The sequence below is a fragment of the Chenopodium quinoa genome, unplaced genomic scaffold (assembly GCF_001683475.1).
Source record: "Chenopodium quinoa cultivar QQ74 unplaced genomic scaffold, ASM168347v1, whole genome shotgun sequence".
NCBI lineage: Eukaryota > Viridiplantae > Streptophyta > Magnoliopsida > Caryophyllales > Amaranthaceae > Chenopodium > Chenopodium quinoa.
In genome coordinates, this window is record NW_018743977.1 from 2987989 (window position 1) to 3132167 (window position 144179).

The window sequence follows — 144179 nt, forward strand, 5'->3', positions numbered from 1 at the left end:
ACGTTATAGAAAGGGATGAGATCCATCATCGTTCGAGTCATTTCCAAATGGCATCGAGGTCTCCGTGAAGACATACTATATTCTTTGTGGAGATGGTTATGAAATTTCAATCTCATAATCTTGAGATGATCACTCTTGGCTCAAGCAAACATCGCTCAATCTAATCTAAGCGTTTTGATATCTTGCCAAGTCGATTCTACACTTCACTGAACTTATTAGCTACTTAAGATCCAGTTTGTTTCAGATTTAATGAATATAGATATATTCATTCAAATTCCTATGAAAACATTGAAGTAATGGAATCCTCTTTAACTTTTGGAATAAATTGTCTATACCAAGTACAGTAGTTCCTTTCTTTGTCGCTTTCAACAAGTAAGACTTTCTTGTCTTAGAACGATTCGGAATCGATCAGCTTTCAAGAGTCTATTTAATAGAACCTTGAGTATGTTCTTATTGATGTGACACTGCTAAAGATAGTCGGAACACAAATCATGTCCATGATTTGAATCTCGTGAGTTTATGTTAGGGAAATGTTTGTTTATAATCAAGCATTCTTGACTCATGGCTTGATCAACCATGCCATTCAAATAAAACCAACAACTATTGTTCTTTTACTTTGAATGTGAGTCTTTCCATGTGAAAACAAAACGATTGCTGATTATTGAACACAATGACCATTTATTTGTTCCAGCCTTAGCTTTAAAAGGTCTTTAAACAAAGCAGATGACCTTACAGCTCATGTAGCACCACTTGCTTCATTTCAAGCTCGTAAGTCAATAACTTGTCTTAACTTCAATGATTTTGAGGTTACTTCCAAAGTGGAACACTCAAGCAGTATATAATACTTGTGAAGATGATTTACTAAGTTAACTACGATAACATGAACTCTTAGGTAGAATTGGAATCTTGAATTCCTTTTCTTTAAATTTGTTCCTTTTTTCCTATATTTTTTTGATCATACATCATCTCATAACTTAAGAACTTCTTCTTTAAGTGTTTTGACTTTTATACTTTGTTAGGCATAATTAAGCATCTAATGCGCCATAAAACGAAGTTCCATCTTTTCCTTTAATTTGTACTTGAATAACTTCATCAATAAGTCCCACTCAATAGTGTATTAAGCGAAAAGATATGTTGGTTATCAACTATTGACAGGTTGAATTTCAACTCAATACTTCATGTTTATCAAAACTACATAGTATTTTGAATACATGATGTCCTACCGTCCTTTCGAACTTAGCCATAAAAATCATTTATGAGAAGTTGTATCTTAGAAAGGCCTTTATTTCTTTGAGAACCAACCGAAAAGGTAGAGTTGGAAGCTAAGGAGAAATGAAAGGAGCCTATGACCAATTCTGGACCATCTAGGAACCAGAATAACTTTAAGAAGCAGAAGTTTAGCAACCACCAAGGCTAATAAGTTTGAGTTAACTAACCAAAGTGGTTAGATCGATGTTTCTTGGTTTAATCTCTGATGAGTTCTTGATCTCATCAAAGGATTGATAGACATATAAGTATGAAGATTGTTTGGGCTTAAAGTTGAGACTTTTACTTTATGGCGCCATTCTGTATGGTTTGTTGGGAATTATGAAGTATATTACCTGTAGAGGTGAGTGAGTTGAAAGGACAGTTACAAGATTTGATGGAGAAGGGGTACGTAAGACCAATGCATCACCATGGGGAGCTCATGTACTGTTTGTGAAGAAGAAGGATGGTAGCATGAGGCTATGCATCGATTATAAAGAGTTAAACAAGGTAACCATAAAGACAAATACCGTTTGCCTAAGATAGATGACTTTTTTGACCATTTGAAAGGTGCAACAGTATTTTCTAAGATTGATTTGAGGTCTAGATATCATTAACTACGAATTGCGGAAGAGGACATTTCGAAAATGACATTTAGGACCAGGTATGGGCACTATGAGTTTACAGTAATGCCTTTTGGGTTAACAAATACACTTGCAATCTTTATGGACTTGATAAATAGAGTGTTTTAACCTTTACTAGACCAATTCATTGTAGTGTTTATTGATGAAATTTTGGTTTATTCTAAGAATAAAGAGGACCATGCAGAGCATTTGAGATCAGTGTTAGCTACTTTAATTTAAGGATTAACCAGTTGTATGCCAAATTCTCGAAGTGTGAGTTTTGGTTGGAGAAGGTAGCATTTTTGGGACATTTTATATCTAAGGAAGGAGTGAAAGTAGACCCTGCAAAGATTGAAGCTGTGAAGGGGTGTCCTACACCCAAGAATGTGTTGGATATTCGAAGTTTTCTAGGCGTAGCTGGATATTATAGGTTATTTGTGAAGGACTTTTTAAAGATAGCTAGACCTATGACTTTGTTGATGAAGAAGGAATCTAAGTTCATATGGAGTGATAAGTGTGAGGAAGCGTTTCAAACCTTGAAAAAGAGCTTAACAACAACACCAATGTTAACCTTGCCTGATGGGAGTGGTTCTTATGATGTGTATAGTGATGCACCTAAGAATGGAATTGGATGTGTTTTGATGCAACATGGGAAGGTGATTGCTTATGCATCGAGACAATTGAAGAAACATGAAGTTAACTACTCTACTCATGATCTAGAACTTGCAGCGATATTGTTTGCGTTGAAAATATGGAGGCATTATTTGTATGGAGTGAAATGTAGGATACTCACAGACCATAAGAGTTTGAAGTATCTTTTCAAGCAATCAACTTTGAACATGAGACAACGTAGGTGGTTAGAATTTTTCAATGACTATGACTTGGATATCCAATACCATGAGGGTAAAGTATACGTAGTCGCAGATGCTTTGAGTCGTAAAGCAACTCATGGAGTAAACGCTTTGGTAGTGTCAGATAAGCTTTGTATAGAAATGAGTAAGTTAAACCTCGAGGTAGTACCACATGGAGCGAGCCTTGGAAGGAATGTTGAATAATTTGAGTATCCAACCAATGATATTTGATGATGAGATTAAGGATAACCAAGTAGGGGATGTGAAATTGGATCGCATAAAGGAGAAGATCAAACAAGGGAAGGCGACTAATTTCAAAATCCATGATGATGGTAGTATACTATTTAAGGGGAGGTGATGTGTACCACAAAAGTGTGAGGAATTGAAGAAGAAATTGATGGAAGAAGGACAAAATACACCCTATTCAATACATCCAGGAGAAGATAAGATTTATAAGGATTTGAAAAAGGTGTATTGGTGGCCTAGGATGAAGTTAGAAGTGGCAGAGTTTGTAGCCAAATGCCTAACCTGTCAGAAAGTTAAGGTAGAGCATAAGAGACCACAGGGAACAGTACAACCACTCGAGATCCCAGCATGGAAGTGGGATTGCATCTCGATGGATTTTGTCACTAGTTTACCTAAGTCGAAGAATGGAAATGATACCATCTAGGTTATGGTGGATAGACTTACCAAATCGGCAGTGTTTATACCAATGAAGGAGACTTGAAAATGGAACAACTTGCAAAGGCCTACATCAAAAATGTTATGAGACTAGATGGAGTTCCTAAGGATATCGTTTCAGATAGGGATTCTAGGTTTCTTTTGAAATTCTGGAAAAATGTTCAGGAAAACTTTGGTACGACATTGAAGATGAGTACAACATTCCACCCTGCAACGAATGGACAATATGAGAGAAATATCCAAACCTTGGAAGATATGTTAAGGTCATTTGTTTATATTACCAAGGAGTATGAGAAGATAGCTTAGACTTGGTAGAATTCTATTACAACAATAGTTACCATTCAAGTATTGGCATGGCACCATTTAAGGCCTTGTATGGAAGGAAGTGTAGAAGTCCACTATGTTGGAGTGACATAAGTGATACAATAATTCTAGGTCCTCAATTGATAGAAGAAACCACGAAGAAAGTGAGAGAAATCCAAGCTAAGATTCAAGCTGCTCAAGACAGGAAAAAGAGTTACACATATTTGAAGCGTAGGGAAGAGGAATTTGAAGTTGGTGACAAGGTATTACTTAAGGTATCACCAATGCAAGGAGTCATGAGATTTTGAAAGATGGGGAAATTGAGTCCAAAGTACATTAGACCATATGAGATTTTGCAAAGGATAGGTAAAGTTGCTTATAGATTGGCATTGCCTATGGACATTAGTAAGGTACATGATGTGTTTCATGTTTCTCAGTTGAGAATGTACATCCCAAACAAGTCGCATGTTTTACAACCGAAAACCATAGAGCTAGACCATAGCCTAACCAAAGAGGAAAGACCTGTAAAGATTCTTGATAGTAAAGTACGTAGTACACGCAAAAAGGATGTAAAGATAGTGAAGGTTTTGTGGTCTAATCAAGAAAATGCGGAAGCGACATAGGAAGTTGAGGATGAAATGAGAAAGAAGTACCTAGAGTTGTTTGAGGTTAGTTGAGTTACGGGGTCATAACTCGTTTTCTTTAAGGGGGGTAGAATGCGGTAGAATTTCGCGCTTTTTACCTTCATTTCAAGCATTTTTGTGCATTTTTAGTATATTTTGCACAATTATATACAAAGTTTAGAAAGAAAGAGAACAAGAAAGGTTACAAAAAGTACAACAACTATAAGTATCAAGGAAAATTTTTACTAAGTAGGTGAAAAAGTGCAATTTTAAGCAAGTTTTGAACAAAGTTTTATTATTTTCGTGCTCAAATTTCGAGGAAGAAACTTTTTTAAGGGGGTAGACAGTAATACTCAATATTTTTATAATATTATGTATGTATATGTGTATATATATATATATATATATATATATATATATATATATATATATATATATATATATATTACACACACACACACACACATATATATATATACATACAAACACACACACACACATATATATATATATAATTATTTATTTTATTTATAAACTAAAATGATTTATTTCATTTTAAGAGAAGTAATTATTTAAATATAAAATAAGTGTGTATAAAATAATATGAGTTATTAATTGGGGCGATAAAATATTTTAAATTGGGTCAACATCAATTAAATTGTTGGATCAACTTGTTGGGAATCAAAGAGTTCTTCAGAGCCCAACAAGTTGGCCTCAAAGGAGAATTCAGGAGGAGTAGGATTAGTAATGACATTTTTGTATATAAGTGTTTTTGTTCTTAAAAAGGGGATATAAATACCCCAAAACCCAAAAAAATTTCACATTCAAGAATCAAATTGTCAGATTTTACAAAATCCCAAAAGTTTCCTCTTATTTTCTCTCTCCTTTTTCCTCCCTTTTTCTCATCTCTTTCCCACGCATGTCTCTCTTCTCTTTCCCTCACAATCGGCGACCATTGGCGCCACCACCACCACCGATGAGAAACCAGCGACCACCGGCGGCCAGCAGCAGCACCGGCGCACCACCGGCAGCCGGATGTCCCTTCTCTTCTCTCTCCTCTTTTCGGTTTTGGTATTAAAGAAGAAAAAAAAAAACACTTTTCTCCTAATTTAATTTCTAAGTTGGTGTAATTAATTCAAAGCATGATTTTGATTATATTTTGATGTTGATTTTGGGTAGTTGATGTTGTTAATTTATTCCTATAATTTTCAGATTTTAATTTAATCAAAAATCCCTAATTTACAAATCCTAGAATTTGGAAATTTAATGTTTATGATTAGGGTTTGATCTTAGGTTGTTGTGGTTGTTAAATTAATGATTAGAACATATTTTTAATGAGTTTTAAGCCCTCAATTAGGCCGGAATTTAAGTATACACACTACTTTTTAACTATTATGTTAGGGTTTGATTACCCATAAAAGGAAAAAGGTTCTTGATGATTTAAATATGATTTCCTAGTCTATTAGTGATGTTTTATGTTAAATAAGTATGTTGGAATTTTATTTAAGTCATGAAAACTAAGTCTTTTCGAAAGGATTTAAAGTACCCACTTAAAGAAAAGATTTTAAGGCTTTTAAACCATTAAATTAGGTTGATTAGTGAGGTTTAAGGTATATTATAGTTGCTGGAAATTTGTGCGAATAGTGGATTAATTATAGTTATGTATTTTTATTTATAGGAAGCTTTGAGCTAAGTGATTTCTAGCGAGTGTAGCCGAGTTTAGGCACTATTAAAGGTACGTATGCGCATAAAATCGAATATTTGTGTATGCGTAGTATCATGCTAGGATTGTAAAGTATGTTTTAAGTAATGAATTAGTAGCATGTTTGATTGATTATATGCTTGGATTTGATGTTGGTTGATCATGAATTATTATGCAAGCATGTGAACATGTTATTTGAAGCATGATACAAGTTGAATATGTATGAATTATGGAAGTATGTTTTATTTTCAAGTGTCAAGAAAGCATGAATTTAATAAGCAAGATTTATGTATGTTTAAAAGAGCTAAAGTTACAATTATTGAGCATAATTCATGATTTTATTCCTCACCCATTTATTATTGAAGTTGATTCAAGATGTTAGTTTATTTATTTACTCACTCATATAAGTTGAGATTGAGTCAAGGAAGTTTATTAGTGCATCTTATGCACCAAGGTAGTAATAATGCAATTTTGTGCACAAAACTAGGCAAGAAACCTTAATTAAAATAAATAGTATGTGCTCACTAACTAATTCAAGAATGAAATGGAAGTATGTGTTGATTGTTATTATGTTTGTTCTTGATTGATTGGTTGGAGTCAGCACAAGTTAAATTGATAAATCACGTAAAGTATAAGAGGATACGCACCAAAACTCTTGAAACGTATACAACTTGAGTTTGAACATATGGGGGGAGTTATTTGACTTTATATTTGATCATAGCTTCTACAGGGGTACAGGACGCTGTACTTTCTTTTATTATTAATGCGCTAGAATTCCGTCACAATCAAGGTGACATAGTAGGTGCCAATTGGGGTACCTCCCTAATTGGAGCCTCAATTTTTAAATGGGCTATTTTTAAGGAATGAAACACGTTCGATGCGTAATCCAAAACTATTATTTAATAATTAATATTGTTAGTTATGAGTCAAAGGTAAGTTGACTTGTGAATTGTATAGCAAGCATGTTTTATTTATTGATGCTAGGATATTCATGTTAGTGTGGTGCATATGTACTCAACTTTTTCCGATTCATACTTTTGTGTTTGTGGTTGGCTTTCCTTTGGATTGGCCCCACTGTGACCCATTTATATGGTTAGTAGAGGGGTTGAAATAAAGAGAATGTGACATGTACTTGAAGCATGAAGGGAATGAGTGCAGAGAGTTATTTTTTTTTTATGATTTCTTAGTTTTATATTTTGAATTATTGATTTATTATTCATGGACTAACATTGTTATGCTTTATTTTAAGTTGATTTTTAAAGGGTCATGTTTATATTGGTTCCAACTTGTGAACGTTTTATTTTACCTATGTTTTTGAGGTTGTGAACTCAACTTTTATTTTGAAAAGTTGGTTTTTAGTTTTAAACTTCCGTTGTGTAACTTTGAAAATAGCCTTAGTCGTTATCACGGTGGTGGTAATTTTTGGTTATTTCCTAAAATGAGTTTTATTTAGAGTAAAGAAAAAGTATTTCGAAAGGAGGAAATTTTCAGGGTATTACAATGCTAAGCCTATGCGAGGGCTTGGGCTGCGGTTTGGCCTTGCCCTTAAATACTAGTGTGGTGCGGCAAGGCCTCGTGTTAGGCTAGCGAGTCTAGCACGTTGTGTTGTTTGATTATTTTCCCATCTCGTCGATTCCTAGAATCGTGTCAACGTTGACATTCTAAGCTTGGAATCTGACGTCGGAGTACATATCCTCTTGTTTGACGTATTAAGGCCTTCGACTTAATTCGTCGCCTTATTTCAGTTGCACGCTTGGGTGTGACCCGTTGGCTTAAGTCAAAGGAAAGCTGTGAGATTAATACAATTAATCTCACTGATCGGAGATGGCCTCTAGCACGACTTTTCGATCACTTGACTTTAATGAATAATTAACTCCGTAATTAGTTTTGAATCCTGTATTGGAATAATACACTTGTTCGAAGGATACCATTCCTTTCACTAAATTAGCAAAAACAAACTACTAATATTGCCTCGATTTGTGTGCAAGAAAATGACTCTGTTTGCGTGCATTAGTTTTCAAGCCACAAAAGTTGTTCAGATAAGTTTTAAGTAAAGATGGCTTTTGGCTGGGCTAGGCTGGGTTGGGTCAGGCTAGTGGGCTTTCTGCATGCATTGGCCTGACCCACGGCCTATCCCATCACCATTATTGAGATGGTCTCAAGTATAAAAAAGCAAGGCCCAAGCACGGCCCAAGCCCATAGGCCTTGTGGCCTATCTGGGCTAGTCCAAGGGTCAATCCAAGGGTTGCCTCGCGTGCTTATTTTTAAAAAAAGGGAAATGCATTACTAACTTCGTCTTACCTACTATACTAATTTATCATAAAAAAAACGTTCATATTACTTGTCACTAATAATAATTTTACAAGTACAAAATAGAATACAAATAAAAATAAAAAATGACATAGAATAAAAACATAAAAAATGATCAGTGAAAAAAAATTTGGGCGAATATGGTGATGAGTGTCATTTATGGCATTCATAGGGTAGTGTTTTAGGTTGTTTTTCCCTTCTTTTTAGAGCTTTCTTTATTTGCTTAGTTTTTTTCATTTGTTTCTTCATTTTTGCTTATTTTATGATTTCTTGCGTTTTAAGTATATTTTCGTCTTTCCTACTCTACTCGCTTTGTTTTCCTTTATTGTAGGTCTTGTTCGGGGCTCGGGATTTATTTTAGAAGATTCTTCAAGTCTTTGGATGCTTGGGACGAGATCTCATACCATTCGAATGCCTAAGGATCAAGTTGTGAAGCTACTCCTACTCAAGGCCTTGTGCTCTCGTTCACGCTCTCATCGCATGTATTGGTAATGAACTCGCAAAAATGAAGATTTAAAGGCTACCCCCCTTGTGAGCATCATGTGAGAGCGTCGGTGGGGAGCATGCATGTGCGCGCAAGAACCTAAGCAATGGCCGAGGAAAGGGTGTGCTGCTGCAGCTGATGCGGGGAGTGCTTCTGGTACGCGCAAGGATCAAAGGTGTGCTAAAGGGAGCTTCTATGTTGCTAGGTATCCGCCGCGCCACGACAGGAGCGCTATGCCACGGCAAGAAGCGCCGTGCCACGGCAGTCTTATTTTGTGCTCATTGTTCGTACTGCGCGTGCCTTTGAGGAGGACGTACCCTGTGGTGCGCGCGCGCATACCCCCTTATGCGTGTGCACCATAGGCCAAGACTCGGGTTTCTTCTTCTCTTCTATAAATAACCTTGACTTAAAAACTTTAGAATAGCTTAGAATTTCTCTCTCATATTTTAGCTTAGGTTGAGAGCTTCTCTCTCTAGATTAGGCTAGCTTAGGAGTAGTTTTAGAGAGAGAAAGTGAGAGATTTCAATGGTGATTTGAGAGATTAAAATTCAAGAGTGACAATTGTATTGAAGATCTTCTCAATTATCAATGAGCATTTCTTACTCTCTCTCCTCTTTATTGCTTTCTTTAATTTCATGTTTGTTTGATTTGGTTTTGATGATTGATTCTTGATTAGTGTAGTTGTTCTTCAATTTTTGTTGATTCTTGATTTCATTTACTTGCTTCTTTGATTTGATGATGGATTGTAGTAAGTAGTTGCTTGCTACGGTTTGGGAAAAACTTGTATGATTGATTCATTGTGATTAATTTGGAAATTATGTTGATTGATTGTTGAGATTAAAGTGATTAATGTAAGTTTGCATGTGCTTAGTTTGATTAGGCCTTGAGAACTATGCTAGATTGCAGTGTAGATCCTAATGACATGACCACTTAATTTAGGATTTGCAATTGTTGATTAGTTTGGATTGTGATTCTCTTAGTTTATCATTCATAGAGGAAACCTAGCTTGATGATTAGGTAATAGCTCTTTGATTCCAATTGATAGCTCTTATAATTAGTCTTCACAACCATTGATTGACTTGACCTTCCCAAGTTGTTGCAATTGTCATGATTACTTGTTGATCCCCATTCCCAATTAGTATTTCATTTGTCTGATTCTTTGTATTGGTAGTTGAATAATATTACCTCTTCACCCTTGGATTTCGACCTAGCTTAGGCGTTAATTGAAAGCACTTGATCATAACTGTTCCTAGTGGTTCGACCCTTGACTTACCTTTATACTTGTATTTAGGTTGTTTAAGTGATTATAAATTTGTTTGACCTTAGGGAGGATTAGTCAACGACCTAGTTTTTCCTACGTCATATGGGTACACTAGTGACCAATAGGAATGGCAATGATCGGACTCAGGTTGGACTACGTAGGATCCGACTCTGACCCGCCACTTAATTGGACCTAAAAGCCGACTCTAACTCTGCATTCGACTCCGAGTAGCTGAGCTTCGACTCCGAATCCGATAACTTCCGCCAACTCCGGCTCCGACCCGAATCCAAACAGTTTATTAACAAGTCTTTCACCTTCTTTTAATATAAGACAGCTTGTCTAATATCATTCCTCTATTTGTTGAAAATCTCACCATCAACTATAACCCCAAAAGAACTAAGTTCTATAAACAACATAGAGGAAGAATGAAGGGAATATCTTGTCGGGGGAATCGTATTTGTTTCGGAAGATATGCTCTTTAGGCACTTGAACCCGCTTGGATCACGTCTAGACAAATAGAAGCAGGGCGACGAGCAATGACACAAAATGCACGTCGCGGTGGAAAAATATGGGTACGTATATTTCCCGACAAACCTGTTACAGTAAGACCTGCGGAAACCCAAATGGGTTCCGGTAAAGGATCGCCCGATATTGGGTAGCTGTTGTCAAACCAGGTCGAATACTTTATGAAATAAGTGGAGTAGCTGAAAATATAGCCCGCCGGGCTATCGCAATAGTGGCATCGAAAATGCCTATACGAACTCAATTCATTATTTCAGGATAAGAATGTGGAACTAAAGGAAATGGATCTTTTGGATAAAAATAAATAGAATTTTTTTTTTGACAAACAATATTTATTTTTCTTTTATTTTTACATTGAAAGAACAAATAAAAAACAAAAAATGATTCAACCTCAGGCCCATTTGAATGTAGTAGACAACAGCGGGGCTCGAGAATTGATGTGTATTCGAATCATAGGAGCTAACAACCGCCGATATGCTCGTATTGGTGACATTATTGTTGCTGCGAATAAAGAAGCAATACCCAACACACCCTTAGAAAGATCAGAAGTGATCAGAGCTGTAATTGTACGTACCTATAAAGAACTTAAACGCGCCAACGGTATGATAATACGATATGATGACAATGCCGCGGTTATCATTGATTAAGAAGGAAATCCAAAAGGAACTAGAGTTTTTGGTGCAATTGCTAGGGAATTGAGATAAAACTTTACTAAAATAGTTTCATTAGCTCCTGAGGTATTCTAAGATGAGAAGTAGGGTATTTGACTGGAAAAAAAAAATAGGAGATTGTGTATCATGTATATATCTTTCATTTTGAAATTTTTTATAATTAAAAATTTAATACTAAACTAAAAAAAGGCATGTTGATTATATCAAATTTTTGAGGAACCACTTATTTTAGTTCATCATTAGTAGGGACACTAATACTGATATAATAACCTCTATACGAAATGCAGACATGAATAGAAAAGGAACGGTTCGAATAGTATCTATTGGAATCACCGAAAACATTGTTAAAATACTTTTACGAGAAGACTTTATCGAAAATGCGAGAAAACATCAAGAAAGAAACAACTACTTTTTGGTTTTAACTCTGCGACATAGACGAAATAAGAAAACGCCTTATAAAAATACTTTTCCATTTAAAGAGGATCAGTCGACCTGGTCTACGAATCTATTCAAACTATCAACAAATTCCTAGAATTTTAGGTGGAATGGGGATTGCAATTCTTTCTACCTCTAGAGGTATAATGACGGATTGAGAGGCTCGACTAGAACAAATTGGCGGAGAAATTTTATGTTATATATGGTAATCCCTATACTATCAGAATTAGATCCAAAATTTTCGATTTGTGAACAAATAAAGAGAAAAGACAGCTTGTCGAATATCATTCCTCTATTAGTTTATACTTTAAGGAATGATATATATATATATATATATATATATGTATATATATATGTATATATATATATGTATATACATATACATATATATATATACATATACATATATATATACATATACATATATATATATATACATATATATATATACATATATATATATATATATATACATATATATATATATATATATACATATATATATATATATATATATATATACATATATATATATATATATATATATATATATATATATACATATATATATATATATAGGGTCGGGATCCGGTGAGAACCACCCTTTATGTGAGAACACTCCTAATATATGAGAACAAATCTAAGCCGTAGGATTAGATTAAAGTAGACGGTTAAGATCAACGGAGAACAAGTAATGGCATTAGTGTAAATAATGAAGCTTCCCAACTTCATATTTTACCCAAAATATTTGATTCTCTCTCATCAAACACGTTTCACACTTTCCTTCATCTTCTCTCTTAAAATCACCAAATTTTCTCTAAAATCCATTGTAACTGCTCCAAATCAAAGCAAATCACATCGATTCCTTTTGATTTTTGCTCAAATTCAACGAATTTTATACATAAACTTATATAAAATAAGTTGAATTGGGCAATTTAATTACAATTTTTGCAAATACGAACCCTAATTTGGCGGAAGAGAAAAATTGAAGAAAATTTTGAATGGAGGTTGGTGAAGAACTATTAATTCGTGAAAAAATTTCATCTGAAATGCAACGGTAACTTATACTCCAATATTTTCAAAGATTTTGATGATTTTTTGGAGATTTTCGACTAATATTTTGTATACTAGTCTCGTTGTGTTGTATCTATTCGAATTAATATTTGTTGTTTGCTTGACATGCTTTGAATTAATATTTATGCTTATGTTCTAAATTTATATGTATTGTTGTATGATATGTTGGTTCGTGTGAGATGGAGGTGGCTGATTCAGGTTGTTTGAAGGGTTGAATTGAGGAAACTGGGCTCAGTTTGTGTGGAATAGATTATCAGTGCCTAAGCACAGATTATGTTTTTGGTTAGCAATGTGTATGAGACTCAAGAGTCGGGTCAGATTGTAGAAATTGGTTATGTGTGATGATGATAGGTGTGTTTTTCGTTAGCAATGCCTTTTTTGAAGCAGATTTATAATTGGCTTAATAACTCTGCTCTTATTGGGAGGTATTGTAGCATTCTGAGATATATTCAAAGAACCCAGAATTTGACTAAAGTTTAGAAACAGTCTTTGCGGCTTTAGTTGTCTAGCTGAAGCCCAATATTGCATTTGTCGTTTGAGGAATGATATCACATGGAATTAAATAATGAACTATTAATGCTGATCAAATGATTACTCGGCTTAAGGAGAATGTAGTTGGTAGAATTAGATGTTTGCCATGTAAAATGAGTGCTAAAAACAGAAGTTGGTTTGATAATATGTGATGTATAAGTTTCTTTCGCTGCTTGTTTTGATAATATGTGATGAGCAACTATTCTTTGCTCATGTATCAAATGAGCAACAATTCTTTGCTTATTTATCAAATGAGCAAACAATTTCTTACTCTTTTATCGAATGAGCAAACAGTTCTTTGATAATATGTGACTAGATTTCCCTCTTTTTCTTTTTCCTGCTCTTCTATTATCTATATGAACTAGCTATATAATAGCAACTGTTGAGACGTTTAGAATGAAAGTAAATATAAAAGGCTAGGAGCTCTCTTGAAGTGCTTAAGTGTTGTCTTGATTTAGGAAAGAGTGTATGCTTCTTTTTGTTCAACGGGACTGTTATCTAAGGTAAATTGGTTTACGAACAGTGCCCTTTCCGTGCCTGCAGGTGTATCTCGGGAAAAGGTCAGGATCTATTTCTGCATGCATTCTAGGAAAGCTTGCAGATTATTAAAGAAAAGAAGTTGCAGGTGCCTCCTGTTCACGCAGTAGTAGTAGGAAGTAATATAAGTGCACAAACTAAATTTGAAACAGAGCTCCGCAGCTTTGTTACAGAGAAAAAGATTCAGAATCGTGTTCACTTCATTAATAAGACCCTGACTGTAGCTCCGTATCTTGCTGTAATTGATGTTCTTGTCCAAAACTCACAGGTACTTCCAGCTGGCATATCTATCTTGTATTGGAGGAGGCTTTTGCTTAATTTTGTTCTGAAATCAATGTGAAAGTTTTTCTTTGATAATATGTTCTTGTCCAAAACTCACAGGTACTTCACTGCTTGTTTTGATAATATGTGATGAGCAACGATTCTTTGTTCATGTATCAAATGAGCAACAATTTTTTGCTCATTTATCAAATGAGCAAACAATTTCTTGCTCTTTTATCAAATGAGCAACAATTCTTTGCTCATTTATCAAATGAGCAACAACTCTTTGCTCATTTGATAAATGAGCAACAATTCTTTGCTCATTTTTCAAATGAGCAAACAATTCTTTGCTCATTTATCAAATGAGCAAACAATTCTTTGCTCATTTATCAAATGAGCAACACCTTGAGACCACCTGTTCCTGTAAATTGTGACCCGGAGTGGAGATCACTGATGGAGTGATGCTGGGCTATAGACCTACTACAGAGGCCGAACTTCACAGAAATCGCCAACGAGTTGCGCTTTATGGCTGCCAAAATTCCAGCTAATGGGCAAACACCAGTTACAACTACAAGAACAAACACCTAGTTGGTTTTAATTTTCCTAGCTCTCATTCAGTTAATGTCTAGTTGGAGTATGTATATGGCCTATGCTAATTTGGCATCATAGTCTTATGGATATCATATGGATAGTTGCACATTTGTCAAATGAGAAAATAATTCTTTGTTCATTTTATCAAATGAGCAAACAATTCTATGTTGATTTATCAAATGAGCTGATTAAAAATTTATAACATAAAAAATGATTTAAAACATATGATAAACCTATTAGCTGAAATGGTAGAGCAGTATGCAAATTCATAGAGGATGTAGGTTCAATTCCTACATAGGTTTTCTCTATAAACAAAATTAATTAAAAAAAAATCAAATTCATACTAAATTATATGAGAAAAAATATGGTTTGAAATGATTTATAACTATATAAACTTTGTTACAATTATACTCTCATACAAACTTGTGTCTCCACATTATATAAATGAACCTACGTGGGATTCGAACCCACATCTTTTGTGCATTTGCACAATGCTCTACCCTTGAGCTAGTAGGCTCACGTATTTAAAACATTCAAACACACTCACAAATGAGCATTAATTTGACAAAATGAGCAAGAATCATTTGCTCATTTGACAAATGAGTATTAAATAGTTTGCTCATTTGACAAAGGAGCATTGATTTTTTTGCTCATTTGTCAAATGAGCAATTAATTTGCTCATTTTTTGCTCATTTGACAAATGAGCAAAAAGTGATTGCTCGTTTGACAAATGAGCAAAGAATTGTTTTGCAAATCTATAACCTGTAAATTTTTGTAAAATGAGCAACCATTAGTTTGCTCATTCGTCAAATAATCATATAATTAGTTACTCATTTGTAAAATAAGCAAACATTTTTTTGATCATTTAATTCGGGAAATGAGCAATCAATTTTTTGCTCATTTAGCAAATGAGCAAATAGTTAGTTGCTCATTTGTCATATGAGCAAATACTTAGTTGCTAATTTAACAAATGAGCAAAAACTTAGTTGCTCATTTGTCAAATAAGGAAACATTTCTTTAATCAACAAGCATTTCTTTGCTCATTTGTGAAATGAGCAACCATTAGTTTGCTCATTTGTCAAATAATCAAATAACTGAAATTGATTATGATAATGTCCAAAAACTAGATACAGTACAACAGAATTTGTTACATCAAAATTTAAGATATCACAAATAGCACTCTGCACTCATAAAAGTCATAATAATGCAAAATTGAAAGCCATATACAAACATAGAGAAGACTTCATAAGAAAATTTAGACGAGGATTGAAAAGGATACTAATATAAGGCCGGTTTGGTGTTTGAAAACCTGAAATTGAAAACTCCATGGTGCATGATATATGCCTACTTCAGGGACAGGACTACTTGAGATCAATATCATCCTCCCTATACTCCTAATTACTTTAAAGAAAACCCTGTACCATTCCGTCCATGTCTTCTTTTCTATTTTCTTATATTCATCTTTTATTCAAGCATTAACATTAGTGAAAAGACATATCTACAAGATAATACACATACATAGGAATAAAAGGTGGTAAAAGGGGTTGTGGGGTAAGTGGATGTGCGTGTGTGGGGGGGGGGGGAGAGGAGAGAACCTCTAATTCCTAGAATATAGAAATTACAAAAGATACAGGATAGAAGACGTTTTTTTTAGAGGCTTGTCTCTACCAAAATGTAAAGAAAAATTAATAAAACCACTACATATAGTCTCTATAAATTTTCTCCCACTGATCTTCTCTCAATGTATAAAAGGTCTAACTATGGTAAAATTACAACCATTATAATCTGTAATGTGTTTAGTGCCTTAGCACCTCAAGCATGCCTCTTTGTACACTGGCAGTGAGACAAGTTTTTATTATTAAGTATGATCCTCCACATTAGAAAGAAAGGGAATGTCATCTGCCCTCATTAAGCATATGTTGTCTAGCCCCAATTTGTAGGAGCAGTATTAATGGAAATCATGTGCCAAAGGCCCAAGGTGGTGCCAAACAAGAGTATGCAAGCCCACAAATTGTTGCTGGCATGAGGATACTTCATAGAATATTAACAGTCTCATCCTCTGAATGTCGAAATAATTTTTATTCTTATTATTATTATTATGCCTATTAACAGTCTCATCCTCTGAATATCGAAATCAACTTCACCTTCTTTCCTATTCACTATTAACCATTTCAGCAACTCTACTTTTACAATTGTTGTTGCTCCTTAGAAGCTACATCAGCAGCAGCAGCATTACCATCAGTAACTTCATTAAACAATACTACTAGTTTTATCTCTCACTTATATTCAGTGCTTCAGTTAGAGGCTTATTATGTACAACGAACTTGCGCCCACACTAAATTGTGAAGACCTAAAGCTATATATACCCTCAAGCTAAATTGTACAAGTAAAGGTTATTAATACTCAAGCTAAAGCCAATTATTATGGTATGGTTTAATTTAACTATCAAACCCTTGCAAGTCTAAAATTTTACAAGTATGAAAGATACTTAAGAGTCTGATTGATTTACTTTTATCATATTTTTATCTACTTTCATATGATTAAAATTATGGTTAAAAGATGATAAAAACAATATGAAAGACTTCAATTCACACAAATTACCTTTATGACTACATTATTAAGTACATGATTCATTATAATTCTACTGATCTTCGCTAAATAAGAAGATCATCAATTAAATATGTACTACATTTGAAATTGATAAAATAATAGGATTCATTGAAGAATATTGTCAAACAGTTAGTGTGCATCAAAATTTAAGCACAAATTAGTGAAATGCAAGTACCAAAATTGACAAAATCAATCTCTATAACCATTCATAACCTCATAAATTATAGATAAAAATTAGAATTACACTATAAAGAACCCTAAATTAACAAAAGCATTTAACGATAAACTAGTGAAATTGAAATTCGTGATTTAAAAAAAAAAAGAGGAAAAAGCAATTCAAGAAAAAAATCATTTGAAATAAAACAAAATCACAAACAATAATTAATGAAACCATAATTGATCAAAAAAACAAAAAGCGAACTACAAATCGCAGATTGTAAGTCTTCCAAAAACAAAGAAAAAACCCTAATTACAACAAAATAAAAAAAACAATAATTAAAGAAAGAAAACTCAAATACCTTAATTGTCCAGAATCAAGTGTATGAAGAGCGAAGAAGCAAGATCGATGTAGTACCAAAAATGAATTCGCAGGAAGAGAAAGAATATGAACGAGGAGAGAGAAAATGTAATGAAGAGAGAGAAAGTGAAAATGAAAATTTGAGAAGATTGGGGGTAGTCATTCAAGCTGTGAAATTACACATTTACCCTTAATGAGGCGGATTGAATAAGAGCCGTCAGATGACCTTAATTCAAAGGTCTAGATTTGTTCTCACATAAGTTGGGGTTCTCACATAAGGGATGTGTTCTCACATGATCCCATTTCTACATATATATATATATATATATATATATATATATATATATATATATATATATATATATATATATATATATATATATATATATATATATATATATATACACACACACATATATATATATATATACATACATATATATATATATACATATATATATCAAGCTAAATATTTAGTTAGGCCACGAGACAACGACACTTGATGTTTTAACTTTTCCTCAAGTGTCGCGCCACATAGACGACGGAATTTGTTAAACATCGCCCACAAATCTCTACATAAAGCCCACAATTATTTTTACTTTAACGCTTTTTCCCTTTTTCTAATTTTTACCCAAAACGTAATTCTCTCTCACAAAAAATGTGGAGCAGGACTGGATCGCCGAGGGATACCGGAAAGCCTTCATCGTTGCCGGAAAGCGAGGTACTTTGCAGTAAAAAATTACGAAATGTTGACCGGCGTATGGCCTGACCGCTGCCACCGTGGTGGTGGCGTCTGGCGCAAGCGCTACAGCCACGGTGGCGGCATCCCGGCCAGGCGCCACAACCACGGTGGCGGTGTCCCGGTCAAACGCCACCGCCACGGTTCGTAATTATTATTTTTTAATTTTATTTAAAGTTTTTGTTTTTTTCGGTTTTTTAACTTTGATACTAATTTGAAATTAAATATGTGTTAATAATTCCTAAAAAAACAAATAATTATGATTTAATTTTGTATGAATACTTTTATACATAATTATGTGTTAATTATGTGTAAATTTAGAAATTAAATGTATTATGCTATAAATATAGAAATTAAATTTACAAATAAAAAATTTAGAAATTACTTATGTGTTAATTTTGTGTTAAATGTATTAATTTAATCTTTATATAATTATATGTATTTAAAAATAATATGTCATTGTTGCAGGATTATGGTGGACACGAAAATGATTATAGTGGGATTTATGTACATGATGGTCCCTTCGAAGATGCTCAACAAGCGATTGATTGGGGAAAACAGGTTGCAATTAGATCTGGCTTTTGTTTAGTAGTAGCAACTCATAAATCTCAACAGGATGGTAGAATGGATCGCATTTTGAGATGCGACCGTTATTGCAAAAGGGAGGAACGAGATTTTAGTACATCGATTCGTTTTGATACAAAGCGGAAAGGTTGTGGATGTGAGTTCAGAGTAAAGGTTCGACAACACCAAAGTCGTGACGGTTGGGAAGTGAAGGGTTACTCTAAATGGGGGTATCACAACCATGAGATGATAGTATATCAACTGGGTCATCGATAGTTAAGCAGCCTAAGTCCTGCTACAAAACTAGTTGTCAAAGAAATAAGTGATGCTCAAGTGAAGCCTACTAAAATATTAGCTTCTGTGTTAGAGAAATTTCCTGAAGACCAGCCAAACCGAAGACACATCTACAACGTTGGACAGAAACTGAGGTTTGAATTGTCAGAGGGAAGGAACCATATACAACAGCTTTTACACTAGGCACAAGCACGTGGTTACCTGTTCTGGTTTAATTCTGATGAAGAGACATTCGAGGTGACTCATTTATTCCTTATGCATCCTGATTGTGCTGATATGATCAAGTCTTGGCCATCTGTGATTTTGATTGATTCAACATACAAGACAAACAAGTACAAGTTCCCACTGGTTGAGATGATTGGGATGGCTCCAACAAACCAAAACTTTCTGATTGGTTATGCAGTCATCAAGGATGAGACGGCTGCGAGTTATTATTGGGTGTTAGAGAAGTTGAGAAACTACATCGGCCCTAATGTTCAGCCATCAGCAGTGATTGTGAGGGAGGTCACTTTGCCCCTATAGCGGAGCTGTTTCTAGAATCGAAGCATTTACTGTGCACATGGCACATCAAAAACTGTGTGAAAGTCAAAGCCTACCTCATTATCAACAAGAATTTAGATTCAATAGAGAGATTGCTACATGGTAAGTGGCGGAAGATCCTGCAAGCTACCACAGAGGAAGAGTACGATCGAGCCTTAGATAACTTCAAGGATGCGTACCAATAGTGTCCGACAGTGGTAAACTATGTGATGCAGCAGTGGATACCTCACAGGAAAGGTTTGTCAAATACTGGACAAACCAAGTTCTTCATTTTGGAAACACTACAACATGTAGAGTTGAGAGCGCTCATAAAGCTTTGAAGGACAGGACTGATTCTTCCACCTCTACTCTGGATACACTGTTCGAGAGAATAAATAAGGCTATTGATACTCAGAAGAACAGCATCAAGAACTCTCTCAAGGACTCTAGACGGCGACATGGTATGATGTTTTTTCCCAGGTTTGGCATTTCAAAATGTCCGTATCCAAAGCCCTCTCCTAGTCCTCCCAGATACGGGTAGCTATGTGTCCTAGAAAGCTATGAATCACACTCCCGTCTACAGGTCAGCCACCTCACCCTCACCACCCAAGAATCATTAACGGCCCTCGATCGTTTTCTGCTTACCGCAGACACAGTGGACATAGATGATGTGCCAGATCTACTAACAAATCTACCATCTTTACCCTATGCGTCTCATATATATCATCAAGCCTCTGACTGAATAGAAATCATCATATGGTCCACTCTGATCGTCCATCCCAAGCACCACATCCTCATCTGCGTCCTCCTCCTCATCACCATCATCATCTTCATCCTCCTCAGGATAATGAACCCGTTCTCTACGAGCCGAGGTCGAAATACCACGGGATTTAACGTGTCTGGGCCCCAAGCTCTCCATTGAGTAGTTTCTACTTCTAATAACGTCCATACTCTTTCCCGCACTAGGTCGAAAATGCGATACCTAACTCCATTTAAATAACGAAAAATAATAACAATTGTTATTATTATTATTTATATTAATAATCTATTTTTTAAGTACAAACAACAAAAATTAGAAATAACTAACCAAAAAAATATCAAATAAACAAAAAAAATATTAACAAATTGACATAAAAAAAATTACAAAACACTGGAAAAAAAACATAAACAAAAAAAAATACATACAAATGGAAAAAAAATACCAAAAAATAAAAAAAAATATAAACATAAAAAAAAATAAAAAATAAAATAAAATACAAAAGAATTGAAAAAAATATATATAAATAAACAAAAAAATATACAAATAATTGAAAAAAAATATTAACATAAAAAAAATATAACAAATTTGAAAACAAATATATGAAAATAAACAAAAAAAATATATGAAAAATTAAAAAAAAAATATATAAACATAAACAAAAAAAAATAACAAAAACTTAACAAAAAATATAAATATAAACAAAAAAAAAAAAAAGTACTCGGCGTCCCAGCCAGACGCCAGCCCCACGGCAGCGGCGGCTGGGCAAGACGCCAAAGCCACGGCTGCGGCGCCCACGCAAGACGCCACCACCGTGGCCCTGGCGTCTCGATCAGCCGTCCCTGCCATAAGGCTGAAGTCTGCTGGGAAGCCAAATCCACGGTGGTGGCACCCTACTTGGGCGTCGCTGCCGTGGGCCTGGCGTCCCAGCTAGATGCTCCGCCTCTTCCAGGTTTTTTTAAAATTTTTTTTGTATTTTTTTAAAAAATACCTTGCCACCGTGTGGCCGCCTTTCCTCCACCTCTGCTGCCGCCAATTCCTTGCCTTGCCGCCTCAACATTATAGTTTGAAACTGTTTTTTTTTTTTTTAGAGAGAGGTGATGAGAGTAGAGAGAAGATGAGAGTGTGTGAGAGTTTTTTTTTTTTAAAAAACCATGTAAAGGCAAAAGTGTCAATTCACCTACAATTTGTGGGCTTTATATAGAGATTTGCGGGCGATGTTTAGCAATCCACTAGACGACATATAATAATAATAATTATTTTGACATGTAGGATTTAATTATTTGAATATATTTTTTTAATAAAATAGTTGGATAGATTTAGATAGATGTTGTAGCTTAACAAAGTTAGTTTAGATTTTTATTTTCAATAAATTTTGGATAGAATTTTAGGATAAAATTATTGGTTTAGAGTTTCATTTTCGATAAAATACCAATATTTCATAGGTACAGATTAAATTATAATTTTATTCAAAATACATTATAACTCTCAATAATTATCTTATAAATTTATTTTTTTATATATCAAAACTATTTGTGTTAAAGAGTACTTCACAGATATGACATCCAACTTTTCGTAAGTAACTATTATATTGACACGTATGATTTATTTAGATAGATAAAAAGTTTATATTAATGATATGTTTTAAAATTTAGCATATAGATAAAAAAATTTATTTTAAAATTTAATAAACAACTCGGGCATTGCACAGGCACAAAACTAGTGTATATGTATATATCCAAATCATTAAAGACTCCACATTCATGTATAATTGCAAATAAACTTTCAATAGAATTATAAATATATGAATTGAATTGGTATTTTATATTAAAAAGTGCTAACATTACAACTCTCTCTCTCTCTCTAGAAGTGTAGCCATCGGAGACTAACCCCTTCACTCTGGTGAACGGGGCTCCGGGAGCTCCCTCCTTGTACAGAGCGAGAGGCTTTCCAACTCAGGTCTTCTCCTATGGTGGTGTTTGTCTTCTATTTAGCAATAATAAGCCTAACTTTTACAAAGTGGAATACAATGATTCCATCTCCTGGAGTGGAGTTGGATACAATAGTTAATTCGGTTACAATGCTAGATCAACAACAGAGTGGGGAATGCACTAATCATTCGAAGCATGGTCAAGATGATAGCAATGGGAAGTTTGCAATGGAAGTGGATTCCATGCAATATAAGGGAAGCAGAATAGGAAGTTAGAAATACTGGTATTATATCCAGCCAACCAGCTCACACCACAAGATCTTTTAGAGAAGCGGTAGTTAAATCCTTGCAGTGGTTCACAGAAGCTAGGAAGATAGCTATCAATTCGCATGAGTGGGAAGATGAAGAGGATGATGTATCTGGTTATGAGCATGCAGTAAGCTTTCCCAAAGAAAAAATAAGAGAGCTGCGTAGACCTTGGGAGCTCACTCTTATAGGAAAATGCTTGGGGATAACGATTAAAGCTGAATTCATGTCTCAAAGAGTCAATAGGATGTGGAATCCTAAAAGGAGTCTTGAAACAATTGAAATGGAGAAAGGAGTTTATCTTTTCAGATTTAGTTTGCAAGATGATATGGAGAAAGCTCTATTTGGAGGTCCCTGGTTCATCTTAGATCATTATCTAATGATTTCCAAATGGCGTCCAAATTTTAGACCTTCAACGGAGATGTTCCAGAATATCTCGGTATGGATTTGATTTCCAGAGCTCCTGGTTGAATACTATGAGAAAGAAGCTCTATGCTAAATAGAAGAGGTAGTCGGAAAGCCAATTAGAGTCGATTATTCAACGAATAAAATCAAAAAATGCCGTTACACTAGGGTTTGTGTTGAAATCGAGCTCAATGAGCCATTGATCACCAAGGTATGGGTAGGGAAAGCTTGGCAAAGAGTTGAATATGAGAAAATTCATTCACTTTGCTTCGAATGTGAGAGAATAGGTCATTCTAGGGAGCTTTTTAAGGAGAGGACATACCTAGGCATGCATCCCACTAATCCAACAAAAATTGCAGGATTAGCCACGCCTAGTTTTAATCCTAAGGATGTAGCCATAGCCCTTGAAAATCCAGCCATGCAAAGGTCCAACAGTAATAACGGAAAGAACATAAGGGGGCCAGCCCAACAATAGCAACAAGTCAAAACAAAGTATGGGCCATGGATCTTGGCGGCATCTAGAAGGAAATATAGCAGGAATGATGAGAAAAGCAAATTTGAAAGAGGAGAAGGAAGTCAAAAGAATAAAATAGAAAATAAAGGCAAGAAGCATGGGAATATGTGAGCCGCCAACAATTGCCTAAAAAAACACAATGGAGTGTTTTACATATAGAAGGAAATGAGGGAGAGAAAACAGAGCAAAGTGATACTCTTGGGAATAATAAAAACAGACAATATATCAGAAGAATTTAAATAGCACAAAGAAAACATCTCTATTAGAAATCAACAACAATGAAATCAGTGACCACACTCTATCTCTCATTGCCATCCTACCCAACCAACCCTCACCAATTCTCACCGTTCCCCCTTCCAACCTCGATAATTACTCCAACCATCCATCCACCTTCTCCTCCACCCTCGCAGACCAAAATCTTACCGCTTTCATCACTATGTCGGGTCTCACCGCCATCTCAAACTCATCACCTATTCCCGACATATCCAACTCCAACCCTATGGCCAGTTCAATTCTTTCAACTCGGCCCCTTCAAACCGAAAAACTAGTCTCATGAAAGAGGGCTTGGACATAATGATGTCTCACCACATCCATTAATCTCCATTAGAGTATGGAACAACTTTTCTCCCACTAGAACCATCACCAGAAAACCCCCTGACTTACCACTTGCAGTTCGTAAACATAAACTTAAACCTAATGGACCCAACAAATCTACTAGGCGTTTTGATTCCTCAAACGGAATTAGTAGGGTTTGCTCTAGATTTCATCTATGTTCCAACGGGGAATTTAGTCCCAGAAATTCGGGCGATGGCATCTCCATTGTCAATGGAGGACATATGGGCCTTAGAGAAACTGCACTTATGGAAGGATTGGGTAAATCTGCTCCCTCAGATGATACACCATGGGTGATAGGTGGTGGTCGGGGATATGAATGAGGTCATTCATCAATCGGAGAAGATGGGAGGCAGACCCTTTGCCAATAATCTGGTGCAAATTTCTCAAAGTGGACCGATGCAGCGAGGTTAATCGATCTTAATTTCAAGGGTCATTTATTCCCCTGGAATAATGGACGTGATGGGCTTTATATGATCAAGGAAAGGCTCGATAAAGCATTGGCTAATGCTACTTGGTTTCAAAATCATCCAAATACTCAGGTATTAAATCTACCAAGAACCTACTCGGATCATTGTCCTATTTTGGTTGATTCTTATCCATTAAAAAGTAGTGGGAATTTCCCATTTAAATGTAAAGAAGCATGGATTTAAAATGCTAATTTTTGTGATTTCTTTACTCATGCTTGGGGGTTGGGAAACAATGATTTCATTAGGGCAAAAACTCATTTTATTAAGGAAGTTAAACAGTGGAATACTTATGTTTTTAATGAATCGCTTAATCACAAAAACCGTATCATTGCTCGCATTGAAGGTATTCAAAAATCCCTTTGTTTAAACTATTCGAGATTTCTCATTAATATAGAAAAAGACCTCCTTAATCAGCTTAATGAAATTATAAAAATTGTGAGCAAATGGGCTCAAAAAGCGGGGGTTGATTGGCATAAATATCGGGATAGGAACACTAAATATTTTCATATTCTTTCTAAGGATAGCAACATTCGAGGAATAATTCTTTGCCTAAAAAATGAGAATGGTGCATGGATTTATGATCAGAATTTCCTAAAAAATATGTGTGTTTCTTACTTTAAAAAAATCTTCTCTTCTAATCAGCTTTTTCAGCCGAGATGTGTGGGTTTTATCCTAAATTCAATAATTAATAATACTAATTTTAAATTCCTGCGTAGCAAGGTAGATCTGCTGGAAGGTAAGAGTGCTCTTCTAGCCATGGCTCCAATGAAAAGCCCAGGTCCAGATGGGATTCAACCCATTTTTTTCAAAAAAATTTTGGAACACTGTCGAGGGCTCTATTTTTGGTTTAATTTATGCCTGCTTTTCTTCTGGCAGTATCCCTCCTGAAATTAATGAGTCTTACACCTCCCTAATCCTAAAAATTCCCCAACCATCTTCTATGAATGCTTTTAGGCCTATTGGGCTTTTAACTCCATTTACAAGCTCATTACTAAAATTATTTCAAATCTCATCAAGCCGGATCTTAGTGATCTCATCAATCCAGTTCAATCCAACTTTGTGAAGGAAGAACTATTGATGAAAATATTCTTGTCATTAAAGAGATAGCCCATTTGTTCAAAAAAAAGCTAGTAAGAAACATCTTATGGCCTTCAAAATTGATATTTCCAAAGCTTACGATTGTCTTGAATAGGGTTTTATTAGGGAAACTCTTTTGGGTATGAATTTTCCGGACATCCATGTTAATCTTATTCTTAGTTGTATCACTACTCTGTCTATCTCTTTGTGGAATGGGGAAATAACGGAAAGTTTTACTCCTTCCCGAGGAATTCGCCAAGGTGATCCCCTTTCCTCTTATATTTTTGTTTTATGTCTTGAGTGTCTTTCTCTCATGATAGAACAAAAGGTAGGGCAAGGGCTTTGGAGACCAATTAAAACTGATGAGGAGATAAGCATCTCCCATTTATTTTATGCGGATGATGTTTTTCTCTTTGGAAAAGCTTCGGTTGAGAATGTTGAAGTCACTAAAGATACTCTTTGGGAGTTTGGGACAAATTTGGGCCTTTTCATAAGTCCTACCAAGTCAAGAGTCATTTTCCCTCCAAAAATGTCCATCACGCTCAAACTAGCCATTCTTAGTGCTTCTAATATTAAGGGCTCTCTTTCCTTTGGTAAGTACTTAGGAATCAATATTAGCCCAAATAGATTGAGGAAAGCCCATTATGTTGATCTCCTTACTAAAACTAAAGATCGAATCAAAGGGTGGCAAGCAAAGCTTCTCAATATGACCGGAAGAAATACTTTAATTAAATCTGTGCTTAACTCTTACCCCCTTTATGCTATGCAAATTAAACGCCCCTTATTCCTTGTGGCTATTCTTGATGATCTTGAGAGGTTGTAGACGTTTCCTTTGGAACAAAGTTGATCGTTCTCACTATCTTGCAAGAACTAGTTGGGATAAAATTTGCTTGCCTATGGGATTGGGGGGCCTTGGGATTAGGAAGTTGAGGAATTGGAATCGTGCGTTTATGGCTAAGTTGGGTTGGAGAATCATTAATGACCTACTGTACTTTGGGTGAGAATTCTTAGATCTAGATATTTTAAAAATTCTTCCTTTCTTAATTGACATACCAATCATAGGGATTCTCCTCTTTAGAAGGACATTCTCAAGGGGAAAGACCTTCTCCTTCAAGGGATTCCTATAGGGTGGGCAACGGGAAGGATATTTGTCTTTGGTATCATCATTGGGTTGGGGATAAACCCATATATCTCATGATAGATGTTCCCATTCCGGATTATATTGCACATTGGAGGGTTAGTGACATCATTAGGGGTGGAGTGTGGATTCTTGATAGAATTAAGCATATTATCCCTGATGACCTTTGTGAGCTTATTGAATTCATTCCTCTTTCACAAGTTTCTACTGCTCAAGATTCAATTTGTTGGGGAAAGGAAACTAATGGTCAATTCTCTATTAAAAGTGCTCACTACTAGAAATAGGCTGATTTTCGACGGACACGTATTTCCGTCGGAAAAATTAGAAATTCCGACGGAATTTTTTCCGTCGGAAATTTCCGACGAATTTTCGACGGATTGTTAAAATTCGTCGGAAATTTCCGACGGAATAAAAATCCGTCAGAATATATGGGATTTCCGATGAAATATTCCGTCGGAAGTTAATTATATTTGGACGGAGTATTCCGTCGGAAATCCCATATATTCAGACGGAATTAAAATCCTTCGAAAACCAAACCCCCCCTTCATTTGTTCTCTGATCTTTTCTCTCTCTCCTCTCCACATACGGTTCCTCTTCGCTTCCCCCTTCTCTCTCCTCCGCCCTCTCTTTCTCTCTCTTCTCCTTCTCCTTCCTCCATTTCTCTTCTCCTTCCTCCATTTCTCTTCTCCTTCTCAGTTCTCCTCTCTCCTCCGCCCTCTCTTTCTCTCTCTTCTCCTTCTCCTTCCTTCATTTCTCTTCTCCTTCTTAGTTCTCCTCTCAGTTCTCCTCTCTTCTCCTTGCGCAACCAACACCACCACCGCTGCTGCGTAACCAACACCACCGCCACCACGGAGTTTGTTTTGATTATTTTCAAGGTCTTTTAGGCCAAATTCGACCATTAAAAGCCTAGATCTAGACTTTTTATGGCCGAATTTGGCCTAAAAAAACTGTTTTCGTGGTGAAATTCGAGCCCAGTTCAATTTAAGGTATGTTTTATGTTTTAATTTTTTGATTTTCTGATTTTTTTTTTCTTTGCTTTTTTTAAAATTTTTGGGTTTTAAGTTGTTGTGTGTGCGTGTGTGATGTGTGGGCTGGTGGTGGGTGGCGATTTATGAAGGTGGTGGGTGGTTTCGTGGGGTTAGAGTTGGTCACTGTTTGGGTGGTTTCTGGGCTTGGTGGCGTGGGTTTGGGTGGTGGTTGTGGGTGGACGTTTGTTCTAGATATGGGTGGTTTCGGGTTTTTTTGGGTAGTTTCGGGTATTTTTGGGTGGTTTTAGGTTTGGGTGGTGGTTGTGGATGGCTGTTACTTAGGGTTTTGTTGGTTTCGTGGGTTTTGTGGCGTGGGTTTGGTGGTGTGGGCTGGTGCTTGTGGTGTGGGCTGGTGGTACGGGTTAGGGGGGACTAGTGGGTTAAGGTGGGTGGTGTGGGCTGGTGGTCCGGTTTAGGGGCGCTAGTGGTGTGGGTGGGTAAGGGGGCAGTCATGGGTTATTATGGGGGCAGGGTGGTATGGGTGGGTAGGGGGGCAGGGGGTGGGCTGGTGGTGGGGGTGGTGGGTGGGGCTGTTTTTTTTTTTTGTTTTTTTTATTAACTTTTCAGACGAAAATTTCCGTCGGAAAGAAGTAGATCCTAACGGAAAATTCGAAAATTCCGTCGGAAAATTGCGACGGACTCTCGATTAAAGTCAAAAACAGCGCCGACAGAAATAAATCCGACGGAAATTCCGTCGGAAAAGGTCGAATTTCCTACAAAGGGTTTTATGACAGATTGATTCCGACGGAATTCCGTTGGAAGACCATTTTCCGACGTAATTTCCGATGATTCTGACGGATTTTTTCCATCGGAATCAAGCTGTTTTCTTGTAGTGGCTTATCGACTAGCCTCAAACTTTACTCCTCATCCTTCTTTTCCCACTGTTAATTGGAAAAAGCTTTGGCATATTCAAGCCCCCCATTAATATAAAATGTTACTTTAGAATGCCTCTCATCAAATTCTTCCTTCTGCCACCACCCTTAAAGCTACTATTCCCATTTTTGATCCCATATGTACTCAATGTAATCTTCCACCTGAGAGTCACCATCACATTTTTCGTGATTGTATTATTAAGTCGAAAGTCCTATGGTCTAGAATTTTAGCTGGAAACAAACTTGATAAATCTTTTAATTTTCATGTCTTTAATAATTCGGAGTGGGAAGAGTGGGTCAATTTTAACTTGGATTAAGTGATAATTGGAAAATAATTATCACAGTGGCTGTTTGGCACATTTAGAGAGTTAGAAATCAGGTGGTTTTAAAACTTGCAATGGTCCATCCCATTACTTTGTTTAACAAGTACATGGTGGATTTGGTGGCTACCTTTGATGTTTTCAGGGGAAAGGTAAAGCACCTACTGAGCACACAGAGGATATGAAGTGGAAGAGACCAGCCAGAGGTTCGGTTAAGCTCAATGTTGATGGAGCTTGGACGAATGCAGGTACGGGAGGCATAGGAGGAGTCATCAAAACTAGCGACGGGGCTTGGTTTGAAGGATGGTCATGGAAAATAAAAGCAAGAAACCAACCAGAAGCTAAACTTTTAGCAATCAGAGATGGAATGCTGATGGCGATTGATGCGAAGGCCAAGAAAGTCAGTATGGAGACAGCACAGCTTGCAAATTCGAGTTTAGCTATGTGCCAAGGGAAGCAAATGAGGTGGCACACTACTTGGCCAAGATGGCAGTGGACATGGATGGAGCGATCAAAAAATACAACAAGGTCCCCTACTGTGCAAGGAACGCGTATGAAAATGATATTATTGATAGCAGGGAATGGTCGGGAGAAGGAAACAGTTGCTTGGTTTATCTTTTATTGTAGCAGGAATTTATTTTTCCATGCTTAGACTTTTTTCAGTTTTATGCATTGTAATGGTTTGTTATGTTGGAGTTGTTAGCCGAACTCTTGGTGAACTGTTGAAGGCTGATGGTTGATTAATTAATATATTTCCCTTTTCATTAAAAAAAAAAAAAAAAAAGAACTGATATTTTATAAATTTACAATTATAAAAATTACAAACTCAGATGTAGAAATATATACTAACACTATTAATTCGGATTTGAACTTGGGTTGAGTCCATCGGACCTCAAGCAAGATCCGAGAGTGATCCGACTCCATTCGGATTTGAACTTTTTTAATCGGACTTGGATTCGGAATTTTCTATTTCGATTTGGATCGGACTTTTTTCTTCGGATCAGATCGGACTTGGATCGAATTAGGATTGAATTGCCATCCCTAGTGACCAAAGAAAAAAATTTGTAATTAAAAATAGTAGAATGTTTACGAAAAGGGAAAATATAAGCACAAAAGGCAAGGATACAACCGTGCTGTATAGGGCTTTGGACCCATGGGTCGTACTTCATGTGCTAACCTACAGGCCTAACATGGACTCAAGTGGGCCTAAAGTGGGTGGAGGGTTGGGCAAGGCCCAAATCAGAAAAAGGCCAAGCTCTACCCGTGGCCTAACCCTAATAGTTAAGGGTCGAGCTAAGTTTACTAAGGGCCTGGGTTGGGCTGGATCAGGTGATGGTAGGCCCAACCCAAAGCCTTTTTTAGCTTTAGAGGTTACTTCAACCCTTCATGGTCAAATAATTTAGGGTCAAAATTGGTAAAAATCAACTAGAGATTCCTCATTTTGCTTGCAAGGAAAGACTTAGTTTACATGCTTTATATTTTTCGAGCTGTGAAATTTGCTTAGTTATGGTTTTATGGGTTAAATTTAAGGTTGAAATTGGCAAAGAAAATGCCCAAAAATGCCTCGAGTTAAGTTTTGAGAAAATTAGTCGGTAAAGGTTTTATGGTTCTTTGCACACAAAACGAATCAGTTCTGGTCATTGTTTATCATTTGACCTTAAATTTGTCTCTTAAGAACCAAAATGACCTCTAAAACTTTTAACTTAACCATTTTCGCCGCTCGGAAAATAAAGCATGTAACACCTTTCCTTATTGCATGCAAAACAAGGCATTTTCGTTCGAATTTTGCCAACTTCAACCTTAAATTTGATTCATGAGGACCAAATAGTACTTAAAACCTTAACCAAGCAATTTACACAACTTGAAAGAAAATGAAAACTAAAGCACGCAAATTGAGATATTTCCTCGCCCGCAAACCGAGGCATTTTTAGCCCTTTTTTTTTTTGCTAATTTCAACTTCATTTTGGCCCTTATATGCCAAAATAAACCTAAAACCTTAATTGAGCAATATTTGCAGTTCAAAAATTACATGCTAACTGACACACTTCTCAGTATTCAATTACGAGTTAATGGGTTAGTTAAGGGTTAATGACTAACGGAGTTAAGACTATTAGTCATTAAAAGCATTTGGTAAATTTTTAAAAACTCAGGGATATTTGTTGAATTTTTTAAAAAAAGTGGGTATTTGGTAATTTGTTAAAAATTCATGGGTATCTATTTGGTGAAAAAACCGCTTATCTAATGTTATCCAAAAATTTGATAATATATAGTTGCGATTCGGCATATTTACCTATCAAAGAGCCAATTTCATAGTTATCTACGTAATCTAACAATATTAGACAAAATTCATCAGGATTAGCTAGAATTAGTCTCACTATAAGGAAATTCAATACACTCAAACAATGTAAGTTTATTAAATTACTAGTGCAAACATAGATAAATTTAAGAGAAAGGTCCAAAATAGACTATTGAAGATAATAAAGGTTAAACTAGTATATCAGGATGCGTGATATTCCATATATTTCCATTAATACAACTGGAAGAAGTATGTTATTACAACTTTGAAATTCTCTTACCATTTATGTGTTGAACATGTAATAGACATTAAATCACAATTAAGAATATAATATTCAAGGTAGGATTATATTATAAAGAAGATTAAAAAGCATATTTAATTTGTTGATAATTGTTGACAATTGTTGGCTCAAATGTTAATAATGGCTGCATTTCCATAAATAAATCATAATAAAGTATAATAGTACGCGAGGACAATAAAATAATGAAGAATTAAAGAAGAAAATAAGATTAAAAAGCATAATTGTTGTAATGTAAATAAAGTATGAGAATATATTTTATTAATTCATTACAAATTAGTTTATTAAGTTTCCCTAATGTAACCCGCTAGTTTCCAACGCAAATACTTCCAAAAAGTTTCTTATGAAAGAATACCACAACTTAATCCATCATGTTTACCCCCAAAATTTACTTTAGCATTTAAACAATTGACCAAGAAGTTGAGCCCTTTTTCAGGTAAGGTTTTGTCAACAAGGTTGAGGTTAGCATTATGTTTTACATCCAAGCTTAGATCAATATCAACCACATTAATGCCTTCACAAGGATTTATTGCGCAACATGAGAAAGATAGTGCATTCTTGGTAGTTGTAGTTCCTCGAATGTTCTTGAAGAAAACACCTTCTATCTTCGCTTGAATTAACTGTGTTGCAAGCAAAAAAAAAAAAAAAAAAAGTTCTTGTAATTTAATTTGAGAATTTGCATAAATATATTTTTCCGAATTCAAGGACATATTTTGTAGATTAGCTTGTTAGGTTTGACATAAGAAACACATTTACCTTGTTTAGTATGGGGATACTTTGTATTTGGTCAATGACAATAGGGTTTTGCACTCTTTCCATTATCAAATCTTCAACTTTAATGTTAGAAATAAGACTTGCTTTGAACTCTAGGCGAGGAATGATCCTTACACCAAATGCGCTTCCCTTGAATGAGCAACCCTTACCTAGCACACCATTCACATCAAGTGAAGTTGTATATGGTCGTGATCCGATACTGAATTTAAAAATGAGTTAGGTTACTCCAACGAGTAGTTAAGAAAGAATAGGCAAATATATGATATTATTTGCGCTCTCTCTCTCTCTCTCTCTCTCTCTGTCTATATATATATATATATATATATAGAGAGAGAGAGAGATTGGATCATGTGAAAACAAACCTAAAGCTGAAAACTGAAAACAGATGATCTAGACCATTGAATTTTCATCTGACGGATTAGATTACATTCGCGTTATTTGTAATCTTGTCCATCCATTCTCTCTGCTCTATTTTTATCTTTCTTCAATCTCACGATCTCACTGTTTCTCTCTCCTTCTCCCAAAAAATCATCAAATTTCAGAGGAATTTGCTTAAATCTTCATCAATAATTTGCTTCAATCTTCATCAATTTCGTCTTTAGCTTCAAAGTTAAACCTGAAAAGTGAGTTTTACGTTTCAACAATCAATTATGCGAGTTAATCATTTTCGTCACTGAATATTCATCCCATTGAAGCAAATTTTAAGCTTTCTCCTCCATTGAAGCGAGTTTGAGCTTTCTCGATCCTCCATTGAAGCGATTTCTTCCACCTCTTTCGTTATTTTTGTTTTCCGATTGTCTAGGTTAAATTGCTTGTTTATTTGATTTTATTACAGTAGTTGTTAATCGATTTGCTAATTATCGCTAATCGATTCGTTGATTATTGCTACTCAATTTTTTTAGTTGCTTATTTATTTGATTTTTTTTTGTGGGTGTCGGTGGTTGTGGTGGTCTGGGTTTGGGGATTTTGGTGGTGTCGGTGGCGGTGGTGGTCTGGGTTTGGGGTTTCGGTGGTGTCGGTGGTCTGGGTTTGGGGGTTTCTAGAAACCCGGCAGAGGCTGAGCTCTTGTAAGATATTGGGAAGCAGGGGACACACGAGCTTGCTGCTATCTTAGGGGACATTGGAGAATTGCTCAAAGGTTCCTGCAAATTCGAGTTCAGCTATGTTCACAGAGAAGCCAACGAAGTGGCTCATTAACTTGCGCAAATGGCAATTGAAATGGAGGGAGATATAGTCAAGCACAACAACATTCCGACTTGCGCTAAGAATGCTTATGAAAATGATATGGTGGAAAGCTGCATCTAAGCTGACATTGGGTTTTGTTGGATTGAAGTAGAACAAGTTTCTTATTTGCACTCGTATGGTTTTTTTTATTTTGGAGCTGCTATAATTGCTCCCTTGAACTCTTTGTGGTTGATTGATTAAGCAATATGATTTTCCTTATTTAATCTTTACGTAAATGTTGTCAAAATTGACGTAGTTACCTTATTTTTATATATAGCGACCTTTATTTTTGTATATAATGACCTTTATGTAAATGGTGTCAAAAACTTAGTCGATATAGTTACCTTATTCTTGTATACAGTGACTTTAATGTAAATGTTGTAAAAATTGATATAGTTACCCTATTTTTGTATATAGTGACAAATGTTGTAAAAATTGATATAGTTACCCTATTTTTGTATACAGTTACGTTATTTTTATATATAGTGACTCTACGTTATTTTATTTTTTTAAAACCGTTAGATCTTGTTAGTAACAATGGATGGTTGAGATTTTCTGTTTTTAGTTTTCACCATAAGCCCTGTTTTCAGCGGAACCTCCCCGTATATATATATATATATATATATATATATATATATATATATATATATATATATATATTCTTCAAATTTCTTTCAAAGAAAATTTTCTTCCTTCAATGATATATAGCCCACCGCCCCCCCCCCAAAAAAAAAAAAACATATTTTCTTAAAAAGTTAAATTCATTTTCTCTTTTTGTCACATTAATAAATTTTTTTTTTTTATGAAACAGAGAGATTAAGTAATTTCATTATAGAAAATCAGTGAATTTAGAATATCATAGGTGTTCAACCTGAACTTGAACCTGAACCTCACTAATCTAGCTATATATTTAGCACTCCATATATATTTATGCTAACTAGCATAGGGTGACAAAAAGTAATCCTCTCTACCTCGATTTGCCTCTAAAAGTTTTTCATATATTAAATGATAATGATTCTCTCACAAAAACCGTTAAGATAAGAACTTTTTAAAAACCGAGGGACTTTTTCCATGAAGAGATATTACCTAATGCCTTGGCCTGCTACACAAGTGATTCCCGTGATAAAAATATCAGTAGATCCGGGAGCAACAGTGACACAATCATCACTAGTTTTGATGTAGCTGTTAGACACATTAACTTGACTAGATGCACTTATGTAAATACCATTTGAGTTGGTGTTAGATTCCACTGATTTTGCTTCAAATTTCACATTTTGAATGGTTATGCATTGACTCTCCACAACCAACACATGGTATGCAGCAGGGTTAACTGATCTAATTCCTTCAACCGCGATGTTTTTCGCCTTGTAAAACTTGATTGACTGTTCAGGAAAATATGTAAGATTTGCATTAATTGCATCTTGTTATATACTATTATTCTTAGGTTACAAATTTTATGGATGACTAAGGCCCTATTTATTTCACCTTAAGAAAATAATATTCAGTAAAAATAATTTATATTCAATAAAAATAATTTCAGTTTAGCATAAATAATTTCAATTTAGTAAAAATAATTTCAGTTCAGCAAAAATAAGGTGAAGTGAAAAGAGCCTAAACATGGTACAAAGAATAGCGATGATATAACAAACCCATGGTTACTAAAGGCAGCACATGCCTAATTTGTGTCCAAACTTAGATTACTCGAATTTTACTAAAAGTGTACATAACTAACACGATTAATAAAGTAAACTGTTTAATTAGAAATAGCTCTTTGTTGCTAAAATATAAATGTAAGGTAATACTTACAGGCATGATACTAGAGAAATCGACATCCTTATAATTTGAATTGAGAACTTCTTTGCTTGGCTACTAAGATCAATGGTTCCCTGTCCAGTGAAAGTGACGCGATCCACATCTTGGAAAACGATAAATTCTTTGTTTGGAAATTGGCTAATATCAGGTCAGCTATTACATTTCCTTGAAGCTCAATAGTCACATGATTTTTACATGGTCCGGCGAATATAACCTCTGCTACTGCAAATGTTCCAGGAGGTATCACAACCTTTGATGGTCCATTACTGCAATGACATGCCTTTTGCCATGCTTTCATCACCGCCTAAACATGCATACAAATTAAAGAAGTTCGTCAATACATTTGGTCGTACTATGTCTATTTTTCATGAGCATATATGTGTGTATTCACATTTATTACAATTACGTAAACAAATAATGGTTAAACCTATAGATTGTCTTGGTAATGCATCATGAATAAAATTGCAAAATACTCGGTATTTGAAGATGGATATGCATATTATCTTTACTTGCAATAGACTATTTCTTAATTTTCAAAAGTTAATTATGTGTTCAAAAACTTAAACACGTGTTCAAAGGGACCTATGTGGTATAATACATATTCATGTGAAATTAAAATATGTGATTTTTGGTAATATATAATAATAATTCATATTTGGATATATAAAGTAAAAATATTAATAAATTTTTAGTAACATGAGAGCGAACTGAATCACTTGAAGACCAAAACATAACAAATTGAAGTTTTGATTGAAAATATTATTAGTTGTATGTAGGTCATTCCTGCTAATAGGCATTGTATTAGAACATTTGAAGTATATATGCTTTGTAATACAACAAAACAACATTCATATTATAGATAACAAACCATCTAGTGGAAATTCTAGATTAGGGAAAATCGAGAATAGTTTGGGGTGTATACGGTTCATTAAGAGAATATGCAAAAGAATTAAGTAGCGATAATAAAAAGAGGGTGATTAATGAATAAACTCACTATTCCGTCATAGATTCCCCCTTGGCATAGATAGGTTTCCTATCTCCCTTTGCACCAAAGTTGGTGATTTCAAAAATTTCATTCTCGGTACTAGCGGGAGTTGCAAGGCCACGATGACATTCAACCACAATGAAGAAATAAGAAATGGCTAAAATGAGGATAATTGTGAAATTGTATCCATTAGCATTAGCCATTTATTAGTGTGACCTTGCAACTTAAAAGGAAATTGGAAACTTAAGAGATTTGAGGGTAAATGTTGCTTATATATAAGAATAAGAATAATAACAAATTGGATGGATACAACAATTTATCAAAGTATAGTTCATTAATTGTCTAAGAATAGGAATGTATTCTATATTTTAGCATAGTTATTCAAATTTTAAAAACATATATTTAGAGATTTTCTCTTGACCATTAGTAATGAGACTTTCAAGGGTCTTTATTGATTCCAGTATTATTATTAACGTAAATTAGACACAAATTCATTGTCCATGCATGACCTAACAAGAAGTGAAGTTAACAACAATATAATACCCATTCACTGTTTTCTCTTTTTAGCTTACACCAAACTAATTAGTATTCTATCTTTAAAAAAAATAATAATAAAATATATTAAATATTCATAAATTCTTATGTATGGTTGGCCACATCGTGTGGCCAGTTATCATGGGTGTTACCTTGTTATCATAAAAGGAATAATAAAGCAAAAGAGGGAAAGCGTGTCCTTATATTGCTTTCACAAATTCTTCAAAAAGGCGGGTGTATGTTAATGTATTGTAAAACGGGTTAAAGTTATTATAAAAGCATTTAAAGTTACTCTTTATACAACAAAAGTTATTATTTTTCTAATAATAAATTTTATCTTATAAAAAACTTATAATGTATTAGATTAATCATATTAGCCTTTATAGTATGTAATCATGAATCTATAAGAAATTACACATTACAATAAAAATTCAAACTAACGACAAATTAAAAGTTACCCTTTGAGTGGTTAAAGTTAGTATAGAAATAGTTAAAGTTACCTTCATACTGATCGTTTTACAATAAAATTAATGTAGACCCGTCTTACACAAGACTTATTGTATTACTTTTTAGGCCTTGGGGTGGGTAAGAAGTAATAAAAGTGAAAAAAAAAAATTACCATAAAAGGAATAAAGCAAAATAGGGAAGTTAAAAATAAAATAAAATAAAATAAAATAAAACCAAATCAAAACGCATTGTGAGAAAATAAAAAAAGAACGAAGGGAGTCAGTATGATTTTCCATTAATCAAACATTTATCTTTATAATATAGGTGAAAAGGGAGGGGGAGTAAAATATTGGTACCCAAATTATGGACTATCCAATATACCCCTTCACTTTATGTATTTATTATTTTATCTAAAACAATTTAGGCAATTAAAAAAAATCTTTGATTGGGACAAAATCGGAAAGAATTAACGATTGAGATATAATTGATTGGTTATCAAATCTTGAAAATTAGGAAATATTAAAGGTTTAATAATATATTCCTTACTCATTTCATATTTCTATCAAGTTTCCCCATTGTTTATATCAAGTTCAATTATTAATCAAAATAATATAAATTATATAATACATAGTACTCTCTCCATCCCTTATCTACATGTCTATTTCTCTTCATTATGTGAGTAATAAATATTAGAAATAGGCATGTAGATAAGGGACGGAGGGAGTAAAAGATTTTAAGACCATATGTCTTTAATTTATACTTTATATGATTCTAGTTGTTTATTATATAAAATGTTATGCACACGTCGCGTGTGCAAACGCTGTCAATTATTTAGGTCAACTCATGAGTAGTATAATGTTTGATGTATGAATGAAAAATTCATTTTAATAATCCCAACTTTGTCCAATTTACTTTAAATATTCTCAACTTTCGTTTATTCTGCAATAATCCCAACTTTCACCTGCATTTTCTTTTTTCAAACCCGATTACATGTAACCGAAAAAAAGGGTTAAATTTTTTAAATATATTATTTGTCATGTGTTGTGTAATTAGTTAAATAAATAAATTAATTAAAAAAATTAAAAAAAATTAAAAAAAATTAAAAAAAAAAGAAAAGAAAAAAAAAACCACCAGCCACTAAACGCTTGTGGCCACCCCCTTTCCCCAACCGGCCAGCCCCACCCCCGAACCACCCTCTCCGATCCCCAACCCACCATTTCCAACCTCCCTTCTTCCCCCAACACTGGAAACCTTCCCCTCACCCCGTGCACATGGAGGAGAGAGAAAAATGAGGGCGTTGATTGGGTTTTGGGTGGTTTTGGGGGCGGGGGAGGTGATTTCGGGGGGTTGGGGTTACTGTTACAGGTGGTTTCGGGGGTAAGGGGGAAGGGGAAGGGTTCGGGGTCGGGGTCGGGGATATTGGTTATGGGTGGTGGTTTAATTTCGGGGCAGGGGTTTTGGTTATGGGTGGGGAGAGGGAAGGGGGCCGGTTTTGGAGGGTGGGGCTGGGGGTAGGAGGAGGGTGGCCATCACTGGTGGTTGTGGGCAGGTGGCTTGGTTTTGTTTTTTTTTTTCCTATTGATTTTTTTTTACAAATCACGACTTGACACGTGTCAGGTTACCTAAAATATTAGGTCGTTGACTTTTATTGACCGGTTTGAGATTGTTAGAAGAAAACGCACGTGAAAGTTGAAATTGTTATAGTATAAACGAAATTTGGGGTTATCACTTAAAGTAAATTGGGCAAAGTTGGGATTATTAAAATGAACTTTTCCTTCTTTTAAATCTCATTCTTAATTTTTTATTCGTAAAGAATTATATTTCTAAAATATGTAAGTAATGATTGATCTTTAAAAATAGGAAACATTAATTAAAAAAAAAAAAGTGATTAACCATCAAAAAACTACTTAAGTTGTGCTTTAATTTTAATTGATTACTTTTTTTTGTTTATTATAGTGAATTTTACCCTAATGGATTTTTTTTTTTTTTAATTTGAAAATAATTATTATAGTTAAACCCTTTTTTTTTATCAAGTCTTTTTTATTCCATTGGAAAAATTACATTACAAAATATCGCATGCATAGCGTACGTGCACACAAATCTGGTATAATTATAACAAAGTGGGGGTTAATGAGAGGAAAGAACCCCAATTGGTTTTCTTTTGTTGTGTCACATCAATAGCCACATCAAGTTAAAAAAATTTAATACACTTTTGGTAACATTAATCAAGCAAGAAAAAAAAAAACAATATAATGGATTTCATTTGGTAAGTTTATTACATAAATTTTAATGTAAAATATAATTTAATGAATTGAATTCAATTTTAATGACAACCAAGTTTATTATACTTTTAGTGACATACCAATCAAGCAAGAAAAAAAGGGGAAATTATTTTCATTCAATACCAATTGAGCAACAATTTATTTTCAGAAGATTTTAACAGAGCTAGAAGGAAACTTTAATATTATTTTCCTTTTCCTTTGCCAATTGACACATCTCGTTCATTAGACAGGTGTATATTATTTATGGTTTAAAATCTATTTATCTATAACTATGTATATATTAATATTAAATATATATTAAAGGCGAACCAGGAATGACATTATTGACACGTGTCATCTTTTGATCTAAAATTTTCCTGCCTTTTTCTCCTTTCTTAAAAAAAAAAAAAACCATTTTTCTTTCCATTTCAATGATCATATTTAATCCACGTACAACCAACTAGGATATATTTAAATATCTTTTATGTACTATATTAAGTAAAATTTTAAAAAAAAAAAATACTAATAGATATCATTATCTAAGAAGACTGCTAAAATATAAGTATAATATTATTATCCATACAAAAAAATTATAATATTATTATTATTATTTTAAACTTTATTATTTGGACAATAAGGTTAATTTCAATTAAAGAAAATAATTTTAGTAACATTTTTTTTTTTGAAAAGACTTTTGTAACATATACTTGTATATACTTTATTTTTCTTTAATTAAAAGTCATACTAAATATATTGTGTGTCAAAATTTTGTGCAAAAATTTCCCACCAATTTTGTTTTCAACTAAAAATAATAATACAATACTTATCCTTACTAATCAGTAAAAATATATATTTTGCTCGGAATACAATTTTTATCTAAAATAACACTCTTCTACTCAATTCTAAAAAATAAAAAAAAATAAAAAAAAAATCAAGTAAATTTGCGTTAAATGTTGTGCGAGTCAAATTATATTGAAAACTAGAGACAAAGGGTATATAAATGGTACAAAAACTAATCTAAAATTTTTATTTTATTCATATAAAACCTCATTTTGCCTATATTTCTTTAATTTTTCTATGAAGTCTGTTGTATTAATAACCTTAATGTCTTTGGTATGAGTATTGATTAAAATTTTAGTTATTTATTTTAATTAAATAAATTATTTTTGATAAGTTATTATTGAATTAACATTATAATCTGTTATAAAATTCTTTTAAAAAAAATAAAAATATATGTTATAAAATCTTGTAAAAATCGTTCATGGCATAGACTTAATTAAGCTAGTAAAATTACAATAGAATAATACAACCATGTTGCAATTTATAGTAAAAGGACGATCTAAAGGTTTCCATTTGTATTACTAATGATAAATGATAAAAAAAAATTAAAAAAAAAATTTAAAAAAAAAAAAGAAAAAGAAAATTGAAGAAAAGGTAAGCCATCTAATGATCAATAGAGAAGTTGTCCAAAAAATCCACAAAAGTAAAATAGACAAGGAGTGCAAAAAATACACATGCGTTACATATTATGTGCAACTTTTGAATTTGTTATATCTTATATAAATAATACCCTAAAATTGCATATAATATATAAAGGAGGTAGTACAAAATTTTAAAAAGAAAGTAATCGAGATTAAAGTATGAGCTTAAAATGTATGTAAAAAAAAGTGTGAATTGAGACTAGCTCGTACACCAATAATAAAATTTAAGGTTACTAAAATCAAATTCATTAGCTTGTAGCCTTGCATACTAGACAAGAATTTTTCTAATGGAAGGCCGGAAATGAGCGTATCTACAAGCAAAATGTGTGCTAATTTACATTAAATTATCCTACAAGAAAACCTTCTCATAAGTATACAATAACAGCAACAACAGTATCAGAGCCTTATTCCCAATAGAATAGGATACGTCGGCTGCATGAACCAAAGATTTATAATAACAAACGTAAAAGTAGGCCACTCTCATCAATAAAAAAAATGAAATCATTCTCTTTTATATTCTCTCATTCTCTCACTATCTATCACTTTGTATTGGCCTTTAAAATTAAAAAGAAGTACAAGATAAAATTAGCCTCAAACTCATCTTCAAATTCATTATGAGAATGAAATAATGAATTACTTGCAACCAATACCCCCATTCTTACCATTGAAGATAACTTTGGCATTTATACAAGTAGTTGCCAAATTACCAATTGCCCCAAGTGGCTTTTTAAGCTTATGTAACACATCTTTCCCTTCAAAAGAGAGGTTAACATCGGCAACCTCAATACCTTCACAAGGTAATGCTGGACTACATGCAAAAGTCACCAACTCTGTTGTGGCTGAGGTTCCTCTTATGTTCTTGAAGTGCACATCACTAATTTTCACATGAGATGCCTAAAATATATACAAATCATAGATTAATTATGAAGTCTCCAACTTTTAAAAATAAAGTCAACAAATATGTGCTTGTGCTTGTATAGAAAATTAGTGAGCAATTTATAAGAGAGGTTCAGTTCAACTTATTAAGTTGATATCAACTTATTTCATAAATAATCAGATCATATTTTATCGTTTTATTTGTGTTTATTTATCGTTAAATATCTTTAATTTCGTAATCGTAAAAATTAAGAAATTTTCATACTTGAAAAAGATGAAATTTTATCTTACGTGTTATTGTACAAATTAGGTCAAATCTAGAAGTCATATCAGATCAGAAAAATTTAGATCATCATGTGAACTGAACATAGCCTTAATGTATACTATATACCCGTTTGTTATCATTTTTTTGTTTAAAATTTTTTGTTTCTTTGAAACCTTAAAGTAAAAATGTTAAAACCACAAAAAGAAATTTCCAGCCTTTTGTTATCAGATCCGATTTCAAAATTAACATGATTATTATAGGTTTATTTGGTTCATGAGTCTATATAAATTAAATCTTATGACGGGCCAAATCATAAAACCAAAAGCTAAGAACTAACAATGATATTGAATGAGCAGTGTAGTTGTGAGAATTTTCTAAATAAAAGAAAAAACAAAGTATTGGGTGAGTTTGTTTCACCGTAATTCTACCCACCCTAAAGGTTTAAGTACAATATTTTATATGAAATTTTCAAAAACTTATGTGAAATGTCCAAAATCTTTAATTATATCTAAATTTCAAAAATTGAGGTGTTTAAAAACTTATATGAAATGTCTAATAAGTAATAGCTTATATCTGTCATATCGTGAGTTCAGACACACAATACCTTATCAGAAGAAAAAAAATCATGTGTAAATAAAAGCTTCCTTTACCTCAGAGTTTTTCTTGCCATATTGTTGGTCAATGATAATTGGATTCTTTACATGATCCATAATTAAATCTTCATATGTGATTGCAGAAGCTTTATTTGCCTTATTTCCTGGCCAAGTCTTGATTCTTGCACCATTCGTTGTTCCACTTAGAGTGCAATTTTTAACTAGCACCCCTACTACTTCTAACTCGTCATTATACTTTCCAAGGCTTCCCACACTATTATAAATCAAACATGCATTTATATATAAGAATTTAATTAAACATCAATATTTAATTAGCTTTTTATGAAAATTGTTACCCCGTATTATAATTTATAATGTTTTTATACTTAAAATGTACTAATTAAATAATCTTTGATACTATTTTCAACCTCAATGAATCTAATTTTCTCACATAACCAACATTCACCTATAAAATACATAATTAACTTTGAATTTCCAATGTGTCAAATTTAAAGAAATTAAAGGTGGCAAGATGATACAGAAGATTAAACGCTTTTTATAAATTCACATACAAATTTATTTTCATTATTATCACCATAAAACCACTTACCAAAAGGACCGTAGGCCGTAGGGGTATATTGAAGCAGGGCGTTATCAAGATATTTCTTTAATTAATCAATCAACTTAAATAACGTGTAAAGCGCCATCACACAATCATAGACGGACTATTATTAGGTGTATTTGGGAGCTTATTTTCAAAGATGATCTACCTAAATGTCTAGGAGGAAGAAGAAAATCATGGTCTAGGCTAAAATCACAATAACTATTTCAATTTCGAAGTTTTAAATGATTTGTCATATTTTCTAAAATGGTAACAGTCCAGCTTTACTAAAAAAATGTATCAATTCCAAGGATAATGTAGCAGTTAATTGTAACAGGGATTTTTAAGTTTCAAATATTCAATTCAAACACGGCGGAGCTAATATTCTCATAAAAGAAATTCTGTAATTTACCTGATACCATGTCCGGGACCACATGTGACACCCGTGACCGTGATTTGTCTAGATCCATGGCCGATAGAGACACAATCGTCACCGGTGCCAATTAGGCTATCGGCGATAGTAACAAGATCTGAGCTCCCAATATGAATTCCATCAGTGTTAGGGCTATTAAACGGAGCTGCTATTTTCACATTACGAATTGTCACATTGTGGCAGTTGCTAACAAACATATGGAAAAACATGGGATTTACAGATTGAACCCCTTCAATCACACTGTTGTTCACCCTATGGAATTTGATGGACTGCAAAACCCAAATGAATTTTCATCATGTTATGTTACCAAAAATGAGAAAATATGTGTTTATTGGGATCTTTCTATTTAACATAATTGTGGTAAAGTAAATGTATTGAAATATGTAGAAAAGAAAAATAGAGGGAAAATTTTTTTTTTTTTTTTTAAAAAAAAAGGAAAAATTGTCAAGAATAAAACGATCTTTCACCGGTGTTCTTAAAAGTAAAATGACCTTTTGATTATTCCGAAATATAACGACCTTTGACATACATCTTTTTTAAATAAAATAAATAGCCAGTAACCTGGGTTAAACCGGACACGTGTCACATTTTGATTGTTTAGGATTTTTTAATTTAGTTTTTCAATTTTCTTTTGAATTAAAAAAATAAAATAAAATAAACTTAATTTGGGGCTGTTTTTTTTTTAATAATATTACTTTTTTTAAAAAAAATTGTAAAAAAAATAAAATAAATAATAACCAATTACGTAACAACACATGTCACAATTAATAAGCAGGTTATCAACCGGTAACATTCTATTTTGAACAGATGCATATCAAAGGTCGTTTTATTCTTGAATAATCAAAAGGTCGCTTTATTTTTTGAAGACCAGTGCAAGGTGGTTTTATTCTTGACAATTTTTCAAAAAAAAAAAATAAATAAAATAAAAATAAAAAAGTGAAAAACTATTAAAGGTTTTTTATTTGAATGGTATTAAAAAAATTCAGCATAAAATTAAAGCATAACCAACAAAAAAAAAAAAAAAAATAGTAAAGGATTAAATGTTGTAGTTAACCAAACTAGGCTTTAATATTGTACGTGTTATTTCCATATGTCCATAGTAATTGAAACCCATTTCAAACATATGTTTTTCTACGTGAATTTCCATTTCACTCAATACTACTATTAAAGTGATAATAAATGGTAATGAAATTTTAATAAAGACTACATATATATGAAAATGTGCAAGCATTACCATAAACATTTGATGTGAAATTTTCTTTTGAAAAACTTGATCAAAATTCATGATCATTTCCATGATTTACCAAAACCTATCAAACGGATGGTTACCATTAACTTACAGTAGGCAGCGCGGCACAATTGGAGTTCTTAGAGCAATCGTTGCTCTGCCAGTGTTTAGCACCTTGGCCGTCAACGACACCGGTACCGGTTAAGGTCACACCTTCGACATTCTCAAACATGATGACATGAGGCTCAGAGTAGAGACTAATATCAGTGTTAGCCAACACATTACCTTGAATCTCTACTGTAACTTTTGCTTTGCATGGTCCAGCAAATATAACTGGACCTGTCACAAAAATTCCTTTCGGAATTAGTACTCTTGTTGCCCCTGTGCCACCACATGCTGCCTTCCATGCCTGGATAAATGCCTGCATTAACAAGGGTTTAGCTAATTTTACTATTCGAAATAATGATAGTTTCTGAATGTCGGCTTTTTATAATTTATAGTTATTATCATTAAAGATATCGTTGACATTTGACAAGTGTTCATATCAAACAAGCGTTGTAAAAAGAAAAAAAATGAAAATGAAAAAAAAAAAAAAAAAACAGAGAAAGTATGGGTTTAGCTTTTATTGTAACTCCATGTTTAGTTAATTTTTTTCACTGAAATATCTTAATGATATATAGGATTTTTTTTATTTTGATTGCCATTAATGGAATGATTAAGAGTTTTCATGTGGAATAGACATGATATGGGATCAGTGGAACTCAGTAGAGTTGTCAATTCAGGTATTCAAGTTGTAGTTAGGGTTTGAGTCGGGTCAAATCAGGTCTCGAGACAAATCGGGTTCAGGTTATGTCGGGTTAATCTAGTCTCTAGATTAGGTTTAGGTTTGGGTCAGATCAGTTTCGGTTCAAATTATTTCGGGTCGTTCACCCTTTCGGGTGTAGGTCATCGGGTTCGATTTGAGTCAAATTCAGGTCGGCTTCAATTTTATTTTAGGGTTGTGTCGAGTTGGGTTTGGGCAGGTTAATAGCTGGTAAATTTAGGTGGGTTCAGGTTAGGGTTGGGTCAAATAATTATCAGGTCAAATAATCTTATAGTTGGATCATTCTTGGGTTTGGTTCAAGTTCAATTCGAATAAATTTTGGTGTGGTCAAGTTGAACCTATATAATTACGCCTTCCATAATTTGATCAAGCATTATCAAGATTTTATTAATTCTATATGCGGAGTAATAGAGAACAAAGGTAATATAAGCTGAACAAATTGTACCAATATGTTGTTAAGCAAACATATTGGTATATGATCTGAACAAACTGTACAATTCTACAGTTTTATCATTGTAATTTGTAAACAAATTAAACTGAAGATTTATTTTGGCTAAACTTGTTTTGGGTTATTAGGTAATAGTAGGTCGTGTTGATATCTAATTTCATGTTAGTTTTAGGCCCGGTCAATGGTAGTTGGGTTAACAATAATGAGTCAAATAAAGTCTGGTTACGGGTCACCATGGCTCGTGTCAATAACAGGTTGTGTCATGTCGGGTTATAATCATTTTCAAGTTCTAATTGGGTCGGGTACTAGTTCGGGTTTGGATTGTTGTCGGGTCATATTAAATCGGTTGACGATTACTATCAGGTCGGGTACAGGCTCGGGTTCAGGTCATAAAGTATTGGATCAAATCGATTGTCGGTTAACATCAGGTCAAGTTGTACAGGTCACTAGTTTCACCCCATTGTTCGGTTACAACCAGGTTCAGATCATTGCCAACTCAGGTCGGGTTCTCGAGTCGGGTCAGATTTTGACATATCTAAGTGGAAGTAATACATCCTCCGTCTAACTGTAACAGTTTGACTTTAATTTAGCGCTATTCACATATCTTTATTTGACCATTTTTTTTACTAATATATGAAAATAAAAATTGTTTGTATGTACAAAATAATTAAAATTTTATCAGGTTTATCTTAATGTGGGTTTTCTAAATTTATATATTTTATATTGCATTAATAGATAATAATCTATCTATTATATAATACTAAAACATACACTAGGAATGACATGTGTCACTTTCTAGTGCTGTCATTTCCCTCCAAAAAATTATTTTCAATAATAAAATAAAATAAAAATATTCCTACTTCATTTTCTTTCTGTATATATTCTTTTTCATTGACAATATATTATAGACAATAAATGTACTTATAATATCATGTATAAATTTTTAGTATTAATATAAATATTATTTGCTAAAAATGTTATTATAATAATATATTTCAATCAAACGTTTTCATTCAATTTATAGTAGAAATTTCTTAACTTAATTTTCTTACAAAATAACATTAGACATACTAAATACGCAAAAGCTAACGAGCGCCCCCGGATTGTTAGATTAGAGAACCAAATGTGGAAATATTAAAGTAAAATTAACATTAATTACCCCGATCGACGCGTGATTTTGTCATGCATTCCGAACTTAATACTATTTTAACTAATATATTAAATAGTTATCTAACGCCTAGGGGCGCTTGTTAGCAAGATCCAAATAAATATTAATGAATTGAATTTACTATAAAAAGAATAAACTAAAATAAAATTGGGTAATGCTATATGCAGCCCATAAGCATTTAATATACTTCTTTTTACTATTAAATTGGGAATTTATCGACAATTCACGAGTAAATCGATGTAACAAATGTTTATTTACTAGCATAGTGCCCGTGCAATGCACGGTTAATAAATCAAACTATTCATTCCATATGAGGAAAAAAAAAAGATACTCCAATTAGTAATAAGTTGTGGAAAAAGATATACTTGTACAAATATTTTTGAAATTAAATAAACAATAATAACACATTCATAAATATATAAATTATGAAAAATATTTATCATTTTGGAAATATAATCAATTATCCGGAATCAATCAAAGTAAACAAAATACATTTTAAAATCAATGTAATTTATATGATATATTGATTACACATGGAATAATATAGATATAAATAACAATTTATACAATAAAAGATATGGAAAATGTGTGAATTACAAATAAATATTTTTTTAGGAAAGTGAATCACAAGTATATGATTTGATGAATATATATAAAGAATAATTTAAAATAAATAGTTAAAATAAAAAAGAAAAAAAAACGATTTTGGAGGGAAAAAACAGCACCCGAAACCTGATGTCTATTTTAGTATTATGTTATTGATGATTGCCTATTCTTTTCACTTTTAGCTTCTTATATACAACCCTTTGCATAATTAACAAAATGGAGAAGTATTAATAATATTGATAGGTATCTTCCAAAAAAATTTATATTGTTAAGTTAATAGTAAATTGAGTTTTTAGTTTAGACTAGTTAAAGATAATAATAGTCATAATTATGTATTGGGAAACGTGCATTCAGTCAAAGTATGATAAGTAATTTGACATGTAGAGAATATATTAGAAGAACAATTTCGTTTTGATGTTTGGATCCAATTCTATTTAGGGTAGCTTGATTTTTTATTTTATTTTTCAAATCAGAAGAGAGATAGATGATTAGTCATTTATGATTAGTTTATGATAGACATCATATAGTATTAAAAAAAAAAACTTGTAATAATATCATGAGATATGCATCATTCATTATATGTGGCTATTGGTCAACAATTATACCCTAAATTCCATATAAAATTAGCATCCAATAAAATAAAAAAACATATACGACCATTTTGGGTAGTCTTAAGAGGTAGTAATTTTTTGCATTTTTTTAAAGAAATTTTGACAATAATGAAAATGAATTTATGTGCAAATGCTATCCTATGACAATGCTCATTAAAATTTAAGAAGAAAATCAAATGTTTGGAATGAGTTGCATCATCATGAATATTAGCATGATTAAGGTTCGTTGAAAAATTACTATAAATTCATCTTTAATATTGTCATTTATTATCACCCGCCAAACGGACTAGTAGGACTATTGTTCCTAACGGTTCCACGTAAAATACAATACCAAAAGCGATGAAAACTTTACCAAAGAATTGGCAGATTCTCCTTCATCGTCGGTATCATCAGCAGCACCAACTGTAGCACCATGTTTGGTGATATCAAAAACTACTCCAGACAGTGTAGTTGGAGGACCAATTCCAAGGCCACCCTTTAATTTAGGTTTGCCTTCAACGTTGTATATCGACGAAGTTAGGCATAATAGAAGAAATAATATCGTCATGGGTGACCTTGCAACAATTATTCCGAGGGTTTAAAACACTAATAAAAGACCAAAATATTGAAAAACGAAACAATATAGTTTAGAGAATATAGGAGGTTGCTAGATTTTGTTATAATGATCATATTTTCCACTAAAATTAGCACAAATATCGTAATCTATAATTAGTGTTATCTATTCCTGCATTTAATTGTAACCATCATTAATTTAGCATTTTTGTATTGATTTTTCTCTTGGAGAAGGAAAGGAGCTAATCATGTTGTGGTCTATGTGCATTTTTGTGAGGGAACCCATATGTTAAGATATTTTTAAACATTATGACATGCAAATTAAGTTATTTTTTTGTTTGGTATAATAATCAATGGAATCATATTATTTTCCTTCTTTCTATTATTAATATCGATTTAAAGTTTTTGGTGTTGTGTTGCGACCAATTACTAATTTCAATAGATATAGAAATTAAATTAGAATAAAATCTATTGTGTAGAATCTTGTATGTATTTATTTATTTATTTTTTCTGAGAAAGAACTTGTATGTATTCTTGTAAACAAATTATAAGGTGAAGTTTTGGCAAACAATTACAAATTCACTTTTAATGAAAGCCAATACTATATTATTGTTGAAAAAAAAAATTCACTTCTTCATAAAAAAGGTCAATATGAACCATAAATTTATCCAAATCATATCATATCACTAATAAATAAAGCCGTTCTAATAAATAAAGTTGGTCTCGCAGCCAGGCCCCGAGATAGCGACACTTGGCATTCCAGTTTTTTGCCAAGTGTCGCGCCACGTAGGAGATAATATAGGTACTATTGTGACACATATGATGCTAAGTAAGCGCTTTTTGGATAGATATTTTAAAATAAAATTGTTGCATAGAGTTTTATTATCGATAAAATTCTAATATTTCATATATACAAAATTAATTATAACTTATAATAAATATTATAACTCAATTCTATTTCCATCATAAAATTCGTTTTAAAAAGTTCTTTAAAATAAGATCCATTTATAATATATTTAATCACAAACTTTTATACATAGTTGGCCAAACCGTGTCACCAACTATTACAAGATCAGAGTTACTTCGTTAGTGCTATAGGGGTTACTTGGTCAGTGTTATAGTGGTTACTCAATCAATGTTATACATAGGGGTTACTTAATCAGTGTTAGAGGTTACCAAATAGTATTACAAGGGTTACTCGATCAGTTTTATAGGGGTTACTTTGTCCGGCCAGATGGTGTGGTTAGCCGCATACAAAATACATTGTTATTTAATTTATTTTAAAAAAATATTAGAGAATCAGTAAAATAAGTTTTAATCAGTAAAAATAATTTTAGTTTGGTAAAAATACTTTCACTTCAGTGAAAATAATTGAAGTTCAATAAAAATAATTTCAAGTCAATAATAACATAGATATCTATTTACAAACAAAACTATACAAAATACACTCCATATGATATCGTATGTCCAAATATTCTACATTACCATAATGAATTATTTGACCGAATTTAACATTTAAGTAAAAATGTTATCTTAAAATTTTATCAACCATCTAGACATCGTCCGGACACAAAACTAGTTGAATAATAAAGAGGTGGAGGGAAAGTACGTTGGATTGGATGTTATAGTTTTGTGTTTTAATGAAATTTGATCTATACATGAAAGTAATAAAAACAAACCATGCATCAATAGCCATGTATGATATGATTTCTATCTCTTTTATTTATATCTTATTACCTTCTTCCATTGATTAAGGGAAACTTAGGCAACATTTATTAATGGCTTTAAAATCGTTCATCTTTCAACGTCTCACATTAAATTTTAGTGAATTTTAAACATTTTTTTTGAAACAATTAAACATTACTTCATATAATAAGTTAATAACTAGTTTTGTGCCCGGTCAATGCTCGAATTGTTGATAAAATTTTAGGAGAAACTTTTTGTCTTGAATATTTATTAATACGGTCATGTAATCTCTTTTAATAATGCAGGATATTTAGACATAAGATATCCTATCGCTTATTTATAGAATAGTGTACTTTTCGTAACTTTGTTTGTAAATATATATCTATGTTATTATTGACTTGAAATTATTGTTATTGAACTTAAATTATTTTTACTGAACTAAAAGTATTTTTACCAAACCAAAATTTTTTTTACTGGTTAAAACTTATTTTTGTTGATTCTCTATTTTTTTTTTACTAAATTAAATATATTATAAATGGACCTTATTTTAAAGAACTTTTTGAAACGAATTTTATGATGGAAATAAATCGAGTTATATGATATTTATTAAAAGTTATGATTAATTTTGTATATATGAAATATTAGAAGTATAGTGATAATAAAACTCTATACAACATTTTTATCTTAAAAAATCTATCCAAAAATCGCTTACTTAGCATCATATGTGTCACAATAATACCTATTGTCGCCTACGTGGCGCGACACTTGGCGAAAAATTGGAATGCCAAGTGTCGCTGTCTCATGGCCTGGCTGCAAGACGGGCTTTATTTATTAGTGATATGATATTATATTAGTTTTAGTGTTATTGTTGAAATTTAAACCAAGCTAGGTTAATTATTAGTTTTATAATTCTAATTCGAATCTAATTATTTCCTGCTTATTTTTAGGAAGTGAAACCATAGATAGGCTGGCATTTTATTAGTCTTTTGAGTTTTTTTCACCCTCGACACTACTAAAAATCGGTTAAAACGGTCGCAAAATATGAAATATGTGACTGTCTTGAAGGCAATCGCAAAATTGCGACCGTTTTTTAAAGCAGTCGCAGATTTGCGACCGTTTTTTCCCTTTTAAACCGTCACAAGGTTATTTGAACAATTTTAAAATAATTCTAAATTAAAAAAAAAACTTTTGCGACCGCCAAAAACGGTCGTAAATTGCGACCGTTTAAGAAACGGTCGCAATTTGCAACCGTTGAGCCTTTTTTTTAAAAAAAAAACAAATCGGGTATAAAAGGGTCCCCAATTCATCCTAACCCTAATTTTCTCTTAAACCTCACGCCGCTCTCTCCTCTTTCTCATGGCCTCTCTCTCTTCTCTTTCCTCGCTTCTCTTTCTTCTCTTTCCTCTACCTCTACCTCCTCTCTTCTCTTTCTTCTCTCTCCTCTTCCACTATACCGACGTTCGCAACTCTTTCCTCCGCCACCATCTTCACGGCCTCTCCTCCTCCTCCCTCTGTTCTCTTTTTCTTCTTCATTCTTTCTTTTTTCTTGTTCGGATTATGGTTTTTATGGTCAAATTCGACCATAAAAATTCTAGACCTGGAGTTTTCATAGTCGAATTTGACCATATAAACCCAAAGAGGAAGAAATATTGGGAAAGGTATTTTGATTTTTGATTTGTGGGTTTAATTCGTTTTTTGTTCAATTTTTTGGTCGAATTTATGCGGGTTTAGTTTTTTTTCGATTTTATTTATGTGGGTTTTATTTCGTTCGATTTTATTTATATGGGTTTAAATTTTCGTTCGAATTCATATATGTGGGTATAATTTTTGTTCGATTTTATTTATGTGGGTTTAATTTTTTGTTTGTTGTTGTTCTTTTTTCAATTTACATGGGGTTTTTTTTCTTTTTTTGTTCGATTTTTTGGTCGAATTTTGTGGGTTGAATTTTTATCGATTTATTTGTTCGAATTTTTTTTTCATTTTGGGTTTTGTGCTATTTCATTAATTATCAGTTTGATTTTTGTAAATTTTAGATTTGATTTTCATTTTGAATTTGGGTTTGATTTTTGGTAATTTTTTAATTTCGTTTGTTTGATTTTGTGGTTTGTTTTTGCTTTGTAATTTTAGTTTAATTTCTGCTAGGTTTTGATGTTGGTTGTTTTTGGGTTGATTGGATTTGTAGTTTGATTTAGGGTTTTTTTTTTTCTTTTTTTTTTTTTTTTTTTTTGGTTTGATTTGATTTCTGGATTTTGGTTGATATTTGGTTTCGCTTGTTTCCGTCATTTTTTTTTAAAGATTTTTTTTTATTTTTTAAAAACTTTTAGCGACTGTCTTTAGCCGTCGCAAATGAACAAAATTTGCGACCGCTAGTATACCGGTCGCAATTAATAAAATTTGTAATCGTTTTAGTAACGGTCATTGAAAATTAAGAAAACGGACGCAAATTTATTGCGACTGATATGAATTTTTGCGACCAAGTGAATAACGATTAGCATGTTACGACCATTGACGGTCGCAATTATTTTTAGCGACTGTTTTTGCTATTTTCAACGACCGTTTGTGACGGTCACAAAACCTTAATTTTTAGTTGTGTTAAGCAATCAACAACGTATGTTCACAGCTAGCTAGAATTGTTTTCTAGGTCGACTCGAGTCATATCATTACTGTATTTATTATGTGAATTGATTTGTAATTAAACTTGTGATTTATGGTGTAGAGCACAATATGACTCATGAGAAGTCAAGATTTATTATTTATATATGCAAAACTTGATAATTTTTGTGTTATGTTGCTCATTGAGTATATGCAAGTGATCTGATTAAGTCAATTTGTACCTTTAATCAACATGTTTGACCAATCTAAGTTTATGGCGTTCATTATGATTCCCAAATGTTGGTTACATAAAATGTTATTTCCTTTATCTCCATCTCTACTCTCTCAAGGTGATAATTCGATAGGGCCATATTCTCCTTATTTAAAATAAAAAAATAAAAAAAAGAATCTGAATGGCTCTTATGACTTACATGTACGACATAAAAGAGCATTTTTTTTTTTAAATCAAATTATTACGAAGAATATAATGCTACTATGAAGAATAATGTTACTAGCATTGACTGAAGCTTTGAATGATTGTAATTGAGTAATGAAACTGATTGGGCATTGGAATGAGTTTGGAAATGTTTATGAAGAGATTGATTTGAAGGCTTTAGGTTTGAAGGTTGTCAAACCATGTAAAATGATTGGCGAAGGACCCATATTTACAAGATTGAATTGAAATAAATTATTCATATAAAATAAAAATAATTAATAGTGAAAATCTACTCATCAATCAAACCATTTAGAAATTATCTAGAGTAATAATCATTTCACCCATCACCATCACTTTAAAATGAAATTAGAAACAACTTATCTTTTTCATTATTCACAATACCACATGGTGGACATAGTTTGAGAAATACTTGTATACTTCGTTTTTTTTTTTAATTATTAAAATAACCCCCTTCCCCTTCATGTGACTATTCATCTTAGAAAAAAGTAACATAGAATTAATGGTTTGATCGAAGATGTTTTAGTGCTCAGAATTGATCATTTCATCAAAGTTGTGACTTTAAATAGGAATAAAATGAAAAGAGTTAAACTAGTGGTTTTGAGATCCTGCATAGTCTACTGGAGCTTAGTTAGATTTGATGTTTTGAAACTTTGGTTTGATGATAAATGTGGATGTCAATTTATTGTTTAATCTAAAGAAAAGAAATTATCTCAAATTTGGAAAAATCACAATCACAAAGAATAATATAGTGGTCTCGTGAAGGGAAATAGAGTTAACTTAAAAATAAAAAAAAATATAGAAATTGGAATTTGGTAGAATCTCCGGCAACAGAAAATATTCATGTCATTTACAGCATCCAACCCCTAAAATTCATGATGTTCATTGCTCCATTTAAAATTTGTGCGATTAAGTGCACCCAAGCAATGGTTTATGTTATTATAGAAAATAAATGTGTCTCTTCATCTTAAAATAATAACATTCAATAAAAATAATTTTGGGTCAGTAAAAATAATTTTAGTTTAGTAAAAATAATTTCATCAGTTCAGTAAAAATAAGTTTAATTCAGTAAAAATCAGTAACAGTAAAGAAGAACTACAATAGAGATCCACTAAAGATAATTTCAGTTCAGTTAAATAATTTTAGTTCAATAAAATTAACTTAGTTTAGTAAAAATAATTTAAGTTCATCAAAAATAATTTCAATTAATCAACAAAAATAAGGTGAAGTAAAATACGATGAAGTGAACAGGACCTTGTTTACCATTGGTAAAATAGTTGTTGTTTCATTAGAGAAATTACCATTAGATGAGTATATAATTTCATCTATTTTATCTTAATCTGCTACTCATGATTTAATGATAACTTAATAACTCATAATATTTGTAAAATATTAAAATTTCATCATCGTTCCCGAAAATCGTTAGTAGTTTGGGATACTCCAAAATACTATATACATTAAACTAATAGTAACTAGATTAGTGTCCGTGCCATGCACGGTAGTAATAATCTTTTTTCCATAATTAATTGTGATATAATATAAAAATGAGGCAAATAATGTGGAATAAACAAATGCAATGCATATAGAAAAATAAAATAATAAAGCAAAAATTATAAAAACTACAATTGAGAAAAAAATATATTTTTTTGATTAGTTGTGTTGAAAATATTTTAAAGTAGTATACATTATATTACATTAATGATGAATATTATTCCCAATAAAGCTATACATTATAGTGACTATATGACTAAAAACTTATTTATAAAATGTCTTTTAATAAACATGAAAATATTAATCAAACAATGGAAATATTTTAGGTAAATGTGTATGAAAGACTATAATTAAGAACACGAAATAAAAAGAAATACATTTAATGTAAAGATAATATATAAGATTTGGAATAATATTATTATAGTTGTATTATACAAATATTTCAAAAATAAAAGATTATTTGCTAAAGGAGAGGAGAGTTTTGAAGGGAAAAAACAGCACCAGGAAATGACACGTGCCATTCCTGGTATCTATTTTAGTATTATGTTAATGAATGTTAAAAAAAAAAATGAGAGCATTCCCTCCAACTGGTTTTGATGTTCATAATTTAATCGTGCATGTATCAGTGAACATTGTTAAAATCTCTAATTGCACATAACCAAAAACTACAAAAATAGTAATTATTCTTAAAAACCCTCCATTTAATCATTAACAAGTATATCGATGAAATGATTTTGGGTAAATTCAAGTTTCTCTCTGAAATAAATCTATGAATATATCTCTTCTCAAACCTAATTATTTTCTTTTATTTTTAAAATGATAAAAATAAAAAAATAAAGTGGTACAGAAATCAATACATAAAATTATAAGAGGAGATAAATTGGAATTGTTAATCTCATTAACTTAGGCTCCCTCAAACAATTATAAGCATTCTAAAATTACTCTTATTGTTCCAACAACATAAGTCTGTAACCAACTAAATTAATTGTCATCCGAATTGATCCACAATTAGCCAGTCATAATCGCACCCGGAAATTTAAACACGCAGACGACAGTTAGCAAGTAAAGAGCTGATGGTATTTTCCCAAAGTTATCCTTTATTGTACCACTTGTTCCTCTCTTATTCCGCCATCTTTTACTTTCTTTATTTTCTCTCTCCTCCTTATTCTCCCCTTTATTTATCCTCTCTAATTCGGATCATTATTACCATTACAATAATATTTTTCATCTCTTTCAAAAACAGTTTTTTCCAGATTCTGCTAAATTCAGTCAGATCAAATTCAAATGGCGCCTAAGCTAACCAAAATTCCTAGCATGCGTGAGAGAGTTCAAGATACTCTCTCTGTTCATCGTAACGAACTTGTTTCTCTTCTCTCAAGGTTCGATTTTTTTTAAACGGTTTTGATATATGCACCTTTTATTCAATCTATAAGCATTTAATATACCCGTGTTTTTAAAAATGGTACATATTTGTAAAAGAACGGGTGACAAAATCACGTCTCAGTCGATATTATTATACTTTGTATGTTTAGTTGATCGTACTAATAATGATTGATGTATTAAATTTTAGATTCTTATGGAATATATTTGTACTAAGTATATATATTGATTTATTTAATTTTTTTTCGTTGCTATTGATTTTGGGTGGTGAATGATTGAATAATATAGGTATGTGGCACAAGGAAAATGTTTGTTACAACCCCATCATTTGATTGATGCAATGGAACAAATAATTGGTGAAGATAAAGGAAAGCAAATTCTTAGAGATGGTCCTTTTAGCGAAGTTCTTAGGTCTGCCCAGGTGATTTTTCTTCATTTGTTTGAATCTTTTTCGATTCGATTTTGATTGTACTCTGTTTTCGTTTTGGTATAAATATGTTCTGTAATCACCCATTTGGTCGTTCTTGTATACTCCCTCCGTCCCAAATTAATCGACATGTCAGTATGTCCACTTGTCACCCACTCGTCCTACCTCATTATAAGGAATTCACAATGTTTGTAGTGATTCGTAATTTTGTATGATAGTTTTACACGGATCCTATCCATTTTAGTGGCGGTGTATTTGGAAATTTAACCATAATTTTTTGTTCTTGAATGTTCGAGTGAATGTGACAATTTTGTCAGGACATCCTGAGTATGACGATTATTTGTGGACGGTAGGAGTACTTAACTACGTATATCGCTTATTGAAAATAGTTGTGGCAAATGATGATTCTGGATCCTTAGTACTTGAAGTAAGACATTTAATAAGAGACAAACTTGGGTTTTGTATGATAGTGTGTCACCACCGCTTTAAGATGAACTTTTTTTACAGTAATAATTGAAGGGACCGATAGAATGTCCTCAAATTATTTACGTGTCTTTGGGCGCATGATTAGGGATTTTGTCGATATTGTTACGGAATAACGGAGAACATTATGCAAAATCAGTAGTCAAAAGCCCAAAGCTGCCTGATATGGTACGATCTAGCCCTTGTTGTCACACTTATCCTATTAAAAAGGTGGGGGACATCAAACTTATGTGTTGAATGAGACGACGTAAGTACCTTTATCGGTTTATCTCTTGGAATGTTTTGGTTCTACTTGCCAAGGGGTCCAAATTGATGTGGATATTGTTGCTTGTTTTAACAAAATACGGAGTAGTTGAAACTCAATAGTCATTGGCAAATTTGAGTAATGTTTGCTTGTAATCGATCATAGTGATGCAAATCTTTCTATTTGGGGTATTTGGAATTTCTAACCTTTTGTTTGACTTGAGCACTTTACAGTTTTTGGGAATGAACTTTGGCCACTGATTTTTCTGGTTATGTGGTAGTAGTGGCACAGACTTTATCAAAGAGGCAAAGATACTTTGACAAACTGCTTTTAAGATCATGTGTAACAATTGTATCACTAATTTGTAATTGCAGTAATTTTTAACAAATTATCGGTAAAATTTATTAAAAGATGACCATGAAAGTCAAACAAGAAGTTTATTTTGTGACAGATGAAGTATTAACTAGACCTCCAAAATGGCAAATTGATTTGTACAATGCGCTTATTCAGTCTATTTAACTATTCTATTTGTTATATTTATCCAAAACACTACTTTCCAAACAGATGTTAACAACTGCATAGATTATAAACAAGGAAATGTCCTCTTTAATACTTTAGCTATTTGCTTATGGCTGTGTGATGTTTGGTTTTTAGGATGCTTTTGTTGTATTTTGGATTTATTGTTTTCTCAAACTATGGATGTTAATGATTGGAGGTGGTGATTTGGAGGTTGAAGAGACGTTAATTGAATACTCCAATATATATTTATGTGAAGCCTATAACAATTGTTATATTTAACCGCGAACAAGGGAAGGTTTCTTTTTGATCCACAATTAGTGTAATGATGACTCGTGGAACTTTTGACAGTGATCTCTGATTATTTAGCCTATTATATTTGGTCAATCTTTAATGTGTTTGACTTTGTTTTATGGTAGGAAGCAATAGTTGTTCCTCCCTTTGTTGCTATAGCACTCCGTCCAAGACCTGGAGTTTGGGAATATGTTCGTGTTAATGTCTATGAACTTAACGTGGAGCAGTTAACTGTATCTGAGTATCTCCATTTCAAGGAAGAACTTGAGGATAGAAAGTGAGTATAAGATCTTAAAATTTGATGAATCTGATAGCAAAATTCATGTCCTGATATTCATATACGTTTAATGTGTGATAGGGCTGATGACCACTATACGCTTGAGCTTGATTTTGAGCCTTTCAATGAGTCGGTTCCACGTCCAACACGTTCTTCATCAATTGGTAATGGTGTTCAGTTCCTCAACAGACACCTATCATCCATTATGTTTCGCAATAAAGACTGCTTGGAGCCGTTACTTAATTTCCTTCGAGTTCACAAACACAAAGGAGTTGTAAGTTACACTGTTACTGTCCACTACTTTGAGAATGTTAATGTTTACAACATGAATATTACTCCCTCTATCCGGAAATACTAGTCAGAATATATATATCTGGAAAATTAAACAGATATTCTTAAATAATAATGGTTTGTGGATGATTTTTCCGAAATACTTTACTGATTAAGTAGCGGGGATGTGCCAATAATCCTACTATTAAGAAATAATTCATCTAGTATAATTATGTCATACCCCTAATTATGAAGGGTCAGAGTAAAGTGACCATTAGTTCCGGATGAAGGGAATAATAATACCAGCCGCTGCTTGTATGATTGGCTTGGTCTTGGGATGCTGTAGGTAACTTGCAAGTGATTGTGCAGGTCATGATGTTAAATGATCGGATACAAACTATTTCTCGTCTTCAGTCTGCATTGTCTAAAGCTGAGGATCATCTAACCAAGCTTCCACCAGATACACCTTACTCTGAGTTTGAATTTGAGTATGAAATATTTTGTTGCATGCAGAGGCCTTCTAATTAGCATGTCTTCTTTTATACTTTTGTCTTTAACTGAGTTCAACTCTTCCCACAAATAAAGAGTTGGTTGCTTGATTTGAGATTTGAGTTTATAATTCCACTGTTACCATGTGCATGCAGACTCCAAGGTATGGGATTTGAGAGAGGTTGGGGAGACACTGCAGAAAGAGTTTTAGAGATGATGCATTTACTACTAGACATCCTTCAGGCTCCTGATCCCTCCACATTAGAGACATTTCTTGGAAGAGTTCCCATGGTGTTCAATGTGGTTATTCTGTCTGTACATGGATACTTTGGCCAGGCACATGTACTGGGCTTGCCTGACACTGGTGGGCAGGTATGAGGCTAATTTTCTTGCTTTATGATGGGAGATTTATATTTTATGCACATTCGTTTCCTGGTCCAAGGTTTGCCCTTAAAGTTTGAACTGATAGGTATTGTTCAGAGGTTGGGAGTTTCAGAACACTATGTCCTCTTGATTAGATAGACTCTGTAAGAATGTATATGAACTACAAAGGCTCAGAGGTGCACTGACTCACTGAGGTGTTACCGTGATAGAGATCCTTGCGCGGCTCGTAGCGCTTCGGTGCACCTCATGAAGTGAGTCACACTTTATGGGTGAAAAAAAAACTGGCTAGGTGTTCCTTGGCTGCACCTTTTTTAATTCAACTCGCCTAGGCAAATGCGTTTGACCTCTATCGCCTTGCACCTCAGCAAGTCGCGCCTTTTTTAATTTTTGATACACTGCTTTGTAATATGTGCAAATGTGCTAACCTGTCTGTTATTTTCCTCGAGTTATAGATTGTTTATATTCTTGATCAAGTGCGAGCATTGGAACATGAAATGCTCCAACGAATAAAGAAGCAAGGACTGGATGTGACTCCAAGAATTCTTATTGTAAGACTAGTTCTCTAATCCTAGAGCTTGGGCTTATACTTTATGTGTGTGTGTGGGAGGGGGGGGGGGTCAACAAAGTGGTGGCTGTAGTTAATAAAATTGATGTTCATCTATTTCTAGGTGACTCGGTTGATTCCTGATGCTAAAGGGACCACATGCAACCAGCGTTTGGAAAAAGTCAGTGGAACGGAGTACGCCAGTATCTTGAGGGTTCCTTTCAGATCAGATAAAGGAATCCTTCATAAATGGATATCTAGATTTGATGTCTGGCCTTATCTAGAAAATTTTACTGAGGTAAATCCTTACTGTCAGTAAAATGACTTATAAATCTGCATATGATGTCTCATTCATGTTTGGGAGATCTGCCTGCTGCGTAAAAGTTTAAATCAGGTGTATGTGTGCTACATTCCATGTTAATGTTTAAATTTCTTATTTTTGATCTAAACCTAGTGAAGAATAATAATTTTGCCCCCCTCCTGTTGTGTCTATCTATGTTGGATGGCCTCTACTTCTCACAAGACTGGCTTCTCTTAACTTGCCTGCATTACGTAGAGAATATAAAGGAATTGATGGTTGGGGTTGTATAATCCTGTCTGTGTTAGATATGATATAATGGCATCCTATTGATTATTGAAATTAAACGTAGATGAACAAATAAGATATGCAATATGTGGTTACTGTTTCACGAATATCATTGCAATGAATTAGATTGGGATACATCATTGTGGCAGAATGACATGCTCACTTACCTAACTTTTTGCCTCCTGGCTACTTAATGTGTAAATATTTTTCTTGCCAAGTCTTCAATGGGTTGGATGTGGTGGGGGTTGGAGTTTGGAAGATGGTATATGTGCTCCATCAGAAAACTTAGGTTTGTAAGGTGTTTCCTTTGCTAGAATTTAGGTTGCATGAAATATGTGTGCAAATTTATTATACCTTTAAAATAAGGAAATCTCTCAACATTATAGGAAATGAAGCTTTAATTTTTGTTTGAACAATTGATTTTGCCTCTCCAAACCTTTGCAAATGTCTAGTTTTACTTTGTTAGAATGATAGTGCAGTTCTGATTCCTGACATTCCACAAAGTACTGATTTAGTGAATGCATGGTTTTGATTCATTGTCAATGTTAAATGCACTTAGGTGCAGCTATATTTGTTTAACTTTGTGTGTTGCTGCCTTGTTGTGTATCCGTAGTCTTTTTTGTTTAAAGTACTCACTGATTATGTGTGTCGATTTAAGTGACTAGTCAAACTGTCAAATGCCAAAGTTATTACAGTTGAACTTAATTTTTAATGTCGTGTTGGAGTTGCAGTAATGTTGGGACATACATTATTCTGCCAATTACTATGCTATTCATTTTTTGCACCATATGCCAGTAGACACTTTTGAATGGCATAAGCCCATCAAAATATGACTTAATAGTTTCAGACTGTGGTAGTCTCTCAGATGATCCCCAGCATGTCTTGATGCTAACCTCATATATTTCCGTTAATGAACCTTTGGAAATTGTAAATAATATCCACACTCTATACAGCTCTGAGGAAGTCCCTTGTGATACATTATATAAACCAATTCTGGGCTTCAACTATCAGCTTAAGCTTTTGGTTGAGATGATCCTCTAACACCTTTGACTCCCTTCACCATACCAGATGTAACTTATGCTAGCCTTCCACTGGTTCATTTGTCCATTTATAACATATCTATTTAGTGATTCAAATTTCTCCATGAAATTCTATATGCTAGCCTTCCATTGGTCCGTTGATATGTGGTTCTACACTTCTACATGATGAATCCTTGATCTCCATTGTGGTGTGATGAGATGTAGTTTAAGGTTTTCAAAATTCCCATAGCTCTGTCCAGTCTATAGCTGTAATGTTTGAAAGGAACCAAAGAATTTTCATTAATGGAATTATCCAACTTAAATATTATAGACAAGAATATGAACATGGCCCATTTCTTTTGTCAGGGTATACCTGCCAAATTAGAGTATTTTGTGTGTGTGTGTGTGTGTGTGTGTGTGTGCGCGCGCGCGCACATGCTTATTGCTGTTGAGTTCATATGCTATTCACAAACATATATAAGCTATGAGTTATGTGTTTTCAGGATGCAGCTGGAGAAATTATTGGCGAGTTACAGGGTCGTCCAGATTTGATAATTGGAAACTACAGTGATGGGAATATTGTTGCTTCTTTATTGTCCTACAAGATGGGTGTCACCCAGGTCTAGCCTTATATTTTAGTTTTTGCTTTATTTTTTAGGAATTTTTTTTTTCTTCATTTCCTCTTCATATTCATCTCTCTATTTTATGTATTTTCAGTGTAATATAGCCCATGCATTGGAGAAGACCAAATATCCAGATTCTGATATTTATTGGAAAAATTTTGAAGAGAAATACCATTTCTCTTGCCAGTTCACAGCTGACTTAATGGCAATGAATCATGCTGATTTTATCATTACAAGCACGTACCAAGAGATAGCTGGAACGTAAGTACAAAACTGTCACTTTTTAACAGTCCCATGCAATAACATCAGATCATTGACTTGTTTGATTACTGTGAAATATAAATCAAAAACATTCATAACTTGTACCCGATCATGTGGTCATTTGTATTTGAGTGTAGTAAATGCATCTTATGTGTGGTTTAGTGGAAAAATGTTCGAACTTTACATCAAGCCTGATCAACTATTGTCTGTTGATTAAACTGAATTCAAGAGGCTAGTCTTACCTTGTGGCAACTTTCTTGCACTACTGTGTTCTGACATCTATTATAAGTATTATATGTTAATAAGGCTGTAGTGTGGTGAAATCTTATAAGCTGTTTGTTGTCTCAGAGAGAGTTTTGAGTAAATTCTTCTCTCTAAAATTTGATATATCAACCTCTGAGTGACTCTGAATTCTTAAATAAATGAATCACATTCTTATTTTAGGATGCACCAGAGAAATCTTTAGATTATTATTTCCTGTCATTCAGCTAGTCACCCTACCATAAAGGAGTTTTTGTTGCAGTTATGCCGACTTGCTGAGATCTTAGGTACATTAGGTTGCAAATTCTAATGCCCTTTTGTCCTCTATTAAAATAAATTTATTGATCAAGTTTTTCCGGTAAAAAAAGACTTGAGATGTTTTTTTAACTTGTTGATATTACTGTTTTGTATGTTTATTTCTATTTAAGAGTTGAAGAATGAAGATTACTAGTACAGATCTATTTATAGACTAAATCCTGTTGCAGGTTCTAAATGTGCTTCCAACTTTTACCTGTACTCTTAAGTTTACTTAATGAATAATTACCTAAATAACAACTTTTTTTTTGCAGGAAAAATACTGTCGGCCAATATGAGAGCCACAAGGCCTTCACTTTGCCTGGGTTGTATCGGGTGGTTCATGGGATTGATGTCTTTGACCCCAAGTTTAATATTGTCTCACCAGGGGCCGACATGACTATCTATTTCCCATTCTCAGAGAAGGAGAACCGGCTAACTGCACTTCATAGCTTCATAGAGGATCTCTTATTTAATCCTGAACAGAACGATGAACATATGTAAGCTCCTGCTCTTTTTTATTTACATCGATCACATGAAACCCATATCATGCAACTAGCATTTGAAATGTTTATGGACGTTGTTCATCTCTTGGCAAATAAGGGACAGATTTTTTTTCTTTTTCTTTTTTTTTCTCTTGTTATAGTACTGCAATACGACAATTTAACATTTGCTATGTCTAGTTTGTTGAACTGAATTTGTTGCCTCAGAGAGAAATGTATTTGGACCTGTGGTTATAGTAAAAGTAAACCATAAGGAAAATCTAAAATTATAATAATAGACTTAATGGCAGCTTTATGTCTTTCAGCTTGACATGCAAATTGTGTGTATTGCTTATCTACCATTTTTCATCATTGCAGTGGTATTCTTGATGATACCTCAAAGCCTATGATATTTTCCATGGCGAGGCTAGACCGTGTGAAGAACATAACAGGACTGGTAGAGTGCTACGCAAAGAATGCTAAACTCAGGGAACTTGCAAACTTGGTTGTGGTTGCTGGCTACAATGATGTAAAAAAGTCGAATGACAGGGAAGAGATTGCTGAAATTGAAAAAATGCACAATCTTATCAAGGAGTACAAATTGAATGGCCAGTTCCGTTGGATAGCTTCTCAAACTAATAGAGTAAGAAATGGTGAACTTTATCGCTACATCTGTGACAAAGGAGGTATTTTTGTGCAGGTATGCTCTACATTTTATCTGTGTTGCTTTTTTTTTTTTCCTATATTCTGTCAAATAAAGTAAAGCATGTGTTCATATGACACGCCGATATAATCTATATGTTGGTTATATAGGCAAGATGAAGTACTAGATTACAAAAATTGGAACTCCCATTAAAATTACTTTGACAAACTTCACCAATCAAAGTCATAACATAAATTCTTGTCACCAAAACTCATAGAATGCTTTATTTATGACTTGCAGCCTGCATTTTATGAAGCATTTGGGCTTACAGTTGTTGAAGCAATGACTTGTGGTCTACCAACATTTGCTACATGCCATGGTGGTCCTTCTGAGATTATAGAAGATGGTGTATCAGGGTTTCATATTGATCCATATCATCCTGATCTGGCCGCGCAGAAGATGGCTGAATTTTTTGTAAAATGCAGTGAGGATCCTAGCTACTGGAATAAAATATCTGATGCTGGGTTGCAAAGGATCAAAGAAAGGTTAGCATCAAGCCGTCAATAATATTTAAAAGCACGCGTAGAGGCAGGTTGCTAACTTGGTTTGTGTTTTAAATTGCAGGTATACCTGGCAAAAGTATTCTGAAAGGTTAATGACCCTAGCAGGGGTATATGGATTTTGGAAATATGTCTCCAAACTGGAGAGAAGAGAGACTCGACGTTATCTTGAGATGTTCTACATTTTGAAGTTCCGTGATCTGGTCAGTTCATTCTTCTCTGTCCACTTCTTTGTAGCTTCTGTCCCATTTTTATCTCCTTCAGGTTTGTACTGTATGTGCCTTTCGAACTTATAATGAGAGGAATTTTTTACCTTCAATATTTCTTGAAAAGCAAGTTAAATAATCACTCACCAGAGAGTAGTAAATGTGATAATTCAGGATGTAGGCTATATTTCAGCATGTTTCAACTCACACCGCGCACGTGGAACTATTGAACCGAGTGTAGCATTCTTTTGAAATACTTGTATTATATATTAGGAGAGAACTATTATAAACTGGTGTATCATGCATACCCTATGAAAATAATTAGTGTAGTAGTTAAATTTTGACTGTAACTGAACATATGCTTGTTATTCCAGGCTAAGTCTGTTCCCCTGGCAGTAGATGACGAGCCTTCTTCCACAGAAGCAGTTGCAACATTTCGTGGACCTTGAAAGCTGTTGCTTACTCTGATGTATAATTATGTTTACATCCTCAGGGAACGAATAAGTGTTGCCTATACTAGGTTTCACCTGTAAGTAACGTATGTTTTTTTATGCAAATAAAGAGTTCATCAACAATGTAATTTTGTTGTTGATTTGTGTTCTCGTGGAAATCAGGATCACTTTATTCATTTTTAGCCTGCATGACGCAGAATGTATCATTATGATAACATGTTTAAGTGTTTGAAGTATCAGTGTATTGTAAATAAACGAATTTGAATGTGAGTATCCAGCGCTCATTAAAGAGTGGGATACGAAATCGTTGTAAATATTGTAATTTTAAAGTGCCAATGAGCATAGTTTGATCCTAAATAGAAATCGTTGTTGTCCTTGATAGATATGTAAGGACTCTAAGGAGTGCAACTGTTGTTGCTACTATAAAAGGGCTCTTCAAGTGAATTGAATCTCCAAGGAGAGAGCCAACTCAACTCTACCCCAACATGAGGATTTATACTCCGTATTTCTTTAAATAGGAAATGTAACAATTATTTTATGAAGGGTTAAAAGAGACAAATGTTGTGACTCTTGTGAGTATTTGAAACTAATGAAGTAAAATAATCCAGAACAAAGGAAATACGATGCATAGTAGTCCCCCTTCCCTTTTCTATAGACCCATGTTTACTTTTTGAGGGAAGGCAAAAGTGAAGCATGCATGAGTTGGTAAAAAAAAAAACATTTTTAATACTTTAATAAATTTCCATATCCACTTATGATATGGAGCAAACTCAAACAAGCTCCTAAAATTAAAAATGGGGCAAAATTTGAGGGATAGAAATTATCAAACCCAAGTTGCCCAACATATATTTTTATGATTATAGAAGTACTATGAAATTTTAATTTTCTGTTTATTTTATTTATTTATTTTTTTCTTTTTTTTTTTTGGTGCAAACAAGGGGCTAGGCCCCAAGAAAATAAACTAAAAAAATACCAAACTGAAATTAAACGTGGCAAGCTCACTCCTACGATATTATCATACAAGATACGTCCTAACTTAATAGGGGGGAATTGAATCAACTCGATATTGTTGTTATGGACGACACCTTGGTTTGCTAGCCAATCCGCAGCCTTATTCGCTTCACGGTAAATATGATGAATTTGCACCTGCCAATTGCTATCTTCAATAAGCTGCTTGCACCTCGTTATGATATGATACCCTTGGCCTCGGTGAACTTCCTCATTGTTCAAAGCTGCAACAACGATTTGACTGTCTAGCTGCACTTGGATCTTCGCTGCCCTCATCCTCTTTGCTAACTCCAAGCCATATTCAATAGCTTTTAACTCAGCCATGAAGGCATTACAATCACCAAGCTTGAGAGCAAAACCGTGGAGAAATTTCCCAGTGTAGTCACGAATCAGGCCCCCACCCCCTGTTGGTCCTGGTGCTCCTTTAGCTGCGCCATCAGTGTTCAAAGCAAGCCAACCAATAGGTGGAGCTAGCCATCTGATATAGGACTCATTACGTGCCCTTGCATGCTGCTGAGCACTACTACTCACATTATCACCTAGCACACGCCATACCTCTTCAAAACGCGCAAGAAGGAATTGATTTATATCAACTGGAATTTCTTGTGGTCTATCAAACATATAATTATTCCTCCATCTCCAAATCCACCACAAAGTAATAGTGAAATACGATCATGCATTGCAAGCCAGAGAAAAACCTTCACCCTTTGCTGGACTTTTAGCTTCCATATTAGATTCCAAACACCATCATTCTCAATAGCATCATCCCTTCTTATAATCTTCATAGCTGATTTAATTGAGAAATTCCCTTTTGAAGATCCACCCCAATACAATAAGTCTCTAGAATCCGGATTTTTTCGCAAGGTACGAGCTTCAATTAATTTTATAGCATTAGCAAGTAACAAATCCGCAAATAAGTCCCACTTCTAGCCATTGTACGTCTTCATCCCATAATTCCTCCACTGTTGCGCCATCAAGATGCGAGGGTATTTCAACAATAGCAGCAGCCCGCAGAGGACTAGGCATAGCCCAGTTTGTGATCCCAGAATAAAGTTGCAGCTCCATTCCCTATAGCCACCCTTGAACTTGCACAAATAAACTTGGCATTTTCTGGGATGCCCCTCCAAACATTTGACATGTTTGTCTTAGATTCAAACATGTCGATGTCACATCTCCCCTTGCGATATTTAGCTCTAAGAACTCGAGACCATAAGGCATTAGGTTCGGTCAAAACACGCCAACCTAAATTAGTTAAGAAAGCCGCATTAGTTTGCCTTGAAGATCTATTCCCCAAATACCCTTCTTCTTTCGGTTTTTGAGGACACTCCCAATAAATTAGGTGGATTCTACGATTCTCTTCATCACCACCCCAAATAAAGCGTCTAGTTCGTATATCAATCTCATCACAAATTGATCTTGGGATTCTTGGTGTTTGCATTGCATAAGAACTCATAGTAGTCAAGGTTGTTTTTGCTAGAGTTATACGGCAAGTAAGAGAAATGTATTTAGACTGCTTACACCCCGCAAGTCTAAGATTAATTTTTTCGCGTAGAAAAATTTTAATTCTCTAAATATGGTGGAATTACAAGTTTAAACACGTTCAATTTTAGGTGTTGTTTGGTTGGAAGATAATTTCCTAGGAAAGTATTAAAATAAAGGTGTGTTTGGTTGGAGAAATTACAATTTTAAGGGAAATACAAATTCCCACAACCTATGAAAAATTATTCACCAACTCCCCCTTTGGTGAGTTGAATTTCCTAAGAAATGCAATTTCCAAATAATTTAGCTATATTCCTAGGAAACCATAAGGGAAATTTTTTTCCATAAAATATAAATTTCCATAGAAAGTTAATTCTCATGTGAACCAAACGAGCACTTGAATCCAATCCATAATTAACTAAATGCGTCACCTTTTTACTTTTGACTAAATTCCCTTGATTTGTTTTTCATATAACCAATCAACTCTGTTAGAAAGATCCATTAAAAATAAAAATAAAAAATAAAAAGTTTCTTTTTTTTGGCAAATATTTACTACCTTTATGTAATACGGAGTATTTTTTTTTTCTTTCCACGGTTAAAAGTTATAATTTCACATACTCCCTCCATTTCATATTAATCGTAACACTTTTCTTTTATATGTGTTTCATATTAATTGCAACAATTCTATATTTGGAAATAATCCACCATTATTTTATAATTTTTCTCTCCCACTAACTCCACTTTCACAAATATTTTATTATTTTTCTTTCCTATCAACCCCACTTACACTACTTTTTTATTATTTTTTTCTCCTACTGACAATACTTTATATTATAAAAATCCTCTTTTGGGCCCCATCCTACAAATTTTCTTAAACTTTGTGAAATACCCTAGTGTTGCGATTAATACGAAACGGAGGGAGTATTTGTTTAGTTGACACTATTTTGACTTTTGCACTATTCACAAACTATACTTTAACTGACTTTTGTGATCTATACCTACGATAAAACATAGTCATGTAGATCTTGTTTGAATCGTCCTAATATATGTTTTATTAATATCTACTGTCCTAATATATGTTTTATTAATATCTACTTTTTATAATTTTACAATATTTGTAATTAGATATATTAATCGTTAAAATTATGCGGCATTGACAAGTATGTTAATAGAATAGTGGCAATTAAAAAAAATGGAGCTAGTAACTCACAAATTATACTCTTAGGTTGCAAATTATGTATCTTAATAAAAAGAGTATTATTCTCTCCATCTCATAACATGATGCATATTTCTCTCATGTTCACCATTTCTCTTAGTCTTTAGATTTAAAGTCACAAAGCCCTGCTCTTTTGAGTTTTTGAGCATAGCAGATCAAGTTTCAGCAGAACAGAGCAGGTGTCACTCGTGTCAGTAAAACAGAGCTCAGTAGAGTAGAGCAGACTACAACAACTTAAAAGAACAGGGACTATGTACTTGCTATGAAAATAGAATTATACACTCTTTTGTGTAACATTGAGCAGGTGTGAGCATGGGTCGGGTACCTGTACCGTTAACACTAACGGTTCGGGTAACCGATAACCAATATCACTAAAAGTGATATCCATTAGCCGAACCGATAAGTTCGGGTATCCGGATTTTTGGATCAGTTATCGGTTACCCAATAAGATATCCAATAATAATAATTAAACTTAATAATATAGTTATTATGATATCATTCAACACTAATTAACAACAATACTACATGATCTTGACCAAATTATTTGTAAAATTACTAATTATTCATATTATGAAGTAAAGTAAGAGTTTAGATTTTGGATAAATAGATTTAAGTAGGAAAAAAAAAATATTTATCGGATCGGTTAACCGTTAATTTTAATATGATACCCAATAACCATACCCGATAACAAATTATCGGATCGGGTACCTGAACCGTTATGCTTATCGGATCGGGTACCCTAATTTTCGAATCGGTTACGAATCGGATTTTCGGTTTTTCTTATTTGGTAGTTTTGCTCATTCCTTGTCAGTGAGACTGGGGGAGTATTGAGATCAACAAGAAAATATAAATTCCACAGTAGAAAACACGCAAGATATGAAAAGAATTCTTGCGAAATCGAGTTTCTTATAATTATGAAACTTTATTTAATTAATTAATGTAATATTGGAATATAGTTAAAGATTAGTACCAAAAAGTTAATACAAGTAGGGCCAAAAAGCAAAAGAAAATCCTTGAAATCAGGCAATGGAAGCATGAAAAAGATTAGGGTCAGCTAAAATCGAGTCAGTCAGCTCCTTATTCCCAGTAATTTTTTTGTATGACAAAAACTGCCCCTACCAATAAACCCCTATTGCTGCTTTTTCAGTAACCTTTATGGCATTTTTCTACTCTCACTTATTATTATTTAATATCCGTATCACATGTTCATCTTCTCATGCTCTCTCCCTCTTTTTTTTCAACTTTCATTGGTCAGGGTTTTATTCCCTCGGTTTTACTTTTTTTCACCGCTGTAAATATTTACTCGTATTCGCCCGATTACCATTTAATCCTGTGAAGTGACTGAATTTGATTTCTCTTTATTAAGGAATAATATGTACTTGACCTAATACACCTAACCTGTACCTCATTACTCGACTCGAACTAGACTCAAAATTAAATAATGACCAAACTTGTCCTTAAACCAGAAAAATAACCGACTTGATCCGAATTAGAGTTAATCGGCTTTTAACCCGATACTCGAAGTGACCAGATTCTACTGTACCCAACCTAAAGTCAACTAGATACGATGTGACCCGACCCAAAGTGGATTCGGTTCATGAAGTTACTCGGCACCCGACGTGATGACCCAACCCGAATTTAATCAATTGACACGAACAAATCTGATACTCGAAGTGACCGGATTATGACAATAAGTCAATAAAAATAATATTGTATTAATGATGACATCAATAACAATGATATTAATAACAAAAATAAATTTGATCTCCCGATCTGAGCTTGATTGAAAGTCACAACCCTAAATAATAATCTGACCTAAACTTGACCTGAACTGATATGACCCAAGACCCGAAACTTGACTTGACCGAAGTGATCCAATTCGAACTTTACCTAGCCAAAGTATCGACTCGATCCGATTATCTATTGACCCGAACATACTTGACCCCGAAATGACCCAAACTGAACAAACTAGTTATGAGAGCTTTTGGTCAAATTATTGCAACTAAAAGTGAATGAAGGAAGTATGATTTTCCTTTTTCTTTTTGTTTAACAAGGTAAAAAGAGGAGTTTAGCTCCCATTCGACTCGACACTACAGGTAATGCAATAAAATATTTTACACTTTTACCGTTCTAACACAAGAAAATAGATCGTGTGATAGAGGATACAACTTTCATGTCCTGCTAAGAAGTACAAATATGATGTTTGACAATTTCCTTCATGGATGCTTGTCATTAGATGATGAGTCGAGCTTGCTAGTGAACTACTCGAGGCTCAATTCGGTCAAAGCTCGGTATAGGCTCCCTCGAGTTCAGTTCAAGATTTTAACGAGCCAAACTTCGGCCATCCTCAGCTTGGCTTAAAAGCTCAAGAACAAGACCAAGTTTTATTGTATAATATTAATGTTTTTGTAATAAATTAATTATTACATAAACTTTGTTTCATATTTAGGGCTGAGGATCTAGAAATAACATTCAAAGCTCTAGCTTGCGTACTTGCTGAGTGTTGGAGCTGTCCTACATGGTTTTTATTGTTGTTTATGTAGAAGAAAAAGAGCAAAAGAAAAAGGAAGTAGTCCCACATCAAAAGATACAAGCAAGTGATAAAATATAAGAGTTATAAAAGAAAATTTTGATCGTCTTTGAAACAATAATGCCTGAACCACTTGGACCTTGCTTATTTAGGGCTTGACAACCTTCATCGAGTAGAGCCGAGCTCAATTTTTCCAGGCTTGACGAGCTTCGAGATCAAGTTGAGTCTACCTAGGCTCAGTCTTGGCTTGACTCGTTAAAACCCCTACTTGGGATACATTTTACCTTTTTTGTTTTTCATCTTTGACATGTACGACTTTCCATGTTTCCTTGTCTTGGAGGAGAACGTACTAGAAGGTAGTGGATGGATGTGAGTATAGAATGATTTAGTTGGTTTCAAGAGTGGAAGTATGAATTTTCTTTATTCTAGTTTTCACAATATTTGGCTCAAACTTTGGATGAAGTTTATCTTAGCTATTAGGTAGTGTTATATTCATTTGAATTTCACTTATCTTAGCTTATACTTTATTTGTTTCATACTAGTTGATATATAATTTTTAGGCGTGTTTGCCAATACATAACTTCAAATAATAATATTTTCAATTATATACCAAAAACTATAAAAATTTAATACTAACTAGTATTTGAAATTAGATGTTGAAGTGAATCAAACAAGATCCCACTCGATTATGTCTTATCCTAAGAATAAATTACAAAAGTCCAAATAACGTACGTGAATACTGAATAGTGGCAAAATTGAAAATGTGTCCATTATAATTAAATGGGGGAAGTATTATCTTATTTATTAATCTTATACTTATCTTATTTGAGCTTATTAGCACTTATTTTATTTTATCTAAACTTATCGGTCCTTATTTTACATATGAAGTATTATGTAAACATATATATACTTCCTCTGTTTTTTTTTAATCGCAACGTTTGAGATAGGGTGTCAGAGTTTTCGGATAAATTTTCTCAACCTTAATGTTAAGTATGTGAGTGTAAAAAAAAAAAAAAAGTAGTTACGACGGTTTAATAAAGTTACATAATTTGGGCATAAAAAGTGTACATAATGTGAAGGGTGTAATGTAGTAAATAATCTTACGTATTTATTTAAGATCAGAGTCAAATTTTCAAATTTAGGATAATTGGCCACAATAGCACCACACAGCGTCATAAACTATTGCGGATAGAAACAACAGCACACACTTTGACCAAGAGTAAACTCATGCAATGACAAAATAAGTTTTGAGATAATACCTAGACATGAGATCAAATCTCCTTTATATCATCTGTCAATAAAAAATAATTTTGACCATGTTTAGATACAATTTCAAACAAAGCACTATGCATGGCGTAAGTGGTTTCAAACAATTTTACACACAAATAAGACAACAATGTAGGTGGTAACTAAAATTGTGTCTTCTGAATTTAATGGAGTCAAGATCTTTTCAACTTCCCCTCTAAAGGAATTGTTAAGGATAATGGTCCAGCCCAATTGCATGAACAAGCCTACAATCATCTAGGCCTAAGGGTTGGTAAAGCCTAATCTCTCATACATACAACTAGAAAGCATAGGATGTTAGAACTTAGAACAGCTTCACATGTCAATTTCTAGATAAGTGAAGTTACTCAATAACTTAGGTTAGGTTTTTAGGTTTTTAGGTTATTTCTCTTAAAAGTAATTTTTTGAAAGTAAACCTTTGTAGTATTAATAGAACATAAGCAACTTAATTACTTATAATTCATACATTTTTATTCTTTCTATCTCTAAATAAAAGTCTCATTTGACATTTGCATGTGTATATATTTTAAGAAGTTGAATGTATAATAATTGAAATTTAGCTGATTGAATTGGTGAATTTGTAAAGAAAAGGTTGAGGTTTAATTGATTAAAGTTGAATTAAAAAAAATAATGGATGAATAAAATTTGTGTTTAGATATAAAAAATTTTAGTTAAGACTTATATTTAAGGACAAATGGAGTACACATTAATTTGAAATATGTATGTTGTTTGAAAACTCCAATTATTGAAAGTGATAAACTAAGTATCAAGGATTAAAAATGTGAAACTATTTGTTCAATTATATTTCTTGTACATTTTAGCACTATTTTATATAGTTTTCACCAATTTACCACTCCATTTCTCATATTACGATGCATAATGCAATACATTAATTTACTTTAAACCATAACCTTCTCTATTTTAGTTACAATTGCCTTCGTCGAAGAAGATTGCTCGTATTTTTAATCTAACAACATCAAACAACCAACATATTAAGCAAAAGATTTTCACATTACTTCCCAAGAAACACTTGCAAGTTTCATAGTACAATAACTTTAAATAATCAAGCATATATCTACATGAACACTAATTCATTCACAAATAGGAATACGAAGTAATATACAAATAATCTACAATTTGCAAATTTAGATAAAAAGAGTATATTATAATATTAAAATAAAGTCCAATGTCCAATACAAAACACTGACAATATGGACTTTACAATAACGAACACGCCGTTTGTGGCACGAACCAGCAAATATTACCCGTTAAATAGGAAATTCCACCCTAATAACATTTCTCCTTAAATTCTTCAAACTATTGTACTACTAAAAATTAATAATAATATTAGTAGTAAATTAAAAAAAAATTAAAAAAAAAAAGGCAGAACCACTCTCTTTTCTCAAGGGGCTCCAACTTTAGATCCTAAACCCACTAATTACACTTCATTAAATTTAAAAAAAAAAAAAAAAAAATCCCTTAAAAAAGTAATTAGGGAAGGTGCCCAAAATAATTGGGTTACTTTAGAGTTGTCCATAAGAGTGAGCCAAATAAGCTAGGGCACCCACAAGAGGAGCATTGATGTAAGTTGATGGCTCAGATTGTTCATAATCAGACCTTTCATCTGGGAAATTATCATGAAGATCTGGCCCACCAACAATTGCACCAACATGAACATTTGGGTTGGGTGATTCTGTGTTCATGAAATCAAATCCTGCTGAGCAAGTGATTTTTTGTGGGTGTGATGTGATCGACGGTAGCGATGCACCTCGGTGATGGATTCGTTTCGGGTAGTTCGGTCCGTACCCTACCATGTAGGACATCTTTTTTGGGTTTGTACCCAATAGATAGTCTACCTGTAATTTTTAGTCACGTAACATGTTAGCCATCAAACAACTATTGTTACACGAACATATTCAGAAGTCGATACAAGCATGAATTTAGTGATAAACCTGTTTTTTGGCGATTGATCGAAGGGTTCGGGCAGTGACAACGGTGCCACCACACGACACGGTCATGCGAGAACGTTTAAGGTACTTAGCATAGGTTAATAGAAGGAATGAGGTAGATGTTACATATTGCATGTTGTCATCACTCATCTTAAACAATAGTCCTCCTACACATACACATTGTATTTATTAAATTAGCCGTTAGAAAATGCCAATTTCATGATTCACCAACAAAATTCATATCAAAAACAAAAAAAATATTACTGTTATAGAGTATTAAGGGGCCCACCTGGAGTGTATTGAGCAGTGGAGAATGGTGCACCAGGAACGAGGGAACAAATGAAATTATCAGAGTGGCTTTTGTATTCATGGAGTCCTTGCATTCTTTGAACAAGGAAAGACTGCCCAAATAGTAAGCATATACCATTATTAGTAACACAGATCGATACGTGATTTGTTGTGATCAATTGTACTACTTTTGGAAACACGGGTTATATTTAATGTAATTAAAGGCTATAAAAAAGACTCAAAAAAAGAGTGAAAGTACCTTTGAAAGAAGAATTCTAGCACCAACATGCTTGTTATCCCAACCAAAAGTAAAATCCTCTTCACTAGCACCAAGAACTTGACCATTTCTTTGAATGTAGTTTAGGTACATTGGGTTCCTTGTTGCTCTATGTAGCCAAGCAGCACCCCATAAAAGCTCATCCTAATATAATATTAAAAATTAATTACTGTAAAATAATTATTACTAAAAACAATTAATTTTAATTAGTAGAATATTGGTAATTTAAATATTTTGATGAGAAATTCTTGGTTACCTGATAACCAGAGTAAGAGCAATAGAAGGGACAAACATAGCTCTTGAGCCCATCACTGTAAGTCCCTCTGTACTTATCAGCAAACTCAAAAACCTTCACCCAAAAATTGGCAAAAAATTAATAAAATAATTAAAATATTAATGAAAAAATTATAAAAGTAAGAAGTACTCGAAAATGAAGGGTGTGAAAGTACGAAAGTACCCTAATGGCACGGCTAATGAGGACCCTTGAATAGGCACGGTCACTCCTCCTAAAGACCATAGAAGCAGCAGCAAGAGCAGCAGCAGTCTCAGCAGCAACCTCAGTACCAGGGGTATTTTTGTCAACTTTAAATACACTTCTTGGTGTGTCCATATCTTCTGGCCTTTCCCAACAAGCATGATCCTTTTGTGCATCTCCCACCTAAACAAAAAATTAAAACAACACCCATTTTAACAATTGTCATTAAAAATTACGGCACATGTTCTGATTTAGATATCACATTACTAGTTCAAAATACACTATTAACGTGACAACTAATTACGGGTACCTGAACATAGATGGTGTCAGGATGTGCGGTAGCTTTTAGAAGATAATCAGTACCCCAACGAACAGCTTGTTTAGCATGTTGGAGTTCTCCTTTCATAAGGCCACCAAATTCAATCACACTCCATGATAACATTGTGGTTGTAAATGCCATTGGAAACCCAAACTTAACATTGTCCCCTGCATCATAGTACCCTCCTACTAAATCAACCTGCATTTTAATTTTACAGCACCAAAAAATAATCAGATAAATACCCATTAAGCCTTACAAAATTCCCAGAAAAATAAAGGAATAATCACAAAATAATGATTAAAAAATGAGGGAGAAAATGTAGGAAAATACATGAGCTTGAGCTCCGTCAGAAAGACCAGAGTCTTTTCTCCAAGAAACTCTTTGGTTAGCTGGGAGTTTTCCTGATCTTTGGCCTTCGAAAAAGAGGATGGATTTTGTGAGGGCATCTCGGTAATTGTGAGAAGCGAAGCGAGAATGGCGGGGGTGGTGGTAGCTTCTGAAAGGGTTTCCATTGCAGAGGAGAAAGAAGGTGAAAAAACAGAGCAGTAAAAAAACAGGGGATGTTGAAGAAGAAGAAGCCATTGATGGAATTTTGGAGGGAAAATGGAGGTAAAAATAGGGTTTTTTTTAGAGAGAGAAAAAGGGTAGTGTTGGAATTGACTAAATAACCAACAACTGCCCTCTTCTTCAGAGAAAAAGGTTAGAGGAGAGAGAAAATGAGTGTGAGAAGGGCAGAGTAAACAGAGTGCTCTGCTTCAGTTTTTATAGTGAGGAAAAGGGGGGTTTTGCATTCTATGATTGTGTTTTTTTCTTTTTCCTTTTTTTTTTTTTTTTGAAGGGTGCTTTTTGCAACAATTAATTTCTTTATCTTGAATTGGATTGGATATGATCCATATTAATGATTTATTCTAGGTCAGTATGCCATGCTCTTTGGATGGTCTTGTATCAATTCCATGCCATGGTAATTATGTTTGTTTTGGATAACATAATTGATTCAAGATTGAACCTAGAAAGTTGTATACAAGGATGACATATTAAATTTGTATGGTTATGTGATGTATCGTGTTGGTATCGAGAACGGAGCATAGAGTACATTATTTTGCCTTTAGATGATTCAAGCTTTGAGAATGAAAACTAACTTATCTTCATAGCACACGGTCTCACATTCTCACAACAATTACAATATTAGTAACCTAGCTTTGAACCCCTTCTCGCCTCCATAGATTGTGTCTAATCGAAATCAAAACAGTAGTCTACTCTATCGGTAGCACTGTTGTTCCCTTAGCCATTCGTGCCACCATTTGGAATTTCAAATGAAACAAATAGTTACTATTCCAACCACAATATGTATTCTATAGTCAAAATTGTGCTCCACAATTCTAATGGTATTATGATGAAAACATCTCAAAAAGGTAAATTACTCGTTGTTGTAAAGAGATTTGCCTCCACGATGAAATTAATCAATACTAAACTAAATTTTGCCAGGTTCATACCAACTTTCATAAATATTTCATATGTTAAACTAGATATATTCATGGTAAAAAATAACTCAATATAACCCTATCATTATCATTTATCAAGCATAATGTATACGTTGTACTTCGAGGTCAACAAAGTAGCGGACTTTATTGCCTCAATTATACGTCACATTTTGAACCATTTGAAAAACAAGTTTGAGCAAGATGTAAACAGATAGATTCATTTATTTTTACTAAGCTAAGACAAGATTATCCAATTATTATATATTTATATTGTATGGTGGCTAATATAGTAATAAAGTCCACATTATAGAATAGTAATAATAAAATAACGAATAGCTTGAATGTAACAATTTATGTAACGAAAAAACAGAATATAATCATCTTGCCGTTAGTTACGGTAATTGAGCAAGACGGCACTAATGGCCGTGGATGTTAGATTAGGACCGGTCAGTTGGGGACGTTACTCACAAAAGTGCGGTCTCGTGACTAACTTCATAAGAGTAGTACAAGTAGTTAAATTGCAAAACGGTCAACAATATTGTCTTACTTTAGGATACATTCCAACGAAAGGGACTTTCTGAATATTTAGTCCTCCCTCCGTATCACAATACACTCTCCCTCACGTATATTTTGCTACTAATCTCTCTCTTATTTAAGTACTTGCTAGGTGATTAATAGTGCAAACTTATACAAAGTACTTGCGAGAAATTCTTGGTAGTGAGAATCATGTTTGGTTTAGATCTCATACAGATTTCAAATCTTGTAAGGTCATACATTGTTACCGAAGAGATAAATTCCGTGAATAGATAAACTCCATTGATGTCTTCTTGTTAAGCTCACACTTTATGCCTAATATATGAGTAAGTTTATGGGGGTAACTTAGACGCATTTTTTAGATATTGCCACATCAATTTTATTATTAACTTTAACTATATTTTATAATGGTGTATGATGAGTTGACATAACATTATTGGCCTAAAGTATATACTGTCAACAAATATTCCCATTTGGTGAGTTTTAAAGTAAATATTAGTTGTTCCTTAAAAAAAAAAAAAAAGTAGTAAATATTGGTTGCGTTTGGCGAATAGCTGAAAGTTGAAACTGATTGTGTTAGCTGGTTTTGACTAGTTGGTTATACTAACTAATTGTATTAGCTGACTTTACAAAAGTGTTTGGTAAAAATTTGAATGATTAAAACTGTTTGAGTATACAAAATAACCGATAAGGACAATGACATTTTTTTTTGTGAAAGATTAGTTATTGCCAAAAAAAAAATTAAAAATAAATAAATAAATAAATAAATAAATAAATAAATAAATAAAATATTGTTATACGAGATTATGACTACATAGAATTATCATTCACCTTAACACTTTGTTTGGATATAAGGAAATGGAAGGAAGAGAAGGGAAGGGGGATAGACTCTCTTGTTTGGGTAAAAGATTCGGGGGAAGGAAGGGAAAGGAGAGGGAAGGATCCATTTTTCCTCTCTCTTTAATAAGCATATTCCCTCCAAAATTGGAAAGATTTGGAGGGAAAATGGAGTTCACCTCCTCCTCCCTTTCTTTCCCCTTCCCTTCCTCCTATTTCTCTTCCCTTCCTTTCCTTTCCTTCCTTATTAGTGTAAATTGTTTGAATAAGCTGATGAAACAAACTTTTTCAAATGTCAAAAATATTAAATAATAAACTCCTCCAAGCAACTTATTGGAAATAACCTCATTGGGTGGAATAAGTTTTTCAAATCAACTAACCACCAAATAGTTCAACCAACATATGTATTCTTTGCCCACAATATAGCAAATCTTGCTCAAGAGTCATATAAGACTCCCAATAAACTTGCCCTAACCCTTTCTCCTTATGTCCTCCTTAAAACATACGGTGAGGATTCAAACTCGTGGATAGAATGAAGTAGGTTAGTATAGTATTATCATACTATTTCATTATCTCTTAATTATTAAAATAAATCTATAGATAATTCACGAATCTAACTACTACCTTCGTTAATGGTTATGTGCAACTTTGGGGTTGTTTGTGATTTACGAAGCAAAACTTGAGGGGCAAATATTAGAGAAAGTAAATGAACTTAATTATAGGGATAGGAGTAAGAAAGTAGGCCCACCCATTTGCAATTTTGGTGGGAAAATCTGGTCCTTTTATGAGGGACTTGATTTCCCCCAAATTTTCACCAAAAATTCGAATTGGTTGAATTTTTGGTGAAAATTTGGGTTCCCTCCTACTTTAAAAAAAATGGTACAATTTCAATTTTTTTTAAGGCATTTACAGCCTTCATTCAACATTTAAGAGGCATATAAATACCAGCCTCCATCATTCCAACACATTCAATATTTACAAACATAAGGTTTCCTCAAAAGATGAATTTGTTAATCCAAAAGTTAGCACTAAATACACATGATTAGCCCATTAAAACCCCAAAAAAAAATCCCGTAAACTGAAATTAGTGCTGCACATCATCAAGTTCATAAGCTGCATATCCTAGCATCCTTCATCTCCTCCAAAAAAAAAAACATCAGCCACCCCTACATCATCAAGCTGAAGCTGAAGAAAAACAATTCAGACAACACACGACAGAATTTGTTGAAACTCTGTTTTTCGATGTTGATAAAATACTAACAGAAGAAGAGCTGGCAGAATTGTACTATGACCATGAAGAAGATATGCAAGATCTAGGCTTGGAGGACTATGGATATGAAGATGAGAACATGGAAGACAATCAAGAAGAAAAACATGGCCATCAAAATACACAAGCTGAGGTTGATTCCCTAGAAATGCAACAACCAAAAGAACAAGGGACTCAAGTTCCACAAAGAAAGCAGCTCCCTATGCAAAAGAAAAGAGAGATTGTTGATGCATTGTTGGTCAAAATGCATGAGGGGAACTTACCAAGGGGTCACATGAAACATTTATCAGTTCAATTCAATGTTCACAAATCCACCATCACAAGAATGTTCACCGACATAAAAAAAAAATAACAGATGGCACAAGGGAATTTGATTGATGTCAGGACTAAGAAGTATGGTAGAACAGGTCCAAAGCCAATGCAATTTTCTGATGAATTTCTAAAGTCAGTCCCTTTGCATTTAAGGCAGACAGAAAGGAGTTATGCAGCAGCATTGAAGATCTCTCATGTTACTCTTCATAATTTGAAGAAAAAGGGAAGGCTAAGAACACACACAAGTAGCAACAAGCCAGTACTGTCATCAGACCACAAGGTAGCCAAACTCAAATGGGTTTTGTTAAATATTAATTCAATTACAGGTAATGAGGACCCCACATTTTTTGATATGAACCATGTCATACACATATATGAGAAATGGTTCTATCTGAACCCTGATAAGAGGAGGTTTTATCTCCTACCAAGTGAGGAAGATCCATACAGGGCAATACAGTCCAGAAGATTCAAGCTCAAGGCAATGTTTATGGCCTTAATTAGGAAGCCATTGTATGACACAAATGGAGAACTACTCCATGATGGGAAGTATGACATATTCCCATTCACTGTCAAACAACTAGCAAAGAAATCCAGCAAAAACAAAGCAGCAGGAACTTGGGAAACAAAGGCACTCCAGAATGTAAACAGAGAAGTGATTAGAGATATGTTGTTGACAAAGGTCATACCAGCAATTATCTCAAAGTGGCCTGAAAGTCTGGCTAAAAATGTTGTCATCCAATGGGACAATGCAAGGCCTCACCAAGTTCCTAAGGATGAAGAGTTTATGGCAGCAACCAAAGCAAATGGGTTCAACATTCAATTTGTTTTTCAGCCACCACAGTCACCTTATTTGAATGCGCTTGATTTAGGGTTATTTAGGTCTATTTAATCTTTGAAATATCAGTCTTTTCTTAGCAACCTAGATGAGCTAGTTGAAAAAGTGATAGACTCTTATGACACATTCAATCCTCAAGTTAACAAGTACATTTGGGTGACTTTGCAAAAATGCATGATAAAGATCCTTAAAGGTGGGAACAAGTACAAAATACCCCACATGAACAAAAAAACTTGAAAATCTTGGCATTCTACCAGATCAAGTAGAAGTGAAGAAGGAAGTAGTGATGGAGGCTGTGGAGTACCTAAACACTATGTTTAGGCCAGCAAATCATGGCACTGAACAAGCAACAGAAGATATGGAGGTAGATGCAGACTAGGGGACTCATCACAACAATGAAGAAACACATGGACTGCCACACATAACCACTTAGCTCTGTTAATCCTTTTTTTTTCATTCACTTGTTAGGTGGTTAGGTGTATTTTGTTGATTACAATAACGATGCAAACATGTAAGACAGTCTTATGTAAGGTCTTTTGATGAAGGTATGGTCCTTTTGTACCCACATTTTGAATGGAATAGAAATGAAAAAGAATCAGCTGTTATGTGGGCACTCAATCCATTAGAAGCTTTGTATGTCATTGTTGAATACAACACTAAGTCACAAAGTTACCTCAACAACAACAGCATAAAACAAATTGTTGGAGCAAAACACTTGTGTTTAGTGAAATTCAATGGAGTCTCTTCATCATTTGGATTTGACAAAGTAAACAACACAGTTAAATGGGGGACTCAATACAAATCAGGCTAAAAAAGATAATCAATGGGGATTCCTTTAAGAAATGTTTAAAACAGTAAGGGACTAACATGTGTTCTCTACCCAAATGATCATTGAGAACACTGTAAGGTATAACCATACCAACATTAAAAAAAAAGCACACAGAAGCCTCATCATTCATCAATCAAACCCCCATAGGTACCATATGTCATTTTGGCAATACCAAACCAATCATACAAGCCAATGAAACCAAAACATGCAGCATGAAGCAACAACAAGTCAACATAATCCATCAAATCAAACCAATAATAATCCAACCAGGAAACATAATCCTTCATAACAAGGCTACAAGAATTCCAACAAGTCAATAATCAACAACAATTACCAGTATAGGATGTCAAGTCCAACAACCCAGCATATTCCAACAAGCCACCAGATTAGACAAAACCACCAACACATACATGAAGCCAATATAATCAAAATTTGCAAACATAGCCAAGAATCCAAATGATCAGACAAATGAACTCAACACAACCAAACATCCAACATGTACAACAACCCAACACAATCTAACAAGCTACCAGATCAAATCAACATACTATCAAAAAATCAATGGAAAGGGACTCAAATCAAAAATTAAATAAAATAGGGTTATGAATCGTTACGCAAGTAGTCACTTGGAGGGTTGAACCTTTGGGTTCATCCACCTTGCACAGTGCTTCAAAGAAGATCCTTCTTTGAAGGAGGTGATGAACCCTCCTCCTTTTTAGGCTCATCATTAGAGGACAGAATGATCAATGCCTGATTTGGCAACCCATGCATCCGCCTTAGAGCCACCAATCCCACCTTTTTCTAGAAAGAATCATCGTGGGTGGCCTAGCCCTCTTAGATCTGGGCTTTTTGGTGGGCACAAAACTCCCCTCATCACTATCACAGACTGGATCTACAGATACAACACTGAATCAACGATTTCTTGACACAAGACTCCCCCTGACCTTCAGCCCTCTTAAGACGCTCCTCCTCCTCAACGCTTTCAAGCACCTTACTCAAAGACTTGTTGGTGGTTGACGTATAGTAAGGACCAGGCTCACCAGACTCATAGAATTGGCGAGGAAAGGGAGATCCGGTCTCAATAGATTGAATCAGGGACACAATCAAATTACCCTCACCGACGTCGTCGGTGGCCATGAAAGCCTCGTGAAGTGGATCAAGGTTAATCATGTTCTTGGGGGACTCGTTTTTTCAAGATCTGATGTCTCAAGGTAAAATCTAGATAGTAAGATTGGAGAAAACTAGGGACGAATAGGAGACAGAAAGACGAAGAAGATGAACTAGGGTTCATTTGAGGAACTCTCCAGAAAATAAAAGGAAGCCCAACCATTAGATTTTAATTTTTGGTGGTTGGAATGTGAGTAAATGAGAGTAGTTGGGAGGAAATGGGATAATGAATGGAGGGAGTAATTAGATTAGGGTAATCTGATTAATTTTAGATTAATGTGATTAAAATAAGATAAGGGTAAAATTAAGAAAATCTAAATTTTTAAGTAAGGGTAAATATGTAATTTCCAGGATTTTTGTTTACTAAAAATAGAAAGAAAATAGAAAGTTACACATAATGTTTAGCGGACAAAAATAGTAAAAGGTTGCACATAACATTTAACGAAGGTAGTATTATTTTGTCTTATTAATGGATTTAAGCCTTATAGTCAGGATCAAGTAACATTAACTCGAATTCAATCTGACTGAACCTAAAATTGACCAAATCGATTCTCATTTTTATAACCCGATTTTCTACCATCATTACAAGAAGACAAGAAATCATCAAGTATGGAAATTACTCTAAATCTTGGTTGCATTCCCATTAAGTAGGAGCAAAACTAAACTCAAGTCAGAGAATCACATGGGTGATCTTCCAGAGGTGATGAAGAAAATAGAGTAAATAATAAGACGAGTATAGTAATAGTAACACCGAAAATGGTGTCGGAAAAAAGAGATGTCTTTGTTTATGGGGTTGTTTAGGTTCAAGGTTTAAGACCCACTTTCAAGTATCATCCTCAAGTTCATTGACTGGACCACAATACGGTCGAGATTTAATAGGCCCATGCCATGCTCTTGCATCTATAGTTTTGCAGTGATGAAAGGACTTATAGTATATGGTATGGTCGTATATATCACATGCAACATGGAAATCAATATCAATTATTAACTTCCATCCTAATACTTACAATTGTCAATTCAGAGTTTCCATCAGTTTCCCATTTCCTTGTTTAATTTTGGTTCAGACTTCAGACTAAAACCTCATCCACATTATTTTTTTATTCTGTCAGGGGTTATTTGATCGATCAAAGATTACTTGGTCAAGGGTTACTCGCTCGATTAGAGGTTATTCGGTCGGTCAGAGGTTACTCGACCAGGGGTTATTCGGTCGGTCAGAGATTACTCGGTCATGGGTTACTTAATCGATCAGGGGTTACGTGTTTAGTGTTTTGGTGTGTGTCAACCGCCCACACGTTGTAGCCAGCCACACAGAAAACGCGCTATTATTATTATTTTATTATTATTATTATTATTATTAATTAGTCCACATAATTAAAAAAACTACTCCCTATATCCCTATTTTTAATGCTCCATTGGACTTTATACGGTCTCCAGGACGCGTCTTGCAACGCATATACTACCTCCGATTACTTTTATATGCAACTTTGGAACATTTTATATCCCATAAATAATACTCTAAAGTTGCATATAAAAATAATCGGAGGTAGTAACTTTATTTCTATACGCATAAAAATTATAAAAACCTGATATTAATAAAATATACAATGAGACAAATCCAACAAGACCCCACATGACTATATTATCTCTTATTGATTAAAGAAAATTTATAGTCAAAGTTTTAGAAATTTGACTCAATTATTTGCAATGGGGCAAAAAAATAGGGATAAAGGAAGTAGTCGAGAAGTATTAGATAGATCGAGTAATAATAAACATTTTTTGTGAAATTTTATGAGTGAAATAAAGACAATGAAATAAAGGTTGAATGCATTCATCAATGTTTAAGGGTTTATATTCATGAATTTGGAGAAAGAATGAAGTACTTTACAGATCAAACGTTATAGTTTTACTACTTTTACAGGTTTATAGCATGATAAATATTATTGGTTGCTGGGCATAATGAAAGAATGGAGGAACTTATTTATTGTAAAACATAGAATTTATGTGAGTTGTTTGGAAGACAAAATCTGAGGTCTTGAACTTTTTAAAAGTAGAAGATTTTGTATAAATTTTTACTTCTTATGACTAGCTAACAAATTGGGAAGTTACACTTTTTACTTCGAGTAATATAACCTGCATGAATAATTTATCTGTTGTCTAACAAACTTTCGTTGTTAACATACATTGACTAACCTATGGAGTGAATTCAATTTTAATGAATAATGAACAAAAGTCATTTTGCAAGAGTGAACAAACAACAGATAAAGTATTGTGAGTTGGGTAATCAGCTAATCACACTGCTGTATGCACATAGTGAATCAAAATTAAGTTAACTGCTACTAATCAATTCATTTCGACTCAAATTATTGTTCGACTTTAATTATGTTGACTCGGATGAACAATACAAGGGTGGGGGGGGGGGGTTGAATTGTATTGTAGCGGAACTAAGGTAATTTTGCGGAATTTATAAATAAAGCTAAAAGAACTCAAAGAAGCAAGAGAGAATTTAGCATGGAAAACTTCTTGGCCCTAATCAATAAAAAAAAACCACGACCACTACAGATTTTAAAACTCAACTCTTAATTAGAATAGGGAAAACAACCTATTACAAACTAAGACTCAAACTCAAGTTCCTCAATTAATGAACTTTAGTACCCCAAGTAACCGACCCCTCAACCAGTTGCACTCTCTAAATCTCTCTCTCTAACGAACAGCTTCACTCAAAGCTTTTCTAACTTAGAGTTCCCTCAAACTCTAACCCCAAATACAATTCAAGATTAATTCTAATATTTAAGCACAAAGACACTTTAAAACTGATCAAGTTGATTTGACTCTTTTTTAAAACAAGAAAAGATTGCAATTCTCAAGTGTGTTTTGTCCAACCCCAAATACAACTCAAGATTAACTCTAATATTTAAGCACAAAGACACTTTAAGACTGACCAAGTGGATTTGACTCTTTTTTAAAACAAGAAAAGATTGCAATTCTCAAGTGTGTTTTGTCCCAACTGAAAACATCCTATTTATAGAAGTAGTAAGGCAGTCACTTCCACTGTTAGCTTAGTTCCACTAACCACAATTTCCTAAATTATAGGAATGTGCAGTTAAGGAGAACTTGGGCAGCAAGCAGAAGAAACTTCCCTATTTTTACTCAAAACGTTTACACAAATTTTCATACGTGGCTAGTCACACCGTGTGGCCGGGGTTACTTATTCAGGGGTTAGGGGATAGGGGTTACTTATTCTGGCGTTACTTATTCAGGGGTTACTCGGTCATGGGTTACTAATTCAGGGGTTACTCGGTCGGTCAGGGGTTACTTTCACACAAAAAACGCGCTAACCGACTGAATAACCCCAGAACAAGTAACCCTTGATTGACTGAGTAACCCCTGAATAAGTAACCCCGGCCACACAGAAAAAGCACCGAAACTTTTAACCACCCTGAATAAGGAACTAGACCTCTAATTTTCTTCGATGCTTTCTTTATTAGCCTTCATAAGCTGTCTTCAGACCTAGCCTTGTTATATGTTCCATCCTACTCTGGATCATCATCACACATAACCTATTCCACTAAGAACCTTTCATCCACACAACTTAAGAACAAGTTAAATCTACATGAGTTTGCTTAAGTCATCATCGAAACTTTAGGGTCAACAAATTAAGTATGTAATCAAGCACTAGGTTCATATAAATATTCTTGACGTTTCATCATAATAATTAACATGTTTAACTTCTTTTTTTTTTTTTTTTTTTTTTTTTTACTATTCATATACATACTAATTTTGACCATTAATCTTTAATAGGATATTTTATCAAAACTACATAACCAAAACCCAGATTTTTGTGAAAAACTACCTAATAAAAAGTAAAATGTTGTAAATTACTACCTCTGGTCGGATTTCCACCGTTGGTCTAATTTTCTAGCATTGACCCACCTCGAAACAACCCCGAAACCACCTCTTTCAACCTAATTGAAAATAAACCAACACAACCCGCTTGCAACTGCCTCCACCACTCCAAAACCACCCTCCAAACCCAACCACCATTTCTTACCCCAAAAACCACCATTCCGTAGCCCGAAACTACCCCACCAATTCGAAATATCCCCAAACCACCAGAATATAACCTTACCACCTTGAAAACCAACCCTTGTGGTGGTTTCGAGGGTGTTTCGATTGAGGTGAGTCAACACCTGAAAATTAGGTCAACAGAAAAAAAAATTCGGCCAAAGATAGTCTTTTACAATAGTTTACCTTTTATTTGATATTATAATATTTTTTATTAGGTAGTTTCTCACAAATCCGTAAGTTGTTTAATAGGTATTATATGCGTATTTATGTTTTTTCATTATTCGAAGTATTGAGTCATTGAGTGTCATAAACTACTATGTATCTGGTCAAAACTCTTTATATTTTTGTAAGAGGATTATAATTATTTTTTTTAACTAAAAAGCAATAATAAATTATATAGTATTTATAATCCCCTAAAAAAATAGTTTACCCCATGCACACTGCAGCAAATGTCTTGGAAAAAAAATAAATGAATAAGTACAAAATTCTATAATAAATAAATTTAATTTTTACAACCATGATCTTATGTACTCAACGCTAATTATAAATTTCCTATGTCTTTCGGTTCATTAATAATATTCTTGTTTAAATAACCTTAGACAAACAAATAAAATTATATTACAATAATTGGAATTTAAAAATGAGATCGAAATAATTGAGTGACTTTAAATTTGAGACAGAAATTCCGCACGACCAACATACGCAATGGCACGGGACAACCATAAAGAGAGGAAAATAAAACCAGCGGAGCATAACATGGAGAAGTGCGTAGAATCATCAATTGAACCAATTAATAAGGGACATAACGAATTTATTCTATGAATTATGAATACTCCTCCGGATAAAGTGTACGATGAGTATGAATAATTAACAATTTAACACTACGAGTAGCAAAGAAATCAATCATTCGGTATTTAGGTCATATTGATCTAAGCTGATGAGTTTTTTGGTTTACCGAGCTAGTTCGGATAGGTGGGCCATAGTGCAAATAAAAAGGATTTAGGGAGTATTATTTTAATCGTTTTGACTAATTTTACAATTTCACATTTTCACTTATAGAGTATACATTTTTTTTCCCTTCAATTCAGATTTGCTATGAAAAAGTATGCTAGATAATAATTTTAATTACCCTAATGTAGCTATGCTTGAACTTAATACGTAAAATTAGGGGTGCTAATTAAGCAGAGTAACTCGCGAGTAGCTCGAACTTGATTCAGTCAACACTCAAGTGTCGAGTTGGCTCGTGCTCGCTCGAATCAGCTCAAAACTCGATAAGTGTGTAAGCAAGAAATTCAATATTTTTCTATTCTTCTATCTTAAAAACAAAAATTTATCTTGACACTTAATAAATTAAAATTTACACACTTTATCAGGGAAAATTTATATATAGAGATTAAAATATAATCAACAAATGTTTGAAATTCAAGAGACCTAAAACTTTCGTTAAAAAAAAAAAAAAAAAAAAAAAGAAAAAAAGAGACCTAAACCTAAACAAGCAGCTCGTGATCGACTCGGAACTTAACGAACACGAGTTAAGCAACCCTCTGCTCATGATCGACTTGCTCGATTGACATCCTACGTACAATGATATATAAAACACATACACACACAAAAAGAAAAAAAAGAAAAAAAAAAAAAAGTCATAATACTTAAAGATGATGGGGTTGGCTACCCATGTATGTGTGCATGAATCGATAATCTATCTCGTTCTCATGTGATCATCCACAAAAATCCTTACTCCATCCATTAACCGGTGTACTGTGATACATGCTTTTGCAAACTCACTTTCATGATATCATTCTTAACTATTGTTTTACAATTCGATCATCTTCATACTCCCTTGTCTTTTTTTGAAACTTTTTATTATCCCAGTCTTCTTTACCAATGCACCCTTTAACCAATGTCGGGTATGCTAAAACCAGTGTAGGCGGCGTGTAGCCAATGTATGTAAGAAGTTAAGAACTATGACTAATCATAGCCAATTCTCCTCTACATCATTCAATATCAATGTTCCAACTTTAATTTCCTCGAAATGTCTACACTCCTAGTTTTATTTCATAAAAATTATTCTTATACATTTATCTCAACATATAAATCTTTGCTAAATGCACTCATCATATTATTAACATCTCTTCCTAAATGTCCAACATTTTGACCCATATAATATTACCGGCCTAGCCTTGATCTATTAACGCATTTGTAAATTATATCTAAAAAAGTTTTTATTGGCCTAAACTCTGACCAATCGATCATTTTGGTTCAATTTTGTCACATCTAAAGAACATCCAAAATCCAAAATGGAACAAATTTATAGTAAAAAGACTCGAAGAAAATAATTTGGCAGTCTGGATAACTCAACATTACATATAAAAAAGTATATATTATACTCAAGAAGAAAAAAAGGATGATAAGAGAAGATTCAACAAGTTTATTAGGTCAGCAGAATATTAAACAATAAAGGTCCACACAAAAGAGCTCTCTGATTGAGCTTTTCATCATGTTTTCTAGCATTTGGCAATTGGCATGATATCATAATGCCACATTTACATAAAATATATCATATCATCATGTGATAACTGAAATCTTTATTTTACTTCACATGCATTTTAATAATAAAATACAAAAAAACATAACATTATTGTATAAATAATTAAGTAGAGTATATCCATGACCATGTGCCATCTCTCATTGGATGTAGGAATATGAACTGTATTAACTGTCAAACAGGCCAATGTGTTGTGTGTATATTTTGGGAGCTACGTATGACTATGTATTATCATATCACGTCCTATTGTTTTATTTTATTATATGGTCTTCGATCTTTGACCTCCTCGAGTCAAGGAGAGAATAAAAATGCTTATCTGGGTTGGATATTCTACATGTAAATTAGGATGTATAAAATCGGTTAATATTAGGGAGGGAATGAATGGAGAGAAAATGTTATTATGATGGGAATTCTACTTTGAATCAGTAAATGATCAAATGAGATAGAATCAGTTTGTAAAATCCGGACTACTCCGTATAATTGAAAAAATTGAAATAATGGTTAAGGAATGTTTCAAAATTGAAATAATGGTTAAGGAATGTTTTTAAATTGAAAAATGGTTAATAGTGGATTCCTGACATAAATCAATTATATAGACTTAAAATGATTTTTTGAAAAAGTGGATGATATAATTTTAACTAATTAGTTCTGATTCTATATGATTTTGTACAATCAGTCAATCACGTTATTGTTTTATGTGATTCTACTTTAGCTTGATTCTACTGATAAGATTGCAGTTTTACCTTTACATTGAATCATTTAACCAAATCCAGATTGTATAATCATAATCCCACATTCTGGATCATAACTTTGACAACCATATGAGAGGCACTTAGCATTTTTTTTTTAATTTTTTTTTATTTTTTTAAACAAAGAGGCACTAAGCATTAGGATTAATAACAAACTAAATTTAACCATTTCACCTTTTCCTTAGAAAAAAAAAGTTACATTTATCATATATATAGATTTGTTAGTGAGAAAATTCATCAACTAGCAACTAATGCTAATGAAGATTTATGAGTTAGATCATCATCATAAGACTAAGGCTTTGTTTAGTTCTACTTATTTAAGTACCTTGATACTTATTTTATTTTCTTAAAAAAAAAAGAGTTTAAATTAGATCATGTGAGCCAAAAAAAATTTGAACTAAAAAACAAACAAAATTTTTTAAGCTACAACTATGTTGATTAGTTCAACTTATTTTAACCAAATATTGGCTTATTTCAAAATGATCATTTTTAAGATCAATTTTTTTTTTTTTTTTTTTTTTTGTTAAATTGTGTTTACTTATTATTAAGTCTTAATTTTTAATTCCGTGGTTAAAAAGACTTGGTCAATAAAATTTACACATTAACACAAATTAAATTTAATAATATCTATTTGAATTTTTTTATCTCAAGGATTAGTGCACAAATATGTAGAAATTATATCAGACCAGATCATATTAGAAAAATTCAAATCTGAACAAGTTAGGTAAGGTGAATTGAACATGACCATATTAACTAATTACTCTTAAATAGAATTTGTGGTTTTAGCAATAAAAAGGATTTAACTTTATGAAACTTTTTTTCTTTTCATATTTTCTGCAAAAATATAAATTTATTTTTGATGTTTATTTTGATGCACAAGAAATCAAATGATTTTTCAATATATAGTGATGTCATATTTGTCTCTTCAAAAAAAAAAAAAAAAAAAAAGAAAGAAAAGAAAAGAAGAAGTGATGTCGTATTTGTTAGATCCAAATTTCTTTTATGACTTTCTTACGAAGTTAAATGAGTTGATTTTACTAAGAGTAACAAACATTATGTCTTGATGCTCAAAGCTCCTCTGATTTTTTTGCTCCTCTAGCTATCCGGTAGATAATTCTTAAAACAACAAAAACATTTTTGGGAGGATGATAGTAAGGACTTACTAAATTTATTTTACATCATTCACTTTTATACAAAATTGAGATGGTCAAAAAATTGTGCTTCAAATTTTCGAGATGAAACACAATTTCATCCATGGAATGTTAAGTTGACTTATAATATCTCATTGTCTACCTTGCCAATGGAAATTGGAAATATCTATCTCACCTTTTTATTGTTGAATGTTGAATGCCAATGAACTAATTAACTTTATAGGCCTCAAGTTAGAGAAAATTGATTGGGTCACCAATCATGTATTCCTGTACTTGAAAACCACATGTGTTCCTTCCCCTCAATTGGGCAAACAAACTTAAAATCAATTGGTAGAGGTTGTATTAGGTTAAATGTAGAACTGGGAAAAGTTCTAATTAAGCAACATGGACTATTTATATTGAAAGTAAATAAGATGGCAAAATTTTAATCATTGGCATATGTATAGTATAAGAGTAATAAAACTATAAGATACTTTTAAATAGGTAAGTAGTATAGTACCAATGGATGGTGTTATACAAATCTAAGCTTGGTCTAATTGAAAAGATTGCACCTGCCAACCTTAAGGTTGAGGGTTCAATCCCCACTAGAGACACTTTAATTTGAGGGTGGGGATCCCTTACCCTTTCCCCCTCAGTCTCAAAGTGTTACTTGTAAATACTGGACCAAAAAATCGCGAGGATTGAAATACGATCAGGGTCCTTCTCCTTAACCTTAAAAAAAAATGGATGATGCTATAATATACGAGTACGGAGTATATATTTTTCATGCTATAAATAATTATGCAAGTGATGCATGATACATCAAATGTTTATGTCATTGTGAGATATAATATTACCAATGATAGAACATTAATTTAATGGTATTATATATACCTTCATAGTGAATTAGTGATACTCAACGAAATAGCTTTACACATTTACACTCCATTAAATTTACCTACCGACTTTTAAATCATGCAAAATTACCTCAACGCCCTCATATTTGTTATGACTACTTGACTAGAACAACCCCGACCTATGATGACCGAGCCCAAAATTACTCAACCTCGAAAGTAACACATACAACTCAAATTCGACGCAAATGACCCAATTCAATGATATGCGTACCTACACAATAAGACTGTAGGGTTCTAAACTTCTAACATTATAATTGCTTGATTAAATAGAGTCTTTAAGATTGAACAGGATCCTAACTATACCATTAACTTTAGACTTAAATGAAAGGCCTAATTGATGATAATGACGTAGAGAGTTCTAACATGCGCATATAATGGGACTATGGCAGCAACAGTTGATCATTAATAATGTTGCATATCTCAAACAGTCTTCTGAGACTTCTCTAAACTTTATACCCCGTGATTCTCGGCTAACTGTTACCGTTACTGTTTTATACCACCTTTATGTTAATTAGGATTAATTTGGCGGGTTTATCCATAATTGGGTTTTTTAATTACCTTACTTTAGCAATTATAGTCCACTAATACCCGCGATTAGTGCAATTTGAGTTGCTAATTGGCGCAGCAAACATTCGACTACAGTACTAGTTATTGCGTAGGTCTAAAGTATCTTCATGTCTTGATTTTTTTTTTTTTCATTTTTTCCACATATGATGGAGCCTACGCTTTGTCTTTTGGAGCAGCTTGGAGGACTTTTTTGATTTTTTTTTTTTTAATATACGTGATTCATACTTAAATGACGATAATGATATTTTATTTTAAAATAAGTTCGGATAAGATAAGTGAAACTAATTAAAATAAGTTTTTTAAGGTCTAATAAGTTCAGATTAGTTCATATAAGATAAGATAAGTTTAGATAAATAAAAATCAGACAAATAAAACACACCTTAAATGACGATAATGATATTTCAAATTACTAATCTCAAGTAAGGAATATCCAAATAAGGAACGGTTTGATAATTGCAACACTTAAGCAGGGGTAGAGCAAAAATTTTAACAAAGGTAGAGCACCACTGACAATGTACCAAATAACACCAACCAAAATATAATTTTACAATCCATTCCTCCTATTTTTTCTCTTCATTTTGAAATTTATTTCATCGCTTTAATTAATTTTTTTTTTGAGGAATTTGATTTGATTAGATTATACGACCATAAACATTATTCTAGAATTCTCACAATAATCACAAATTCACAAACTCACAGCTCAAATATCAAGTTCACACATTATAGGAACTCATTTCACATATAATTTGCTTGAAAAACCTAATTTAATATTTTAGCTCCCATGATCAAGCTATATAGTTAAGAATTTATGAAAATTATAAGTAATTTCTTAGTTATAACTATTAGAGTTGCTCTTAGCTAGTGAAACAACCAAGATATACGTAGTTTAAAGTAAGAAATTACTAAGATAAATCAAATATTAATTACAAGGTTATCAGACAAAATACATGAGTGAAACAAACAAGGGTTGGGCAAAGACATATGGAGTCATGTTTCTAAATTGAGCCTTTGTTTCATCAACACCTTTTATATACATCCGGGTGTACATATCGGTAGGTGCACCCATGGGTGATTTTTGCTCGTTTGATATTCTTTTTTTGCTCATTTAAAAATTTCTAAATGAAAAAAAAAATATTAAATAAACAGAAAATACCCTTGGATGTACCTTACTCCCGAGTTTATATATATATTTTTTTATTTTTATTTTATTTATTTTATTTTTATTAGTTCATAGATAAAAAGTGACGAAGAAAGATTCAAAATCAAAATCAATGTGCATGACTTTTATCAATTTTGGGTCCAATACACCTTTTAATTAATGTATTGTATACATTTGACATATTACATTAATTGTCCTATTTTTGTATTACTGTAAAATTTTGAATTGGAAAATGGTGGGTTAAATTGTTGGATATAATGCTGAAGAATTTGGGTCAGTTAGACAAAAGATATGTGAAAAATGAGTTTGTGGCTGGTACTTTTGTATTACTTGGGAAAAAAATAAAATAAAATTGGGTGTAAGTTGGACTCCACATGCTAGTTGTGTAGCAGCAGTCTGGGTTAAACAAGCTAGCCCACTAGGCTCTTAGATAAACATGGGCTTTCTCAATTGGGCTTTTTTGACTGGTCCACAAAATCCGTTTCGCCCATGTTCACTTCCATTTTTTATTTTTTTAATTAATTAATTAATTTTATTATTATTATTATTATTATTATTATTATTATTATTATTATTAATTATTATTATTATTATTATTATTATTATTATTATTATTATTATTATTATTATTATTATTATTATTATTATTATTATTATTATTATTATTATTATTATTATTATTATTATTATTATTATTATTATTATTATTATTATTATTATTATTATTATTATAAACAAAAACCTACAAAGTCAATCGATTTACAAGAAATTAGTGGGGAGCCGAGATACAATCTGGGCCTCCACCCCTCTAGCTATAGCGAACCCGATTCTGTTGAAAATGTGAACAGCTGCACGAGCACCAATATCCTGAGTCCTAGCGAACGCCTGAACCCGCTTCAACAACGCAACGACATCCCTCTCTAATTCCTCGAAAGAAGAAAAGGAGAAAGGAAGAAAACCATAGCCAATAGCCTTGCAACGCGCCCCATACTTGTCTCGCTTCCACTGAGCCGCAACCGACACAACACAACCAGGAACAAAGTCAGACAAGCCAGATTGCGTCAAAGGGGAAGACCCCTTCAAGTCAACACATACATCAAGGCCTCTATCCCAGGAATAAAGCAACACATCTGCTGGTTGAAGAGCCCCGTCGCTCCCTCCAGTCAACCCAACGTTAACCTCTTTTCTTGCAGAAATCCCAGAGCGAAAACAAATATCAACAAGGGTATCACGAACAACGTTGTGCCGATGTTTATTACCCACCAACCCAGCACAGGAAACTGCATGATCCCCATAAATATCCCCATCAAAAACCCTTGAGCAAGCAAAACACGGTGCCGAAACAGAGAATAAGGGAACACCCAACCGGTAGCAAAGAATACAACGGTAAGTCTTACCATTCATAGTCTGACCCAAACCTGATATTGGGACCACTCGCAACCAGGCAGAAGTGTGATCTCCCTGCTCGGATTTCCATAAGGCAACCTAACGCGGAGATAAGGAGAAAGTGGATTCTACAGATGCAATGACCTTCGTGAAATATATATCTACCAATTTCTTCATGAGTTTGGGGGCAGCGATCTCACTAGGGTTACGCATAAGGTCAGTCTCCACAGTCCTATTAAAAAGACTAAGAGCACCATCGAAAGCTGGTCCTGGATCAACAATACCAGAATTGCGAAGAAGCGAAGCCTGAAGACCAGAAGACTGCAAACGCGACGCAAGGAAAGCATAGTGTCGGACATCACCCGCTGAATAGACACCCAATCCACCAGAAGAAAAAGGTAAGGTGGCAAGTCCCCATTGCCAATCTGGCCCAGAAGCGGTTACAATGTGCTCCAAAGAAGCTCGAAGGGCCATATCAAAAGAAATCTGGACCGCTTCAAAAAGATGAGGAGGACAAGTGCGCATAGAAAAGTAGAGTTTTGAAACCCCAGTACATGCATGAAGTAGTAACAACTCACATTGGGGATCATCAAGCTTAGCAACAACATCCATTAACACAATGGTCTTCGACACTCTCTGCGAAACAAGCTCACCACAGAAAGAAGAATCCGCACTGACAGGATCACCAAGCAACTTAACACCATGAGCAGGACGAGCAATATCTGGAGGAAAGATACCGACCAGACGGCTACGTGGGTCCTTCGTGGGCCAAAAAACTTCCGCTATTTTTTTTTATTTTTTATTTTGTTATTATTATTATTATTATTATTATTATTATTATTTTATTGTTTTAAAATTCATGTTCACATCCAAATTTGGAGCATAATAAAAAAACACAACTATAATTACAAAGTTACAAAATAATGTGGATTTTGTGAGCATAGCTTCAATCAAGTTCATAAAATCTCTATTACTCAATATATAAGTTGGCTCTTAAATAGTTTAGTTTTTACCTAAAATGGCTATAATATTGCTAGGGAGATTTGGTTTGAAAAGGAAAAAGGAATGGCATTAAGAAAGGGAGAGAAGGGGAATATAAAACCAAAACCCTTCAATATAAAATGCTACTCGACTTAACAATTTGAGATAATCCTGTATTCCTTCTCTTAGTAGTCACCACTTTTTGTGTCACAGAAAAATTAACATACAAAAAGGCTACTAGTGAATACTTATCAAAAAAAAAAAAAAATGAAAGTACGAAGTCCAGAACTAAATTAATTTCTTTACTATAAAAATTTAAATTTAAGTAGTAGAGAGAGAAAAAAAAAATTATTGTATAAACGATTGAACGTACAATATCAAAGTAGTATGGTGTAACCAGGTCCAGGTGTATGTAAGATTTCAATGAATAAGTGAACAACAATTTCATGTTGCTCTAATTGTGGCCATAAATAATTGATAATTGAACATTTTCAAAAGCATACCTAAAACTCCAAAAGCATGTAATGATCTAATTAGAGACCGATAATAATTAATGATACGAGTAAAATTTGCATGCATTTACATTTAGTTTAGCCAACCTAATTTTAGAACTTTATACTTGGAATCAAATATTGGATTATAGGTTATGCAAAGCCTTTGGAAAATTTAATCATCATCAATTGTAATGTGAATAAGAATCAACCACAAATAATGCATGCATTTACAATTAGGTGTCGTTTGGTTGCTATGGGAATTTACTTTCCATAGGAATTTGTATTTCATGGGAATTAAATTACTACATCAAATTCATGAGAATTGCATAAAGTTGTTTGGTTGGAATGAAGGAAGTTGTAAATCATGGGAATTTTGATGTACCTAGGGGGGGTTGGGTAATTAACTTCCCATGTTTTATGGGAAGTCACTATTTCCATGAATTTGCAATTCCCTCATTTCCACTTTTTATTGTTAACCAAACAACTCTTCCATTTTCAAATTCCCATGATTTTCCACTTCCCCCATTTTCTTTGTGTAACCAAACAACCCCTTAGTCTAGCCAAGCAAAATGGATGGATAAATTTAGTCTATACATATTGCAACACATACTATATCATTCCTCTAGCAATCAATTCAAATCATATCACAACAAAAATATGAGGTTATTCCAACTTTCAATTTCATTACTATATACTGCGACATTTTTATTCAAAAGTAATTTATGCATCGACGAAAATGACAAAAAATCCATCCTTGATGGTCATAACGCTGCTCGCGCTCAAGTAGGGGTAGCCCCAGTTTCATGGGACAATAAGATTGAAGCCTATATTCAAGACTTTGTTGACAAGGTGAAATCTGATTGCATTGTCAAAGATGATGTAAAGAGTCCATATGGGATGAACATCGCGTCGGGTTATGAGGCTAGCATTGGTTGGGTGGTCATAGGTGAATGGGTTAATGAAAAGAACAAATATAACTACACTTCAAATTCATGTGTCAAAGGTAAAGAATGCGCTCATTATACTCAATTAGTTTGGCGCAACTCGGTTCGTGTTGGTTGTGCTAACGTTGCTTGTGGTGCTGGGTGGCCTTTCTATGCTTGTGCTTATGATCCTCCGGGAAATATCGAAGGTCAACGCCCTTATTAGTTGAATCCTATTACGATATATGATATATGTTGAAGATTTGATTTGGTTTGATTAGGATACTCTTAGTTGGCAAGGGTAGATTTATGTTAAGGAGATAATATTGTCAATATTCTTGCCATACTTATCTTGTACATCATGCTATATATTTCGGCCAAGAGTCATGAATACAGTCAAGCATATTATTCCTCATTAATATTTAACATGGTATCGGAGCCTAGGTTTTTTCTTTAAAAAAAAAAAAATCCTAATCTATGGCACCTACTGTTTGTAACACTAGGTGTTGGTTAATAGGTTGCATGGTAAATTCAATACTAATTTGTGGATAATTGATATGGGTGCCACACATCATGTCACTGGCATTGATACTTGGTTGTTTGATACAACGCCGATATTTGATTGTCCGGTTGGTCTATCGAACGGTGAGACCGTTCTTGCAGAAAAGGAGGGTTTGATTCGTTTATCGGACTCACTTGTGCTTAAGCATGTCCTATACGTTCCCAAATTGAGTTGTAATTTGATTTCAGTCTCTCAATTAAACGATGATTTGCATTGTATTGTTAATTTTAATTCCTCTATGTGTGCTACAGGACCAAAAGGGGACGCTAATTGGAACGGGGGCTAGATGAGATGGACTTTACTACTTCGGCGGTGATTTTGTGCAACATGTTTCAGTGAATGGAGCAACGTCACAGTTAGAGTTATGGCACAATAGACTTGGTCATCCTTCGGAGAAGGTAGTGAAGTTACTTCCCCTTGATAGTCTTACCGGTAGCTTGGATAAGAATTGTGAGGTTTGTTTTCGGGCTCAACACCCTAGGGACAAATTTCCTTCTAGTGATAATAAGGCGAGTCACATATTTGAAAAGATACATTGTGATTTGTGGGGCTCATATAGACATACTTCTTCTTGTGGAGCTCGTTATTTTTTAACGATATTGGATAATTTTTCCCGTGCTGTCTGGATTTATTTGTTGGATGATAAAACGGAAGTATTCCGTGTATTTTTGAATTTTATTGCAATGGTTGATCGTCAATTTTCTCAAACGATTAAAGTTGTTCAAAGTGACAATGGCACATAATTTAATTGCTTGCGTGATTGTTTTGCTGCTATTGGGGTCTTGTTTTATACTTCTTATGTTGGCCTCCTCAACAAAATGGTCGGGCTGAACGGAAGCATAAACATATTTTGAATGTTGCTAGGGCCTTGAGATTTCAAGCACAGTTGCCGATTTATTTTTGGGGGGAGTGTGTACTAGCTGCCGCTCACTTGATTAATCGCACTCCAACTCCTTTATTAGATAACAAAACTCCTTTTGAGATGTTATTTGGTTATCCTCCATCATATACTGCTATTTGGATTTTCAGTTGTTTGTGTTTTGCTCATAATCAGAAAACCAAGGGTGATAAATTCGAAAGTCGAAGTCGAAAATGTGTGTTTATGGGGTATCCTTTTGGAAAGAAAGGATGGAGGTTGTACGATCTTGATAAAAGGGAATTCTTTGTCTCTAGAGATGTGAAGTATTTTGAGAATGTATTTCCATTTGTAGGCTCGAAAGTGGTGAACATCGAGCCGGAGAATATTGTCCCAATGTCTGATGTGATTATTGATGAGGATTTTGACGATCATAATGTTGGGTTAGATACTTTAGAGGAAGATTTGTATGTTACAAATAATCTGGCTAACCCATCGGGCGATAGTCGGGTGGTCGATCAGCGAAGCCAGGCTACTGCCCAGCCCGCTGGACAACCAGCGCCCGCTTGGTCTACACAGCAGCAGCAGTATACTGCTGCACAGCAACAGCAACACACTACAGCACAGTAGCAGCCACACACTGCCACACAACAGCAACAGCAAGGCAGTGCGCAACAGCAGCAACAAAGCATTGCACAACAGCAGCTAGGTGTTGCAGCAAAGCATTGCACAACAACAGCTAGGTGTTGCAGCACAACAGCAACAAAACATAGAGGCAGGGGGGCCTGCTGCACCTACACCTGAGCCTACTGCAGCCACTGAACAGCCCCAAACCACGCTACAGTCAGCAGCTTCGCAACAGTTGGGTCGTGGTTTTAGAGAAAAAACTCCTTCGGTGTTGTTATGGGATTATGTCACACACACTATTGTTGCTAAAATTCCATCTTTGCCTACTCCGTCTCCACAGCGATTCTCAGGTACTCCCTATCCCATATCACACTATATTAATTGTGATAAATTTTCTGTAAATTATCACAAGTTTGGCAGCAATCATTTTGGGTCAAGACCCAAAATCATTTAAGGAAGCAATTTATGCAAGAAAAAATCCGAGCCTTGGAAGATAATGGGACTTGGACATTGGAGGAGTTGCCCCCCGGGAAACGTGCTCTTGGTAGCCAATGGGTCTATAAGACCAAATATTTGTCTAATGGAGATGTAGAATGATTGAAGTCCGGATTGGTGATCTTTGGCAACCATCAAACGGAGGGCATTGATTACAATGAGACTTTTGCTCCGGTAGCAAAGATGACAACTATCCGAGCATTCTTAGCAATAGCCGCCTTAAAGAACTGGGAACTTCATGAGATGGATGTGCACAATGCTTTCTTACATGGTGATCTTGAAGAAGAAGTATACATGAAATTTCCCCCGGGGTTTGAAAAATCCAATCCGAAATTGGTTTGCAGATTGCGGAAAGTCGCTATATGGTTTGAAGCAAGCTCCGCGTTGTTGGTTTGCTAAGCTCGTTACTGCTCTAAAAGGGTATGGGTTTCTTCAATCCTACTCTGATTATTCTTTATTCACATTCACTGAGGGGCGTGTTCAGATTAATGTTTTAGTCTATGTTGATGATTTGATTATTTCTAGCAATGATTCCGCTGCGTTATTAGCTTTTAAAGCTTATGTGGGTGACTGTTTTAAAATGAAAGCTATAGGGTCCCTGAAATATTTTCTTGGCATTGAGGTCGCACGAAGTGCGATGGGATTATTTTTGTGTCAGCGTAAATATACGCTAGACATTATTTTTGAGGTTGGCTTGACAGGTGCAAAGCCTAGTGGCTTTTCGATAGAGCAAAATCACAGATTGGGTCATACGAATGGTGATTTACTTGCAGATCCGGAAGCATATCGCCGTCTTATTGGTTGGTTGGTCTATCTTGCTGTGACACGACCGGACCTAGCTTATTCAGTGCACATATTGTCGCAGTTCATGCAGGCACCTCGGACGGAGCATTGGGATGCTGCCTTACGTGTGGTTCGATACTTGAAAGGTACACCCGGGCAAGGGATTTTGCTACGGGTAGATAGTGATTTGACGCTACAAGGATGGTGTGATTCAGATTAGGCGGCTTATCCAATTACTCGGAGATCGTTGACAAGTTGGTTAGTGTTTTTAGGCTAATCACCAGTATATTGGAAGACAAAGAAGCAACCTACGGTTTTGACGTCATCAGTAGAGGCAGAGTACCGTTCTATGACAGCCATAACTTGTGAGCTAAAATGGTTGAAAGGTTTGCTATTGAGTTTGGGGTACAACATCCAAAGGCTATTCCATTGTTTTGTAGTCAATCAGCTCTATACATTGCTAAAAATCCGGTTTTATGCATTTACTCTCTTCCTTTGTTAAATCAATTCAAATAGGTTGAATTTTTGTTTGATTGAAGAAAAAATGTTTAGATCAAGTCATAACAAAACTAATAATTGTGTTAGTTTACTTTTTTTTTTTTTTTTTTTTGTCCTACTTAATGTAATTTATAAGTTGGGGCATTATTATAGAATTGCAAACATGAGCGTTATTTATGAATTAATTTGTTGTTTTGATTTTTGTTTTTTTTCTCATGCATGTGTTAATGTAGGAATCGGAAAGGGGTCACTATGACACCCACAATGTCACACACAAGACAATCAACCAACAATTTAATCCAATCAACCTAAATTGTCACACCAAATCACCCTCATAAAAACATCAATAATCAAGTAACAAACCAGCAATGACAGGAAGAATAAAGTAGCAAACAACACAAACGAATTATACGTGGAAAACCCCTTTGATGTGAAGGATAAAAACCACGGGACCATTTAAAGAGTCCACCCTATACTTCTCTTATTGATAAATTGAGGGAAAAGAACCTGAAATCAGCCTACAAAGAATTCATACACCCACCAACAACAACAACATTATGAGAATAATGAGATCAAAATTAGAGGGCAAAAGGTGTAGAATTCACCCATAAGTCAAGTCTGTCCAATAGCAATTCTGACCAAACCAGAGTTCAATAAGACGAACCAACCGTCCAAAATAAATTTCTTGATGTTAGGAACGAGCTTCTCAAATTTGAGCATTATCCAACGGTAGAATTTTTGGCAACAAACAATTTTGTAAAAGCAGCCCTGAAAAATCCGAGAATGGATGCTCTTCTCAAAACCCTCACTTTACTCTTTTTTTTTGTGCGTGTGTACGTTTTAATTTAAAAACTAGTTATTGGATCGGACGATACCCCGAATCGTTATAAATTTGTAAGTTTGATCTAATAAAATTTAGAAGGTTAATGTTCAACCATATTTATAAGTGAATAAAAATGTAATATGAACTAATAATTAATTAATTTTGCATCAATAATATACATATACGATGATGAACTAAATCTTTATTATTTTATTATCCATACTACTAAATATTACTCTATAACTTTAATGCACAAAAAAAAACATAAATGAAAAAAAAAAGGGAAATGACTTAAATAATTGATAAAACAACATGAGTGGATAATATGTATACATAAAATCAAAAAGTAATATTAGCCAACCGTACTCGAAACTCAAAGGAACAAGGTTAAGTGAAAAAAAAACTATTTATTAAAAGTTTTCTATATATATATTTATGTGTGAACTTATTAATTTTTCTGTAAAGCTAATGTTGTTAACTTATTTTTAACTTTTTAAAAACATCAAGCCTGATTTTAATATTTTAAAATTCTTTATAATATCGCACGCATCTCGTGCATAAATAGCTAGCAACATATTAATAGATGGATATGGGAGAAGAGTACTTGCTAAACAAAGAGGAAATGAAGCACACTGTTAGTCTTTGGAAGGTCATATGAGTAGGAGTCGCAGGCCTTGACGATTACAGTTTCACCAGTGTCTAGCACTACAAATTTAAAAAAGACAATTTCGCGAGTAGATACAGACCATACAGTAGGCGAAGGATATATGGGTGTTGTAGACACCTGATTGTGTCTCCCCAAACACCAAACCCATTGATGAGTATCTTTCAAGTTTTGATTGACGAGCCCGGCAAAAAGTTGAAGGGTCGCGCAAAGTTTCCTTAAGCCTTGACCATATTTCTAACCTTACCTAAATTTTTTTTAATCCAAATCATTCATTTCGTGTCCTTAAACCCAAAATCATTCATATCATGTCCTTAAAATCATTCATTTCTTGCCAAATTATAAAAACGTCCAACCTGATTATTTTGGTCCATATTCTCAGTCCAATTATTGTTTAGATGGATGGGGTTTGAAAAGATCTTTCTAACGATATATTATAAGCCCAAATCCGACTTAAAACGAATGAGTTATAGCCAAAATATTTAATCGAGCCCAAACCAAGCCTATGTCCACCTTTAGTACGGCCCAGTGATTATATGGAGTCCAAATATTTTATTCAGGCCCTATATAATCATACTCCTTATCCTAAATTGGTTAGGATCCTCTAGAAAGTTCTAATCTATCATTTCCAAAAAGATAAAGATCAAAGAAGTTCGAGATTCGATAAAACTTCTCATATGATAATCCTTGTTCCATTCGAATACAAAGACGTTTGGATATCTACTGTAAACATAATTCCACTGGAAATCAAATTTCTTACGACTTCACTATCTTTTATAACCAAAGCATAACGATAGGGATATCGCACCACGTCAGCACTGTCGCGTCGCGACAGGTGCCAACGTGTCGCGACAATCCTGTCGTGCTGCGATAAAAGTTGTTCTATTTTATCTAGAACTTCTGATCTCTCTCTAATCGTCAGACTCTTTTTTTTTTCTTCTTATAACTAGAGGTCGTTTTTCCCGTTTTTAGAGGAATCCACAATCATCAAGAATTAGCCACAATTAGTCATAATCTCCCCTCGTCCTAAGAATTCGAAAAGGTTCTTAAACTAATGCTCTTAGCCTAAACACACTCCAATCATACACAATACTTCCTTCGCGTGATTCGAATACTCCAAAACCATACTCGACGTTGCCTTCGACCTCGACGTGAAAGGTTGATCATTCTAAGGGTTTGGTCCCAAAGCTATATTTCAATTCTTAATTAATTATTTGCTTTATTAAGTTTACTAACGTGTGTATTGTTTAATAGCAAAAAGGTCGAGGCATCAAAATAAGTAGTTTAAGTACTTAATTATTCTTTTGATTTGGAATAGAAATCATGCTTAGGATAACGCTTTGAATATTAGTATCATGTTTAGGATAACGTGTTGATTTGTTATTAGTGGCATGCTTGGATTGTTATTAATCTGTTTAGTATCATGCCTAGGATCTTGCTACTAATGATGTTTTGATGATATTCTTATGATGATTGTCATATTAATTATATGTTGCTTGATTATTCATGATTTATTGTTATTGCTTGATCACGCCCTTTATTGCAGGTTTAAAGGGAATTTGTACTTGAAATCACGCCTACTAAGATAATTAATAATTGGATTTAGGTTCATTATGATTTTAATTCAAGTGATCACCAATATTAGATTTGGTTGTGCATTAATAGTTAACCAACGTAGTTTAAACAGGTTTAGGGTTAACTTGATGTATGTGTGTTGATCGAAAAGCGCGCATGAATATCAATAAGAATCAAGTAGAAGCCTATTTTAGGGCGGGCTTGACCTCTTATAGGTTAAGTTCGTACCATCATCCTTGAACATCCAGTCATGGTTGCGGACCACTATGAAGTAGGCAATCTTTGTAATTGTGAATGGGGTGTAACCTTCATAATCATGAACGGTTTACAAGTTCCTAAAACTTGTTGGCGACTCTTTTTCTCTAGCTTCTTTTCCTTGGAGCGCCGCCATACTTAAAAACATGACCCACATGTATGGCAGGAGGTGAAAAATTCCCCACAGGTGTCCAACCAGCAAAGCACAAAATATTGTTGCCTAAATGAAGCATTGCATCGAAGTGATTCCTTTCGACATTCATATCAATTTTTTCCTTAAAGCACGAATCCCACCAGACTTTCAACCATTTTATCTTGGCTATATGAAAAGCACGAAGAAGAGATGGGAATTTATGGCAGTGAAAGTATATCACGCCATTAACAACAGCGGCAGAGTCAGCCCAAACTTAGAAATCAGGGGTGAGACATTCCCATGTCCTAATACCATCAACATCAGTAGGAGTGAAAGCATACAGGGAAGGCAATGAAAGGAGATCACCATAGAGGCGCATAAGAATGCATTTGTTAAAAGGGTCAGGAAGTACAGGATTAGATACACTACAACCGACAAGGCTTGGAGAGATAGGGCTGATTAGCTTACAGTGGCCAACATGGTCAAGAACCTCAGGTGCAAGGCGATCAGATCCAAAGTTGTAAATCTTGCCAAAAAAGCTAACATAGTTGGTAGAAGTGTGATCCTCACTGAAGACAAGAGATAGGCACCACATTGCAACCTCATCAGACATGTCAAGCCTAGAACCACAAAAGTAGTGTGTACGGTTGGATAAGGGAGATGCAGATTGGAGTAGTTGGATGTCAGGTGATCGTGCTCTAAAAGGTGTCACACCTCCCACTATGTAGATGAATTCATTCAAAGACACCATGGCATTTGTAAACTCAACCATGATCAGTGAAGGAAAGCAACAACGAGTTAATTTATTCTGTTTCAGATCCATCGTGTGAAAATCTACACGTCCAAAGTAAAGGCCTGCAGTTCCATCTTTTAGTCTATCCAAATGCGCCCTTTCAGCGTTCACTGCCAGCATTGGAATCCTTTTTTCCTCTCCTTGGCCTCTTCGGGATCCGCTACTCTACTCTATTTCTATCCCCATATCCCTATACACCAAGCAGCCGATAGGATAATCATTAATCAAACAAGCTGGAAACTTACCCTATAAAGAGAAAAATTGACAAACTTAATAAGCAAATAATAAAGCCAAAATTTTTATTATTATTGTAGATGCCGTATGACTATTTATTAATGATAATATTTTTCTTCTGTCAAAAAAAAAAAAAAAAAATAAATAAAGCCAAAATTTTTACATGGAATCTAATGCTTTTATTTCTAAAATCAAATATTCATTAAGCTAAGCTACTGAAATTTTGTCCATCGCAAATTCGAAATATGGGCATATGGTGGCAGTGCAGCACCACTTTGCCAATTTGTTTTAACAGCACTTGCCACTTCATATATCTGTATAATTATAAACCTAATCTATTTTTTTATAAATAAAATAGATTCAATTATAAGTAGTACTGTCAAGTGCCTTACGGGTCGGTTTTAAAACGGATTGGTTTGAAATCGGTTCAAGTGCCTTACGGGTCGGTTTCGGTTCGGTTCAAATTATTATTGGTCCAGTTTAGGTTTCGGTTTATTCTTGAGCGGTTTTAATTCGGTTCGGCTTGTAAACGGTTCGGGTAGTAAACGGTTCGGTGAAAACGGGTTGCGGTTTGTTAACGGTCCGGTGTAAACGATTTTTATCCCGGTTCAAATGGTTTTGGGTTGGAAACGGTTTGGTGCTTTTTCGGTTCGGTTTAGAACTGGTTTGGTTCTTATATGGTTTAACATTATTCGGATAGGTTCGGTTTTAGGTTTACTAAAATACAGTATGAGTCGGTTTTCGGTTTTAAAAAATCGGTTTTTTAATCGATTCAGTTTTCATTTGGGTCTGTTGGTTTCAGGCAGTTAAAAGGTTTTGATTAGAAATTTGACAGTGCTTTCTAATCTTGGTCTAATATAATTCCGAGTAAAAAATGAAGCACTTACATGATGTTATTTAAAGAGAAGGCGAAGATTATTTTTGGTTAATCATAATTACATAAAAGGTCAGGAAAAACAATAATGTACTATGTAGTAAACATGTGTGCATAATTAGTCAAGGAAAACAATAATGTACTTGCTTCGTAGTAAATACGTGTGCATAAGTAGATTTCATTTAAAAATTCCTTTTAACGTGATTTTAATCTTCCCTTCTAGTAAGCGGTTTGTAAACGGTTCGATTTATAAGCGGTTCGGTTCATAAACGGCGTAGTTTATAAACGATTCGATTTGTAAGTGATTCGGTTTATAAACGGTTCGGTTTGTACACGGTTCGGTGCAAACCGGTTTCGGTTTGTTAACGGTTCAATGTAAACGGTTTTTATCTCGGTTCAAACGGTTTCGGGTTAGAAACGATTCGGCTCTTTTTCGGTTCGGTTTTATTTCAATTCGATTTAAAATTGGTTCGGTTTGTTAACGGGTTTGGTTCTTATACGATTTAAACATTATTCGGAGCGCTTCGGTTTCGGGTTTACTAAAATACGGTTCGATTTCAAAAAATCGATTTTTATTCGTTCGGTTCTCATTTAAATCGGTTGGTTTCGGGCAGTTAAACGATTTCGATTTGAAATTTGACGGTGCTAATTATAAGAGTATGAGGGAGGGAACTACATGATATAAGTCACCTGGGGGTAAATCAAGGAACAGTCATACAGTCCTAAAAGTGAAAGACTAAGCACAAGCAAGCAAGCAACCTACGATATTTACAGGTGCAATCAAATGAGCATAAGCAATAAGAATCCCGACTCACCTTTTATAAGCCTAAAATGCTGTCTGAATTGTTACCTATACTGATGTTTGAACCCACCAGAATCCCCTGCCTTCTTAGACCACTCTCAATGGTGAGCAAAAAAAATGCTCACCCACTCTCTCTCTCAACAAATCAGTTTTGCTCATGGGCAAATTTTTTTCACAATTTCTCTCCCAATGGTGAGCAAAAAAAATGCTCACCCACCACTTTCTCTCTCTTACTTTTGCAATACCCCACCATTACTTTCTCTCTCCTATACAACACTTCTTTATTTATTTATTTCATTTATATTTTAACAATATTACTCCAAAAAAAAAAACTAGTTTAAATTTGGTTAATTTGTTTTTTTTTATTTGTGTCTTTTTAATCGTTAAAATTTGTCGTTAAATTAAGTACGTTATATGAAATAATTGTAAAAAAAAGCTCAAAATTTCTTAAATATTTTTATTTATTTTAAAAAGCGGTACAACACTAGAAACCAATAACATTTGCAACGTCATGCGTAATTAAACTTAAGAAATAAAATAAAAAAACACTATTAAAAAATAACTCGACTGCGTACGGAAAATTTAAAAAATCACATATATACTAATTTTATTACATAACTGAATTTAAAAATTAAAAAAAAAATTACCTGAATATGGGTGAATTGCAACAACAATATTCTTCTACATATTTAAAATACTTTTAAGAAAATTAAAATGTGGAGGATTTAAAGTGTTTACAAATTATATCAAAATGCATGTCTATTTATAGAGAATTTAATTTTATGACCGGTGGTATTTTTTTTTTTTTTTTACAAAATATATTTTTCAGAAAATAGATTACAAATATATAACCGTTGTAAACGGCTATAATTTTCTGATTGGCTGGGAACCTGCGCAAGCCACGTGTCGTCGCCCCATTCGCCACCCCACTGTCACGCGTCAGATTCTCAGAATTTTATTTTTATTTTTTTTTAAATCTGCAACCTCAATCAAAACGCGTCGTTTTGATTATGACTCACCGAAATTTTTTTAAGTGGGTCTAGCAGTTGTGGGGCCCACATGGATTACTGTTCATCAATAAAAATGCTCATGTTTTGAGCGTTTTTGGTTTTGCTCATGAGCTTTTTTTTGGATTTCACCATTTTCTCACCATTGTGGTTGATGATCATTTTTTTTGCTCATCAAAAGGCCCATGAGCAAAAAAAAATGATCACCATTGCTAGTGCTCTTACTATTGAGTTCATATAGATAGAGGTCATGTAGGTCATCCAGAAGGTCCTAGTAGAATTTAAAAAAAAATTAAAAAAAAAATTAAAAAAAAACTTAGTAGCATTACAAGGTCTCATTAGCCTGAGTAGGCTCCAAATTAGCTAGCAGTGATTGTAATTAAATACTTTCTTTGTTCTACAAATATTGCAACAGAAATGAAATTACGCATTGTAAATCACATTTTATATGTTAAATATCCATAATTATATAAAAGTAAAAATTATAAAAAATTGATATTGTGAAAGTATTTTACGAGACAAATCTAACAAGATCTCACATGACTATATTTTACTTTACGTTTAAATCATAATATATGGTCAAACAAACATGATGAATAGTGCAAAAGTCCAGTTGTTGCAATATTACTAAAACGGGGAAATTATAAAATTTTGGATGCACTTTAGCTTGTTTTGTTGGAGAGTACTAAATTATCCCATTCTCCATATGCCACATTCATCAAGTACAATTCCGTTGGTTATTTCTTCAGCTGCAAGTTAGTATTCATAAAAACCGGAGCTTTTAGCTTTCATTACCTAAGCAATACAGTGTTCTTACATTAGCAAATGAATTACCCTAATAATTACCCTTGAAAAAGAGCAGATTTCTTACAAAGTGGGTACAATTTCAGTTTTCTCCCCACGTTTTTCTTTGCAATTTCAGTTTTATTCTAAATTATGGCTCTTAAAATTGATACAATTATTTTGGGATGAAAGAAGGAAATAACTAAAATGGGAAAGAGAGATTCATAATTTGAGAACAAGAAGGACGAAGAACAGCATAAGTCCATAACACGAGATTCATATTAGATGATTTAAAAAGGAAAAAAAATGGATCGAAAACTCACCAAAAATGAAGGACAGAGAGCTTCAATGGAGAGCCCTGTAACTCGTTAATGGAGAACTCGCGCCGAGAACTGCTTCAATGGAGAACTTGCTCCGAGAATTGCTTCATCAATGGAGAACTCGTGCTAGAGAATGAGGTACTAACTACTAAGTGCAGGTATGATTTTACCTAAATGCAGGATAACCTAGTTTTTTTTATTAAATTTTATATTTCCAATCTTACCCTTGTTTTAATCTACCCTTTCTCCATCTCATACCCTATTTAATCACCCCTAACGTTTTACTAGTAAACATATCTCAAAGTCTTGTAAGGTTTGACCGTTTGATGGACAATGATGATGTCATTTTGGCGATTTTTTAAGTACTAATTTTAATATGACTATTGGACAAATTATCTTCAGTAAAATATTTTTAGAGACTTCATTTTCGAGACTCTGATTTAATTTCTGTAAAAAAATATCGATACCTTAATCTTACTACCGGCTATGATTTCCAGGACTTACAATTTACTATCGGTTATGATTTCCGAACCTTCAATTTACTACCGGCTATGATTTTCGGGGCCCTTCATATTTTACCGATTGAATTTCAACCTCATTTTTCATGACAATAAAATCAAATTCATTGTTCAAAACTTCCAAGCTAAAAAATCCAAAACACAAAGAAGATACACATATGTTTTTGGGGTTAAATGGAATATGTCTATTCCATTCATTGATATGAAAACGTTTTCTCGACTCATCCTTTTTGTTGTACGTCTTGGATTTCCTAATTACCAGAATTGCCAAAATATTAGACTTAAAAATTTAAACTATATGAAAGCTTTCAAGGTTCTTCCTGAATGTATCATTAAACAGAGATTGGATAATAGGAGATGAAAAAGGGATTCTTAATAATAAGGAATGGAATTAAGTTGATTATAAAAAGGGTAGTGTAGTCTATAACATATTTAAGTGTCATTTTTAAATTTTGTACAAGTTATTTTGTACTATATTTAGTAATTTTTATTGTTTATAATTTAGGGATTTTTTAAGGGTTTATAATTTGAGTGGAGAGAGAGTTATGAGAATCAGAAATGTGAGGTAGTTTGATGATATTAGGATAAAACTAGTTTGTGGTGCGGGCGATACCTCGGATTTTGTTTAAGTACAAAATGAAAAAATTACTTAAGTTTAAATAATATCTTGAAAACATATCATTAACCTATATGTTTAAATAATAATAATAAAATAAATGTGGAAGCAATAGAGCAGGCCGGCATTAATCTCACAAATAAACAAAAGAAGTTATTGTCACCTATGAAAATGTGAAATATGATTTAAATATTGTTAGATATTATCCACTTGGAAAGAGTCTTAAAAATTGTTAGAAAGTAACAACGTTTTCTAACGCTGTTATCCTCCTTTCTTCTTCATCCTCCTTCTTCACCCTCCTTCCTCATTTCTCTACATCAATGGTGGATTTAGCCCAAGATCACAACAAATATCATCACTCCTTCTTCACCCTCCTTCCTCATTTCTCTACATCAATGGTGGATTTAGCCCCCACACTCATGAAGAAATAGGCAGATATATATTTCACAAAGGTTACTACATCTGCAAAATCCACTTTCTCCTTATCTCCGCGTCAGGTTGCCTTATGGAAGTCCAAGCAGAGGGATCACTCCTCTGCTTGGTTACGGGCGGTCCCAATATCGGGTTTGGGTCAGACTATGAATGGTAAGACTTACTGTTGTGTTCTTTGCTACCGGTTGGGTGTTCCTTTGTTCTCCGTTTCAGCACCGTGTTCTGCTTGCTCAATGATTTTTGATGGGGATATTTATGGGCATCATGAAGTGTCTTGTGCTCGGATGGTGGGTATTAAGCATGGGCATAATGTTGTTCGTGATACCCTTGTTGATATTTGTTTTTGGTTTGGGATTTCTGCAAGAAAGTAGGTTAACGTTGGGTTGACTGGAGGGAACGATTAGACTCTTCGGCCTGCAGATATGTTACTTTATTCTTGGGACAAAGGCCTTGATGTGTGTGTTGACTTGACGGGGTCTTCTCCTTTAACACAATTTGGGTTGTCTGACTTCGTTCCTAATCGTGTTGTGTCGGTTGCAGCTCAGCGGAAGCGGGACAAGTGTGAGGTGCGTTGTAGGGCTATAGGCTATGGTTTTCTTCCTTTCTCCTTTTCTTCATTGGGGGGATTAGAGACGGATGTTGTTGCGTTGCTGAAACAGCTTCAGGCATTTGCTAGGACTCAATATTGGTGCTCGTACAACTGCTCATATTTTTAACAAGATCAGGTTCCTATAGCTAGAGGGGTGGGGCCCAGATTATATCTCGGCTCCCCACTAATTTCTTGTAATTCGGATGACTTTATAGGTTTTTGTTATAATAATAATAATAATAATAATAATAATAATAATAATAATAATAATAATAATGATAATAATAATAAAGAGGTTGTTGCATTGCTGAAGCGGATTCAGAAATTCTCGACGACGACTCAATACATTGGGGCACGTGTTGCTGCTCATATTTTCACTAGGATAAGCTTTTGCTATAGCTAGGGGAGTGGGGACCTAGATTGTAGCTCGGCTTCCTACTAAATTTTTATAGGTTGTATAGCTTTGTCTGCTTTTGAGATATAATAATAATAATAATAATAATAATAATAATAATAATAATTTCTAAGAAATTAGATTGTAGGTTATTGTGTGATTTACTAAGGAGTTACGTTATACAATTAAAGAGAAAAATTAAATAGGGATGTTACACAAATGAAGAGTTTTTCAAATAGACTAAATTAATTACTATAGGGAGCTTAAGCCTATGAAGAATTTTCCAAGAATATTAAACATTACTATAATGTGTGTGAGGGAAAGGTGATGACAAATAGGATGACACATAGTGCTTTTAAGGCGCCAATCATATTTAAGGTAAGGTGACACATGGTAGTACCATATTGTTCCTTTAAGTTTTAATAATCAATAAAATAATACTAAACAGACACTAGGAATGACACGTGTCACTTCCTGGTGCTGTTTTTTTTCCCTCCAAAACCCTCCTCCTTTTTTAGCAAAAATCTTTTACTTTTGGAATATTTGTATAATACAATTATAATAATTCCCTCCAAAACTCCCCCTCCCTTTTTAGCAAAAATCTTTTATTTATGGAATATTTGTACAATACTATAATGATATATTATTCGTAATATCATATAATATCTTTATAATAATTTCCTTTTTATTTCATGTTTTATTTACTTACAATAGTTACACAAGATTTTGTGACCTTTTAATTAAGGGAGAATAAGCTATAATTTAGAAGTTCGAAATATGGTGGAGAGTATAAAATAACAAAGCCAAAATTACAACATTAACATTAAGTTACCATTATATAGTTGTTCAATAGTGGGGATTTGTGGTGTTGATTTGAAATCTTATGAAATAATAATAATTGAGTTAGTTTTCTGTTAAATATTTCTGCGATAATTTCACTAACTTATAAAAAAAATTTCCTTCAAAAAATCTATTACCTATTACTAAAACAGGTCATGCTTACATCAATGTTTTTGGACATATGTCAAGTTAATATTAAAAAAATTCCCGCCAATACAAAATATGATGCCAGGTTAAAAATTATTCTACTTAACTTATTTTTTGGAAATACATTGTATAGTATTTTTTTTAACTAAATTCCATAAAAAAAAAGCCATATAACATCTACACTGTAGAGTTTTATTGGGATAACATACATCACTAATGTAATATAATGTACAATATTTTTAAATATTTTCAATACAACTAATTAAAAATAATACAGAGTATTTTTTTTTTTCTCAGTTGTAGTTTTAATAATTTTTGCATTATTTCACATGAGTTGCCTCATTTTTATATTATATTACAAATTAATTATGAAAAAAAAATTATTACTACCGTACATCGTACGGGCACTAATCTAGTTTTTCCTGAATTTATCTTGCCAAAACTTATTTGACCTTATCTAAATTCATCATGAAATAAGTGAAAATTATGTGAACATATTTGATGTTGAATGCAAAATTTAATTAGAATATTCTTAAGAATTGACTACTAGTCCATTAGTCTATTCTTTTGACTGTTAATCTGTCATTAAAGACATTTTTAGTATTTGAGATTAAATTGTGTCACAAGTGGCCTTACATAAGTTGTATAACTCAGACATGGTAAATCTAATTGACTCAGACTTTTTTTCAAGTTTTTTCATATTTGAATTTTGAAGCGTTGATTTGAGTCATAAGGTTAAAAAAAAAAAAAAAAAAAAAAAAAAAAAAAAAAGAAGGTATGAGTAATTGGTAATTGATTCAAAAATTATAGAATACAAAGTATTATTTAAAGACTTAAATCTATTAACTATTACTAAAACAAAACATTGTTGACATCATCTCTCCTTAAAATTGTATGCGTGTCGCTCTCTTATAAAAAATTTCCCCCCCTAAAACCATTGATGATCTGATATTTTTGTGATAGTTTTTTTTATTTTTTTATTTTGTGTGTGTGTGTGTGTGTGATATTTCGTAAACAAGCTAATTAAGTTCTTTCAACAACTTTAATCTAGAAAACCGAAGTATAGTAAATTGAATAGCAACTGTATTCCTTTCTTTTGATTTAAAGATCTATCATTCCCTCTCCTCAATTTCTTAACACTAATATTCAAACGTCCAGAAATTTCCTGAAATATTCAAACTGTATTTCTTTTAAAAAAAATCTCCTTCCAATGAATTTATGACAAAATTGAAAAAATTCATTGTATATACGAGTTCTATACTATAATTTTTTTTTTATTAAAACCGTGCATCGCACGGGGATAATATAGTATTATAGATTGCTGAATGTTATACAACAAAAATAACCTCATAAAGTTTCTCTTGAAAGCCACAAAATTCATGCCAAATATGGACCCAAAAATAAGATAACAAGTGCATCATAAGAGCCCACAATACATGTGTGATGTGTGTAAAAGCAATATAAGAGTACTGCAAATTGGACTGGATACCACAATAGTTAGATGGGAGGACATTGTTTTACCTAATTCCATTGCCAAGTTTGATTTCAATCATGGAAGAGAACTGGTTATGCTAGAGGTTTTTCTTAATTTTTCTCATCAATTAGCAAGCCAAGATATGCTCACTCATCTACCTATATCTATCTATGCTATATATTAAAAGACGTTCCAAATAAAGTATGCGTGCCACGTGGCGCCCTCCTCCATATGTTTTCCATGGCATGCATGTCAATTGTTCACAACTTATATTTTATAATAAAAAAAGTTACCCATGAGATTCGAACATGCAACCTCTAATCGTAGAACTAAGTGCCATATTGAATGCAAGATATTAATATGTTGTGAATGTCATACTTTAACGGAATATTTTTCAACATGCAAATCGATAAAAAAATATTAATAAGTGGAGAATGGGCCTCTCTAACGGAATTTGTTAACGGCAAGGTTACCATATACTTATAGTGTGGAAAGTGCTATATGGAAGGGCACAACGTAGAAAAGTGAAATCAAGAGGGTTACTGTGTAAAAAAAAAAAACTAAATTTAATTACAAAAAAAAAAAAAAATTATTTCCTAAAAATTGAGTCAGGAGTATTATAGATAATCAATAAAAATAATCAGGTTTAGTAAAATTAATTTAAGTTCAATGGAAATAATTTCATTTCACTAAAAATAATTTCAATTTCAACAAAAATAAGGTGAAGTAAACAGGGCATTAATTACATTACAATCACTATACATTTGGTAGCTCAGCTCTCTTTCATCTATCTTTCGCTTTATTTAAAACTTCCTGCATATCTTATTTCTATTGTAATATTTTTATTTTTTTTTACAAAAATTGATCAAGTTCTTTATTTTTATTATGAAATTTTTTGCATGAACTAAAAATATATAGGTGATATTCGTACAACATTGCTATAGATCTTTTAAACAATATTTTTCAATCAATTTTCTGCTAACGTTGGAAGTATTTTTTTTATTTTTTTTATTTTTGAAATAAATCAATTCATTGATAAAAGCCATACGACATCTACAAATGAAATCTAAATCAACAAATATATAAAATTGAATCAAACAAGGGTTTCCTTCATCAAAACTACGATCGTTGAATAGATATTGCACTGTGGTACATCTCTCACGCACATCGCTGGAATATATAGCCTTTTCGGAGAGACGGCCTCACGATTTGTTGTAGCCGTAAGGATGATTTTCATCTGATTCTGTTGAACGCATTTGAAAATCTGACAACTGTTGCGATTCCGGACAAATCTTTACCAACAAAATGACAATAATAGGGCAAAAGATGATTACCTTTTTGATAATCCTAACACACACACACACACACAAAAAAAAAAAAAAACTAAAACAAACGATGAAGGTAACAAAAATTAACGACTCCACTATATATAGGGAGATACTCCACCATAGGGAAACGGACGAACATCAACACTACTCGTGTAGATTTATTGATGTAGATTTATCTAAATTGCCAAACTAAAGAAAATTAAGGGAAAAGGGTCGGAAATAGCCTATCTTCCGAAGAAATTAGACGATTTTTGGCCTAAACGACCAAAAATTTAGAAAACCCTATGTTGAAAGTATTTATTCATTGGTTAGAAACTTTAAAGTTTTTTTTAAAAAAAACATCGTACTATGGTATTAAAGTTGTTCTCTCCAACTTATTTATAAATTATTTTTGCTGAATTGAAATTATTTTTACCAAAATTATATTATTTTTACTGATTAAAACTTATTTTTACCGACTCTCTGCTATATGTGTTTTTTAAAAAACTAATTTTTACTGATTAAAATTTAATTTTACTAAACTGGACTTGTTTTAGCTAAATTTAAAATATTTTTTACTGAATATAATTATTTTTAATGAATATAATTATTTTTACAGAATATTATTAGAATAACGCACGTGAAAAGAACATGGCTTGATAATGGATTTCTTAATAATGCCTTATGTGCATTCAAATAATTGAATAACTTGAAAAGAACATGGCTTGATAATGGATTTCTTATTGTTGCCTTATATGCATTCAAATAATTATGCATTCATGCATTGCGTCAACACGCTAGTAATCTAGTATACCTAATTCAATCAAATAAAACTCAACTTTGGTAAAACTGCAATTGTTTTTATTTAGTTTGCGCTTATTGTTATCTATGAAGTCAAAACAACTCAATAGTCAATACTAGGTACCACCAACTACTACTTTTTCCGTGTTTAAATAAATGAAACGTTTTTTTTTTGCGGCCGTGTTTAAATAAATAAAACGTTTTATTTTTTTTTTAGTAATTTCTCTCTATTTTTTAATAATATTCTCTCTACTTTTTAATAATATTCTACTAACTTATGGTCTCCATAAATCCCTTACTTTCTTCTTTCTCATCAAACTTATCCCTTACTACATATTATTTTAATAAATTCAACTAACCTTCCTAAAACTCCGTAAAAGTCAAAATAATTCATTTATTTAAACACGGAGAAAGTATAGTAATTCCAATCACAAATCACTACTACTATACTTTGTAGAAAATGTGGGCACTTTATTAATAATCGAGTCATACAATATTATCAATACTACTATAGTTAGCACTGTAAAAAATCGAACCGAACTGGTGAAATCGAACTGTTTCAACCGATCCGAATGAGAACCGAACCGATTAAAAACCGATTTTATGAAACCGAAAACCGACCTGAACCGCATGTAAGTAAAACCGAAACCGAACCGATCCGAGTAAACGTTAAACCGTTTAAGAACCAAACCAAATCTAAACCGAACTGAAAGGAAACCGAACCGAAAATAAACCGAACCGTTTCTAACCCGAAACCGTTTAAACTGGCATAAAAACCGTTTATACCGAACCGTTAACAAACTGCAACCCGTTTGCACCGAACCGTTTATAAACCGAACTGATTATAAACCGAACCGCTTATAAACCAAACCGTTTATGAACCGAATCGCTTATAATTCGAACCGTTTACAAACCACTTCCTACTAGCGGTGGTTATTGGGCTCGACTTGATATAAAACTTGTTAACCAGCAAAAAGTTAGAAAGTAGTATAAAATTTCAAACCAAAATCGTTTAATTGCCTGAATCCAAACGACTCGATAAAAAACAGATTTTTTAAAATAAAAAACAGACTCGAACCGTAATTTAGTAAACCTGAAATAAAACCGATCCAAATAATGTTAAATCGTAGAAGAAGCGAACCCGTTAACGAACCAAACCCTTATAAACCGAACTAAAATAAAACTGGACCAAAAAAGAACCGAACCGTTTCTAACCCGAAACTGTTTGAACCGGGATAAAAATCGTTTACACCGAACCGTTAACAAACCGCTACCCGTCTATACCGAACCGTTTACTACCCAGACCATTTACAACCCAAATCGTTTATAACTCGAACCGAATTTAAACCGGGATAAAAACCGTTTACACCGAACCGTTAACAAACCGCAACCCGTCTGCACCGAACCGTTTACTACCCGAACCGTTTACAACCCGAACCGAATTTAAACTGTTCAAGAATAAACCGAAACCGAATCGAACCGATAATTATTTAAACCGAACTGAAACCGACCCGTAAGACATTTGAACCGATTTCAAATCGACCCGATTTCAAACCGAATCGATTTCAAACCGAACCGAAACCGAACTGTCAAAACCCTATATTAAATATTGATCGAGTCTTATTCAACGTATCATGGATTATTTCATGTCTAATATAGAAGATCACGTGAGACAGAGTTTCCAAACAAGTACATCAAATCATCAACCTATCAAATTGATAAGCTCATTTTGGACTATAAAAGGATTTTATCCTATTGACATTGCAACACTTTGTTGGAAATATGGAAAAATATTCAGGAGGGCATTTGGTTCGCAGCATGGTATGGGTTTGGAATTGGGAATGGGGTTAAGGTGGTATTGGGTTGGAACTTGATACTTAATACCATGTGTTTGGTTCAATTATGAAATGGAATCTCTCACTATTCCCTCCTTTTATTTGATACATAGGGGAATGGGACAAACCCACCTCCCCCTTTCCCCAAGCTAAGGTTTCTAAACCCCATACCTCATGGGTTTGAGGTATGGGTTTAAAATTCATACTTTTGACAACCAACATATGGTATGGGTTTTAGTCATTCTAAACCCATACCTCATACCTATATTTCGCGAACCAAACGCCCCTTACGTGAGTCGCGGATAACTTTCAGCTCTTTTCAAGGTGATTCACGCCTTTTAATACAAATAGCAGGGAGTTAACGCCACGTCGTTCCCAGAAGAAAATCCAAACTTATTTATACACTCCCTAATCTGCGTATTAAAGAGTAGAAGCTTATAAAAACCAAAATACTCGACTTTTGTATATTATCCAAATATGTGGGGGAATGTTTTGTATTTTGTAAAAACGTATGTTTAAAAAATTAACTAGTGTGTGGCCCAGGCGATGCACAGGGTTTTACTTTGAATATCAATAAATATTATTTGAGCTATAAAATCAAAAACTATATAATAATAAAAATAACTAATAAAACTACATAAACACTCTCAAATTGATACTTGAACAAAGTATTTAGTGTATTATAATTAAATATGAAACATAATTAAAAGATAGCAAAATTGGTAAGAACATTAATTTGTTTCTTATTGGTCTTGTGTTCAAACCTTATGAAGTTGTGATAAATATTTTTATTCTCATTGAAACATGTTTATAGTATATTACAATTGATCGAAAAGTCCCTCGCTTAGGGTTCCGTAGTCTCTTCTAGGGTTCAGTAGTACGTTTGTTTTCGTTTTTCTTCGTGATTTTTCTTGATTTCTAGTGTTTTCTCATCATCATGGCGAATGAATTAGTGAAAGAATGGGAAAAATTGAAGCTTACAGAGGATGAGGTTGCAGTGATTGGAGGAGAATCCCTTGAGTTTGATATCGAGGGCTCAAACATCCAATTGAGACTGACTCTGGTGGAATAATTGTGCACAATCAAACCCTATAATTTGGAGGCGATTAAACGCACTCTGCAAATGGTTTGGAGATTGAAGGAAGGTGTAGCAATTAGGGTTGTGGAAACTAACCTTTTCGTTTTCCAATTCTTTTGTGAAAGCGATAAAGACCGTGTCATTGAAGGATGTCCGAGGTTTTTTAACGATAAAATTCTGCTATTGAAAGAACTCCAACGGGATGAACAACCCTCGAGATCATTTTCACCCATACGCCAATGTGGGTTCGTTTGCTCGATGTTCCTTTTAACAGGCGCAATGCTTTTACCATGTATGATGTAGGAGAATTCCTTGGGGGTTTTGTTGAACTGGATGATGAGGACCCATTGGGATGGAGTGAGTTTGTTCAATTGAATATTAATGTTGATATTAGGAAGCCTTTGTGCAGAGGATTTAAGCTAGCAACGAGTACTACTTCGTCGAAGTGGATTGATATGAAGTATGAGAGGCTTGCTGACTTTTGCTTCTTTTGTGGTACGCTTAACCACACTGATCGTGATTGTCACTCTAAAGAGTTGGCAAGGTTTGAGGATGAGGAATTAGTCTTTCAGAATGGACCATGGATTCGTGCAACCCCAAGAAAACATGCCAAATACAATCCGAATGAAAGGGATAAGGAAAGGAAGTGGAGAGAAACCCTGAGTGCCTACTCTTTTGCCAAACTGAAAGGCTTTGATGATCCAGGTGTTATCAAACTAGGCCCCTCAGGGGCTGCATGAAAGCTTCTATTTGACTCCCCGAAGCTCTCTTATGGTGGCATTGAGGTTGTCCCTGCTCACTCTGCAAGAAAGGTCCGACTAGTAGCTGAGAAAGTTGGAGGCAACTCAACGATGGTGCTAAGACTGAAGAGTATTGAAGAGATTGCCCCGAAATTCCCTTCCCAGACATATGACGCTGATTAGGAAAAAGTAATGGAGGAGGAGAGTGCTTTAGGCCCAAAGGAGGGGGATGTGAGAAGTAACATTCCTATTTTGCTGGAAGATAATAGGGATGGGTATAGACTGACGATTGTCAATGATCCAAGCAATATTGTGGCACCTGTGCTTGGACCCCCAACCCACGCCAATTCTTTCCCTGATAATGTGAATAGCCACGCACTCCCTCTGTACCAGGATGAGACTATGCAAGATACCGAATCTCAAATATCAAAAAGGGGTGGGTGGAAGAGAAAGGATAGAGCTGCTTTGCTTCGAAGCAAGGAGGGGGCTGCTGTGCAATCAAGCTTGAGTATCCTAGACAACCGCAAGAGACATGCGGGGGAAGATCAAATGTGTGCTGCTAGCGTGAAGAAGGGGAAAGTAGCTGATGTTTTTAAGTCCGGAGACGGTATAAATCAAGTAGAGGGTGTTGGACACAACCAACCCCTCGAAAATCAATGAATACCCTCTGCTGGAATGTTCGAAGACTTGGCAACCCTTGAGCTGTAGGGGCACTTCGCAAATGGTGTGCTTCTCTTGCCCCTATGTTTTCCTTTATGAGACCATGATTAATAAAGTTGCTTCAGAGAAGTTCAAGCATAGATTAGGTTTCGATTGTGCTTTTGGTGTGAGTAGTGTAGGTCTTTCTGGAGGTTTGTGTTTGTACTGGAACAATAGTCTTATTGATTTTGAACTTATTTCTTTCTCTAATAATCACTACACTTGTGGTAAAGTAATGCAAGCAGATTTTGTGTGGTATTTTGTTGGCATTTATGGTTGACCGGCTTCGGCCGAAATTCAAGACCTGGCTCCTTATTAAATCTCTTTGTGAGGACATTGATGGTCCGATTTTATTTGGGGGTGATTTTAACAAAATTCTTATTATGGATGAACAAGAGGGGGGTGTTGATAATGAACGTAGAGCTATGGGTGATTTTCGTGATGTACTTGATGACTGTAAACTACATGACTTGGGCTTTGAGGGCCAATGGTACACATGGGAAAGAGGTCGCTCTTCCTTTACTATTGTCCGTGAGAGGTTGGATTGCTTTTGTGGCAATGAGGAGTGGTTTTCTTTGTTTCCAGATCATTTTGTGGAGCACCTCGTCAGATTCAAATCCGACCACAACCCCCATTCTGATAAGACAAAGGCGCCCTAAGCGAAAACGTAAAAGAGGGAAGAAATCTTTCAAATTCGAAACAACATGGTCACTTGATACCGAGTGTGAACAAGTGGTCAAGCAAACTTGGAAGGATACGTAGGGTTGTCTCATGTTTGATCGGCTGGGAAGATTACTTGGGTCTTTGCGAAGTTGGAGTAGAAAAAAATTTGTTAACTTTAATAAACAAATTGAAGATCTAAAGCAAGAGCTCAAGGCGGTTCAAGAAGATGTGATTTCCGAGGCAAACATCTGGCTTGGGGCGGAAATTGAAAAGAAGCTTGACAAGGTTTATGAGCAACAGGAAGCCTATTGGTATTTGAGATTGAGGTCGGCTAAGATAAAATACGGAGACAAGAACACAAAATACTTCCATCATAAAGCATCCCAACGGAAGAAGAAAAATGAAATTGTAGGTTTGCTTAATGAGAGGGGGGAATGGTGTACAGCAGGGGAGGAAGTCGAGGGTATAGTTCAAGACTACTACTCCAAACTTTTTGCCACAGGTCCGCACTTTGAAGCTTCATGCACCGAGGTTCTTGAGGCCATCACCCCATCTATTTCTTCTTATGATAATGCTCACCTTCTCCGGCCTTTTATGAAAAAAGACATCTACTCTGCAATTTGTGAAATGCATCCCTGTAAAGCTCCCGGTCCTAACGGTCTTCATGCAATTTTCTACCAAAAATTCGGGCATATTATCGGGGATGATGTTGCTACCATTGTGTGCAATATTCTTCATGGCATTGTTTCTCCGGCAGAATTCAATTGCACAAATATTGTTTTGATTCCCAAGGTAAAAGATCCTCGTAATATGACTGAATTGAGGCCAATTGCTCTCTGTAATGTGCTATGTAAAATTGCCTCTAAAGCAGTTGTGATGCGTTTGAAGTCTATTCTCCCTGACATTAATTCTGAGAATCAAAGCGCCTTTGTTCCGGGGCGATTGATTACTGATAATGCCTTTATAGCTCTGAAATTATTTCATACTATGAAAGAGCGGAATAAAGGGAAGAAAAGGACGATAGCTTTAAAGTTGGATACGAGCAAGACCTATGATCGGGTGGAATGGCCATTTCTGGAGAAACTATTGTTAAGGATGGGTTTTGCAGAGTTTTGGGTGAAGACAGTTATGAGATGTGTTTCGACGGTCTCCTATTCTTTTGTTATTAATGGTGCAATGTGTGGAGAGGTTAAGCCCTTGAGGGGTTTGAGACAAGGTGATCCGTTATCCCCGTATTTATTTATCATGATCGCAGATGCTTTTTCTGGTCTTATTAATAGGGCCGTATTGCAGGGGGAGATTCATGGTGCTCAGGCTAGCCGGAATGGTCCCATATTTTCTTTGCTGATGATAGTTTGCTTTTTGCAAGAGCCAATCGAAGAGAATGCTCGAAGATAGTTGATATACTCAACAAATACGAAGCAACTTCCGGACAAAAAATCAATTATGAAAAATCGAAGGTCTCTTTTAGCAAAGGCGTATGTGAATCAGTGCGAAAGGAGCTTGTGGATTTTTTTGGGAATAAGACTTGTGGATGAGCATGGTAAGTATCTTGGCATCTGAACAATTGTGGGAAGATCGAAGAAAGCAATATTTTGTGCTCTCAAGGATCGAATTTGGAAGAAATTGCAGGGGTGGAAGCAGAAAATTTTATCACGTGTGGGAAAGGAGACCCTCATAAAATCGGTTATCCAAGCAATCCTGTCTTACATTATGGGGGTTTAAAGAGTTCCGGCCACTATCATTGGTGAGATCCGATCTTTGACTGCGAAGTTTTGGTGGGGTCACTCTAACAATCGCCGGAAAGTTCATTGGGTGAGTTGGGACTCTCTTTGTAATCCGAAGATGTTGGGTGGTCTAGGCTTTAGAGACATGGCGGTTTTTTATGAAGCTATGCTTGGTAAACAAGCATGGCGGCTTATCACGAGCCCAGAATTGCTGTTGAGCAGAGTTTTGGGTAAAAAATACTTCCCTCATAGTGATTTTCTGAATTCCTCTTTAGGCCTATCTTGTAGTTACTCATGGAGGAGCATTTGGGGTGCTAAAGCCTTGGTTAAAGAAGGCCTTATTTGGTGTGCTGGGAATGGCAGCAGCATCAATGTGTGGGACGACCCTTGGGTAGCTGATGAGCATGGTTCAAGAATCCTCTTGTCCCGTTCTGATTTGGTGAATTATGTCAGTGATCTTATTAGCTTTGAGGCGATGGATTGGAGCCATGAGTTGCTGGTCGACACTTTCAATGAGCGTGACATCAAGTGTATACTCTCGATTCCACTTAGCATGAGAAACCCAGAGGACAAGCTCACATGGGTTTTCTCTAATGATGCTCTTTACTCGGTGAAGACTGCCTACATGCTGGGAAAATCGTGCAACCTTGACCTATTTCATCAAGCTTGGGTGAATTTGTGGAAGCTTGAGACTACACCTAAGGTTAGACACCTGCTATGGCGAATTTGTACCAACTTTGTTCCTGTTCGCTCTCTTTTAAAGCATAGGCATATGGCGGATGAGGACTCTTGCCCTTGGTGCTTGACGAAGAGTGAGACCCTACACCATGTCTTCTTTAATTAACTGCACTACTGTCCGTGACCTGTGGATTGAAGCCAATTCCGAAAAGCTTGTGAAGATTGATGACTTCCCCGATTTCAAAGATCTTATTGAAGCTTGGGGCTGTGAGGATGTCAAGACTCAATAAAGAGGTGCTGCTCTCCTCTAGTTAATTTGGGAAAGGCGTAACAATAAGATTTTCAACAACAAGGAGACTACACACACAATGTTTTCCTCATGCGTATGTCCAACCTTGTGGAAGACTATAATAAATACAACGCCAAGATTTATGGGTGCAAAGCTCCTAGGCCTCCTAAAAGCTCGAAGATCTGGAAGCCACCCCCGCAAGGTTGCATCAAGATCAACTATGATGCAGCCCTGAACATTGATGGCTGGGTGGGTCTTGGCGCCGTAGCTCGCAACCAACTGGGAGAGGTCCTTTTTGCTGGTGTTCGAAGGTATAAAGCTCAGTGGACCCCTGAATTGGCAGAGTGCAAAGCAGCAATATTTGCAGTCTGGTTGGCGAAGCAATTTGGCCTCAGAAATGTCATCCTAGAATCTGATAATAGCACAGTTATATCCAGGCTTCGAAGGCTTCCACCTATCTCTTGGACTTGGACTCCTTGCTTGACGATGTCTTAGATACTTGCACTTTCTTTGATTTTATTTCTTGGTCTCATGTAAAGCGGGAAGGGAATTTTGTAGCATACCATCTAGCTCGTGTTATTACGTATGGTGTTGAACAACTTTGGTCTAATTGTTGTCCTAGTGACATTGCTCCATATGTACTTATGAACAATTTGTCCTCAATTGAATGAATATGATTCCCTCTCTTTCCCTCTAAAAAAAAAACATGTTTATAGTAAAATGAATGATGTGGCAGATTAGATGATATGACATACTTCTAATACATATGAAGGGTGCCACGTGACACATGTCAGCTATTAGAAACGCTTTTTAATATATAAGTATAGATGCTCAAATTATATTTTATACACCACCAATGAAGATAGCGCAACCTTTACAATAATAAATCAACAAAACACTATTTTTTACTTCAAGCAATCAATATCCCCTCAATTAAATATTTTGTCATTAAGTGTTGATCTTTAACATCCTTTTACGGCAATTGTTTTAAATCAAGGTCAACACTCATTTATTACTCCCTATGTTTCGTATTAATCGCAACACTTTCCTTTTACATCCATTTCATATTAATTGCAACACTTCTATATTTGGAAAAGACCCACCATTATTTTATAATTTCTCTCTCTCACTAACCCCACTTTCACAAATATTTTATTATTTCTTTAATCTATTAACCCCACTTATACTACTCGTACTTTTTATTATTTTTCTCTCCAACCAACAATACTTTATATTATAAAAATTTCTCTTTTGGACCCCACCCTATAAATTTTCTTAAAATTATGAACACCCTTTTGTTTCAATCAATACGAAACGGAGGGAGTAGTTAATGAATACATAATATTCCAATCATAAATGAGTTATATATCACTGGCTATTGTAATCTGAAGTCAAACGGCTATTTACATTAAACTGAATATCTAAATTCAACGAGTAAATATAGTTGTTACAAAATTTAGTCTTTATATAAATTTTAGATGTAATTAAATATATCATCAATAAAACCAAATTAAAAAGTAGAGTAAACCTATAATTATTTAAGTAACCGAAATAATTTAAATTTGAATGTAACAATAATATTAAAATCAAATTAATATTTTTTGATTAAAATATCTTACTCTTCAACCTATATGTATTTGAATATTTCATTGGCATTTGACTAAAAATGCTTCCTTTGTTTTTATTTAGATGAACATTTTATTTTTGCATTTACAAATGTATGTATATGCTCAACCATTAATATCTGTAATTTTCATTACATAAAATTAAAAATATTTGATATTTGAAGAACACAAATTGCGAAAAATTTAATAAGACCCAACGTATCTAATTTTTTACCTTATGAAAAAATCACCAAAATAAACAATTTGTAATATGATAATAATGAAAATTTCAAAGTGTTTAGTCCAAAAAATTGGAGGAATTAAATTACAAGATATAGGAGACTTAATTGTGGAGATCATTAACCATACTTACAAAATTAATATTGAGAAAGAATAACAACAAGAAAGGCAACATATTGAATTAGTTCACAACAAAGAATAACAATAAGTCAATAACAAAGACAACATTTAAAGTTCAGTTCATATTCGTTCTGTTTACTATCCTCAAGTAGGTAAGTAGGTACTAGGTAGTAGGTTAATTCTATATAGGGTAATGCTTTATTTATTATTTTTTATTTTTTTTTAATGAACAAGGTTCATGCTATAGGGATACAAATAGACATTAAATTATCTTTCCTTATTTTGGTATAATTTAAGATTGGATGATAAAGTCACGCGTAAATCAGTGTAATTATTTACGAAGTATTTTATTTATACTTTCCTCTTTTAACAGGGTACCTTATTAAATTTCATGGAATCAGAGCCGGAACCCACGGGTAGATTTGCAATAGCATTGCGTCACATCATTATTTAACTAACATTACGGCACAACATTGAACCTCATAAATAAGATCACATTTCTTACCATCTCAGCCAAAAGTAATTTATGATTTATTTTTATATACACATAGATAAATATATTTTTAACTAACCATAGCCTGAAAAAATGAATAAAGTGGAATAACCTCAACAATTCCAAGACAATAGTGAATTATTCTCTTTAAGTCCTCTTTTTTTTTTACTAATGTTGTGTTTAAAAGTAGCAATCCAGTACAACGCTGGGGCTACACACTAAATAATTTAGTGATTGAAAAAATGTACAACTTTTGCCAATAAAGTCCAAAATTAATAAATGCATATCAAATTCAATCAAATAAAACACAATGGTGGCGATAAAGTTTATTATTTTTTGTTATATTTTACTCCTTATTTTGTTTTAAGCTATTTAACTAGGTTGGAATCCGTGCGATGCACAGTTTATATAAAATGGATAAATATAAATAAGAATTATGCACCTTGTATAAAAATATCTGTACTTTTAAAATTTTAGATTTTCATCAAAATTATGATATAATACCTGTTCAACGTCGTCTAATACATATTTCAATGTAGGAGTCTATTTATTAGTGTGCTACTTAAAATTATTTTATTTTTTATTAAGGATAAATTGATAGGTTGTAGTTGTAATGTAGAAGCTTCTAATATTCAAATTTCAAAATTATTAAATATGATAGCTCCAAAAGAAAAAAAAAAAGACATCATCCTTGCATTTAGGCGGGAAATTTTTTATTATGAGAGTAACATGTCAACAGTGATGATATCAACAACGTTTTGTTTTAATAATAGTTAATAGATTTCTAGTATTATTTACGAAGTCAAAACAGCTCAATAGTTTTAGTCGAACCTAGCAAGGATACTACAGTATTTTTTTATTTTTTTTTTTTGAAAGAGCAAGGATACTGCAGTATATATATGAATACCAATGACAGATCACTATTAGTATAGAAAATATTGATTGAGATAATATTTTTTATCATCAGTTATCTATTTCCTTATATAGAAGATCATGTGAGATAACATACCAAAGATAGTACATCAAATTTTGCCCCATTAAATGATTTTATCCTATAAATATTGTAAGTAACACATACATTATTCATATGCTCCTCCTCTAGCAATTACATTGGCATTTAGTTCCAATGAATTCCACCCCAAAAAAAATGAGGTCACTCCTATTTTTGATTGCCTTACTTTTAACCATAACATTCTTATTCAAACATTGTTCATCCCAAATTGAACCCGGTGACAATAAAATCTTCCTAGATGGCCATAACGCTGCTCGCCGCGATGTCGGGGTAGATCCATATACATGGGACAAAAAGCTTGAAGCCTATGCTCAAGACTTTGCTAACAAGAAACCTAGTTGTTCAACAGACTTGGGTTCAAAGATTCCATATGGTATAAACCTTGGTATAGGCTATGGTTTCTTGAGTAGTGGGCAATCGATTGGTAGCTGGGTTGGTCAAAAGTCTGATTATAACTACCCATCAAATTCATGTGCCAAAGGTAAAGATTGTTCGGCTTATACACAAGTTGTTTGGCGTAAATCGGTCCGCCTCGGATGTGCTAGTGTTACTTGCGGTTTATGGCCTTTATTTGTATGTGTTTATGATCCTGCAGGAAACATCCCAGGAGAAAAACCTTATTAATAAGCCATTATGTAGTTTTTGTATCATATTATCATGTATTATCTTGCTTTATTAAATCAAATAAAATGCTTTTGAGTTTTTTAATTTGATTGATACTCCCTTTGTCCCTATTTTTTTTTTTTTGCTCCATAGCCAATATTTGGGTTAATTTTTCATAACTTTGATAACAAATTCCCATTAATTTATAAGAGATAATATAGTCATGTGGGATTTTGTTGGATTCGTGTAATTGTGTATTTTATTAATATCAAAAATTTATAATTTTTATGCTTATAGAACTAAAGATGTTTACGTTTTAAATCACGTCTCGAAGACCGTGAAAAGTCAAATGGGGCAAAAAAAAAGGAGACAGAGGGAGTAACAAAGTTGATGAGAGGTGTAATATATTAATAAAGCGTAAACTTATAAGTTTTTTCCTTAAATTGGAAAATTTGTCAATTGCAGCCATTTAAAGTTTGGTTATTTTTAAATTGCAGCCGTTTAAAAAAAAATTTAAAAATTGTAGCCCAAAAGTACTAATAAATTGTAAATTTCAACCCAATTCAATTTTTCATCGATTTATGTGCCGAAAAATGTTCCGTTAAAGTTTTAGGGGTCATTTTAGTTCTTAAGGACCCAAATTGAGCTCGGAATTTGCAAAAAATAACATATGTGCCTCGTTTTACATATAAAAAATGTATCCATTTGTGAGCAACTATTTTTTGCCGTGAAAACGAGGCACTTACGTTAATTTTTTGTCAACTCCGAGCTCATTTTGGAACCTTAAGGAATAACATGGCCCCTAAAACCTTAACGAAACATTTTTCGACACACAAATCGATGAAATAATTTAATTGGGTTGTAATTTACAATTTATTAGTACTTTTGGGCTGCAATTTGCAATTTTTTTTAAATGGCTGCAATTTACAAAATATAAATTTTAAATGGCTGCAATTGACAAATTTTTCTTAATTTAATGACTTTTTAATGAGTTTGGAGTTGTCACATTCAGGTCAACTTTAAAAAGTATCAATTGTTTTCTTTCTTTTTGTTTGTCTCGTTTATCTTTTTGTACAATTTTTATTTTTCCATGGCTAAACTACTAATATTATGATCATTATGTTTAAATGTTGATATCTTAAAATAAAATCCCTATATTACTCCCTCCGTCTCTTTATTAAGAGTCTGTATGCCTTTTTGGTTGGAGAGCCAAAATTAAGAGCCTATTTCTATTTTAAGGTTGTCTTATTTGAGAATATTCACCACTTTTTGATGAATTGTCATCACTTTTTTGTACTAATGATGATTTTTTAGATCAATTTCCAACACTTTCTCTCTCCCTCTCTTCAATTATTCCCAAACACTTTTTTTTTCCTCTCTATCTCTCTCTGACCACACATGCACTTATGTACTTCCACCAACTTTCTTAAATTCCGTGAAAAAACCCAAATAGGCTTTTAATTAAGGGACAGAGGGAGTAATAAAAATGTCGCTATTTCCAAAAAAAATGTTGTTATTATGTTGAAATAAAGTTCATTGTGTTATAATAAAGATCATAAGAGATTAAATAGTTAATGATGAGAGTTTTAATATATTGGACAATAAGAATATAAAGGTCAATATGTTAAAATTAGAGATTTGTAGCATAATGTCGGGTTGCACGTGTAAAACTAATATAAAGGTCTACAAAAATATTTTTGCGAATTAAGTCCATACGACCACACAAGTGTTAATAAAGAACTAAAGTCAATATGTTCATATTAGAATTAATTATGAAAAAATTAGGGTCATTATACGTTCAAACATGCCAGCTGGCACAGTTAGACAATAATACAGGTGCACAAGTTTTTTGCTGCAAAATTTAGTTTCAAAAATGTTTTGTTCCATAACTCAATCCCATTCCATGTTGCAATCAACCATGTTGGTCCAATTCATCTCATAAACACTCTATGTGCCAGTCCTTAGTTCTTTAACAGTTTCCTGTGTCAACGTTCTACTTTCAGTTTTGACCCTTTAATTTTTTAATGGACAGGGCCTTTATAGGGTCCTATTTTATAAGGCTTTTACAGGGTCTTATTTTTTAATGGACAGGGCTTAAGAATTAAAATAAAAAGTCCAATAATAATGGTTAGGGTCAGCCTTACTTCCATTTTCTCTCTCTTCTCCTCTGTTCATCCGCCCACCTTTCTCTCTCCTCCATTGAAGCGCACTCAAAGTTCTCCATTGAAGCGCACTCAGAGTTCCGCTGATGCCTCCTTCTCCGCTGATTCCATCCTCACTGTTTCTCTTCAAGAAACTGTTGTTGTACGCTTCTCTCTCTTATCTCTCTGTTAACGATGATTTTATTGAGGATTTTGAGCTAGATTTAAACTGGATGTTGTTTTTTTAATCAGCGATTATTGATGTGGTTTTGCTGGATTATTGAATAAAAATCGGATTAAAATTTGGTTGCTATTTGTGATTGCTAATGATTCTTGTTAGAACTCTAACTCAAGAATTTTGTGATATTTTATTGATAATTGTGTTAAATTTGGTTGTTATGATGTTGTCCTAGTGTTGATTTGATTGTTGAAATGACTTCGAGTTTTAATTTTGATGTGGTTTCGCTGGATTATTGAATAAAAATCGGATTAAAATTTGGTTGCTATTTGCGATTGCTAATGATTCTTGTTAGAACTCTAACTCGAGAATTTTGTGATATTTTATTGATAATTGTGTTAAATTTGGTTGTTATGATGTTGTCCTAGTGTTGATTTGATTGTTGAAATGACTTCGAGTTTTAATTTTGATGATAATTTTGAAGAACTAAATTTTTTTTAAAGAATTGAATAGTTTGTATATGATGAGTTTGCATATGACGAACAGAGATAATTCTCAAATAGTTGGCATTTGTGTATAGTAATGTGCACCATACGTAGTTTAATTAGGATGCTTTAGACATATTAAATTTGGGTAAAGGCCCGTTAATTGCCCGTTTCATTTTCACCTTGACGCTGACCCGACCCTGACCCGTATTGACTCTGACCCAACCCTGACCCGCCAAATATTCATCATGACCCGCAACCGACCCGTCTTGCTAATGACCCGCACTGACCCGCCCAATAACCACCCCTAGTCGCGATTGAAGGTTTATCAATTCAGTATTCCACACCGATGGTGGCGGAATCAGTTTTAGCACATGTGGGAGAGGTCACCAATAGAGAAGAACTCCGAGGTGAGTTTCCTATTTCGCGCCCTCGTATCAGATTGTTTGTAGATCTTTCTTTGCCTATTACCAGGTTATTATTTTCCTACCTATGGCAATCGAGCTACGTGGGTTCGATTTAAATATGAAGGAATATTCAGATTTTGCAAAAAGTGCGGTTTTGGCGTACACGGTCGAACTACGTGTTACAAAGAACAAGATGACATTAATTTTTACTTGGAACGTCGCTTTCGTAACTGTTCTATTTGGTCCAACGGATGTTCCTTTACTTACAAATGCTGTTCGAGGTATCGTTCCCACTCCGGAGATTGCGATTTGGGGATGATGATGATGATCATCCGTCGGAGTATTCGGCTAATTCACACCCATCGGACAGACAAATTCTTGGAGCAGGCATTATCGATACTCCTGTGTCGAAGGCTTTTCCGGGTCGATCGATTCCTGGTTTATTTCCAAATCCACAACCTGGTGGTTACCATAGTGAAGAAGATGAAGTTTGGAAGCGAAATCAGGGGATTCTTAGGGCTGAACGAACAGCGTTTGTGGTGCCAGTGCCACGTCAGCAACCTTCACGTGCTCCCCACCGATTCACCTCTTCCCATGGAGAGGGGTATCAAGGCACGTGGCAAGATGTACCAATTCCCAACCAACAACTTCAAAGTAATCACATGGGTCGTTCTCATCTTCAATCTCATGGAACGGTGATGCTACCTTATCTAATCTTTCATCAAAATCCTGTTACTTTTTATCCCACAATGACATCTCATTATTCTACCGAGGACACGTCAACTCCTTTAGGGCCGTCGGGTTCGGTATTTTCGGATCCTTATGGAGCAGGATGTAGTAATTGGATGGGTATGAGTTCTTTGTCGATTATGGAGGGATTTTTTGAATATGTTCAGGCTTTCGCCTTCGCCTTCCCCTACCTTATCTTCTTCTATTTCGGCATCGAATGCTGAGGAATCTGGGTATATCGCTGATTCTTCATCAGGGGCTTTTGGTTTATCTATGGAGCTTGATCAATAGCCGAATGTGGATCCGGTGGAGCCTGCTCGTTCGCCTTCTTTACCTAGGATTGATGATATCCCTGTTCCTATGGATTGTTCGCCGGCTCAATCTGTTTCTCCGCATTTCTCTCCTTCGGTTTATTCCGGTTCAACCAATGGTAAGAACAGGGGAAAGAAACCGCTATGTCTGAAGCTTTCAAGAAAGGGTGATAGGGTTTGGAATTGGGTAAAGGAGATTTGTCCTGGCAAAAGAGCAGCAATGGTTCAGGAACCGGTTACTTCCCCGCTTGAAGATGAAGACAGTAGCTCCCTTCTTTCTTGTTTGAAGCCTTTTAAGAAACGCAGAGGTGGTAGTGAGGGTGGAACTTGTGGCAGCTTTTCTGAATCTGAGGGTATGGTGGTTCCCCGTTTTGAGCCACCTGCTCATCCATGAATACAGCGGCATGGAACTGTAGGGGGCTTGGAGCAGCAGACTCCCCTAAAGTTCCATATATTTCCTCTTTAGTCCGCATTTTTTGGATCGATATTATGTTCCTTGGAGCTCTACCAATGGTGGGGTAAAAATATGCTCATGGGCATATTTGTGAGCAAGAAGGGAGAAATAAGGGTTATAATGGTGGGCTGAAATGACAAAGCCTGTGGGCAAAGTGTTAAAATGCCCAAGTCTTGGGCAGAATTTATGATGAACAGTGCAAGCCTGAGCCCCACTTAAATCAGAATAAAAAAAAAGGAATTTCTGGACTAACGCGCGCAGAGCTTCAGCGAATGGGATAGCCACACGTGGCAGGCTGCAGCAAATTAGCCAATCAGAAAATAGAGTCGTTACACAACGGTTATATATATTAATCTGATTTTCTGAAAATTCTATTTATTAACAAAAAAAAATACCAACGGTCATAAAATTTAATTCTCTATAAATAGACATGCATTTTGGTATATTTTGGCATAATTTCATAAATGACAAAAATCCTCCATATTCTTTATTTGGAGTAATATTGTTACAAATATAAATAAAATTAATAAATAAAGAAGTGTTGTGTAGGAGAGAGAGTAATGGTGGGGTATTGAAAAAGTAAGAGAGAGAGAGTGGTGGGCAAGCATTATTTTTGCTCACCATTGGGAGAGAAATTGTGAAAAAAAATTGCCCATGGGCAAAACTGATTTGTTGAGAGAGAAAGTGGGTAGAGAGATATTGGGCAAGCATTATTTTTGCCCAGCATTGGAAGTGGTCTAATGGAAACTTTAGTCTTTGTAAATATGGTTGTACATAAGTTATCTTTACTAGCTTTTGATAGGTTTTGTGGGATAGATGCAGTAGGGCTTAGTGGGGGCTTAGTTGTTTTTTGGTTCGCCCCGATTTTGGTTGTACCTCTTTCAGTTTCCTCTCATGTTATCTTTTGTCAAGTTGTAATCCCGAGTCAAGCAATAAGATATGTAGTATTTGTGTATAGCTCGCCTCATGTTTCTTTGCGTAGTTCTATTTGGGATGAAATTATGAATATTCTTCAAAACACACCAAATGTTGTTCTTGTAGGTGATTTTAATCAAGTGGAGTATTTGACGGATAAGGTGGGAGGGGCTATTACTATACTAGGGCACCATGAATTTATAGAATGGAAAATTAGTAATGGTTTACTTGATATTACACACTCGGGTCCGATGTTCACTTGGATCAATGGACAACTAGGAAATCCAACTTTTGAATGATTAGATAAAGGCTATGCAACTACCTTTTGGTTGGACTTGCATCCTGAAGCAACGATTATACACTAACCTATACTGTTCTCGGACCATGCAGCGATTGTTTTGCAAGAAGTAGCTCCTTTACTTGACCGGAAGAGGCCATATAAGATTGAAAAGTGGTGTTTGGATTTTAAGGAGGTGGATTCGATTATTGACTCAGAGTGGCAAGCTTTTATTCCAGATGTTTTCTACCTCCTGAAAATTGGTTGGTATTCGCCAAAAGTTTCTTCACTGTTGTGTAGAACATAAAAAGTCATGGGGTATTGATTGGAGGGATTTATAGGATTTAGTGGCTTCTATGGCTCAAAGGCTAGACAATGATGGTGAGCAAAGTCGGTTTCTTGTTACTAGGGATGAGAAAATTTCACAAACCCAAACCTCGTATTTGTACTAGAAGCAATGGTCGAAGTTAAATGGGATACTTATGGAGAATCTCATTCGCGCCTACTCTTATCTTCTGTTCAAGAACGTCGTCGCTGAAATAAAACTTTTAGTTTGACTGATAATCTGGATAATTGGGTTTTTAAGCCTGTGCATATTAAGTCCTTGTTAGTTGATTATTTCTCCGATTTGTATTGCTGTCAGCATTCTCTTCTTTCGGATCAGGAAGATTGGTGGTCTGATTTAAATTTTCGATTTTTTTCTGCTTTGGATCAGCGTTTACTTATGCAACCTTTTTCTGGAAAAGAAATTAGAGATGCTATGTTTCACATTGGTAATGATAAATCACTAGGTCCAGATGGCTTTTCGGCGGCTTTCTTTAAAACTAATTGGTCTAAAGTGGGTCCTCAGGTGATCTCTGCGATTCAATACTTTTTTGCTCATGGTTATATTTTGAAGGAGTGGAACCGTACCTTTTTAGTGTTGTTACCTAAGGTGGACCAACCGGATCATCCTTCTCAATTCCGGCCTATTGGTCTCTATAATGTTATATATAAATGTATAGCTAAGTGTATGACTGCAAGGCTTTGGCAGATTTTGCATTCTCTAATTTTAGGAACGTATAATACGTTTGTACCTGGACGGTTGATGTCGGACAACAGTCTAGTAGCTCATGAAATCCTTTCGTATATGAATACTTCTAGTACGAGGACCTGTTCGGCTGCCTTAAAGCTGGATATGAACAAAGCTTATGATAGGGTTAATTGGGATTTTTTATGGCGAGTCTTGCAGCTGTCTGGCTTTCCTCCATACTGAATTGGTCTTATCAAGCAATGTGTCTCTACGGTTTCATACCAGATATTGGTTAATGGGAGTCCGTCTGAGATTATTCTTCCTGCTTGTGGCCTTCGTCAGGGGGATGCTCTATCTCCTTATCTGTTTGTTTTATGTTTGGAGGTTTTCTCTTGCATGATCACTCGCGCGGAGAGATTGGGATGTGTTCAAGGGCTGCAGATATCTCGGAGAGCACCTTATGTTTCTCATCTTTTCTTTGCTGATGATGCTTTACTGTTTTTCTGTGTCTCTCTAGAGGCTTGTGATCAGGTGATTAATAACTTTTGTTTAGTTTCTGGTCAAATGATTAATATCTAGAAGTCCTTTGTGAAGTTTAGTTCGAATATTCCAGAGGATTATTGTCAGTACTTGAGTTCTGCTTTGAAAATGCATTCTCGGCCTTCTTTAGGAACCTATTTGGGTCATCCTGTGGACTTAAGCTGGAGTAAATGCCAGGCCTTCCAACCGTTGGTAGATAAAGTTGTGCAACGTCTTTCAGCTTTTGCATCCTTGAGGATTTCTACAGCGGCAAAATTGGTTCTTATCAATTTGGTGTTGGTGGCTTCTTTTACTCATGTTCTCTCGGTGTTTCTGCTTCCTTCTACTATTTGTGACCGGATTGATAATCTACTTGCTAGATTTTGGTGGAGATCAGGGAATTCCTTTAAGGGTTTGGCTCTTGTTCATTCTCAAGCCCTCCATCTTTCAAAGGGTTTGGGCGGTATAGGGATTCGTCACCTTGCAAGCTTTATTTAACTCTACTTTATTGGCTAAGTAGACTTGGCCCCTTATGCAGCATCCTCAACTTTTAGTTTCTAGGGTTTTACGTGTTAAGTACCCTAGGCTTCTACATTATACTGCTTCAATTACAGTCTCTCGTCCTTCTTGGGGTAGCCGGAGCTTACTCAAAGAGGCTAGAGTGCTTTCGCAGGGGATAGCCTGGAAGATCGATTCTGGGCTGCGTGTCAGTATTCTAGATGATAATTGGGTTCCTGGGGTTGAAGTCAAGTTTAAGGACACGACTCTATTGGCAAATCGTCCTTCATTGGTTTCTGACCTTATTAATTTTCTCTCCCAACTATGGGATGTTACGAAGGTTCACTGTTTCCTCCTTTGACGGCAGCTAATATTCTGGGGTTAGACAGGCCTCGGATGCAGATTGATGATTTCATTTACTGGAGATTTACTAGGGATGGTGCCTTTTCTACCAAATCGGCTTATGCTCATTTAATTAGTCAGTTACTTGCTACTTCGACTGCCATGCCTAGTATATAGTAAGCTTGGTGGAAGAAGTTATGTGGCCTTCCCATTTTGCCTAAGTGGAAACTTTTTACTTGGAAAGTGCTACATAAAGCACTTCCTACGGCTGTCCTGCTTCATAAGAAAGAGATTCCGGTGGATCTTCTGTGTGGTTTTCGTCACCAATCTGAAGAAACTTGTTCTCATCTTTTTCGGGATTGTCCGTTCACTCGTCGACTATGGGATTGTCATCCTTGGCCTTTTTCCATTCCGTTAGACTTGGATCGACCGTTTGAGGTTTGGTTTTTGGAATTAGTCTCTAAGCTGGGATCCATTAAGAATTGGGGTGTGTTGGATTGTATTTTTGGTTTATTCTGGGATGTTTAGTTGACTAGGAACAACCTCCGTTTCCGGTCGGAGGTGTATTCGCCAGCTTTTATTTATGCTTTGGCTACTAGTTGGATGGATCAATGCTCTGAGGCTCATGCTCTTTCTTCTATTTGGTTGCTTTCTTCTCCTCCGGGTTTTTCTTCCTCTTCCATTTGTATGACTGGACGAGGTCCCCCTAGGACGGCGCCTGATATTTTTCTTGTAGTTGATGGGGCCTGGGATCCTGGCGATCATCGTTCAGGTGCAGGCTGGTTCTTTTCGTCTGGTAATTTCTTCTCCGTACTTAGGTGGAGGAGCTCAGGCAGGTTTCTGCAATTCGGCTCTTCAACCTGAGTTATATGCATGTCTGTTGGGTTTACGACATGCTAGGGATAGTGGGTTTTGTAATATTAGGTTGTCTAGGGAATGCAGTTCTGTTCCGCAGTTGATCTGGGAACACCATGTGGAAGATATTTCTATTGTTTGGGTTCTGGATGAAATTCGTCACATTATATCTTCGTTCACTACTTGCATTATTTGGAAGGTCTCTAGATCAACAGTGGATTATGCCCATTGCTTAGCTGGCTTAGCTCGTAGACGTCATTTTCTTCATTTACATTTTTAGTTTGTTGTTTACTTGTTAGTTCTCTATTTCAAAAAAATAAAAATAAATAAATAGATTAAAAAAAATTAAAAATTAAAAAAAAAACTATATTCATTTTAGCTTATTTTCACAGATGAAATGATCAAATCGAACGCAATTTTTTAACTTGTTCTTATCCAAAAAAAAAATATATATATATTCTTTGATTCTATATGTAAAATAGTATGAAATTTTAATATTATTTTACATATTTTCAAGTGCGCAACTTCAAAAATCAACCCTGATCGAAGCTCATTCGTGGTCCAATTTAGCTCAAATTTTGACATAGCCGCTTGTTCGGGACATTCAACGCTTCTTTTTCAATGGTGTGATTGTAATTTGCTCCTACAGTTTGTGATTTACGGCTGTTGGACATAACACTCTTTTTTTGGTGATATTTCTCAATTTCATCCTTAATTATTTAGCTCTTATGTTTGTTGTTGTTGGGTAAATTGAGTACCCACTTTTGAGACTTGGAATAATTGTGTTTGTGTAACATTCCTTTATCATAATAAGAACAATTTGGGTGAACTCCTTAATTGTCCCGTGATTTTTACTCTTCTTTTTAAAGGGGTGTTTTACGTAAATATCTTGTGTTCCTTGCTTGGTTGATTATGCTTGTTCATATGGTTTATGTTGCTAAATTATATGTATGTGTTGATATTGCTTGAGTTGTGTTAATCTTTGAGAACATATTATATTTCTTGGATTAGTGTGACTTTGAACAAATTAGTATGTAGCTAGAGCGTACTTATGTTTGTTTAATCAGTTGATTATTTTGCAAGAGGTGTGTTTACCTCAACAAATTGTTGTATGTGGTTTATGTATAAAATATAATCGTACATGAGATTTTGTTTTTGAAAGGCATTAAGCACATTAGATTTTATTTACTACATTTGTTTCTTATCATGGTGCAACAAAGGGGTATTATTTGTGAGACATATAAAATTAGTCTTCTTCCTCTTACTCCTCTTGCTTTTCCCTTACCCAAGATGATGAGCATTGTTTTGCTAACAATGAAAATGACAAAGAAATAAATAAAACAATGGAAACGCTTGAGAATAAAACTGCAATAATTGAAGAAACTGAAACAGTTAACATCTCAATGGATCCTACTATTAAGAGAGAAGTGAAAATTGGCTGAACTTTGAATCAAGAGGAAAGAACTCAACTAATTAATCTACTTAAGGAATTCATCGATGTTTTCGCTTGGTTATACGAAGATATTCTAGGAATAGATAGAGAAATCGCTTAACACACTATACCACTAATTCCGGGAATGAAACCTGTAAAACAAAAGTTGTGTCGTATGAAACCCCACGTATCTCTTAAAATAAAAGAAGAAGTTCAAAAACAAATAACTGCAGGTTTTATCAGGATATCCAAATATCCAGAATGGGTCGCTAACATGGTACTAGTTCCCAAGAAAGATGGTAGAGTAATAATTTGTGACGACTATAGAGATCTTAACAAGGCAAGTTCAAAGGACGACTTCCCTTTACCACACATCGACACCTTAGTAGATTATACACCTAATCATGCACTTCTCTCATTTATGGATGAGTACGCAGGCTACAACCAAATTCTTATGGCGGAAGAAGACATGGAAAAAACAACATTCATAACATCATGGGGTACTTACTGCTACACGGTAATGCCATTCGGGTTGAAAAACGCGGGTGCTACGTACTAAAGAGCAGCAACTGCCTTACTTCATGACATGATGCAAAAAGAGGTTGAAGTCTATGTAGACAACATGATTGTAAAATTAAAGGATCGCCCCAGACACCAAATAGCCTTAAAGGCTTCGAAAATACAACATGAGGTTGAACCCAAGCAAGTGTGCATTTGGAGTCACCTCGGGAAAACTTTTAGGCTATGTCATTAGCTCTAGAGGAATAGAGATAGATCCTACTAAAATCAAGGCAATCATGTCAATGCCGTCGCCCAAAACCGAGAAGCAAATTCGAGGAGTTATTGGCTAGTTGCAATACATTAGCAGGTTCATATCAAAGCTCACCACAATATGCGAACCAATTTTCAAGAAACTCTAGAAAAATGTACCAATAATATGGGACAATGAATGCCAAGAAGCCTTTGATAAGATCAAAGCCTACCTTGCAAATCCTCCTGTATTAGCACCAGCGTTGCCAGGCATTCCTCTTCGCCTTTACTTAACGGTCACCAAGGAAACAATGGGAGCTATGCTCGCACAAGAAGTAGATGGAAAGGAAAACGCCATCTACTACCTAAGTAAAAAGATGCTCGAGTGCGAAGTTCTCTACACACCACTTGAAAAGTTGTGCCTCGCACTTGTATGGGCCACAACCAAGCTAAGGCACTATATGCTCGTCCTTACAGTCTATGTGGTATCTCTAATGGATCACCTTAAGTATCTCTTTAAGAAATCCACACTCAATGGAAGAATATCCAGATGGATAGTACACGTAGCTCAATTCGACCAAAGATTTACGCCCCAAAAAGCCATCAAAGGATCGTGGTCTCGGATTTCTTAGCAGACTTTCCAATTGAGGATTCAACACCAATACAAGGGGACGATTTCCCAGACGAAGAATTAATGTCACTAAGGATGATACTTGGACATTATACTTTGACGGCGCATCCAATCAGAATGGGTGTGGTGTAAGAGTCTTATTAGTATCACCTAAGGAAGAACATGTCCCAATCTTGATCAAACTTGACTTCGACGTTACCAACAACGCTGCGAAATACGAAGCATGTGTGGTAGGCCTCGAAACAGCCTTGGCATTAGGAGTGAAGAAACTCCGAATATTTGGGAATTCATCCCTTATAATTAACCAGATTTCCAAAAGATGGAAGGTGAGGAATGAAAGTCTAGCTCCATACCAAACTTATTCGGAGACCCTCACTAACCAACTCGAAAAGGTAGAATACATATATCTACCAAGAGAAGAAAACCAATTTGCGGATGCCTTGGCAAGACTAGCCTCAATGGTTAGAATTCCTAAGAAAATCGAGCAAATGCCTTTAACTATAGAAAAACGGCATAAACCGGCTTACATTCAAGTCATTGAGGATGACGAAGTAACTCAGGAAGAAGAATAAGAAGAACCCTGGTATACAAACATCCTCAATTATGTCACCAAAGGGGAATATCCACCTAATGTTGACAAAAGAGCAAAGCGAGCCTTAAGGATCTTAGCCTCATAATATGTGCTCATAAACGATGAACTCCACAAAAGAGTACCTAGAGGCAGAGCTATCCTACGTGTAGACAAGAAGGAAGCTCAAAGAGTGATGAGAATCATCCACGAAGGAGCATGTGGAACACATATGAATGGCAAAATGCTAGTCTAGAAAATTATGCGTCAACGGTATTACTGGACTACCATGCAAAGAGATTGCCATCAATATGTAAAAAGATGTGAAAAATGCCAAATATATCTAAACCTGCAACACGTTCCACCGTATGCAACACGTTCCACCGTATCTTCTTTACACCTACACATCTCCATGACCATTCTCAACTTGGGGAATAGATATCATTGGAAAGATTACTCCCTCTGGAACAAGAGGTTATGAATACATCCTTGTTGCTATTGATTATTTCACCAAATGGGTTGAAGCAGCATCTTACGTAAAAATCACCACAAAACATGTGGCACTCTTTATTGAAAGGAACATCATATGCAGATATGGAGTCCCACATGAAATGATAAGTGACAATGGAACTCACTTTCAAGCAGAATGTGAAGGCCTACTTCAAAAGTATGGAATTCAACATTACCACTCCTCTCCATATAGACCTCAAGCAAATGGCATAGTAGAAGCAGCCAATAAGAATTTAAAAACAATCATTGAAAAGATGACAGAAAACTACAAGGATTGGCCTGATAAACTCCACTTTTCTCTTTGGGGTTATCGCACGTCAATCCGATCATCCACAGGAACCACACCATTCTCCCTAGTTTACGGAATGGACATCGTACAACCTGTAGAGCTAGAAATACCTTCTTTACGCATAGCACTAGAAAGTAAGCTTGATGAGGTCGAAAGGACAAGGGCACGATATGAATAGCTAATTCTACTCGATAAAAAGCGACTAGAAGCCTTACACCATGCCCCCAAATCCGCATGGCTAGACACTTCAACAAAAAGGTCAAGACAAGAAACATCAAG

At 34.1% G+C, this 144179-nt stretch overlaps 8 protein-coding genes and 1 pseudogene across 8 annotated transcripts; 6 read left to right on the forward strand and 3 right to left on the reverse strand.

Annotated features, from left to right (window-relative positions):
- Positions 1-3753: 3753 nt before the first annotated feature.
- LOC110689883 lies at positions 3754-4326 on the forward strand. The gene is made up of 2 exons (XM_021866714.1): positions 3754-3966; positions 4141-4326. The coding sequence occupies exons 1-2, from the start codon at positions 3754-3756 to the stop codon at positions 4324-4326; spliced, it is 399 nt and encodes a 132-aa protein (XP_021722406.1).
- Positions 4327-10985: 6659 nt separating this feature from the next.
- Positions 10986-14255, forward strand: LOC110689884 (50S ribosomal protein L14, chloroplastic-like). Its single transcript, XM_021866715.1, has 3 exons — positions 10986-11171; positions 13906-14121; positions 14235-14255. Exons 1-3 carry the CDS (start codon positions 10986-10988, stop codon positions 14253-14255), a joined length of 423 nt encoding a protein of 140 aa, XP_021722407.1.
- A 17836-nt stretch (positions 14256-32091) lies between these two features.
- On the reverse strand, positions 32092-37005 carry LOC110689795 (annotated as a pseudogene).
- A 4663-nt stretch (positions 37006-41668) lies between these two features.
- On the reverse strand, positions 41669-49704 carry LOC110689932 (exopolygalacturonase clone GBGE184-like). Its single transcript, XM_021866757.1, has 5 exons — positions 49494-49704; positions 45598-45906; positions 44237-44526; positions 43281-43497; positions 41669-42383 (listed from the first exon to the last, which is right to left on the reverse strand). Exons 1-5 carry the CDS (start codon positions 49686-49688, stop codon positions 42123-42125), a joined length of 1272 nt encoding a protein of 423 aa, XP_021722449.1. The 5' UTR covers positions 49689-49704; the 3' UTR covers positions 41669-42122.
- Positions 49705-57019: 7315 nt separating this feature from the next.
- On the forward strand, positions 57020-66994 carry LOC110689796 (sucrose synthase-like). Its single transcript, XM_021866602.1, has 15 exons — positions 57020-57295; positions 57585-57717; positions 59386-59537; positions 59619-59811; positions 60177-60295; positions 60452-60668; positions 61133-61228; positions 61349-61522; positions 63333-63449; positions 63547-63713; positions 64544-64768; positions 65129-65450; positions 65694-65938; positions 66018-66156; positions 66534-66994. The coding sequence occupies exons 1-15, from the start codon at positions 57201-57203 to the stop codon at positions 66606-66608; spliced, it is 2469 nt and encodes an 822-aa protein (XP_021722294.1). The 5' UTR covers positions 57020-57200; the 3' UTR covers positions 66609-66994.
- An 8246-nt stretch (positions 66995-75240) lies between these two features.
- LOC110689797 (endoglucanase 17-like) lies at positions 75241-78456 on the reverse strand. The gene is made up of 8 exons (XM_021866603.1): positions 77767-78456; positions 77428-77634; positions 77100-77300; positions 76899-76991; positions 76625-76786; positions 76367-76478; positions 76081-76244; positions 75241-75984 (listed from the first exon to the last, which is right to left on the reverse strand). The coding sequence occupies exons 1-8, from the start codon at positions 78016-78018 to the stop codon at positions 75652-75654; spliced, it is 1524 nt and encodes a 507-aa protein (XP_021722295.1). The 5' UTR covers positions 78019-78456; the 3' UTR covers positions 75241-75651.
- A 3454-nt stretch (positions 78457-81910) lies between these two features.
- On the forward strand, positions 81911-82756 carry LOC110689886. Its single transcript, XM_021866717.1, has one exon. It carries the CDS (start codon positions 81911-81913, stop codon positions 82754-82756), a length of 846 nt encoding a protein of 281 aa, XP_021722409.1.
- A 43865-nt stretch (positions 82757-126621) lies between these two features.
- On the forward strand, positions 126622-127020 carry LOC110689887. The gene has a single exon (XM_021866718.1). It carries the CDS (start codon positions 126622-126624, stop codon positions 127018-127020), a length of 399 nt encoding a protein of 132 aa, XP_021722410.1.
- A 3109-nt stretch (positions 127021-130129) lies between these two features.
- Positions 130130-130618, forward strand: LOC110689888 (pathogenesis-related protein 1A1-like). The gene is made up of 2 exons (XM_021866719.1): positions 130130-130475; positions 130590-130618. Exons 1-2 carry the CDS (start codon positions 130130-130132, stop codon positions 130616-130618), a joined length of 375 nt encoding a protein of 124 aa, XP_021722411.1.
- Positions 130619-144179: the final 13561 nt, after the last annotated feature.

Coding starts and splice junctions, on each gene's coding strand:
- LOC110689883 (XM_021866714.1), top strand. CDS start 3,754: ATGGCACCATTTAAGGCCTTGTATGGAAGGAAGTGTAGAAGTCCACTA. Junction 3,967..4,140: donor AATTTGAAGTTGGTGACAAG/GTATTACTTAAG, acceptor CATGTTTCTCAG/TTGAGAATGTACATCCCAAA.
- LOC110689884 (XM_021866715.1), top strand. CDS start 10,986: ATGATTCAACCTCAGGCCCATTTGAATGTAGTAGACAACAGCGGGGCT. Junction 11,172..13,905: donor AAGTGATCAGAGCTGTAATT/GTACGTACCTAT, acceptor CATGCATTCTAG/GAAAGCTTGCAGATTATTAA. Junction 14,122..14,234: donor TTCTTGTCCAAAACTCACAG/GTACTTCCAGCT, acceptor CAAAACTCACAG/GTACTTCACTGCTTGTTTTG.
- LOC110689932 (XM_021866757.1), bottom strand. CDS start 49,688: ATGACGATATTATTTCTTCTATTATGCCTAACTTCGTCGATATACAAC. Junction 44,527..45,597: donor ATTGTGCCGCGCTGCCTACT/GTAAGTTAATGG, acceptor TGGGTTTTGCAG/TCCATCAAATTCCATAGGGT. Junction 43,498..44,236: donor GGTCCCGGACATGGTATCAG/GTAAATTACAGA, acceptor GATTTATAATAG/TGTGGGAAGCCTTGGAAAGT.
- LOC110689796 (XM_021866602.1), top strand. CDS start 57,201: ATGGCGCCTAAGCTAACCAAAATTCCTAGCATGCGTGAGAGAGTTCAA. Junction 57,718..59,385: donor AAGTTCTTAGGTCTGCCCAG/GTGATTTTTCTT, acceptor GTTTTATGGTAG/GAAGCAATAGTTGTTCCTCC. Junction 59,538..59,618: donor GAAGAACTTGAGGATAGAAA/GTGAGTATAAGA, acceptor AATGTGTGATAG/GGCTGATGACCACTATACGC.
- LOC110689797 (XM_021866603.1), bottom strand. CDS start 78,018: ATGGCTTCTTCTTCTTCAACATCCCCTGTTTTTTTACTGCTCTGTTTT. Junction 77,301..77,427: donor CTGACACCATCTATGTTCAG/GTACCCGTAATT, acceptor TTTTTTGTTTAG/GTGGGAGATGCACAAAAGGA. Junction 76,787..76,898: donor GCTCTTACTCTGGTTATCAG/GTAACCAAGAAT, acceptor ATATTATATTAG/GATGAGCTTTTATGGGGTGC.
- LOC110689886 (XM_021866717.1), top strand. CDS start 81,911: ATGGCACAAGGGAATTTGATTGATGTCAGGACTAAGAAGTATGGTAGA.
- LOC110689887 (XM_021866718.1), top strand. CDS start 126,622: ATGTCCAACCTTGTGGAAGACTATAATAAATACAACGCCAAGATTTAT.
- LOC110689888 (XM_021866719.1), top strand. CDS start 130,130: ATGAGGTCACTCCTATTTTTGATTGCCTTACTTTTAACCATAACATTC. Junction 130,476..130,589: donor ATCAAATTCATGTGCCAAAG/GTAAAGATTGTT, acceptor ATGATCCTGCAG/GAAACATCCCAGGAGAAAAA.